The sequence below is a fragment of the Calidris pugnax genome, unplaced genomic scaffold (assembly GCF_001431845.1).
Source record: "Calidris pugnax isolate Ruff unplaced genomic scaffold, ASM143184v1 scaffold133, whole genome shotgun sequence".
Classification (NCBI taxonomy): Eukaryota; Metazoa; Chordata; class Aves; order Charadriiformes; family Scolopacidae; genus Calidris; species Calidris pugnax.
In genome coordinates this window covers 6,666,037-6,808,469 of record NW_015090977.1, presented here as the reverse complement: position 1 = coordinate 6,808,469, position 142,433 = coordinate 6,666,037, and the positions used below count along the sequence as shown (strand labels likewise).

General features: G+C 47.0%; 1 protein-coding gene across 1 annotated transcript; it reads left to right on the top strand.

Moving 5' to 3' along the window:
- The first annotated feature begins 34,046 nt into the window (after positions 1-34,046).
- Positions 34,047-135,723, top strand: GATSL2 (GATS protein-like 2). The gene is made up of 11 exons (XM_014953034.1): positions 34,047-34,098; positions 39,874-39,941; positions 40,220-40,251; positions 67,756-67,826; positions 123,254-123,447; positions 124,321-124,453; positions 125,526-125,649; positions 127,264-127,374; positions 128,927-129,009; positions 130,768-130,862; positions 135,185-135,723. Exons 1-11 carry the CDS (start codon positions 34,047-34,049, stop codon positions 135,248-135,250), a joined length of 1,029 nt encoding a protein of 342 aa, XP_014808520.1. The 3' UTR covers positions 135,251-135,723.
- The last annotated feature ends 6,710 nt before the right edge of the window (positions 135,724-142,433 follow it).

Sequence of the window (142,433 nt, the reverse complement as noted above, 5' to 3'; positions counted from 1 at the left end):
CAAATGAAGTGTCTCTGCTTCCTTGGTCAGAGTTAAACCCCTCATGCTATCGGGTGCCCTACCACAGGTAACCTGCTTGAGGTCTTGACAGACATACCAATGGGCTGCTACATCCCTGGCTTGATTTTTTTTTTTTTTTTCTTCCTAATTGCAAAATATTTTTTAACTGCATCTCCTTTTACTGCATAGGAATTAAATCTGAATAGAGGGGGAGGAAGGACAAGCTTGAATAACGCTTGCGCTGAGCCACCAGTGCGTGCAATAGGGAGAAGGAAGGTGAGCCTGACCTTGTCTTTTGAGTGTATATAAAAATATATGGAGAGTTTAAGTCCTGGAGAATAAAGTGGGGTCAGGGTTCTTCCAAGCACTGTATCTGTATAATGTAATTAGCCTGATTTCTGGGGAATGCTTTGGTGGACCCTTGAACATCTGGAGTCAATGAGTTAACAAGTAGCCTTTCCTCTCTCTGTTCCGGTACCTAATATAAAGATTTGGTGGGAAACAGTGAAATAAAGTAGTTGAGGGACAAAGGTATTATTTAAATTCTAGTGCTGTGAAGTTATGACCAGGATGAAGTTGAGAGGTTAGTTTGTTCACAGGACTGGGTGGTTAAAATAATTGTAGAACGTGTGTCTAGCATCACAAATTTTAAAATCTCTGAGAGTTTCTGATACTATTTAGTTTGAGGTGGTCACTATTCTAGAGTGCTGAAGAGAAGGAGCAAGTTCTGCGTGTGTAAAGGATGAGGCCTTGCTCACTGAAGTGTTTAAAGCAGCCATTTCAGAAGCATCTTTCGGTCTAGTTTCTCTTCCAAAACGCTGAGGTCTTCTTCTAGAGGTGCAGTTTGTGTGTGCTGGTGACTTGAAGCAGAATTGCAGGCACTTTGCAAGCTTGCAGATCTGGCACTAAATACAGCAGAGCCGGCCGTGCGAGTGCGGTGCTTCCCGGGGACACCGGGTTGGGGGGAAGAGCCAGGCTGGGCTCTGCCATGAGCCTCTACCATGGGATACTCGGGGGCAGGAGGTATTCTTAGGGTGGGGAGGTACTTAAAAATACTCACTCTGATAAAAATGTAGCAAGAAGTAAACAATGATAAACTGTACGGAATAAGGTGGGTTTTACTTTGGTCTGTGAGCAACCAGTGGAACTAGGCTTGTTGTCTTTGTTAAGTTCATGGTGGTATTTTTGGTAATCTATCCATTTTGCTTAGTAATAATTGACACCTCTGCTCAGGAACAGTGTGGTGTTGCTATTAATATAAGTGTTTTTCATTCCCTGATCACTTGTTTACTGTCTAGGTGTCCTGAAACTGGAGATACTGTAATAAAAGGTTTATTTTGGATTTCAGAGCATAATAGGGCAAACAAGGGCTTAAAATGTTTTCTCTGCATCATTTGAGGACGTTCAGGAGTTCAGTAGTCTGTTTCCTTTGGTATGAGCTCAGACAAACAAATGTCGTTTGTGCCTTTCCACGAAATACAGATTGCTCTGCAACATTGGGTGATCATCTGGCAAAGGCGACTTACTCCTGTTGTTAAAACCTCCCCCCCTGCCCGTCTTGGCTTCTGCCATCCTCTATGTCCTGGGAAGATCATGGAATAAAAGGCTTTTGCAAGTAATAAGCCAGTGTTTCCTCATCTACAACCACTTGCCAGGTTGCTTGTGTTTTCTTTTGGTGTGGCAAAGACTCACAAAGGTCTTATTTTATTTTTAATTTTTTTTTTTTTTCCTGGGGATGTATGTGTGTGTGATACCTGAGGTTTGGGGACTCCTTTTTCGGTCTGACTTGGTGACCATCTGTTACAGAAGGACCAAGTGCTGGTGTCCAGACGCCACAGGAGGCTGGAGTGATGGGAAGCCTCATAGCTAAAGCCTCCTGCCTGCCCTTCCCCAAAGCACTTTGCCTTCTGGTTTCCATCACCATGTGCATGTATGGTACTGAACTCGCTGGTGGATATTCAGGATGAGTAAGAGCTAGGGAGAATCAAAGAAATGAGGAGGAGAGTGAATAGAAGTTACTTGTTTGGGCAAACGAAGGACATCAGCTCTTTAATTGTGAATGTCATCAATTTGAGTTCAGGGCTGCTGGGTGTTTCAGCTGCTGCTGAGCTGTGAGAACATTCTGCAGTGTTTTAATACATTAAACCTTGGAAAGGGCAGGTTTCCTTCCTGATGGTCTCTTGTTTATCTACAAACGTTGTTATTATTTCCCTTTCTTTTCTGCTTCTGGCACAGGGGCTGACCAGTGGGGCACTGTCTTATTTTCCATCTTTGCCTGGCAGTCCTGCCATGCAGCCCTCAACCTACCATGGTGTCCCATCAGGCTAAGGCCGATGCCAAGTCAGATGCTGACAGGAGTGCTTAGAAACTAAATGAGATTCAAAAAGTGGAACAGAAGTATGAGATCAAACCCACTGTGTAATGCTGGGGAGCAGTACGTGCTGGAGAAACGTTGGTTTAGATATTGGACGTTTTAACAGGGCTGTTCATTTTCTTTTAAGATTTGTTTTTCCTTCCTCTTGTCTGAACTTGGACGTTTGCCTTTTAAATAAATAAATACCTGGCTGTAGTTTGTAGCGGGCTGGTTGTTTTTCCTGATTTCCTGTGCTAAAGTGCTTCCATCCATTGGCAGAGCTGTTGCATAGAGGCGATGCGTCGTCTGGGGATAGGGTACAACATCAGTGATGTAAAGGAAACAACACTGTTGCCCAGTGGTGTTGAGCTGAGAAATAAGAGAGGAAAAATATTTATCTTTTGCCGGGTCATTCATTAAAGATGCCTTCAGCTGAATATTTGTTTATTACTTTCAGATGAAAGTCAATATTTAAATGAAAAACGTGGCTTTTGTTAGTTCCTAGATGGCTCCTCCCGCAAGCTGGCTGCTCTCACGCTTTGCAGTAGAGCACATGTATTGCAGGTCTGGTAAGGAAAAGTATGACTATTGTGCCTTCGTCATCAAGAAGTAACAGCTTAGTTGTTCATTAACACAATAGTTTGAATCCACAGGCTACTCCTTCCACCCAGTTATAACTTAAATTAGGCTCCATTTGATTGCTGCAACTATTTGACAATGCCTTGTTTGTGCTCCATAAATATGTAAATCTTTCCACTTAATTCTTCTCTTTTTTTTTTAATCTGTTGAGCACACTACCTCATTTATCGAATACACAACTCTGTAATCGTCCTGCATGTTTCGATGTTTTAATAGATTTGGGTAAGGGCTGCAATTTCTTTTTTTCGGAGGAAACAGTGCAGATTTGTTCTTTTGTTTACTGCCAACTCCAGAGTAAACTCCGGCTCTGATCTGCTGATAGCTGAAGGCTGGTAAAGGAAGAATTATACAACAGGAACGTGAGGAAATAACTCCATTCATTGCAGTTCAGAATCAACAGAGCAAAGCCTGTAAGTTGCAGTTATCATTTCAAAGTAAAAAGCTCCCTCCTCCCCCCGAGCTCAGCTTGGTTTTGTGTAGCTAACTAGAAGATGTAGTTGTTAAGAGAGAAAACAACAGACAAAAATGTTTTATTAGCTCAAAAGAAATAAAGATGGATGAAGCCTGTTTCGTGACTATGTGGCCTTGTTGGTTTCAGACGTACTGCACAAAGTTTTACTGTGCTGACCATGGAAACAGAGAATCTGATCTCATTTTTGTGGTCCGATGTATAATAAACATTTTGTACTGGTTGATAAAGTTTTATTTTCACATCCAAAGAAAAGCAGTGAATGCCTAAACTTCCTCACCAGCCAGAACTGACTTCCTTACTTTGGTCTGTTAAATTACTAGAGATTAAAATAAAAGGCCTCCTCCTGAACTGCAGCCTGCTTTAGAAGGCTCACAGCAGAAATGCTGAGGTACCAGAGCTGCTGTTGAGCACGGACTTGGCACGTGGGAAAGAGAAGTGGGGAGTTTGCTCTGTGGCAGCAAACGTTTTATTAATCTTTTCAGGACTTCTGAGGTGCTTATTGGCCAATAATTGTAGGGAGATGTTGGCTGCTGTTGGTGGTAGGAGGGAGGAATAGGCAGGAGTAACCCCCTGCACCAGGACAGGTTGGGGCTGACCTGCTGGAGAGCAGCTCTGAGGAGAAAGACCTGGGAGTCCTGGTGGACAACAGGATGGCCATGAGCCAGCAATGGGCCCTTGTGGCCAAGAAGGCCAATGGCATCCTGGGGGGCATCAGGAAGAGTGTGAGCAGCAGGTGGAGGGAGGTCATCCTGCCCCTCTGCTCTGCCCTGGGGAGGCCCCATCTGAAGCACTGGGTCCCAGGCTCCTCAGTTCAAGAAGGACAGGGAACTGCTGGAGAGGGGACAGCAGAGGCTACAAAGATGATGAGGGGCCTGGAGCATTTACCTTAGGAGGAGAGGCTGAGGGACTTGGGTCTTTTTAGTCTGGAGAAGAGAAGGCTGAGGGGGGATCTGATCAGTGCTTACAAATACTTAAAGGGAGGGCGTCAGGAGGATGAGGCCAGTCTTTTTTCAGTGGTGCCCAGGGACAGGACAAGAGGAAACAGGCACAAACTTGAACATAGGAAGTTCCACCTAAACATGAGGAGGAACTTCTTTCCTGTGAGGGTGGCAGAGCCCTGGCAGAGGCTGCCCAGGGAGGTGGTGGAGTCTCCTTCTCTGGAGACATTCAAACCCCGCCTGGACACGTTCCTGTGGTACCTGCTCTGGGTGGACCTGCTCTGGCAGGGGCTTGGACTAGATGATCTCCAGAGGTCCCTTCCAACCCCATATCATTCTGTGATTCTGTAGGCTGTCCTTGACCCAAATTTGTTCAATATAAATTGTTTATAAGGTAGAAACCCAGCCTTCCTGTAAGTGTGAATGTATTTGATCGGGATGTAACTGTAAAGGAAAAGTTGATTTTCTTTGCCTGCAAAGTTTTAGTGTCCTGGTTACAGAGGATAATAGAGATGTCATGAGGTGTTGCAAGTTACACCTCTTAAGTTTAGAGTAAAATGCAAACTATAAGTCTTACATAAAGTATTCAACTAGGTGAATTTTAAAAAAATAAAGGATACTGGTGAAATTTCTGAAGCTGGGAGGGGAAAATTTACACATTTTGACATGGGTAGAACAGTTAAAATGTAGGTGTGACTCTCGCTGTCTTTTTGTGTTCAGGCTTTTTAGAGATGTTATGTGTCAGAGAATCCAGGTAATGATATGCACTGGTTTTAGTGATACCTGAATATTTATCCTAGTTCTGCGGTTAAAAAGTCAGTATTCAGTCTTTTATTATGCCACACATGTATCCTGTTTTACAGGGTGAGTTGGTTGAAGTTGACAAGTCGGAGACCTTGATTGAAATGGCCCATGTTAATCTTGTTTAACATTTGTAGCTTTTATTTCTTTTCCTAAAGAAAGATTGACTCCTCTCTCGATAACCTCTAAGGCACTCGCTTGCAAATAAATGTAGTCTTGGCAAAATGAAAAAAGGTTGTTCTTAATAATGAGAAGGATATACTCTGTATGCATCTAAGCAGCTGTATACATTTACATAGATTTACTTAGCCTTTATTTTTATGCTTTTTTTCGAAAATGATGGATGACTTATTACGTGATTAATCTTTCAGTTGTGATCTTTTTCAAGCTGCTTTTGGGTGGAAATTGGAGTTTGATTGTAACATGGAAAACAAACGTTTTCATTTGCTGTTTTTACACTAATAAGCAATATTAAATGTGCTGAGCATTTAGGAAAAAAAAGAAAATCTCAGCCTATTTTGTGCTTATAACCGAGTGGTGTAATGTGACCTGTGTTAAACAAATGAAAGTGATGGTGAGTTGAGCCTGTGCTTGTCAAGCCATCGGAGCCAGTAGATCTCAGCCTCCCACACCTACTTCTTGTTTGCAGACTGGAAGGGAAAAAAAAAAAGACAAGTTCACTTGCTTTTTCAGTTCCTAATTTGTTTCTCAACCTGGAACTAAACTGAGTAATTTGAAATGAGGAAAATATTCTCCCTTCTTGCAGAAGATGCTGTTGCTGTCAAAATCTGGCTTATTGCGCAAATGGACTGGTTCCAGTTGCTTTGTCACCGATTCCTCCTCAATTGACTTGTTTAATTTGCTTTGGAGTTTCAGCAGTGAATGTACTTCTTTTGATAGTTGTTGTTCAAATCATCTTATTTACACCTAGGATGCCATCAGTCCGAAAATGATTTCAGATATCTTTAAATGAGATTAGCTAATGTTAAAATAAAATTGTGCTTTTAATTGTTTTCACGTTCACGCTACTTGGTTGCAAAAGGGGAATGTTGGAATTACCCTGTCTCTCACCGCTGTGGGATTAGATGTAGGACAGCTTCTGATGTACTGAGATTATGTGTTTTCAGATGTGTGTTATTGCCCATTTGGCATTTTCATAAGCCGAGCAGAGTTTTAATGCGCGTGGCTTGTTTGCATCTGCTGAGCTTGCGAGGTGTGAAACCAGACGCTTGTGGCTCCTTCTCTGCGGAGCGTACCGCGGGGTTCAGACCAGTTGGTGAAGGATTTTCTGCGGTGAATGAGGGGATGTGTGCTTTGCAATATTTCCCTTTTACAGACTGAGGGGACACAAATGTAGATAGATTGTTGTTTTTGCTACGAGGTCCTTTATTCAGGCAAAACTCAGCAGTGTAGCCAGTCTATAGCAATTTCTGTGTAAATGAAATTAATACGTTATTCTGGAAAATGAAATGGATTTGAGTTACCTGCATTGGAGGCGACGTAATGGTAGTTACAAACATACAAAATGACTAGATTCCTAAAGAACATAATTTTTGACACAGAAAATTTTTTTGAATGGTTGCTTTCTTTTCAGTGTTTCTGGCATACAGGTGTAACTGTATTTTGATGACTGCCAGGAACCACTTTGCTAGACCAGTCTAATTTTGGCTAAGCACAGAGGAGGTTAGCAAGAATTCAGCTTGACCAAAGCAGGCTTTATGGTTTTCTGGAGGGGAGCGATAGGAGGGGGAGAGGAAGAGAAGCAGAAGATGATGAAGCAGAGGGTTGGTGTGGTGAATGAGTGTGGACATCTCATAACGATGTGGGAACCTCGCACAGGACTTGGACAGTTAATGCCATAGTGGAGCCTTAACCTGTTTGTGGTGGTTTCAGTTTAAGCTGGGTACCATACCATTTGTGCTGTCCTCACAAAATTAGAAAACGGCCAATGCTCAGAGAACAGTTGAGGTTGAGAATGATCTCTGAAGACCATGTAGCCCAACTGCCCAGCTCTAGTTGACCGCAGAGTCAACTAGAGCGGGTTGCTCAGGATTTTGTCCAGTTGGATCTTGTACTTAAAGCCCTGCATGGAGCTTTGCTTTCTTCTGTGTTAACATGTTGTTGACCTTGACATTGTAACGCTTTGCTCCATTTGGCGTTACTTTCCGCGTGGCGTTGTAATGTGTGATTTAATGTCTCATTTAAACAGGACAAAGTGTTTTTTGAATTTAAGAGTGAGGTTGTACAACCTCTTGGTTTTGGAGGGAGCCGTTGGTGTGGAGGAGAAGCTGTCTGCTGCAATAATCTATTGATCCTTTATGGTTCTTTGTGGGCAATTCATGTGAAACTGCTTGTTGGCTGTAAACTGTGAGAAACTAGCTGAAGTTAGAGCAGCCTCAAGGCTACTTTAACTTAGACAAATTAGAAGCCAAAAAAATCTGTAGCTGGGTAAGAGCAAAGCTTGCCTTGGGAAAGGGCATGTACTCACTTCTGTACCAGTGCAGACAGCTGAGTTACAATTTGTAACGGAGTTTGATGGATGTACAAGACTAACGAAGCTACTTCTACCCTCTACACAGGAGCTCTATTTATGTCCTTGACGTAAGTAAGGGAAACTATTAGAATGGCATGAAGTCCAAATGTTACTTGGTTTGACTTTAATGTAGAGTATTGTGTGGCGGATGCCCCGCGGTACAAGTTGTGCTTTGGTTGTTGTACAGCTTCTGAAACCCTCGTGTGATAGTGGTCATGGGGTGAAACCACGCTGCCGGAGAGACCTCTCTCTGTCGTCCCCATGTTGGTATCGAGCTGCTCCCAAGGCCCTGCGTTTCTGGGTGGTTCTCATCATTCCTGTAGGTACAGTCATTCCCTTGGCTTTGTGCCTTGTCACGTTGCCCATGGGCAGCGCTGCCATCGGGGGCTGCTGAGGTTTGACCCCAAGGACAAGAGCTCTGTGTTGGTGCGTGGAGAAAGCCTTGTGTCCCAGGAAGTCTCCAAGGGAAGGGCTGGTGCTGAATCACTGGGCTGTCCCCTGGTAGCTCTTCTGCTCTGACAGGCCAGAAATACTTTTCATTTGCACAGGAGTGTGAAATCAGCCCGGAATGACTAATGTAAAAGGATTTTGTGTGTCCTGTACCCGTTTGAATGGCTTTGTTCATTCAGATGGTGGTTGAATTGTAATCTTGGGCAATGATTTAAATATGAAATAGTCCCAAAACAATATGCTTATCTATTAGCTTTTAATGATCTTGTGAAGCGGTGTATTTTGAATGGGTGTCTCATTGTAAATGTGATAATGACCTAGTTATTGGTGGGGGAAAAAAATAAAACAGGAAAACAGTCAGAAATGATAAATAGTATGTGCGTGTATGTGTAAAATGCTGCATGTAAGATTTGTGTCCTTCTGAGATGTACATGAGCATATGCTTTAAATACATTTTCCTCTGTGTTTGTAGTATATCACTGTAGTTTTACACTGGTACGTCCTTGGCTGTTAATCCATGTCTGATAGCCTTCCATGGCACGTTAGTGCTGTTTATCTCCTTTTGAGTTCCCACTGACTGGAACGTAACCACACGTTGCTTTTTGGGATTTGTAGGTGGCCAGAGTACTTAGGACAGACAGCAGCTCTGTCTTTAGGTGCAGTCTCCATTGGCTGGGTGACTGAGGGTGCAGTGGGGGGGTTGTAGCAAAGCAGCTGATGGAATTCCCAGCCCCAATCCACACTTGGGGGCAGAGGGGAACCAGACAAAACCCCAGCCCCAAAACCTCAAGACTTTGAAGCCCAATCCTTTTGGTTATGTTTACGGCACGGGCTGGCAGAAAGTTGCAGTAGTGCAGCTGCGGGATGGTAATTTCAGAGTTGGAATAGAAATGTTTGACTTCTTAACCTTTCTTTACTGCCCAGGAGAATGGTCAGATGATCACATCTTATGTAGGGATAGAAATAATTTATATGTAAAGGTATGAGGTGTGTGTGACCAGCAATGGTGTTAACTTTTTTTTTTTCAAATTTACAGGGCAGGCTTATCCTCTCTGTATTACTAGTATCACATTTTGAGTATTTAATTCCATGTTTTGTGTTTTTAATTCCAACAGTAATGGGCTTTCCCTTTTACTTTGTTTTGAAAAATCTCAGTGACGGTAATAGAACAGTTCCTGGATTCAAAATAGAGTAGTACTTTTTCCTTGGCTTGTTTAAACATATTACTGATTATATATTCCTTGCAGGATCAGCACAGAGAAAAGGACAATGAAAGAATTTCATCGTGCTCCTTAAATGAGTCTTATATAAAACAAAGTTTAAAATGAATTAGGACCTAGCTTTTAAGCACTTGTCAAATGTTCTCAGTGTCAGGTTTTCTTCCCACTTAATGTTCACTTTATATCAAATCTAATGTGAGGTACATGATAATATTTTCAGAATCACCTAAGTCCCATTTAAAAAAAAAAAAACGACTTAAGCACTTGGCACCCCAAGGCTCATTGGAAGCCAATGGGGCTTACACTCTGAAATGTCTGGTGCTCCCAGAGGGGAAGACACGTAGGGGTTTTTAAAATTTTCCCTCGTGGCCAGATGAGCTGACAGCAGTCAGGACAAGAGCGTAGTAAAAATGCACCAAAGGGACGGGAGGCTTATCCTGACTGCTGATGCAGGCGAGAGTGAAGAGATATTTCTGATAATTAGTTTAGGGAATCAGAATGGGGGTCTCTTTGTGCTCTCTCCACATAACCAGGTGGGTCAGGGCTTTATGCTGTTTCTCCGGCTGTGCATCCCCATCCCTGCACTCGCCAGCCCCGGGCATCACCCGGTACAGGAGGAGCTGGCTGCCCTGAGGGCTGGGGAGATGCTGCCAACTTGCTTTGCAGAGGGAGAAACTGAGGCACGTAGGAGGGTGAGAGGGTTCTCCATCCCACAGGTCTGCAGTGGGACCTGGCTGTGTTATTTTCAGGCCCTGCATCTCTCCACCGCTACAAGTGCCTCTTTTCAGTAGGACAGATGAGGGCCCTGTTTTCAGTTGTGTCTGTATCAGCCGCTTGAAATCCTTGTCATCCAGCTGCTGCCTTCTTTTTCTTTTGCCTTTTCTGTTTGTAGTTCTCGTAGGTTTGTTGGTGGAGGTGTGCTCTGTCGCCTTTGCTTATACCTTGAGAGAGAAATGTGAGTTGAAAGATGTCCATTTGAGCTTCCAGTAATAACATTCATCTTTCTGAGGGTCATAAAGAGAGCAACCAGGAATATACTTGTATGTATGTGTGGCTTTTTAATACACATCAACACACATATATATTATACACACATATATATATATGTGTGTATATATATATATGTGTGTATATATATATATGTGTGTATATATATATATGTGTGTATATATATATATGTGTGTATATATATATATGTGTGTATATATATATATGTGTGTATATATATATATGTGTGTATATATATATATGTGTGTATATATATATATGTAGGTATATATGTGTCATTCCAAAGTCAGAGCACTCTTGAAATAGAAATTGCCTCGGCTAGAAATGAGAGGTAGCTCGTGCTGACAAACAAACCCAGATGTTTTTTAGGGGCTCTAATAGCTGTGCTTCAGGACAGAGAATGTCTCTCTTCCCAGTATCCTTCAGATGACAGCTGCCACAACGGAGGCTGAATATGAAGAATACATTTTCAGGCGGCTGTATCCTGGGCACGGGGAAGACTCCAGAGCTCAGAACAATAGCAGAATACGGAGCTGCCAGCAGGGAGTCTGAGTGGACAAGTATAATCATGCACCGCTCAGCTTTCAAGGAAATTACAGTTGGTGCACTGACTTGCTCATAATAGTGATGCATTGTTTAGCTTAATAACTTATCAGCTCTCCAGGAACCAGCTAGTGATCACTGTCATCATACACTGCTAATCATTCTGCTCTCAAATTGTCCCGAGATGAACTAAGGACCTGTCACATCACCTATTAAACTGGCAAACTGAGTGCACTATAATTTATTTTTTTTTTAAGCTAGAAGGAACAATATTGCCCACCTTTTCTGTTCTCTTGTTTTGTCATTATCTTTATCATATATAATTGTGCATGTAGTTGTTTTAAATGTCAGGTTGAAAGGACATTGTCAAATTGTGTTGAGATTATTTTTTTTTTTTTTTTACATTTGTAGAATTATTGTTACGTTGCTGTTCTTTGTGATCACTACTAGGGAACTGAATCTGAAACCTGCTTTTTAAGGAACATTTGTTATTCGTAAGGCATTTTGGGGGAGAGGGGTGATTTTTTTGTGGCTCCTGTCAGTCACTAGTTAATGTCGCCTGACAGTGGCCCTCTGTAGTGGGGAAGAGTGATTATCCCTCTTACACAAACGTGGAATTTAGGCACAGGAAGATTGAGTGATTTACCCACAGGCAGGCAGGGAGCTGTGGAAGGACGAGGAGGAGCAGCAAGCCGGTTTGAGTCCTGATCCTGGTAGGCTGTATATCCTTGCTGAACGTGTGCTGGCTTCTTGTCAAAGGGTTATTTGTGAGCTCTGAGCTGCTAGCACCGAAGCAGCCTTGGAGCATTTCTTCTGAAGGGAAAAAATGGCCACTGATACTCAAATATATTTTACTAGATAATATATCTGGATCTGTTCATTAAGAGGTGACATTTTAAACTCTTTGGACTCTTGCTGCTGCCACTGCTTAGTTTTTCCTTACCAGCTGGAGAAGCTGGGGACCAGGCATCGGGATCTTATGTTGAGCTTTGTAGGTGCCTAATTTTGTGGCTGTGGCTGGAAAGCTAAAACTTCCTACCTTAAGACCAGTCCACACAGCAGGAACATATCTATAGCTTTAAACTAGCTAGCGTGCTGTAACCAGTAAAACTCAGAACTTGGCGTGGACTAAGTGACCAAGTGTTTATTCTGTCTTTAGATGGATTTTTATATAGTCTGTGCTGCTACATACATGAGAGACCGTTCATGTCTCGACAGCAACAATAGTCAGGATCCAAATAAAAACCATTCTTGTTGAGTACTGTGAAAGCAGCTTCGTTTGCTGATGTTTAGATCAAAGTTCCCAGAATAGTGCAAAGTACCAAAGCTGTGGGAACACCTTTTCCTGGCCAGTAGCACAGAGACACCCAAGTCACAGTGGGGAGATCTCCAGCCTGTTCCGTGCTTGGGGCTGAAATGCTGCGTCTGTTAAAAGGGGAGGGGGAAACAGATGGATGTGCCCAACTGAAACAAGCCCCCTTGCTCTTCTGAATAGTGCAGGCAGCTGCAGGATAGTATCTACTGATCTTAGGAATTGTGCAAACAGTGGGGTGGGCTATTTTTATTAGACCAGAATTGAGTATGCCAGGATTTAAATGAAAACCTGAGCATTTCTGTGTTTTTTCAGTTGTTAGAGGTGTTTGTTTTGGTTCCACCTCTCCTGTGTGTCTTGAGAAAAACAATTGTATCTCTCGATCAGTGACGACTTAAATTAAAATAGGAAGGAGCCTTCTGCTGCAAGATTTATTGCCTGGCACATCTACATTGTCTGATGAAGTGTCATCTTGCGTTATGTTTTGAGAAGATGCTGCCTGACTGTGATATCTCTGAACCGCAAGAGAAAACATTTGGCCGCACCTATTCTTGTCAATTATGGCAGTATTCTTCTAGCTCAAATTATACAGGCTTTTGTGTATAGTATTGAAAAATTTAAGTTCAGCCTCTGCTAATAAACAGAAAAAATCAGGTTGTTGCAAAATTGTGGTCTCTACAGAGACCGAGCTTTGTGTATGCGTCAAATACGTCACCTATTTCTGGCAGGAAGAAGTGAAAAAAATGCTGAGTAAGTGTATCTTGTCCCCAAGATCAAGTTTCATAGTAAGGAAATACCTGAAGCTTACAGGTGTGTCTTTATCTTTTCCTTGGGGATGTTTCCCATTTTCCAGGATTTTACTGTCTTCCTTTGAAAACAATTGTTCAGGTGGTTTCCTGCTGCAAATAAGCCCTGTTTTACTGGCCCCAGTTGCTGTAGGGCCAACACATGGCATTCAGCCCCAACTCCAACGTTGTACCAATTCGCTGTATTTTGCATTGTACTAAGTTAAAAAGCATTGCCAGGTGAAAAAAAAAAAAAAAAAAGGAATAGAATTGAATTGGAAAGCATCAAACTTGGTATGAAATAATGCCAACGTGTACTTTAATACATCATAACTGCTGTGTAATGATTTATCTCACTGTTTGTATTGAAATCCAGCTGACTTGGTAGTTAATGGTTGACCAGAGCTTTTTCTTTTGAGAAGTACTTCTTTCTTTACCGTGCCTACAGATACAAGAGTGGAAATGTCAATATTCAAGCCACTGATTTTGTTACAAATGTGCTTGGGATGCCCTGATAGCCCAGTTCTACACCCAGCAAAGTCACCAAGTTTCTCTTCGTTGATGTCAGCGAGTTGGAGCCCAGTCTGAAAAATTCACGTGAGAGGGAATGTTACAGCAAAATCCCATTCATGCAAATTGGACATCAGTACACTTGAGGGTTCTGGGAAAATAACCCTTTTTGCTGGATCCAGCATGGATCGGGATCCTTGGATTTATTCATGTTATATTAAAGCCAGCTCTTGAGTATCTCTGGACGAATTGTGTAAATGGTGAAGCTCCTGTACTAAGGAGACAAAACGTCCTGTCTGGATCTGGCTGAGCAGGCTGCAGGCAGCATGGCTTTTTGTTGTTGATTTCCCAGCTCGGGCAAACTCAGCAGGTGACAGGGTTGCTGACCGTTCTTTCCCCAGCATCCCATTCCAGCCTCATTTGTATGATTTCTGCTACTTAAAGTTTTATTTTGCCAAGGCTCTCCCATCCCTTTGTTCTCCTGGATAACTGATGTTTACAGTGCTCCCATCCTGTTGCTCAGCAGCTCCACCATGGTTTGAAGCCATTGTGTGTTGTGGTGAGCGTGAAGACGCAGATCCTCTGTGTGATGGTTGCCTAAGCCTCACTCTTTTTATCTCTTCCCCTTTTATTGCTGCCTTTGTGGCTGTAAGATCCTGTTCAATGCTAGTTTGTTGAAGAAAAAAATGCAGGGTGGCTCTGTGCCATCATCTCAAAGAATGGCTATTCACCAGGATCTTGATGGAGAGGTTTAAGAAGAAATTATTTTGCTCCTTGGGCATGGAAATGCTGGTTAAGAGTGTAACTGGCACAGGACAACCTTTTCCTGGGAGTCTGGCCAGATAGATATTTTTTATTTCCACTTAAGACATGGGTCTGCACCCTCAGTAGTCTTTTTCGTAGATGTTTTGTTTACAGCTGTCAGTGCTGCTGTGGAGCAAGATGTGATGCTTCACACTGAGAATAGCCCATGATGCCTCAGAACATCTCTCAAACTGCTAGGCAGTCGTGGGCTGCCGTGCTGGGAGAGGGAGGATGCAGGGAAAAAAGGCTGTTAGACTTAATCAAGGGGCTAGGAAAACTTGCGTGTAAGTTTTGGGGTTCTGTGTTGAGCTTTGGTTTTGAAATTGAGGGGAACATCTTCTCTATAGCCCTATACAGAGATTCATCCATTGGGTACAGGTCACAGTAGCACTGACATCTTTACACCACCTTTGTTGAGACCAGGAAAGACTGAAGTTTGCTAGTGCTCAAATAATTGCAGTAAGAACATCCAATCATTTTAGCTTTGCCAAGTCTTTCTCTGTATAATTTTGGAGCCTCGTTTTGTCCTTTTTTTTTCAGGTGCCTTGTATGGCTGTGTTACAGCTGGCAGTGACACAGGCTCGTTTCAGTGAGGGCAATACTCTCATTCGAGGAAGAAGTTAACAGGAACATGGCTCAACATTGACTGGTTTTTGGTAGACAATGAGCAAGCTAAGCCTGTGTAACAGGAGAAATCTGTATTTGTTTGAAGCAGTGGCCATATTGACATAAATGTAATTGGAAGGGGATGACTTTGTCCCTATCTGTGGATACATTCGAGCGTTACTTTCTTTTTCCAGCACACTTAAGTTCAGTTTTTTGTGGTTCTTAAGTCAGAAATGCTGCCCACTGCTCACACAGCTCTAGAATGAGGCCTTATATGCCAACTAAAACTCCAGAGCAGTTGTAGCTTTGTTTATTGCAGCCTCAGATGAAACTGAGGCTTATTTTACAGAAATCCACTGAATTACGCTTCAGCTTTTCTTTGGACAGGTGAGCAGTGACTGGCTCGGAAGCCCTGCTGTTGGGTTTCTGTTGTGCAGAAAGCTTGTCCATGATCTGATCTAAAAGATTTCCCCCTGTCCCTCGTTTATTCATCTGAGCACAAAATTATTACTTTGACATTGTGTGAGCTGATTCCCATGAAGATAACTCCCTTCCCTGCAGAGGGAGTGACCTGGCACTGTAGCTTCCCAGGAAATCTATCAAAACTGCTTCACCTTGTCCTGTGTACCACCACTACCTGTGCCATTGCTATTGAAGTAGCAGTAGACTTCAGTAGGGGTTTCCACACGGGCAGATTTGAACCAACAAGCTCTTTAAAGCCATTTTTAGTCTATTTTCCCATGCATTTGTATGGCCACATGGACTCTCCTCCTGAAAGCTTTGAATCTATGGAGGAGCCTTCCCATTCTGGGAGCATGTTTCCTTCTTGATGCCGTGTAGGAAATCAGCATCATATAGTTATGTGTCACCAAGCTAATGAATGTCATGGCTGTGTCCAGAGTTGGGAAGTATCACTGCGGGAGACTGGCTTGTGTGGAATTATCTGGCGTTCTGGTTAGTTGCTTCATTGTTGGCTTTCTCAAAACCCCATAATATGTTCCCTGGTCGTTTTCTTCCGTAATTAACCTGTTTTTCTTGGTCTGGATTGTTGGTTCTTAAATAATGACATCCTTCACGAAGACAGTTTCTTCTGCTTTAGAAAAGATGCAGAGACTTTTATTCTCCGTGGGCGCATATCAGGATTTGTTCTCTTGGATTGTGCTTGTGTCTTAATAAGAGTCCGGAGTGCTTGGGGATTCAGGGACTGTGTTTATTCATTTTCAGAGAAGGATCCTGGTCCCCTCGCTGACAGTTTGTCTCCAGCTTGCTGCCTTTTCAAACTGTCTACAAATTCCGCGCTGACAATCCGTCAATCTGTCACGCGAGACAAGGAATGAGTGACATTGCTTGTTCCAACATATCATAACTGTTGTGCTTGTTCCCTCAAGTCCTGTAAAGTCTTGTTATGTCAGGGGGTGTGGGAGAGGGTTGTATATAGTTTTGTTGGTGGGGGATCTCCTTTGGAGTCCTTTATCTTCCATATCTCAGGCCTGAGAGAGGTGTTTGGTTCTGCCCAAAATGTGCTATTTGGAAGAAAAGCTGCTTGCTAAAGCCATTGCTGCTGGATCAGAGGGGTTGGTTTGATGCAGCCAAGTGGGTTTTTTGGGGCAGGGACTGTACGAGCAAGAGGCTTGAATGAGGTGGAGGCTGTTCCAATACATCGTGGGCAGGATGGATGCTACACAGAAGGCTTAGACAGAAGTTACGGGCTTGATACAGGAATTACTGAATCAGGCTTTTTCAGCCTATGTCTTTCAGAAGGTTAAGCTATATAATTACAGAGCCTTTCATCCTCTCTCTCTCCCTCACACACACACACAAAACCATCTTTTCCCTTTATGTTTTTCATCCTTCTTTCTCCGGAGTCTGCAGAAAGCAAATTCCTGCAGAATTCCTGGCGTAAAGATGCCGGAGACAGATAACCCTGGTGGTGTGTAATACTGAAGTAGGAGCTGAAGCTCCAGCTGTTTCGTAGTCCCCAGCGTGGGGCTCTGGCAATGGAGCTGGTGGGAGATTCCCAAGTGACACCTCGCAAGGGCACTGTGTCCTCTTGCTACACCAAAGCCCCAAGGGCCACAAGGATGATCAGGGGGATGGAGCACCTCTGCTACGAGGACAGGCTGAGGGAGCTGGGGTTGTTCAGCCTGGAGAAGAGGAGGCTCCGGGGAGACCTAATAGCGGCCTTCCAGTACCTGAGGGGGGCCAACAGGAAGGCTGGGGAGAGCCTGTTTACAAAGGCCTGCAGTGACAGGATGAGGGCAAATGGCTTCAAGTAGACAGGAGATTAGGAGAGGGTTCTTCACTGTGAGGGTGGTGGAGCACTGGAACAGGTTGCCCAGGGAGGTGGTTGAGGCCCCATCCCTGGAGATATTCAAGGAGAGGCTCGACGAGGCCCCGGGCAACCTGGTCTAGTTGGGGGTGTCCCTGCTGACTGCGGGGGTGTCGGACTAGATGGCCTTTGGAGGTCCCTTCCTGCCTTGACATTTCTATGGTTCTATGATTCCGGGTGCCCAGTTTGGGAGAAGGCAGGGGTTATAGAGGCCCAGCAGGCAGCACTTGTGTGGCAAGTCCAGACCTACGGACCAGGATTCCCAGTTTCTATTCTTAGCTCAGAAACCAATTCATCTCAAAGCCTTTTGCCAATCATTCAGGCCTAATCCTGCACATACAGCAGCCCCCACTGAAGTCCTTTTCAGTTTCTCACTGGGGACGTAGGCTCAGCTTCTTCACTGCTGTTTTTCTCGCAGACAGTAGGACCGGGGGAATAAAAACCAACATCTTTCAGCAGAACGTGTGGTAATTTGTTAATGTTTGCGAAGCAGTAACGTGGGCATCGCCGTGTGACGTGTGTGGCTTGGCATCCATAAAGGGGGATTGATGGGTGGCTGTTATCAGCTGGATCTTTGGAGCATGGGATTTTTGGCCTCTCTCATCAGAATACAATTTTACATCATTACAGAGCATGACGCTGGAAATGCCTCTGCACTGGGCTTGCCACATGTCCAGATGGCAAGGTCAATGTAGTGTGGACCTTGCTCAATTGCTTTGTGTGCCAGGATAACTGCTGCTGCTGCTGCTTTCACTCTTCATGCTACTGGCTCAGCTAGAAATTGAGGAGTTCTATGGCTGTCAATAAATTCAGAGAGTTGGAAATTAATACCTGCAGTGAATTTGGCTTTTATTGGCCTTAAATTAATTTCCCACCCTTTTGCAAAGGTGAGTGGGAACGCTCGTTTTTTGTATGGTCCTTTTGCTTTAAGATAATCTGAGCTGCAATCTTAAAATGAAATGGAGTTAAAAACATTCTGGACTAGGAGTTAATTTCTGGAGTATCTTGTAAGGTAAAAGGGCACAACAAAAAGGATACTATAATATGCAGACCCCTTACTTTTACATGTGGCTGTGCTGTATTTTGTAGCATGTGCAGTTCTGGTATCTGCCGAGCACAGCATCTTGCTCTGCTGGTTTGTTTGAGGCTTTATTTTCCTGGTGCGGGGACAGAGGTGGATTAATCTACAGACCTGCTGGCAAAAATCTGTTAGCAGGCTTTTCAGTGGGAGATCAGCTGGAAAAACACGTGATTTTTGTGTCAGTTGAGTTTTTGATAAGTGGTGGAGAAAGTATGGTCTCATTAGAAACTTAGTTCTGAGAACACAGAGCCTGATAGTGGATTTTTAATATTATTTTTTTTTTCTTTTAGGAAGTGTTTGTTAGTGTAGTGGTGGCACTTCATGCTCTTGCCTGCGAAGAAGCAGGTCTGTCCCAGTGCTTACATATATTTGACTAACAGGGCTTTAAAGTGAGAAAGCCTTGCTGAATAAATTATTTAAGTAAAAAAAGAGGCAGAGAGCAGAATTATTACCTCCTGCGTGCCTTGGGCTGGGACAGCATCTTCCCTTCTTCTCTCCCCAGTGAATGAAAACATTGTCCTGACTTGTATGGCCAGTCATTTCTGGGAGCCTGGGGGGGCAATGGTGCAAAAAGCACTGGTAGCCCATAGTCAGAAGCTTGAAGATGACTGTTAGTTTGTTGGGAGCTACATGTCTATACCTTTAATTACACATATAAATCTATTGGTGTCTCTTCAGCTTTACAGTTTATTTAATTTGTCTCTGACTGCATATGAAACCATGGATTGGAGCTGCCACCAGAGCTGGTGACTCCTGGTCCTCATGGTGTGTCCCTGGGTGCAGCTCCTACCATGTCCCAGTGCCCATGTCCCACCCCAGTGCTGGGGAAGCAGTTCATATCTACAGAGGGCATCTAGCAATGATGCACTAGGGCTGGATATGTCCCCCCCAAATAATAATGATGATAATAATTTATGTCATACTGCTCCTGGCAGTCACCTTGCAGTTGTGCTTTGGAGCCCTTGTGTGTGCAGCAGCTCCCGTTCTTTAATGAGGTTCCCCTCATTTTGTTCTAATGCTTATCTTGAACGTATTTTCTCATCCTCAAGGTGCTGGAGTCTCTTACTTTCCTGGCTGCTCTCTCTCCCTCTATCAGTTGCTAGATCCCTCCTGCCTTGAAGGAGAAGGCTCTGAGAAGGAGCCTGTTTGCTGCTGTTCTGCCTGAGGGCACCAGTAGCCCCTGCGGGTAAAGCATGGGATGTTTTGGGGTAAGCTGGCTGGTTTGTCTGTCTCAAGAGGACTCGGAAGTAGATGTGAGCTTCCAATCTTCTTCCTCCCTCCTTTGTAGAGAGTGTGGCAGCCCTGAGTGCTTCTCACCCCAGAAAAGCAGGAGGAATCATCCCCAACAAAATGGGCATCAGAAAAAGGGCCAAGAAGAAACCCTTTCCTTCTCCAAGTGCTGCACTAGACAAGCACCTTAAGATGCACTTAAATGTAGCTCAGTTTTGACTAAGTTGTGCCTTTGATGCTTTTAGTGTTGTGACTAAAGCCTGCCCAAGAACTAACAGAGGCTCTTGGGCTCCTTTGTGCACTGATAATTTTTTTTTTCCCATGATTTCTACTGTGTTTTCAGCCATAAAGTAATTTTTTTTTTTTCATTTTATGTTCATTTCCTTTTGCTGACACTAGAGCATCATATGATTTAGGGCTTTGTTTTCAAGCTTGATATGAAGGCTAATTACTTCCTTCTTGCATCCTCTCAGTAAGAAAACAGGGGACTTCATCTTTCACAAAAGAGAAAAGAGAGGAAAAAATTTTAAGTGCTTGGAAGTCGTTGGTAAATCCCTGGATATAAATTTATTTTCCATAGTGTAATGACAACAAAAAATTTGGAGCTAAGCCCCAAACTCCATAGCTCTATCTGTGTGGACACAGTTTTTGGTTTGGTTGTTTGTCTTCACTGGGTCTAATTATGCAGTTACAATGGAGCCTGCAGCTGAATACTTTTAGTAATTAGAGGTACACTGTGGATATTTATTGTTTATATAAAAGTCAGTATGTATTTGTCCTGTTTCAGCCCTGTGACTTGCTTTGATTATCCATAGTCTTCTAGGTAATTAAACTGTGTGTTTTTCTCACTGTCTCTTTCTTCATATTCTCTCTTGCCTTAATTTGATAAGAGAGGGGGAAACTTCATGGGGAAACTTGAGAGCATCAGTAAATTGTTTGAGTTGGGATGCGTGTGAGAGATGCCAACAGGAGGGCAACCTGCTCTCTGGGCTTTTTGGGAAGAAAAAGGTTATTGCTTTCCTCTTCAGGTGTTACTTTGATACAAGCAAGGGACCATCAGCTCTTGGGATTGCTCATGTAACGCACGATCAACAAAAGCTGACAGGAATCATATTTCACTTCTGATCAAAGTAGTTGTTGTTAAACTTATCTAAAATTTCTGTTAATGGACTAGCCACTAGTAATGACTGAAGGCGTTCGTTAGAAAATGCTTATAAATACTTAAAGAGAGGGTGTCAAGAGGATGGGGCTGGTCGTTTTTTCAGTGGTGCCCAGGGACAGGACAAGAGGAAACAGGCACAAACTTGAATGTAAGAAGTTCCACCTAAACATGAGGAGCAACTTCTTTACTTTGAGGGTGGCAGAGCCCTGGAAGAGGCTGCCCAGGAAGGCGAGGGGGCCTCCTCTGGAGACATTCAAACCCACCTGGACATGTTCCTGTGCAACCTGCTCTGGGTGGACCTGCTCTGGCAGGGGGTTGGACTGGATGATCTCCAGAGGTCCCTTCCAACCCCATGTCATTCTGTGATTCTGTGAAAATGCAGTGCTCCACAGTGCACCATAAATACCAGATAGTTCGGGGGTGCCTCTCTGAAAGCGGTGGCCTTAATTGGAAGGTGTGCTTTTATAAAAACTTGTTTTATATCAGATGGGTTGTTTTTTCTCCGGGGTCAGAATGCGTGGTACCCAGTGTCCCAGGTTCATCAGGCTGCCTTAGGGCATGCCAAACTTCAAGTGCATGAATCACTCCGTTTAAAATTTATTAGCTAGGTATGTGATTAAGTAACTTGATAAATTGGGAATTCAAGTTGTAAGTAGGGGTTGGGGGACTGCTCCCCAACTCTCGTTTGGCTGTAACCCCTCCTGTGGTGGTGTAATTGCAAGGTTTATTTGCTTCCAAGATTTACTAATGAACTTTTTTCAAAGTTTGGCAGGAGAAAAGTCAAGTGGTTCTTTTGAAGACAGGCTTGTGGGATTCAAAGGTGATAAACCCAGAAAACTTATTTTAAAAGCAACTAAGTTCTGTAGAATATCATTACGAATAACTTTTTGTCCGTGGCTGTCTGAACCATTTTAAACATTTGATATAGAGGGATTACAGTTCCTTAAATGCTTTACAGGAGATACTAACTTTCTGTAAGTGCTTATGATAGTCCTCAAGATTTTTTAACAAGATACATAAAGAAAAACATTATTTAAAAATTATTTTAAAAATAATAAAACCAGTAATACTGTCTGCCTGCAAGCTTTGTAGCAAGGAGTTTTTACAACTTGCTGATGCCTCTGGCTGTTTTCATTGTTGGATTATAGAGTTTAAAAAAAAGCCTGATAGATGGCTTTAAACCTTTTTCTCTCAGATCAACTATACATACATTGTCAAAACAATGGAATTAATTTCAGAATCTTGATTTTTATTTCTTTTTAATAAAAATAGAGCTGTTCTTATTTATGCTCCACTTTGAGCCTCTTTAGCTACACATGCATCATGTTTACCTTTCTTTTTCAGTTCAGGTGCCTAAAATACATACCCTCGAGCTTCACATGATTTATTTTTATAAGCTGGAGTTTTAAGAAAAGCTCATATCATGGGATCTGTGACAGTAAAACAGTTCAGCAATGCTGAATTTTATTCCAAGTGGAATCCCAAATAGTGTCATAAATGTTTGACAGTTGAAAGTTGCAAAACTAAAGAACAGATACAGAAATTATTATTTTTTTAAAGCTTGATGAGTGTCCGATTGTATCCTCAGCTGAAAAATAGGCTCAGGTCTGACTTGGATTGGTTGAGCCTGTTTAGGACTTCTCAGGTGACTCTCAGCCAAGGTTTTGGGGTTGAGTTGTAGTTCAGAAGAGCGAGTCTGTACACACATTGCCAGTAAAGGGCAGCTTTGTTCAACATTGCCCCTTAGCACCGTTCTAACAGTGAGACTGACTTCACGCATAAAATTGTGTGGTGTCAGTGGTGTTGGAGACAACATTTAAATGTAGGCTTGTGCTTAGGAATGTGGATGGGAAACTGCTCTAGTTTAACCTTCAGCCATTGTTTGCCACCAGGTGAGCGTTCAGGTTGTAAAAGCTGGTTTGTTCTTTTAAGCAGAAGAAGGGTGGAATAAGTAGAAAAAAAAAACAGCACAGCACAACGTGGACAAGAGCTGATGGCATCTGTTCAAACAGGCAGAGACTTGCCAGAGGCCAAATGGAAAGAATGTGATGTAGTGGGCTTGTTGGAGTTGCTTCTCCAGGTTGCTACGGTAAAGGATCTTTTTTTGATTATTGCTGTGTGGAACAGGAGCACAAGAGATGTGCAGAAAGCTGACTCTGCTGGCTGGGCCCTGCTGCCTTCTGCTCAGTTGCTTCTAGCCTGGGTGTGCAAGGTGAGATGCTGCACAGCAGCCGGGCAAAATCAGAGAAAACACTGCTCGGAGACCTCTCGTAGCTGGCCAGCTATTTTAGGAGTGGCATTACCACAAACTCTGAATAGAAATAGCTGTCAAAGGACCAGCAGCGTTTCATTAGGAGTGGTTAAGCCACAGAACACCTGCGTGAGGTAGGTGTGGGCTGGACATTCCATTTTCAGCACTGACATACTCAGATATCCAAAAACCCCAGGAGGTTGGGCCCCAAGAAATTGAAACACTGGCTTTAAAAGCTGAGTTTTATTTAAAAGTCTGTAATGTGTATTTCTTCCTCTGATTAGTATCCAGGCTTTCAGTTCAGTTTTTTCTGCAAACAAACCCGAATCTATTTATTTATTTTTTTAATGTTTGGTCTTGCGTAATCACATCATTCTAGGCAGAGATTTGGAGAAAAGATACCTGCTTTCTTCACTGTGTTGCAATAAATGATGGCCCAGTGTTATGCAGGAGGCTGAAGAAGGGGAGCAGTTTGCTCTGAAGCTGCAGTAGCGCAGAGTTCCCGACCTCTCTAGGTTTGTGGAGATCATTCATCTGAACGTGAGCCCATGTCTTTGCTGAGCAAAGGTCTCCCTTGTCTCAAGCTGTGTCCCACTCCTTTCCCCGCTGCCCCAAAGACCTTGATATAAACTCTGGGTGGGAACACATTTCCAAAGAAAACTGATAGGGAGGCTTTGGATCCCAGAGGAGGATTGATTAATTGACTTGGAGATAGGAATAATGAACACGTGGCCCTCATGTGATAGGGGTTTGAACTGAATACTCATGGCTGTATAAATGATAGTGCTCGGAAGACTTATGTGACATCTGAACATGAGTAGCTTTTATTTCTTGTCTCAAGCCAAGTTTTGACAAAGCCTGGAATTTCCTGCATGGAAGACTGCAGGGATGTGGCTTCTTGGTATGGGGTCAACATGTTGAGCAATAATGAGATCCAGTAATGAAGGGCATCTATTGGAAACTCTTCCTGGAAGAACAGTGCCAGACCCTGGTTGATGAGCAGAAGTAACTAAAACAAGGAAGTAAATGGAGGAGAGAGGAGGTTCCTTTTTCCTCTTTCGCCTTTGAAATTGCCATCCTTGCAAGTTTTGGGCCTGTGTGGTTAAAGGACAGTAATCGTTCCCATTGTATTGGTTGGTGCTTGCAGGGATAAGTGGCTGCACACCTCTGGATTGTAAGCCATGAACAGTGTTCTTGACCAGTAACTTCCATGAAGTCCCTGTTTGAGGAGCTCCCAAGCAGAGCCTTGCAGATGAACTTTAAGCGTGGTGGACAGGGCTGCCAATGGCTCCCGTTGTGTAAGAGCCATGTGCTGGGCTGGCTCCTCTGCTCTTCTGGCCAACACCAGGGTCTTGCCCAGCCAGTGGGCACGTGCATCCGTGGTACGCGTGCAGGTTTTTTTTCATGGGGCCTTTGGAGCTGCTGGGGGAACCTTCTCCCTTCTCTAACGCTTACTTTCTTCTTCCTGACCTTGATCTTTACATTTCCTTCTTCCAGGAGGTTTCGTGCTGCAGTCACGGGAGGCTTGTCCTGCCTCGGCATCAGCAGAGCCGTAATTTGCATCTCTTTGTAGCGGAGTGACTGATCTTTCCACCATGCCTTCCTCCTCCGAGCTGCGGTGCCGCTGCCTTACAGCGCTACCGAGCTCGTGTTGGCTCAGCGTTTGCCAGGGAAGGAAATAGTGAGGAAATAGTGAGCAGGGGGGAAAAAATAGCACCGAAGAGCTGCAGGAGTCAGGGTGGTACTGAGATAAAATAAGCCATGTTACCTAACTTAATACTTGTGGGGGGGAACGTGGGCCATCCTTGTGTGCCGGTAGTGTTTGATCACTCATGGGGCTTCACTTCATGGCCAAGTAGGACTTGAGCAGACCCCCTGTGGCTGAGGAAAGCGTGGGGTGTATCTCAGCCTGAGGGTGGCTGATGGATGGCAGCACGGCCAGGGCAGGCAGGATGGCTGGTTGATGAAGGCATTTTGTTTTGCAGTTGTTTTCCTTGTGACGGGTGTTTATTTTAAAGTCGCACTCAATCCTTCTGGCAGCTTTGGCGTCACAGCCCAGACTTGCTGGCCAGCCAGCAGGCAGGACCTGACTCCTCTCCCTGGTACCTCGGGGTGGTTTGGTTCCTGGTACAGGTGGGAAGCTCAAGACCCTGCCCCAGTATGACTGTAGGTCCCACGTTTTCCATGTGATGCCTAGCTGAAACATAGTTTGGATATTAGAATGGCTGCCTGCCACAATTTCACACCCTGTGGGAGAGATTTGAAATTTATTTGAATTTTTACTATGTTATTTGTGAGCATATAAGCCAAGTATTTCTTCTTTCCCATATCCTGCACTGTACAAACTTCTTGTTGACCTGTCTGAGGCAGCTTTGTGGTGATGCCAGGGACTGAAAGTCCTTGTTTTCTGACGTCAGATATTTTAAAAAAGTCTGCATAGGTACAGAGAGCAGCTCTCATTTCTCAAAAACAGACTGTGGTGTGCCTGCCCTCTTAGCAGTCAAGCCCTATGCACTGAAGGGGTGGCCCTGTAGCAAAGAACTGGGCTGTTTACTGAATCAGCTTTCTGTTTTGATGAGTATATCTCATTGGCTCACAAGATGCCTTCTTTCCAGACATTTGCACTTGTGTGTTTTTCTTGTACCGCCCTCAAGTGTGATAAGGAACTTCACAGACCTGCATTGGGAGAGGTGGTCCCAGCCCCAAGGTGCTTACACAGATCACTGAGACCTGTCTCAGCCTGCAGTTCTGATGTGGAGATAAATGTTATTTGGAAAGGCAGTTTCCAAGAAAGTAGTAATTCCCAGAAAGTGTATTTGGACTGGTTTTGTGGCATGGGCAGATTTTGAGGAAAATTTTTTTATTCCTCAAGCTTGTTCTGAGTTTTCACTCGTTGGCTTATGCAAACAGGCCAGCGCAGAGAGAGGAATAAAATCATCGTTGCCCTTTACCTTGCTGAGCTGAGCTACAAAAAGGAGCTTAAAGAGCATTTTCGTGTGCAATAATTTTCTTGTTCTTAATGTCTCAAGTCAGCTAAGCCCTCGGTTCCTGACAGAAGCACTTCTGACTCCCTGGGTTTGTTCGGGCAGGTACGGGCACCCGGTGAGTCAGGGCAGCAGAGCCACGTTCTGCTCAACGCTGGCTGACAGAAGCACTTCTGACTCCCTGGGTTTGTTCGGGCAGGTACGGGCACCCGGTGAGTCAGGGCAGCAGAGCCACGTTCTGCTCTCCAGTGCCTTCCCAGGGGCTGTGTCTGCTCCTTCAGCAGCATGAGTCTGCAGCTGGAAAAAACTGCAGATAAACGGCTGGTTAAACCCAGCAAAACTGCAGGAAATCCACTGGTAAGGGAGCTTAAACACAGCCTAACTTCTGGTTTGTTCCTGCCCCGAGAGCTGTACAGGCAGTTTCCCACCAAAGTGCTTCCTGGGGCATGTTGCATACGTAGATACATCAAGCAAATCCCCTAATTTTCAGCATTTTCAGAGTCATGGAAGTCTGTTCTCAGCTTTCAGCAGGCTTTCTTACAGCTCGGGGTGGTGGCTCAGATGAGGAGCGAGGTTAACACAGGAATGTCCTTCCCCGTCCTGCAGCCCTGTGGTGGCCACTTGGTACTTCAGCATGGTCCTCTGCGGCCTGGCTCCATCCTCGTGGGGGCCGTTACTCTCATGAGCTGGTATCTGGGGACAAGGGTGGACTTTACAAGCAGAAGGCCCTGAGAAGTTCCCTCAAGCATCTCTGCAGCACAGGAGGGCTGAGGCCTCCAGTGGGTCAGGTCTCTGCTGTACCATGGACCCGTGCTGGCTTTGGCAGAGGTGATGGGAATTTGTCAGTTCCTTTCTTTTTCTCCACCTTGTCAAATCAGAAGAGCTCTGACACCTACAAACCCTTCACAAAAGGGCAGTTCTTAATCAATAAACTTAAGCACCTCTCCTCTCCAAATTAATTTTTGGCCAAGGAGTTTCCTGCCTGCTGTAGTTTCATTGAAAGCCCGATGTCAGTGGGATCCCTCACTCCTCAGGTCTGCACGGCCTCCGGCGGGAGAACCAGGCGGAAAACTCTCTTGTTACCCGGTAGAACTAATCGATTAATTAGCAGGGGACGAAGTGCACCAAACAATCTGTTATGCCAGATGGATGCTTCAGTGTTAATTTATGTTCTCAAAATAACTGGACATAGATACGCTCGGCACCGCAGCCCAGATCCTGCATTCATTGCATTCAGTGGTGAAAATGTTGTTGGCTTTAGTGATCAGAGTACGTAATTCTTCAGGAAAAATGTATTTCGGCATCAAGCGGTAACAGTAAAAATGAAATGAATAAAAGCTGTCCAGAGCAATGGGCTTTACCTTCTTAAACAGCAGACATTAGTGCAAAAACTGAAACTTTGCTTTTATCTCCCTAGAGCATTCCTATTATCTGAATGCCAAGAAATGAGTAATTTGGGGTTTTTTGCTTTTTCATTCTTTTAAATAACTTTTGATGTATTTTCCAAAGGAAGTGTGAACGAAAGCATAGTGCTGGAAAAGTTAAGATGTACGTTGCTTTCTCTTTGAAGGCACCGTGAAGGAGATTGAAAGAAAAAAAACCAACAATTAAGTTAAAAAAAGTCACGGTGGTGACTTATTCTACACACAATGAAGGAGGCTTGTTGCAAGTTTCCTTCCATATTTTTCTTCCTTTCTTCCTTTTTTTTTTTTTTTTTTTTTTTTTTTTTTTTTTTTCCCCTGCAGCTTTTCATAGCCAAAAGCTGGTGTGCCAGAGAGATCTGTTTCTTATGAACTGCCTGTTGGAGAACCACAGAAATCACTGACAATCTGAGGTCAGGCTTTGGTGAGAAACTGCAGGTTCCTACTGCTCACCGGGGGGAGAACGTGCCCCACCACCTCTGTGACATGGGAGGGGGCTGCAATTGGAGTTTAGAGGAGCTCATATTGATAGTTCATCCGTGTTTTGTAAAAGGTGGTGGATTTGTTCTGTCTTGCTCATGCAATGCAAGGAGCCAGGTATCTACTTAAGGTGTTGTTTGTAAAGCTGGAGAAAAGACAGGCCCTGGAGGAGGGAAGAAATTTGAATTTCTCTGGGGTTTTGTGTTGTGTTTTTTTAATTGAAATTCAAAGTATTGGTGATGTATCTTACCAATTTTTAACACTGAAAAAAGCCCACCTCTTTCTATCACGATCATCACCTGTGTCCAGATGCTTTTTGACAGTTATTTACAGGATAAGTTGTGTGATTAAGAAGCCAATTCAAATCACTCTTCTTTTTGCTCCATTAGTATGCTTTAAAAATAAAGCACTACTTAGTATGCACAGAGTGATCTCACAGACTTAGGTTCTGTTTTCAGTGTTTAACCAAAACATTGAATTACTTTTACCTTTGTGATACTGTTAGGATTATTTTTAATTAAGTGAAGTGTTTTAACATGCTCTAATTTGTTTTTCAGCAAACGTCTAACACTTGATAGAGAGGGGCTGGTTCTGGGAACAAGACGTGCTCTGTCTTGCCTCATTTACCTGAGAGTTGGGTAAATACTCCTTGAGGACCTGGGAAGGAGAGGTTATTGATGAATTACCTCCTGTTATAGACATGTGCAGATCCCAGAATACTTGTGTGTGTACTGCAGGGAGGAGAGGATGTGTACAGGTTAAATGCTCTGATACCGAGTTGTGCTGTAGGAGCAGCTTATTCCCTCAATAAACAGCACAAAAAGCAGAGGCTGAATCCGAGCAAGTCATTAGCTCAACTCATTCTTACTCCCTGATGTACTCTCAGCCTACTTTTAAGGTTATACTCAAGCCTGAATATATATTTCCCTGGAAAAACATCCCATAAATAATAAACTATTTCTTCACCGAAACAACATTGCACAAGCAGTTCTGTACTTCTTAAAACAAGGCAACTGGTGAACTCGTGAGGGGTCAAATCCACTGCAGAACAACCTGTACCTGGCTCTTTCTGCCAGGCTTGTGAAGGCTGGCATGGCACAGAAGACTGGCCTGGGCCATACGGTGACCAAGTACCGCAAACGGGGTAATGTTCCAGTGTAAGGATGTCAGACCAGAGAAAAAGGATGTGGACCTTTCATTACCAGTGCATGTGACCTCATATACAGGGAGGAATCAGAAAATCTCATAGGAAAATAAAGCTTTAAGGAGCTTTGAAGGGGGATCCATGACATTGTCTTGGCCCCAGTGTAGAAGATGGAGTAAACCTGTCTGTGGAGAGGCTTAATCCAAGGAGGTTTGAAGGTGCTGGAAAAAAAGAAGCTACACAGAAATGGACAGAAGTGTGGCAAAATCTGGGAAACTGCAACTGAACGTGTTACCCTAATCAGGGAATCATAGAATTGCCTGGGTTGGAAGGACCTGTAGGATCATCTAGTTCAACCATCAACCTAACTGATAAAAACCATCACCAAACCATGTCTCTAAGCGCTACGTCAACCTGTCTTTTGAACACCTCCAGGGATGGTGCCTCAACCCCTTCCCTGGGCAGCCCATTCCAAGGCTTCATAACCCTTTCAGTGGAAAAATTTTTCCTAATATCCAATCTAAACCTCCCCTGCTGCAACTCGAGGCCGTTTCCTCTTGTCCCATCGCCTGTTCCTTGGGAGAAGAGACCGACCTCCCCTGGCTACCCCCTCCTTTCAGGGAGTTGGAGAGACCGAGAAGGTGTCTCCTCAGCCTCCTTTTCTCCAGGCTGAACACCCACAGCTCCCTCAGCCCATGCCATTTATATAGCCCGTGGCATGATCTGTGCCATTGCAATGGGATTTCCTCTCCCTTCAGAGTGAGAGTTAAGATTTGCAGAGAGCGCGAAGGTCTGGAGCAGAGCTGAGCCATAGCAAGGCCCCTTGGTGCTGAGACTTTACTCTTTCTTCATGACTCTCAAACACCAGAGTTGGCTTTAGGTTAATCCTACCCCCTGTCTCCTGCTTGCTGCAGGGCTCACCTTTTCTCCTGCCCTTGTTCCTGTTGGATTTCAGTCGTTGGCTGGTCCCATGGCAGTAGGGTATGGCTGAGGTGTGCCCACCATTCTTGCATCACTACAGACAAGTGAGAATTGCTAAAATGGAAGTGGTGCATGATGATGGGTTTTCTAAAATAGATGCCCTCAGTTGTCTAGTTTACAAGCAACGTTTCAGGGGATGGGGAAAAGGGATAAGGTCTGTCTCTTAACCAGTATTTGCCCTGTTGGTCTGCTCCCACTTTGCAAGTAGGAATTTTACCCTTATTTACGTAAGCTGCGTTCAGGTGCCCCTGAATGTGACTCCCCTCCCTCTGTGTCAGCCAAAGGTATTTAAGCAGAGTACACAACTAGGTGGTATCTTAATTTTATGCTTGGTAGCTTCCAAAAAACTCAAAAGGGGCTAAAGAAAGTTTGTGTTTGTTGTTTGTTTTGGAGGGCAGGGTGAAGGGTAGGTGAGAGATGTTGACCTTGCAAGTAACATTTAGAGAGGTAGGGTTACAATTCGTGTTTATAGCTACCCAATGCCAGCTTGCTCAATAAAAACCCTGTTAGGTTTCCAAAAGTAATCAGGAAACCCAAGGTAGTGTTGGGAGAGGGAAGGGAAACCGGCTGCTTTTTATAGATCAGGTTGCAAGCAAACTTGTGTTACGGTGTTATTTATTACTGGGGGACGGTGGGGGGTGTTAGGTGTAAGCAGACCCATGCCTCGCAGATGATAGCTGGAAGTCTCTTCTAGTATGTGGGCTAAATGGATGAGTGGCAGCTCGGTCATTTTAAGAAATGATCCCTTCCCTTTGCTATGGTGTTATGTTCTCCATCCCCCAGCCCAGGCGGTCCGTGGCAGCCAGCGCTTACTTCTAGCAATGCTTATTGTGCAAAGCTTCAAAACAGCACGTAGCCACCCCATCTGCTGCAATGCAAGACCCACGGGCTGCTCGGGGGGGGAAAGCTGTCTGTCCGTAAGGTCAGAGAATAGTTTATGGTGTCCCTATCAGGGTATATTGGAGTGCAACTTCTGGAACTGCACCAATAAATACAAATACTGTATTTGAGCCGCAATTACTGCACTGTAGCAGCGCTGCTTAAATGTGTAACAACACATCTATGGGGGGGAGCGTGGAATTACACAGCTCATTCACTACACAGGTAGGAAAAATTGCTCTCCTCGTGTGTCTCCTCTATGGCTCAGCTGGGATTTATTGTCATAACTAAATAATTTTGTACCAACAAGTAGCCATTTTCTCCCACTGTAACTTTAAACACTGATTTGGAGGTGGAAAGGCAGCCCTGAGATCCCTGTGGCTGTTTCTCTAACCTGTGTTTCCTTCCAGCATGGCAGGCAGATTCCTGGGTTAGTCTGGAATTCCCAGTCCCCTCTGCTCCCAGCAGCAGCCCAGGGGATGGTGACAACCTCCATGGCTGCTCTCTGAGTCCTGCCCACCAACAGACAGTGAGAAACTCCTCCTTTTCCCTGGGATGGGAACTTTGTCTCCTGCTATCTCCCTGTTTTCATTTTTCCTTCCGCAATAGTAGATATCCATAGTGGAAACAAATCTGTGAGGGGTTGGAGGCATCTCAGCAGCCTTCCTGGGGGGAGCAGCCTTCTTGGCACAAAGAGCGTGTCAGGACTGAATGGAGATGTAGCTGGTGCTGGCAGGAGCTGGGCTTTGTCCTTGGGCTACAAACAGGGTCTTGCAAGTGCTTCTATAGGTTGTAAAGGGAGGGCTTGGTCTTTGGGCTGGGACTTGGGCTCCGCCGTTCAGTTTTGGTACTGCCCCTGCAGCTGCTTCACAGCTTTCAAGAGCAACAGCCCATCTTTGGGCAGCAAAAACCTTCTTGAAGCCAAGTATTGGTGTTTCTTGCCTTAATTTCTCAATCTGTTGGTCGACTGTCGGCTGAACAGGAGCCGGCAGTGTGCCCAGGTGGCCAAGAAGGCCAACAGCATCCTGGCCTGGGTCAGGAACAGCGTGGGGAGTAGGGCCCGAGAGGTGATCGTCCCCCTGTCCTGGGCACTGGTGAGCCCCTCAAGGGCTGTGTCCAGTTTTGGGCCCCCTACCATAAAAAAGACATCGAGGTGCTGGAGTGGGTCCAGAGAAGGGCAACAAAGATGGTGAGGGGTCTGGAGAAAAGGAGGCTGAGGGGAGACCTTATTGCTCTCTACAACTCCCTGAAAGGAGGGTGTAGAGAGATGGGGGTTGGTCTCTTCTCTCAAGTCACAGGCGACAGGACGAGAGGAAATGGCCTCAAGTTACGCCAGGGGAGGTTCAGGCTGGATATTAGGAAAAATTTTTTCACCGAAAGGGTTCTCAGCCATTGGAATGGGCTGCCCAGGGAGGTGGTTGAGGCACCATCCCTGGAGGTGTTCAAAAGACAGGTTGATGTAGTGCTGGGAGATATGGTTTAGTGATGGTGATGCTTCTTGTTTGTTGTGTGGGTGTCTATTTTTGTCAGTCAGGTTGATGGTTGAACAAGATGATCTTTAAGGTCCCTTCCAACCTAGAAGATTCTGTGATTATCTCCTTTCCCTATCCACAAAGCAGGATAAATGTCCTTCTATCTTCACCCTTTCCAGCTGTGTCTGGTCGAGGAGGTTGCTTGTGGGCCACTCAGAGCTTTGCACAGGGGACACATTTTGCCAGGGTGTCATCCTCCAGCGTGGTTCTCGGGCATCCCCGGCGAGCTGAGAACGCAGCTGGCTTGGGGACGGGGTTCTCGCAGGGCTGCTGTTGTCGCCGGGTGGGTTAGGATTTGTTTGTGTGTTTTCCCCTTCTTTCTAATTATGCTGATATTTCCTACTCAACAGCTGTAGTCTGGGAAGGAGAGCGGGGAGCGCCGGCTCCGCAGCTGACAACCGCCTTGTGCCTTGGCTGCGTGTCAGCACGGGGCTGGTGCTGGCTGGGCTACAGCCACGCAGCCCTTGCCTCCAGTTGACCAAAAGGTTGTTTGGAGTCACCCCCAAGGTAGCCCCCTAAATAAATAAATAAAGTATTTTCCTGGTTTCAGTGGCAGGAACTACCTGGCGACCCACTGAGAATTTGTGAGAAGGACTTCTCCGAGGAGTGAATGGGATCTGCTGTAGGGCAAAGCTCCCCCCAGATGAACACTTGGGTGATTTTGGGGTAGATGATGCTCCCCTGACTCCTGCTCCTGGATTGTCTCTTGTGTGTCAGTCTGTGTTCCATTGTTTTCGTATTGGTGATGTATCTTACCAATTTTTAACACTGAAAAAAGCCCACCTCTTTCTATCACGATCATCACCTGTGTCCAGATGCTTTTTGACAGTTATTTACAGGATAAGTTGTGTGATTAAGAAGCCAATTCAAATCACTCTTCTTTTTGCTCCATTAGTATGCTTTAAAAATAAAGCACTACTTAGTATGCACAGAGTGATCTCACAGACTTAGGTTCTGTTTTCAGTGTTTAACCAAAACATTGAATTACTTTTACCTTTGTGATACTGTTAGGATTATTTTTAATTAAGTGAAGTGTTTTAACATGCTCTAATTTGTTTTTCAGCAAACGTCTAACACTTGATAGAGAGGGGCTGGTTCTGGGAACAAGACGTGCTCTGTCTTGCCTCATTTACCTGAGAGTTGGGTAAATACTCCTTGAGGACCTGGGAAGGAGAGGTTATTGATGAATTACCTCCTGTTATAGACATGTGCAGATCCCAGAATACTTGTGTGTGTACTGCAGGGAGGAGAGGATGTGTACAGGTTAAATGCTCTGATACCGAGTTGTGCTGTAGGAGCAGCTTATTCCCTCAATAAACAGCACAAAAAGCAGAGGCTGAATCCGAGCAAGTCATTAGCTCAACTCATTCTTACTCCCTGATGTACTCTCAGCCTACTTTTAAGGTTATACTCAAGCCTGAATATATATTTCCCTGGAAAAACATCCCATAAATAATAAACTATTTCTTCACCGAAACAACATTGCACAAGCAGTTCTGTACTTCTTAAAACAAGGCAACTGGTGAACTCGTGAGGGGTCAAATCCACTGCAGAACAACCTGTACCTGGCTCTTTCTGCCAGGCTTGTGAAGGCTGGCATGGCACAGAAGACTGGCCTGGGCCATACGGTGACCAAGTACCGCAAACGGGGTAATGTTCCAGTGTAAGGATGTCAGACCAGAGAAAAAGGATGTGGACCTTTCATTACCAGTGCATGTGACCTCATATACAGGGAGGAATCAGAAAATCTCATAGGAAAATAAAGCTTTAAGGAGCTTTGAAGGGGGATCCATGACATTGTCTTGGCCCCAGTGTAGAAGATGGAGTAAACCTGTCTGTGGAGAGGCTTAATCCAAGGAGGTTTGAAGGTGCTGGAAAAAAAGAAGCTACACAGAAATGGACAGAAGTGTGGCAAAATCTGGGAAACTGCAACTGAACGTGTTACCCTAATCAGGGAATCATAGAATTGCCTGGGTTGGAAGGACCTGTAGGATCATCTAGTTCAACCATCAACCTAACTGATAAAAACCATCACCAAACCATGTCTCTAAGCGCTACGTCAACCTGTCTTTTGAACACCTCCAGGGATGGTGCCTCAACCCCTTCCCTGGGCAGCCCATTCCAAGGCTTCATAACCCTTTCAGTGGAAAAATTTTTCCTAATATCCAATCTAAACCTCCCCTGCTGCAACTCGAGGCCGTTTCCTCTTGTCCCATCGCCTGTTCCTTGGGAGAAGAGACCGACCTCCCCTGGCTACCCCCTCCTTTCAGGGAGTTGGAGAGACCGAGAAGGTGTCTCCTCAGCCTCGTTTTCTCCAGGCTGAACACCCACAGCTCCCTCAGCCCATGCCATTTATATAGCCCGTGGCATGATCTGTGCCATTGCAATGGGATTTCCTCTCCCTTCAGAGTGAGAGTTAAGATTTGCAGAGAGCGCGAAGGTCTGGAGCAGAGCTGAGCCATAGCAAGGCCCCTTGGTGCTGAGACTTTACTCTTTCTTCATGACTCTCAAACACCAGAGTTGGCTTTAGGTTAATCCTACCCCCTGTCTCCTGCTTGCTGCAGGGCTCACCTTTTCTCCTGCCCTTGTTCCTGTTGGATTTCAGTCGTTGGCTGGTCCCATGGCAGTAGGGTATGGCTGAGGTGTGCCCACCATTCTTGCATCACTACAGACAAGTGAGAATTGCTAAAATGGAAGTGGTGCATGATGATGGGTTTTCTAAAATAGATGCCCTCAGTTGTCTAGTTTACAAGCAACGTTTCAGGGGATGGGGAAAAGGGATAAGGTCTGTCTCTTAACCAGTATTTGCCCTGTTGGTCTGCTCCCACTTTGCAAGTAGGAATTTTACCCTTATTTACGTAAGCTGCGTTCAGGTGCCCCTGAATGTGACTCCCCTCCCTCTGTGTCAGCCAAAGGTATTTAAGCAGAGTACACAACTAGGTGGTATCTTAATTTTATGCTTGGTAGCTTCCAAAAAACTCAAAAGGGGCTAAAGAAAGTTTGTGTTTGTTGTTTGTTTTGGAGGGCAGGGTGAAGGGTAGGTGAGAGATGTTGACCTTGCAAGTAACATTTAGAGAGGTAGGGTTACAATTCGTGTTTATAGCTACCCAATGCCAGCTTGCTCAATAAAAACCCTGTTAGGTTTCCAAAAGTAATCAGGAAACCCAAGGTAGTGTTGGGAGAGGGAAGGGAAACCGGCTGCTTTTTATAGATCAGGTTGCAAGCAAACTTGTGTTACGGTGTTATTTATTACTGGGGGACGGTGGGGGGTGTTAGGTGTAAGCAGACCCATGCCTCGCAGATGATAGCTGGAAGTCTCTTCTAGTATGTGGGCTAAATGGATGAGTGGCAGCTCGGTCATTTTAAGAAATGATCCCTTCCCTTTGCTATGGTGTTATGTTCTCCATCCCCCAGCCCAGGCGGTCCGTGGCAGCCAGCGCTTACTTCTAGCAATGCTTATTGTGCAAAGCTTCAAAACAGCACGTAGCCACCCCATCTGCTGCAATGCAAGACCCACGGGCTGCTCGGGGGGGGAAAGCTGTCTGTCCGTAAGGTCAGAGAATAGTTTATGGTGTCCCTATCAGGGTATATTGGAGTGCAACTTCTGGAACTGCACCAATAAATACAAATACTGTATTTGAGCCGCAATTACTGCACTGTAGCAGCGCTGCTTAAATGTGTAACAACACATCTATGGGGGGGAGCGTGGAATTACACAGCTCATTCACTACACAGGTAGGAAAAATTGCTCTCCTCGTGTGTCTCCTCTATGGCTCAGCTGGGATTTATTGTCATAACTAAATAATTTTGTACCAACAAGTAGCCATTTTCTCCCACTGTAACTTTAAACACTGATTTGGAGGTGGAAAGGCAGCCCTGAGATCCCTGTGGCTGTTTCTCTAACCTGTGTTTCCTTCCAGCACGGCAGGCAGATTCCTGGGTTAGTCTGGAATTCCCAGTCCCCTCTGCTCCCAGCAGCAGCCCAGGGGATGGTGACAACCTCCATGGCTGCTCTCTGAGTCCTGCCCACCAACAGACAGTGAGAAACTCCTCCTTTTCCCTGGGATGGGAACTTTGTCTCCTGCTATCTCCCTGTTTTCATTTTTCCTTCCGCAATAGTAGATATCCATAGTGGAAACAAATCTGTGAGGGGTTGGAGGCATCTCAGCAGCCTTCCTGGGGGGAGCAGCCTTCTTGGCACAAAGAGCGTGTCAGGACTGAATGGAGATGTAGCTGGTGCTGGCAGGAGCTGGGCTTTGTCCTTGGGCTACAAACAGGGTCTTGCAAGTGCTTCTATAGGTTGTAAAGGGAGGGCTTGGTCTTTGGGCTGGGACTTGGGCTCCGCCGTTCAGTTTTGGTACTGCCCCTGCAGCTGCTTCACAGCTTTCAAGAGCAACAGCCCATCTTTGGGCAGCAAAAACCTTCTTGAAGCCAAGTATTGGTGTTTCTTGCCTTAATTTCTCAATCTGTTGGTCGACTGTCGGCTGAACAGGAGCCGGCAGTGTGCCCAGGTGGCCAAGAAGGCCAACAGCATCCTGGCCTGGGTCAGGAACAGCGTGGGGAGTAGGGCCCGAGAGGTGATCGTCCCCCTGTCCTGGGCACTGGTGAGCCCCTCAAGGGCTGTGTCCAGTTTTGGGCCCCCTACCATAAAAAAGACATCGAGGTGCTGGAGTGGGTCCAGAGAAGGGCAACAAAGATGGTGAGGGGTCTGGAGAAAAGGAGGCTGAGGGGAGACCTTATTGCTCTCTACAACTCCCTGAAAGGAGGGTGTAGAGAGATGGGGGTTGGTCTCTTCTCTCAAGTCACAGGCGACAGGACGAGAGGAAATGGCCTCAAGTTACGCCAGGGGAGGTTCAGGCTGGATATTAGGAAAAATTTTTTCACCGAAAGGGTTCTCAGCCATTGGAATGGGCTGCCCAGGGAGGTGGTTGAGGCACCATCCCTGGAGGTGTTCAAAAGACAGGTTGATGTAGTGCTGGGAGATATGGTTTAGTGATGGTGATGCTTCTTGTTTGTTGTGTGGGTGTCTATTTTTGTCAGTCAGGTTGATGGTTGAACAAGATGATCTTTAAGGTCCCTTCCAACCTAGAAGATTCTGTGATTATCTCCTTTCCCTATCCACAAAGCAGGATAAATGTCCTTCTATCTTCACCCTTTCCAGCTGTGTCTGGTCGAGGAGGTTGCTTGTGGGCCACTCAGAGCTTTGCACAGGGGACACATTTTGCCAGGGTGTCATCCTCCAGCGTGGTTCTCGGGCATCCCCGGCGAGCTGAGAACGCAGCTGGCTTGGGGACGGGGTTCTCGCAGGGCTGCTGTTGTCGCCGGGTGGGTTAGGATTTGTTTGTGTGTTTTCCCCTTCTTTCTAATTATGCTGATATTTCCTACTCAACAGCTGTAGTCTGGGAAGGAGAGCGGGGAGCGCCGGCTCCGCAGCTGACAACCGCCTTGTGCCTTGGCTGCGTGTCAGCACGGGGCTGGTGCTGGCTGGGCTACAGCCACGCAGCCCTTGCCTCCAGTTGACCAAAAGGTTGTTTGGAGTCACCCCCAAGGTAGCCCCCTAAATAAATAAATAAATAAATAAATAAAGTATTTTCCTGGTTTCAGTGGCAGGAACTACCTGGCGACCCACTGAGAATTTGTGAGAAGGACTTCTCCGAGGAGTGAATGGGATCTGCTGTAGGGCAAAGCTCCCCCCAGATGAACACTTGGGTGATTTTGGGGTAGATGATGCTCCCCTGACTCCTGCTCCTGGATTGTCTCTTGTCTGTCGGTCTGTGTTCCTTTGTTTTCATCCATCTGTTTCTGAGGATTCTGAATGTGCTGGTTTCACAGCACCCATCCTGCCACATGCCCTCCTGGAGGAGCATCGAAAAATAGTCCTGGAAAAGTTTATTTTCCAGAGTCCTTCATCCTCCATTGCCTGAAGCCCAGCTCCAGTGTGATGCTGGCACTAAAAAAGGCCTGGGTTGAGTGATCAAACAGTCTTTTGGGCCTTAAACTATAAATTTCAGAGTTCAATTAATGATTTGCTGCTCTTGTGATTCTGCAGTAAAACCTGTTTTATCTTTTATAGCAGATCCATGCTCTCCTGACTCCGTTTTCAGGGGTCACTGTCCTAATTCAGGAGCTCTTAAATGTCCCTGATAGCTGCTTCCAATTTCCATTTCCAGCAGCGCAGAGGGATGGCAGGAGCGTCGCGCTCCCAAGGGAGTGGAGGGGTGGGATGCCGGAGCTGAGCACAGCCCTGGCATCTCCATTAATGTTAAACTTGGCTTTGGAAGTCGGTTTTATCCCCGCTCCCGTGTGTGAAGATGAAAGTGATGAAGTTAATGACAATTTACACCTGTTTGCTTCAGGGAGATGTGAAGATCTATTTGTAAAAATGCGTTTGCAGGTGCCACGTGTCCCGAATTGCTGAGTGACGGGCAGGAACGGGGAACAGGCTGTTGAAAAACCCAGTGAGTGATGCTGGATGCTGCGTCGTTCCCGTGTGGGTGTTTGAGGTGTCAGCCTTCAGAGCCCCATTTTTCCCTGGCAGCATTAGACACAAATTATCCCCTGCTCTGGTGATTTCGGGCCATTTGCCAGCATAGAGCTTTGTACCGAAATCTTCGGGCCGGCGTAATTGGTTGTTTTTTAATTTCTTTCCTTTTCTTTAAGCAGGACTTCAAATGCTACAGCTTTGCCACAGGGGTGTAATTACATAAGCCATAGAAATGTGCTTCACTGACCAGTCAAATGACTTTGTTTTTGCCAGTAGTTTAAGCTTGCCATTTATTAAGCCGTTGAAGGAATATAATTGAAATTCATTGGGGAGTTTAATTTTATCAAGCCTTCTATAACGGCATGCTTTTGCTGTGTGTCTGTGTGCATTTGGGTTGCCTATAAATGGCTTGTTTGCTTTCATAAAGGAATTAGCACAAAAGCACAGCTGTGTGAGGAACCAACCCCTGATCTCTGCCCCGCGCTGGCTGGGGAGCAGAAGTATTGACATAAACACGTGCAGAAGCAGCCTCGTTGGTAGAAAAGTTTTACATTTTTATTAATTTTGCTGCAGTCCTTTGCTTTATTCTCTTTTTGAGCACGGAAAGATACTGGAGGTCTAACACAGCCAAGGTTTTAATGGCTGCTGTGGGGATGCTCCTGTGGCCCTGGCTGCTGGGTGATGTTTGCCGCTCTGCTGCGCTCTGCTCCAGCCCCATCGGGCCTTATGGTCAGTGAGAAAATCTCCCCCTTTGGCTCCCTTTAGGGCTTTTCAGCTCTGTTTTGCACAGTTCCCAAACGGGGAGCTTTGCAGGTGTCAGCTTCATCTGGGGGCTGCCCCCAGTTTGGTGCAATGGGGCTCCACGGAAAATCAGTGCTTTGCACTGCAGGGAGTCCTCTGCAATCCCACTTGGTCCCCCACTGCAGCCCCCTTTCCTGCAGCACCCTGTGTGTTCCTGTCTGCCCTGAGACCCTACGCCCTGTGTCCCCAGCCCCTGTTCTTCCCACACGTAAGTGGTGAGGTCCGATGCTGCTTTCTGGCACTCCAAAATCAGGAGGGAGGAGTCGTGGGACTTGCGCTTCTTTAGATGTGGCAGGCCTCCTCCGCCGGGATTTCTATAACAAGCAAATCCGGGGAGGAGTTAAAGCATCACTTGTCTCATCTCAAGACATGAAAATAGCAGGAACCTTCTCCACCAGCTCCCGTTCTGCGGAAAATACTGCCTCGGCATTAAAGCCCGAATGGAAATCTGCCGTCTGTCCTTTCTGTGGCTGTCCCGGCTTTTAGGTGTTGTGGCTGTTCTGCCCTCCAGGAAATTGGTGTGCTGATCATGCATGCTGCTTATCTGACTGCTGCTAACTACGTAATCACCGCCATCCCCATGGAAACGCATGAACTCGGGGCTTTTTTTTTTTCCTGTGCATGATAGTGCTTAGTCTGGATTTTGATGCTTTGGGGACTGTTATTCCTTAAGCCAGTGACTTTAGCTGTGAAAGGTGAGCATGTGGGCAAGTGCCTGGTTACGGAGAGGTGGGCAGCAGCTCGTGCTTTGGGTTCTTTTGCTGATGGGGTGCAGGTGCTCAGCTTTCACCCCGCTCCCTCGCAAGCGGGGAGGGCAGGAGGATGAACACGGTGGGATGGGTTCAGTTCTGCTCCACACGGGAGCCGTGGGCTGGGGGAAGGGTTGCTGTGTCACCACGCTAGGTTTTTTGCTTAAGTTGGACTTTTGGGCAATTATAAAGATTTTTCTCTGGTCTGACTGAATCGGTTCTTGCTGCTCTCCTCATACGTCTGGCATCCCTGCAATTCTTCACTTGGGAAAAACCAGGCTGATAAGGGGCTGTTAACATGGGCTGAGCCCAGCAGCACATAACGTGCTTCTCTGCAGCGTGCTCTCCCTGCCTTTGCTTTTAATCAAACTTCAGTGTCTTCTAATTGCTTTCTAGTGATTGTGCTCCACTCTGTTGACTCCCATCCTTGAAAGGGCTCAGCCCACTCAGTTTGCACCAGAGCTTCTGGGCTTTTTGGCAAAGTGTCACCATGCCAGACTTTCTCAAACTTTTATTCTGAGGTAGATGTGAAAAGGAGCTCTCAGAGCACAGGGACTGGCCTAAGAGCACACAAGAAACCTAGAATGGTAGTGCAGGCAGCTTTGAATTCTCAAATTTGATCTGTAAAACATGGGGGGGTGTGTGTGTGGAATTCCCTTACTTCAGTCTTGTTAAGGATAAATGCATCAAGGACCATTCAGAAAATAAGACACTGCAGTTCTGTTGACCATATAAATACATTGCATTTCAGGCTTGGGGTTGCTACTGTCAGAGAAACAGGCTCCCCGCATTCTTGTCACCTCAAAACATCCAGATGTTGTGTGTCGACTGTAGCTGCGGTTACAGAGAGTAAAGTTGGTTTTTATGAATGCCTTTTGTTTGAGAATAGTGCCATAAGCACACGAGCAAACCTGTCTGCTGAGCGCAGAGCAAAGAGGAAATTTGGGGGGGTTATGCCATACCTTGAAGCTTTCTGCTTACTTAGTAACTGTAGTTTGATTTCCACATCTGAGACGGTGAAAAACACTGAGTGAAATTCTCGGGTGTAATTGGGGACAGAAGGGAGGGCTTGTTAAACAGACTTTTCCTCTGTAAAGCATCAGTTTCGGGGGGATCTATTGCACTGTTTAGAACACTGTTACCACTAAGTCATGCTTATAAGAAGTTTTGGAAGGCCAGGAGCGTGAACACAGTTAGTGAAATTGTTAATCTGTTCTGTTCTATGTACAGGGGTATTTGGGAACATTGATAACCAGGGGGATCTCTGGCCACCCGTGGCTGGTTTTGCAGTGGCCGTGTGCTCTTTCACCTTGGCTTACTGGGATGTTTAAAGTCGGGAACAAAATTTTCACATGGGAGTGTTCAAATCTGCACTTAAAACAGTGAGTAGGTTGTTCCCTCCAGAGGTGCTGAGCCGCTGCAGCTCCAGCTGATGGTAAATTATCTGTAGTTGAGCATTTTGGAAGCTGCTGAAGGACTTGCAGGCAGAGGTAGGTCCCTGCCTCCAGGCAGTGAAGTTGAAAATGCTGGCCTGAGTTCCCGAGGCAGAGGAACATGAATCAAGCAAGAAGTCAAGCAGGGCAGAGAGGGGAAGAAGTTCCTGGTAGATGTAAATTTTATGGGAAATTAACGCGTTCTCCATAGCCGTTCTTAGGGCAGCAAGTCAGCAGATGTGAGCTCCTGTGGCGTTAAACCAGTGATAGTGATTTGATGCTCAGGAGTTAAGAGCGTGGCTGGCTTGTAGCTGGGCATTGCATTGATCTTAATTGATGGGCTTGTTCCAGCCCAGTGGATCACAAGCTTTTGCTTCTGATTTCCCCCCACCTCCACAATGGCCTCATCCTCCCCTCGCTTAAGTTGGTGACAAAACTCTTGCTCTCTGTGTGCACAATAAAATTACTGAAGATGAACCCTTTCCTACCATCGTGTCAGCCTGCCCGGCCTGTTCTGGCTGAGTTTGTGACAGGGGACAGGGAGAGGCTCCAACTTTTGGTCCCTGTTGAATCACCTGCAGCACAAATTTGTGGAAAAACTGTTGTTAACCAGGAACGGAGCAGTTACGGTCTTTGGGAGAGTGAACCTTTCCCACTGTTTCATCAAACAAAATGTGTGCCTGAAAAGGAGCAAAGCTCCTCACACTGAGCCTGCCTTGATTCTGCCTTGCTGGGCCTGCCCTGTCTGCCAGCACGGTGACAAACAGTGGTGAGATGGGGCCACGAGGAAACGCTGAGTTGTGGAGACCTGCAAGTCTTGTCTTATCCGGCAGCAGGAGAGATCTCTGAGAGAGAAAGTGTACAGGTGAGCACTTGATAATATAATAGGCTTTGTGAAGCAGCAGGATCCTCAGAAATGCCCTGGTACGTGCCTTCATTAGTTTCCTCCTCCTTTGTAAACTAGGAGGTGAACAGTGGGATGTATTGGGAGCACAAGATGCTGATGCTTAGCCTGGAGGCTAAGTCCAGCACTACACTGAAGTACAATACAGCATTATTATTTCTATGCAAAAATATGCAATAGTTACATTTTAAAGCCGTAACTGAATGTACTTGGAAACCCTTATCCCATCTATTGCTTCTTCCTCTTCTCCCTGTCTTGTTTATTTTTTGCCACTTGCTCTCCTTTATGCGCACAGCCACTTAATTCTCTCTATGGGCTTCTTTACAGCACACGTCTGTCTTGACATCAAACTTCTCTTACTTAGGGAAATACTTTGGCTCATGAAGATCTCTTGCTCCCAGCAATATAGTCTCCCTCCTCAAAGATCTTCAGGGTGTTTAAATGGAAGAGATATCTTCAAGCAGTTTTCCAAATCTCCAGTGCTAATTGGACGCTCACTCAAGGAATTATTTGGTAAATGAAAAAAGCAGTGCTATGGGCTGGTCGGGCACGGGGAATGGGTTAGTTGTTCCGTGGGGACAGGGTAGTGTTTGCTCTCTTCCCTCCCTGCTCTTCTATGCGAGATGAGAGTTAAGACTGTTCAGCTACAGGCTTGATTCGTGTTGAATATGAACAAGAAACAATTACTGATGGAAGATAAGCATCTTGATATGCTTGATATGTTCCAATGATACTGTTCCTCTGGAGCTGACCTTTGACTCCATTAGTAGTTTTGGATGTTCCCTGGATATCAGTCCAGATATATGCCTTTTTTTTTTAAAAAAAAGTAGTATTAATTTTTTTTTTTTTGGGGGGGTGGCTGATATCCCATTTCCTACCTGGAAATCTGTGAATTTATGCTAATGTCAGCCTCCAGCATTCAAGGTGCATCAAATCTCTAAATATGCACGCAATTTGGCATCCTGATTTTGAGCTGTGGGTTAATGCTCCAGGATGTCTCTCCACACCTGTGAAGTCTAGCTTAGCTTCTTCATTTTAAAGGGGCTTTTTTTTTTTTTTTTTGAAATGGCATGTGATTACATGAAAATTTCATCTGTTTCTAGATATATCAGCAACAAGGCAGTCATAAGGTTTGATAATCAAAAAACCATGCAAATTTGATAGCATGGTGCAACAACAAACTGCTGCAGTTTGGTAAAAGTGTTGTGGGGAGCGTTGCTTTCTCTGATATTTCCCTCACTTTTATGCCGGGGTGTCAGCAATTTCTGAGTTGCTGGTACAAGGTGGAGACTGTCTGGACACATAGGGACACTAAGGTACCAGCAGTCTCTGGAATTAACTGGATTTCTTTTCTTAAACTTGGTTCTCGTTTAGTAATACACCAAGGCTTTGCTCCTCTTGCCTCCATGCTTGTTGAAATTGTCTGATGCCTAAAATATGACCCTTCATGTGTAATGTTGCCTTTGGTTTTGTAACAAAAGGAGTTAACTTGGTGACTTGGTCCAAACCGTGGACTTCTGACCTGTGTCTTACCTTTTATTTCTTTTTCTAGCAGCAAAGGCAGCTGATATTATTTAAGTTGGTAATAATATCTGAAGCATGCCTGGAAATATCTGATAAGTTGCTTCATTCTTTTGATAAGGGAGCGAGGCAGAGAAGAACAGAGCTTACTGTAAAGTTTATTAAATGGCAGAGCACGTTTAATCTTCCCACCCCACACATTCGAGCCAGAATTCAGCATTTGTCATCAACAGTGTCCCCGGCAGCATTTCTAAAAACCGATTTGTCTTCGCCACAGCAGGTTGTTTTTTCCTTTCTCAGATGGACACAATGGGTTGTTTGTTCTTGCTCCTTGGGCAGCTGAATAATATGTGCACAAACCCACCTACCCCTGTGCTTCAAAATCGGGAAAATCAGCAAGTTTTACAGCTCCCCATTTTGACAGTATGGCAGCGTGCTGTCAGCGCTAATATTCATTAATATGCATTGGCAACTGCTTGTGTTTTGAAATGAAGTATTCTACAATTCCCAATAAAATGACAGCTGAACGTAAAGAAGTTGCATCTTGAGGGACAGGTATATGAACACTTAGAGCATGTACATAAGCTCTCATATGCCCACTGTCGAATACTTCTCTCCTTATCTCTTCCCCATGCCTTAGCACTTCAGTGCACTTTATTTAAATGAATTTTAAGGATGATTGCAAACTTCACGAGAGCTGAATTAAAGTCCTGAATAGATAGGTTGTCATAAAGCCCTACCCAAGTTGTAGTAGCAGTAGCAGAAGCCATAATGTGTTACCCCCAACTGCATACATTTCGTATTTTCTGGCTTTTCTCCATGATTTTAGTGTTTTACCACATCTACTGAACTGTCTCCTGAAAAGTAAAAGAAATTGGCTCCTTCACCGATGCTGAGTGAAAGACTTGCCTATGAAATGTAGTGCTTGCCTATGAAATGGTAAGGGCAGAGGATACTTGAGAGGTTGATGTGATTTTTATTTTTTTTTTTCTGACTCTGGTTTTCACTGGAAAAAAATTTGGAAGAGGATTTTTCAGCAGCCAGCCCAAAATACTGCAGTGAATCTGTGTTGAAGCCATGAGCTGCACCTGAGAGCCCCAAGTCCCAGTGCTGCCACTTCCACTAGATTTCTTCCCTGTTACTTGCAGGTGAAGATCCAGGCTCATCCTGGCAGTTGGAACAACCATGTGCACTCACAGACGTAGTTCTACTCGTGGGGCTGTTTCAGTTTTCACTCCTGCTTTCTCGGACGTGTTCTTTTTATCTAGGCAGAAATTGAAGGCAGTAATTTGCCTGCTCCTGTGCTTGAGAGAAAAAAGCCTTTTCAGTGGTAGACATAAAGCCAGGGAGGAATGCAGGGGTGAGTGCTGCATTCTTATTTTGCAGGGACTTTTTCTTAGAGTAGAGGAGCTGGCCTTTTCCCAAGGGAACGAGGCTGCCCTTCACATTCGCCCCTTGAGAACAAGAGCTCTCACACACACCAAAGCATCTCAAAATGGAAAAATACCTTTTTTTTGGCTTTCTTTTCTTTACTAAAACCACAGGACTTTGTTCCAGAGAGCTCAGCACCTGTATGTGCAGTTGTTTTTCCCACACTCGAGGTTCTGCTTTACATGCAAGTTTTGGACTTGATGTCAAAATCTGTGGCGTGTGCTGGGACAAAGATGGGTCAGGACAATGGCTCCTTTTGGCCCTCAAAACCCATCTTTGGAGGGCTGGTGTTTGTGAAACTGCGTTGGGAGGCTGGTTTTGTCTTTGAGGTGCGTAGCTTGGAAGGTAAAGCCACTCCAAGTGAAACCAAGAATAAATCTGCTTTGTTACATCAGGTACCAGGAGTTAGATGCTGGCTTGTGTTAAACAAAGCAGATTATTCTTGTAGCACCTGTGTGATGCACGGGGTGAAGCATGTCCCACACTAAGCAAAAACACTTTCTGTTGTTCCCTTGAGTTTCCTTGTCTCCGGTGAGCACTCCTTTATTGTGGTGTTTTTCTGTACGAAAGGGGTATCTTTGTGTGCCATAAGTGGCATAAGTTCTGTCTTCCCCAAATCAGAGGAGTAAAGATAAACTAGCAAGGCTGATTTGGCTGATTTCTCACCATCAATTGCAGAAGTAATTCTATAGGCTTGAATTTGCACTACTGCCCATGAGCTGGTGAGAGGAGAGGAATGGGGTTTTCTTGGTTTTACTAAAGGGCTGATTGGATCCACAGATTGTTAGACTAGTAAAAACACAGAAAGATTATAAATCCTTTCTGTATTCATTAACATGACCCCTATATTTATGTGTAGTGATGCAGACGTGAATTTATATAGGAGGATGTAAATGGTACCTGAGGTAGAAGTGACTTCTCATGAAGATGAGTGAAATTTCCCTGATTTCTCCTACCTGCTGTGGAGGGGAATTTCTCATGACGAACATGGGTACTGAGAGAGAACTAGCAATACTAGATTCAGTCATGTCTTTTATTTAAAGACAAAAATAAAGCTGTCAGTCAGCTCCATAGCTTATATTTAGCATGTCCATTTAAAGATCTGCAGCTCGAGTATATCTGAAACCGATGCAGAGGAACGAATAAGAAACCATAGCACAAATTAGTGCAGGATGACATTCTGTTCCATGTGGAGCATGAAAGCGTTTGGCACCACGAGCTCGTTTTGATCTCACTTGTTGTGTCTTCTGCCTCCTACCAGCCTGGGAGAGAGCTGGAGCTGTGCCGTAGCCAGATTAACTCAACGTGAATGATCTCTGGTTTGCTGGGAGTTTATCTAACTTAGTTAACTTTTGTGACAGCAAGGATTGCTTAGATGGGGTTTCCCCCAGCCTGCTGTCAGTGCTCAGTGATTCACTGAGTCTAGAAATGATCACAGCTCCCGATGAAGTCACTTCTCATCTTACTGGGAAGGAGACCCTATGGTAGAGCAGCACCTTGGGTGGGAAGTGGAGGTTCTCCACACTTACAGGGTGAGACTTAGTACCGCGTCTGCAAGGGGATTTCATGTTGAAATGTGGTTACTCATACGGGTTTTCAGAGATGCTGAAGCCACTGACTCCTTTTCTGTGGCTCCTGAAAGGGCAGATGCTTTGGAAACCTCACTGTTAGCAACCCTGCCTACCTTTGAAAGCCTGGCTGCTGGGTCTTAGTTTGGAAGTTGGCTGGCTGGCAAGAAACTGTGGAAAAGTGCTCCTGTCAGTGAGGCAGAAGCAGCTCAAGGTTGGTTTTCCCCTTGTATCAATGACTAAACCAGACCTTCCCCCAGTGTAATTTCTGGGAGGTTCTCCTCAAGCCTTGTTTGCTCGGTGGCTTATAGCTGACACGCAAGGCTGAAACCTGAAATCAACTCAACCGTGTCAGGGCAAACAGATGGCCATTTCCAAGGAGAAGATACGAAGCACTCTGCGTGGCTTTTCCAGCACGGTGAAAATGCAGGTAACGGAAACAGCCAAAAGTGAAGGCTGAATTATATTGGATTCCTGAGTCATCAGCTATTGATGCAGAAGATCCTGCTACCTACGCTTTTGTGGGGATGCTGCTAAGTAGCATTTCCAGCCCTCTGGGCAATGACATCAAAGGATAGCGAAGATAAAAACAGAGCACTGTTGACTTTGAGAGAAATGTTATATTTATACAGGCAGATGTTGAGGTAACTGACAACTTTAAGACTGCTTTAATGGAAGTTTGCCAGTCCCCAACCTTCAAAAACTCATACTCAGTCTTGCCTTCTCTTCTGCAAAATACAGAGGTGGTTTTGGGTACTCCAGCTTCTTAGCAGAGGAGATCTTCTTCCAAACTGGCTGAGGAGCTCCAGGAGGGAAGCAAGGCTTGATGTGACCTGGCAGGACAAGAGGCTTGGCCGAGCCCTGTCCTTTGCCAGAGGTGCCCCTCAGTCATGGCAACCTCCCCAGAGAAAGCACAGAGATAGATCCTATTTCTTACATGGACATTCAGGTGTATAGGCTGGTTGGGTCTGGTGCCCATCTCGGGTGGTGGCACTAACCTATTTGTGTCCCCAGCTCAGGCACTGGAACAGCTCTCTCCCACCAGTGCAGTCCGTGTGCCTTTCCCTCGGCTGGAGATACCACTGGGTTTTCCAGCCCCTTCAGGCACTTGGTGTGAAGAAACACCACAGCTTTATGTGGGGTTTCTAAAACAACTAGGACTCTGCCTCACAAAGCATGCCCGGGCTGCACAGCGCTGGTGGAAAGGAGCAACCAAACTGGCAAAGCTGGTTTCCTCTTGCTTTCTCTTGCAGCGAGACTCTCCGGAGTCTAGCACAGAGTGAGCTCTGAGGTTTCCTGTGGTCGGGACATGCCCCTTGTGGATTCTTTGCTGTCTAATAAGGTTTGCACTTGCATTACAACTTTTCCCTCGGTGCTGCTGCAGACAGTCTTTCCTCTTCTGTCTAACACCCATTTTAATGAACCATATATCAATTTAGCACCTTTGAAATCTCCAACTCTTACATTTAAAAGAAATTAGCCAATAAGTCAAGAACTTGCATGGAGGGGACAAGTAGCATAGTGTGTTTGCATTAAAGCTGCCTTTCTCTTTAAAACTAGGCCCAAAATTGGGGATCTATCAGTGCTTCTTTCCCAGATCTTCCCTGCCCTGTCTCTGGGAAGAGAGTGATCCCTCCTTCCGTGCTCCAGTAGTTGCTGAGCAATTGAACGGCAAGGGGGAAGAAAAGCAGAACTTCTCATCTTGATAAGGTCTTGGTTCCTCCAGTAGGTCCCTGCTCCCCTTCCATGCTGGGCAACTCCAGTGACTCGTGGCTTGGCCCCATCAAGCTTGGCCCAGCTCCCTGGCCCGCGGGCAGGTCACCGCTCTCAGCGGCTGCCATGGAACTGGAGGAACCATCAAGGTGTGTGACCCTGGATCATGCTTCGTCTGCCAGAGCACATGCACAATTTCTCCAAATGCCTCCTGGGCATCTCCACCCTCCATTGGGGTCAAGCCGTGAAATGTAGTTATAGGGAAAGCAGCAATTAAAAAGTCACATTCCCCCCAAACATTCCCATTGCTGTGCCAGATCTGCAGGAGACAACAGTGCATAGACGTTCCTACCAGTCTTCTCTCAGCTCCATCGTGGTCCAGGAATTAAAAATTCACATTCCCCCCCAAACATTCCCGTTGCTGTGCCAGATCTGCAGGAGACAGCAGTGCGTAGACGTTCCTACCAGCCTTCTCACAGCTCCATTGTGGTCCAGACTCTTGATCCCACACTACCAGTGTCTAGCACCAAAATCCATGGGTGAAATTGCTGTTTATGGTGCAAAATGCTCTTGGGACTCTTTGATATGATAGGAATTGACTGCTTTGTATGTCAGAGGGTCATTCTGCCGTTCATGGAAGCACTCATTTTAGCAGAGGAGCAAAAGGCAAAATAGCGAAGAACTTGCTGGCAAATAAATGAATGGTAACTTCCCCCTGTTGGATTTATTCAGTTCTTTGAGATATAAATGTATTCTTGATGGCCAGAGAGATCAGTCATTCTGCATTAGGAAACTTGATTGATGTCTTTAGCAGCCCTCTATGAAGGGCTGTGTAAGTGGACCTGAAATAACCTACAAGGAGAAATACGATGTGGTCTCATTCATTTAATACACAAGTACTCAATTACAGTTTTGTTAGTTTTGCTTTTGTTGCTACTTAAGGAAATTTTAATTGTACAGATAGATGGAAATAAGTTACTTCATCCCTCCAAAACACCCCTTGTGTGACATTCATCCCCCCCAAACTGCTGTGACTTGCACCACATCTGAATTTTAATCGTTGTATTGTTATGTTTCAGGTTGATATCTCTCTTACGGTGACAAGATCAGATGTGTTTAATTATGGAACGGGATCTTGCTGAGGTTTAGAGATAGTGCTTGCCCCAAGGACATAGCCTCTGAAGTGTGTGGCTGCTCATCTTCCTTAGCAGCCTCCATCCCGTGGTGAAGGTGGTGGGGAAGGAAGGGCTGCTCAGGGCTTAAGCAGTGGGAGAAGGCACATCAGGATGAGGTGGAATAGACCAGAATTGTGTATTGAGATATTCCTGATTGAGAATAGTAGCAAATGCTCTAGATTTGGACTAACATGGAGATAGTGGAGTCTGAGGTCTTATCTATGGTAATGTAGGTACATTAACAGTATCTTGAACTGGAATAACAAAGAAGACTCTCAGCTTGGCAACTGGGCATGCTGTCGTAGCTGTGGAGGAGGCTGTTTTGTTCCTAACCTTCCAGTGGGATTTGAATCTTGGCACTGAGTGAAGAAAAGCTTGTGCAATAACCAGTGGGTTTCCTAGCACCTTCTCTGTTGCTCCCCCTCTTGATTTATAACAGCCTCTAAGATCAGAGGTTAATTTATGATTGTTTTCTGTTCTTTGAGCAGCTTCCACCCCCTCACTCTTTGTCTGATCAAAAACCCCATGTTGTTTACTTACTGACATAGGTCAACGACAGCAGGAAAAAAAATGGTGACTAAGCCAATTAATTGCTGCCAGAACAAAGCCTGCAGAGACTGTATCTCTAAGTATGAGCTTGACAGTAAAGCCTTGGGCTCAGCAAAACAGAAGTTGTCCATATTGAAAGAGAGATCCTTCCCAGACTGTCCTGCACCCTCTCTTCCTCCCAGCAGTGAAGTCTTGGTTTCAAGACAGTTTTCTTATAAATCCTCCCAGTGGTGTCTGGGGCAGGAGCATGTTCACAGAAACCTCCTGAAGCTACTGCTGGAGACACCTGGTTACTGGAGGCCAGATCCTGCTGGAGACCGGTGCACCACGTCAGAGCAAACCAAGTGTAGATCCCTAGCCATGCTCATCTTACTCATATTCATCCTCTGCACAGGACTGAGTTCTGTTTTTCAGGTCATTACTTCCTTTTGCAGGTTTTATGCCATTGCTTGGATTAACCTGTGGGTGAGACTAAGTCGGGGTGCTGGTGGTTTGGTCAGATCCTGCTGTCCTGTGGGATCAGGCTTTGTTTTCTCACCTCCTCCTGCTTTCTGGCTGCGTGGAGCATGCAGGCAGCGATACCTGGTGGCTTTGTTCCTGCTTCTTTCTGCTGTGAAAAAAGCAAAGTCTTGGCTTGAAAGCCAAGTCTTGTATATTGCCAAAGGCTGCACTCCCTTTATCCTCAGCATAGGTTAAAAGTCTTCTTTAAGCGTTATGAACTGTTTATTCTTCTAGAGGACTTGCTGGAAGAACACTAAATGTTCAGACCTGTCTGGGCTGTGTGAGGCTGGAAAGAATTAGTACTTTTGTGCTTTGTCCCGTGAAGCTGAGATGCAATAAAACCTGATGTTGATACTGACTTTCTTTAGGAAGTGCTTTGAGATCTACTTTTGAAAAGCAGCAAAACGGAGCCAGGTGGAATTGTGCCTTTCTAAGAGTCTTTTCTTCCTTTGTTTCCCGACAACAGTAATTTGGTGAGTCCCTATCAGGTCCACTCACAGCCTCGCAATAACGTGTGCTCTCTAGTTCTTGTTCCACCTGCGATTGTCTTAGTTCAACATTGTACTTAGTTCTGTATCTTCTTCGAGGATATTCAAGTGTTTTCTGTGACCTGAATTTATTTTCGAGAGGGTGGTGTTAATCACAGGTGTTTGCTGGCTCTGGAGAAGAGAGAATTGTATTACACGAGTCAGGCTATAAGCTTTCAGTGATACCTTTGCACCTTGCCTTATACTGTCTGGAGTCCAGGGCTGCATCTCATCTGAATGTTTTGTCATTTATCCTGATTTTGGTTCCCCAGTAGAACAAACTTCATCAAACTCTTCAGGAAGCATTAAGCAAAATTTAGCTTGTTCACCCAGATGATTCCATAAGCCTTTGTCTTATCATCATGCTTGGAAGTGTTTTGAAATACTGTTGGCAGAAAGTACTCATGCTGGTGATGAATGAGAAGCCTTATCTGTATCTGTAAAGTGTATTTTAAATCCTGATTTTAGTGTAAAGGGATTGTTAACATACCTCAAGCATATCCCTCCCTTCACAGGACTGGGCTTTCCCTTACATCTATGGATACTTATGTTCTACACAGGTCTGTTATCCTGGAATCTTACATTGCTGCAGGACTCAAGTTAAAAAGTAAGTACAGAACTGAGGTGGCAGAAGAGCCTTTTATATTGAAGGCTTCGTTTACTGAGATTTTGACTTTTTTCCTGTCTGATTTGGACACTGTTGGTGTTGCAGACTCGAGCTGTTGGGCACCTGAGCCCATTGCCTTTGAAGCTTTTCATTCCAGCCAGTGTGATACGAGCACGCTGGTGTCATAGGTGCTTGGGGTGTCTCATCTTCCCTTTTTGAGTCAGCTGATCGTTTAAATTTCTTTACTGATGAAAACGAAAAGCAACATCTGAGGGTATTTTCTGTTATGTCCACTTGACTGCTTACTGCTTGGAAGGAAGAATGAAGTCTGGAGCGTTCCCAGGCAGCTCCCAAGGATGGAGGGGGTGTTGGTATTGCCCAGCCTTACCCTTGTTTGGTTTTGGTGGGCCCCAACACAACCACACACAGGACAAGATCCAAGACTATAACTCATTTGGTTCTCATACTTTGGAGGTGTCTTTTGATGATGCAGCCTTGTATTGTTCTGAGAGTATTTATTCTTCCCCAAACCCTTACAAGAGGAAGATTGTGTAGTTTTGTTATGGTTGGTTTTTTTTCTAATTGCAGCTAGCGATTTCACAATTTTAATTTTCTGTAAATCTTTCGCAGCTGTTATTTTGTTGCCTTAAATTTTTTCAATCTATTTTAATACTTATCCTGCACTGCACTTGGTGAGGACAGGACACAAATAGACAGTTACAGCCTGTTGGGTCTTTGTAAGGCCTGGCCATGTTGCAATCTTTGGCTGCCTCCAGAGAACGTGTTTATGGCTGTTTATGGATGCTGTCGGTTACTCAAACATCTCCTCTTCTCTTTCCTCCTCCTCTTCTTCTCTGTGGGGAAGCAGGGAGTGAACAATGCTGTAAAACGTAAACTGAAATGGTGATTAGAATTTCATATGAAGTGGTATTTAAAATGGTTCTGCACTTGATTCATCTACATTTTAAAACAAAGAGGGTAGGGCAGGGGAAAATCTGTTAGTTAAAGTATTAAAACCTGCCAGGGGCACAGCATTTCCCTTCACTTCCAAAATGCCTATCCAGTCCAAGACAATTGGAAATGGAAAGATGTTGTCTGTGCCCTCAGGCTCTCACTTAGAACTACCTTAACTTCTTGTTACTTGCTTCTGCTTGTGGAAAGGTTTTCCCAGCATGTTAAAGGCAGCGTATTTGTTCCCATAGACTTTAAATGCCTCTTTAAAACATAGACAGACCACTGCCATTTAGATGCTATTTAATTTGACTAAGATGACATCTAACACCGATCTCTGGCAGTTGAAACCTCTATACCATTATTAAAATGCTGACTTTTTTCCTAGTAGGGTTCTGTCCTGTCCCCCTTTCCCAGCACAGTTCATCTTGTCTAAAAAATCTTTACAAATTCAGTAACTGTGAGAGCTGTGCCAGAAGAGGGTATGTCTGATAATAGGCTTTACCTGGCTTTTGGCTCACATTTCCCTTTTCCCCATCTTGACATATGGGCTCAGAAGGATGAATTTGAGAATTGGGATTCACAAAGTGGATTTGTCTGTGATTGTGTCTGTGGTGGTGGGCTCTGATTTACCTTAGCCAGCTCAGCTTAGTGCTGGGACTTCTTTCTTCCCCACCCTGAGAAAGGGCTGACAAATTTCTACCAAGGTGGCAACTCTGCATGAAGAGTCCCTCTAGGATACATGGTTAGAAGGTCCAGTGACACAGAGAGGGCTTTGTTTGGGGCTGTTTGGACATCAGGCCAGTGACCCGAAGAGTGGTAGGTGGTCAGGGTTTGCTAGAATTCCACAAGTATTTCCTAAGGAAGGGGCAGGGGATGGAGATTGAGACCTGCATGGGTTTATTTCATGCTGTGTCTCCCTGTCTTACCCTTGCTTTGAGCCCTGCTGTCCTTTGGAAGACAAGGCTGGTCAGAGCAAAGGGCCGTCTCGCCCAGCACTGTGCCTCCCGTAGCACTGATTGTGCTGCTCAGGGAAGTGAAACAGGGCCTTTGTACAAACCCTGAAGCATCCACCCAGGGCCAGAAGTGTCAGAGATGTCGTAAGGGGAAGATTTCTTCAGGGCACTATGTTCACAAGTGAACTCTTCTTCCTTGAACCCATCTCATCCCCGCGTGTGTTGGCTTTGGTGTTACTGTCTCACCATTCCTGTCTCATATATACACACAATCACACAGGTTTTTAAATGGAAAACTTTGTGCTCTCAGATCAGTTCATTGCATGCCCCACTTTCACACATTGTGAGACAGTGAATTATTCTTCTTTAATCATCTTTCTATAATAACTTATTCCATAATCCCACACCGAGCCATCTCTTCTTGCAGTTGAGCGGTTCTTGCCTGTTGTTTTCCACACCTTGGATCACCCTTGGTCCCTTCTCTGTGTCTCTTCCAACTGAATTCCAAACCATTCGGTAGCCTTGGGATGGTTTGATCATGAAGTACTTGGCAGCTGGGCTTGTGCTGGATTTGTGCTTTGAGGTAATGATTGTTCTTGCCTCCCGGCCCGGTTGCTCCTGTTCTCTCAGCTTCTTTGAAAGCCTTGACCCTCTCAGAGAACAGTCCATGGTGACTCCAAAATCTCTTTCCTGAGTGGTAATAGCTCATTTATAGCCTGTCATTCTTCATTCAGAATTTAAATTATTTTCCCCCAGTATGCATTAATTTCCATTTATTGACTTTGTATTTCACCTGCCATCTTATTACACAGTCACCAGGCATTGTAGGATCTTTAGGTAGAAATTGAGTTTGTGGATCCTTGGCTCTAAGCAGCTGTTTTCTCATCACCCAGCAAACTCAACAGCCTTCCAAAACAATATTTCTAATGCACACTTTAGTGTCACACGCTCTCTAGAAACGCATGAGCCTCAGTGTCCTAGGTGCTGTACAGGCAGCAATGAGAGTTCTTGTGCTGAAACTTTGAAAGGATCAAAATCCAAATACGATGGCACTGCAGGTACAGCACATATCCAAAGCCCCAAAACACAGCGAGGGAATTAGTAACTCCATTAATTTCTGGAGATTTTTGGAGCATTGACTTCGGGCCCTGATTTGAGCTGCTTTTGACCTTGTTTGACACCTCTCCCACTGGTGGCCCTATGGAGTGGCTGTGATGTTCCTTCAGGGTGACTAAGCGACAAGAAGTGTCTATGGGATTGTGGAAGACTGGCCCTGACCCTGGTTTTGACCCAAATGGTGACCAACTCTGCATTATCAGTACCCTGGCTTCTCCAGGAGCTCTGGCTTTTGTTTTGGGTGTTGATCTGGCAGCTGGATTTCAGGGACAATAATTCAGGAACTAGAGGGTTCAGTCTGAGCCATGTAATGCTCATGTGCTAAATTTCTCTTGTTTTACTTTGGTCTGGTCGGCCTGGGAAGAAGTTTGATGCTTCTACCTTTACCGTGGGCTTTTTTCTTTTCAGCCTGAAGAGACCAGTTTAGAAAGAGTGTTTTGGAAGAGCATTGTTAAAAATAATACTGGCTGGCATTTTCAAGGCTGAAACTTTGTGGGTTGTCAGTATGGACTTACTTTAAAAAAAAAACAATTCTTGAAATGCATTTTCCCCTTTGATTATGCGTATAGGGAACTTTATCCAAAAAAACAGAGAGAATTGGCACAAGAGCCACTTCCTTTTGCTTCATTAGCGAAGGAAGTAAATGAAGCTTCCTTTCAGTCCCTCTGAGTGGGGTAGATTTGGTAAACACCTTAACTACAGCTCTTTGGAAAGTTGGCTACAGGTACATCTATGATGCTGTTTTGCTCATAATTTCAGCTAGAATGTGCAGAAATGCTGTTTTTCTTGCTCATCACTGGGGCTAGTTAATAGTCATGTTGGGTAGAACCCAAAAGCAAAGCCTGGGAGAATGAGTGGAGTCAAAGGTAGCTTTTCCTATAAATGTATTCTTAATTCATACAAGAAACCAAAGCCACTCTCTGTGCTTAAAGGAAAGTTGATGAAAGTTTTTTTTATTATTATTATTTTTTATTCGGGCTCAACAAAGGCCCTTAAATTGTTAGTGTGCATTAAACTTGGGGTTGACGTGCAGACTCACAGGCAGCGTTCCCCCTCTGATGGAGTTACAATGTGGGGTTTTGGACCCGCTCGCAACTGGAAGGTCTTTGAAAATGCTGAGGGCTGAAATGTGTTTCTCCTGCCGCTGTGTTTCGATGGAGTTCGGCTCGCTCTCCTCCTCCCCCTCAATCCCCCTGCCACACATGTTCTCAATTACTGCCTGCATTGAAGCTGCAAACATTTCTTGTGCATCTAGCTTTCTATATTGAGCGCTGGAAATATATTTTAGTAATTTGTGGGAGAACTATTATGTCCCATGCTGGGAAAATTGTGTTTATGGTTCCTGCAGGGAAACAAGTTCATCAATTCCAGTCCACAACAGTTTTGCCGTTTCTTCCTCCTTCCTTTGTATCTTGGAGTAATATTGTAAGAACCTCTTGCCCCCGTTGGGTTGAGCCTGGGTTTCTCCCGTCTTTGAAATAAAAAGCATATGCTCTGCAGGCTGTGTTTTTCAGTGTTGTCCACAAAATAATCATTGGGTTTTGGCTGAACACAATAATAGCTACTATGTACCCCAAATATTTGGGTTTGGATGTGCAGGAGCACTGCACTTAGGAAAACTCGATTGTATTTTATTGTTGGTAGGATTTCAAAGTCTATATTCTGCAGCAGAGTCTATATTCAGCATTAAAGGAGTAATATAAGAGCGAATCCAACTTGCCAGTACTGATGTGGAAGGGGAGAGGAAACAGGGCTTACTCTTTTTCTCAGCATTTGCATTGTCTTCGCAGGATAATCCTTCTGGATCCAGTTGGTAAAATACACTCACAAGCCTTTGTTGTACATGAAATCATGCTTTGTTTTCAACTGTAAACCTTGGGTCCCACACCCACATCTGTAACGTGTTTCTCAGTTCAGTTTCTGATTTGTAGAAGATAATTTTGTGGTTAAGGAAAATTCTGTGTTGTACTCCACCTCTCTCTCTTGTGCTGTAAGAGAGTTCAGCTCTGACAGTGATCAGGGGATACTGTTACTGCTCTAAAGAAAATGTTTTTAAAGCACAGTTACCTTCTGCTTAAATAAATGATGGGCTATTTCAAATGGAAAGAATTGCTTTTGCATCTCTTGTGTGGGTAAGTTGGCTCACAATAGATGGGCTTTTAAGAGTGCTGGCAGGCTGGGACAGCAGAGAGAAGGGGAAAAGGTGTGTCTGGATCAATTAGTTAACTGTTAGATAATAAATGAGTCCTTTTCCAATGCACACAAACTAAGCTTCCTTTTCATTTACTGCTCCAACTTCCCCTTTGGAGATTTGATTACAGCATTCTCTCCCAAAGCAAAGAGCTCTTGCCATTTGGATGTAAATGTTCATTGACCCTCTATGGAGACTTGAAAAATTACTTTCCTGTCATTGACAATGATAAAACTGTAAACAATATTGTTAAAGATGCTTTGGGGGGGGCATCAAACCACAAGGAACAAACTGAAGGACTTGAATAAGAAGTGAGGTGCACTTTTGCCATCGTCCTTGGAGAAGAAAATTAGTACAGCGCTGCACTATGCAACAGATAGTATTTTCACCTTTGCAAATAATTTTATGATTTTTGCAAGTTTGAGGATTCAGATGTTTTTGCTGTTGCTCTATTGCTTTGTTTCTGATATGTTGGTTTAAAAAAAAAGAAGTAGCTGGAGGAAGAACAGCAATAAAACATGAGCAAAGTGATGCCTGAGATGCTCATTTAGTTCCCATTAGCACGATAAATGAGAATATGATGAGGTTTGGTTTGGTTTTATATCCCCATACTTCTCAACAGGGATGGTTTCAGACCTGTATCACAAATAGAAGCTGAGTCATAAGCTGGCCCATAGGACCAGTATGGAGCAAGGTGTTAGATTAGAGTCTCTGGAGCTCGTAACATAACTCTGACAGTTTTGGTGTGGGTTGTTTTTTTGTTGGTCTGTTGTTTTTTTTAAAGGGGATAAGAGTCTTGTGTCATTTTCCTATCTGTAAATCCAAAGGCGTTGCAATCTAAATTGGTGGACTGAAATAATTCCTGATGTGATTGATGGGTTTGCCTAACGGGGAGAGATCTTTCCTTGCTGCTGTGAAGACGTAGGTCAGTGACGATGGCCACAGCCTCCCCTGCTCACCTCCTGGCACCTGGAAACGTGCCCGCAGCCTTTGGGGCTGGATGCTGTGACCCCGGAGGTGTGTTACTGCCTTTGTCCTGGGAAAGAGCTGCTCCATCCCACCAGGCACGGGGGCTGGAGGTGTAACCAGTCTTGGGGTGCTTTCACTTCTGAAACAGGGTCTGGATTAGTGATTACAGCCTATTTTGTGACTGTCCTCACGTAGTTGGCTGTGGTGACTGGGGGAACGTGTTATCTAAGGCTACTTTATCTACTGAATATTTCTATTATTGCTGCTGTCATGTCTCTTGGGTCCGAGGGCTGTGACACCATTCACACCGCCCAGGTCTTGGCCCCTTCTCACAGTTGTTCCTAAAAAAATGTTTTGGGAGGGACAGAAGGGGGAAAAAATCTGTTTAAATACAGGTTTTAGGTTAACAGAGGAGAATGTGCACAGGGGCCCTGCGGGCAGTTTTCTGTTCTCTCTGAAGTGCTCTGGGCTGAGAGCAGGCGTCCTTGCTCTCCCTGCACGTTAATGGTTATTATGGTTCCCGCTAATGATTATCACAGGTCAGGATGGCATGGGCAGCACCTCACAGTGCTTGGTACGGCAGTGGCTGGTCCATATTCAAGGCTCTCAATGTCACTAGTGCTGGTGGTGCCCAGCTGCTTTGGCTCCTGGAGAGACCTGCTTCCTCCCATGGGCCTGGTGGGTCTGGTGTTTTCACTTGTGCTGTGGCTCAGCTTCTGCTTAGCATGACTTTCACCCGTTTTATCTAGTGCCAGGCCTCCAAGTATTTCTCTTTGACGTAGAGTGGCTAGTAATTATTTTTTTTTACCAGCCTCCTGGCTCTGCAGCTCTGCACCCCCCGGCAGGAGCTACGGAAACGTGCCCAGAGCCCATGGGGAAAAGGTGGATACAGACAGAGCGACACAATCCCAACTGGAGTCTTGTGTGATGCAGAGACACACCACTGCTGATATTTCAGATAATAGTGTCACAAGCAGATTTCTATAAAGCAAAACACCCTCTGCTTTTTCCCTTTCCCCATTTTGCATTGAGTGAAGCTAACGTTGGGTTTGATGAAAGTCGCAAGAGTTGGGGAGAGACTCAGTGCAGGCCACTAACTGGGTCATGTTCAGTGAATTGCATGGATAAAATCATGTCTATGGCTTCTTTTTAATTCAGAAAACCATGTTAATAAATCATGGGGTATTTTGGGTTGTATTTCTGCAACAAGCATTACGTTTGTTGTTGTTTTGTTTTTCTCCCAAATTCATACTTGCATTAGATGCCTTTCCCTGACAGTTCACTTTTTCAAGTTGAGTTTCTATAATCTGATACAGGTCAGTTGACAGTGATGGCTGGAGAAAGATTTACTCACCTGTATTTTCAGTGTTCAGAACAAAAATCTGCTTTCTTTATGCACTTTGCCTTTTGGGGAATCTAGAGTCTTTAGTGACCCCAAATCAACTCTACACAAGACCCATTCCTATAGCTGGGTTTAACTTATATATTCCAATAACCAGAAAGACATGAACTCATGAAGACAGGATTCACTGAACTTCTTGGCTTAAATTCGCTTAATTTCATCTTATTTTGTAAGTAGAACTCCTTAAGTTGGAAGCAGGGCTGTAGCCAAGCTGATGGAGGCTCCTTCTAGTGAAAGCTCAGCATCAGCCCTGACTTGTGTCAACAGCGGGGGGGAAAAAAGCAGATCCTGGGGGAAAAAAAGCAGATCCTGGGGGCACTTGTGATCTGGCAGGATGATCCATTGGATCAGGGGTAGCACTGACACGTCGCACCAGCCTTTGTTGCAAACGTGCCTCGGTGCTTCTCCTGCAGCGCAAAGAGATTGTTCCTGGGGTGAAAAGCAGGTGTCCCACCAAAGTTACTGCCTGTAGCTGTAGCCAGGCACCCATTGCCACCACCTCCTACCATGCACTGAGAAATCCCAAGGTGTGAGGGAAGCTGTGGCTCTAACTTTGCCTAATGCCTGCCCTTACCAGAGCAGCCTAGTGGGTTTGACTCCTAGATAGGAGGCAAAATCAGCCAAAAATTACTATTCTCACAGAACTTTGTGTTACGAGAAAAATAGGAAATTGTTTTGAGTGAGAAGGAGCACCCATTATTGCCTTGATGGCTGTGCCTCCCTACAAACAAGTGTGCTGATGTTTGCATGCAGTCAAGGGGCTCTAGGATATATGTTTTACTCTGTGTTCACCCATATGCTGATGAATTTGGGCTCAGAATTACTGTGTGATGACAGGAAAGAAAACTAGTACCTCACAGGCAGTATTAAGCAGCATCTCTCAAAGTTTGTGAGAGTAACAGAAGATGAACAGCCTCGTAACTCTCCTCTGTTTTCTGTCTCCAGTGGTTAGAGCACGGAGAGATTTCTGCTTTCAAGCAGAAAAGCAGATAGTTCCATCAGCAGCCTGACACCTGAATAATGAGTCTAAAAATTTCAAATAGTATTTGGGAGAGTTAAACCTAACTGAATGCATTTCTTTCCTCTCGTTTCTCCTCTCCTCCCCAAATCCCAATGAGCACCAGTATCCAGTACTGCTCCAGTACTATCCAGTAAGAACACTAAAACCTGAAGAACGATGCCCTGTGGTTGAGTGAAGGGAGGTGCAGCCCAGGTGCAGATCTGCTGCCGGCTCCCGTCCTTGTGCTTTGCACCCTGGAGCACCCTTATCATGAAGATGCTTACATGGAGTCCCAAAGGGCGAGTGAGTCATTTGGAGGGAGCTGGGTGGCTTTTCCCAGCGGGTGGAAGGAAGGACTCCTGCCAAGCACCTGGCACTGGCGTCATCTGGGCACCGGCCAGAGCAGTAAAGTTCAGATCCAGGTTTTTGATTCAGCCCCATTCACTAATATAGGTGGTGAGTGGTGTCGTTCCAAGTTAAAATTGCACAGCAGAGCTCGCTCGGAATAATTTATGACCCAGGAAGAAAAATCTGTGCTAAGAATAACTTTTAATTACATCAGGTCCGTAAATTATTCTACAGATTCATGCCCAGGACAGGTCTTGGGTATAGAAGATGTGTTAACTTCAGTATGTCGACACCTGAAGTCATCGGTTGGTGCGTTGTTCTCTTTGAGAACACAAAAAAAATCTCTGTGTTTAGCTCATTCAATAGACAAATAACAGATGATCACAGTAACACTTGCATGGTCTTAAACTGCATTTATATTTCCTGCAGTGCATCTCTGCTAAGCACCACAGACCCTTTCCCTGCTGGCACTTGTGCTGGGGTGGGAACCCAGCACCGGTCACGTTCATCAGCCAGAGTGGCTTAATGAGGGACCTGGACTTCGGTGGACTTGGACCTTTTCATCTCTTATATAGTTTCCTCCAGTAAGCTGGGCTTTCCTCGCCATTCCATATAACATGCCTTCGTTTCCTCACATGGTGTATTTTCTTACTACTACTTCAGTGTAGTTTTGGCGTCTCTCTTCATATTTGGCAAGAATTTATTTCTACACAGAAGTCGAGATAAAACAGATTTTCTTACAGAATCTTCCTAAATACTCTGGTGGAAGTCTGCTGAAGGAGGAAAAATAAAGCAGCCAAGTTGCATGTTGCTTTCTAATTGTATTTTTTTAGGAAGTATTAAAAAAAATAAATGCTGTCGTGACAAATGAAGGAAAGATGTTTTAGTATCCCAAGTAACAGGTTTAAAATGCAGCACTGTTAAGTGCCCTGCTTTGACTACTAAAAGCATCATGACTTGGGCTTTCCTAGTCATACAAAATAAACTCCAAATATGTTTATAGAACAAAAAAAAAAAATACCTCCTGGGGTTATGTTGCAGGATAACTCTTCAATATCGTAGCTTTGTTTAATCTGTACCTTGCGAAATCTGGGCTGACCATGTCTGACTCCAGTAAAAAAGAAGTCACATCAGAATTACTAGTTGGTCTTGTTTCAAGCTACTGCTAATCTTCCCTTTGCAGCACTAATTTGATTTACATGGGCTCTTGTACCACGTGGAATTGTTCTGATGAAGACTTTGACCCCAGTTTGAGACTGGTTTAATGAAGGCAAATACAGTAAACACCCAGCTGAAATTTTTTTGAATAATTCTTGTTTATTTTTGTCCTGTGTCCTGGCTTTATCAGTAAGCTGTACTTAAGATCAGTATCTTCTTCAGCACATCCACATCTATTTATTTATTTATTTTATTTTCTGTATTGCAGGTCATCCTTTTTGTGTCTTGTCTCGATTTCTGTTCCTTCTGATAATTTTTTCTATTATTCTGCTCCCTGTTGTCTTGAGGTCCAAATAAAGGCTTAGATAACTTCCCCAGCTACACGAAAGTAGCAAGGAGAGGGCTTGCCTGGGTTAATTTTACACAACGTAATCTGGAGTTTAAACTGTCATTATTATTATTATGGATTAGAAAAGACCATCATGGTTATCGTGTTGGAAGTTCTGGCATAGCACAGGCTGTAGGACTTCCCTGAATTTATGTCTCTTCGTGAATACTTGCTTTCCTTGGCCGCAACTCTGTTGGTTTTGTTCTGTGTTGGTTTTGAAAATGATTAACTTTCTGTAATGAACCAAACTCCAGTATCACAGTGACTCTTTAGGCCGTCCCTGATTGTATTTGCTAATGTCTCCGTCCCAGGTCTGGGCACAACTAATGACTGGAAGGAATGTTACCGCTGTCCTTTGACCCTTTCTAACATGCTGTGACATCTTTAGAGTTTCCCTTGGGAGGGACAGTGGTGCGGGGCTTCTTTCAGCAGCTCGTATGAACAGGAACGCTCCTTTTAACGGGGCAGCAGCCTTCTAATACCAGGCTGCAGAATTGAGTTCCTATAAGAAAGGTGACCCCACCACCTTCTCATCCGAGTGTTGAGCAGAAAGTCAACTGATGCCTGTTGCAAGGGGCTTGGTTTTGTCTTTGGGGTTCAGCTACGCTGTGTTCCATCAGCCTCACCACAAAGATGGCAAAGTGTTTTGGCTAACAAAGAAATATGCTGTTTAGAAAACACCAGCCATTTCACTGTTTGCAATTTTCAGTGCCATTTGACTGTATAGTCTTGTAATTAGATGGTGTAAAGTACTTAACATGTTATACAAATATGTCAAAACGCATTAACAGCACAAGTGTTCTTTACTGCTTTCCTAAATACATTTCACAATATGTCGTACTAGAATCCACCTCTTGTCATTATTTATAAAACTGCAAAGAAGTTAAGATCACCAAGAATTAGATGATTAGCATGAGACTGTCTTTCTGTACTAAGAATACATATTGTCATGATAATGTACAGAGTGAAGCCCACAAATCCCTTCTCATCTAAAATGAGAAGACAGCCTGGAATAAAACCCAAAAAATTATGTTTTTCATATTTACCCAGATCAACTTTCTGCTGCTTCTTCCTAATTCCCATTCAGTTCTACTGCTTCTTTGCAAACTTTTGGGTTACCTCCAGACTTTGCATGTGAATGCCTTTTAGGCATTTTTTTGCTTTTGAATGGCATTCAGCTGTGGTTTCTGACCTGTGGGTATTCCAGCTGCCCACCTGCTCCTGGAAGGGTCTTTTCCATAGAAGAAACAGCTCTGCAACACTTTGCCCTGACTCGGCGACAATTAATGAAGTAGTTTCCTAAAAAATGAGAAGATAGGACTTGTGGCTTCCTTAAAGACCATGCTGTGCTGAGCTTTTGGATGACATGTAGCAGTATTCCCACAAAGGTGTGCTGTGTGTGACCCAGAGCCAGTGGAAGTCATGTCCATTCTGGTATTGTCACTCTTGGGATCTAGACTGGTCCAGGGACCAAATGTCTTGAGGAGGCACTGGTGTGGACCTTCAAGGGAGGCCAACCTGTCCACTTCCCTGCCTGCTGCTTCTCCTGGGGAGGCTGGAGTGCTGTTTGCAAACTGAAGGGATGCTGTTGCTGCATCCTACACATGCTTTCCTGCTCTCTGCGAGCCGGGGTATTACTTCCATCCACGGCGTAAGCTTTGCAGTTTCAAAGATCTAATCTAATTATAGATTGGTCTACATTTGCTGCCTTGCCAGAAAAAGACATATGTTGTCAGGCAGTCGAAGTCAGCAACAGTGCTGAAGTGGAAATGTGCTGAAACACGAAGGCGGCAGAAATCCAGAAGAATCTATCCGAGGTTTGGCGACGAGGAAGCTAAAAATATTGTCTTCTTACATATATGCTTTCCGCACGTACTTAGAGAAATACTGTTTGTCTGATGCCTCCAAATGATTAAAGGGCAATTCTTTTCCTTTCTTGGCTTTGGTGTGATAATAGAAGACGCTGTTGGCATTCAGCTTATTGAGAACTGGTGTAAGAGGAAAAAGAAGTGATGGGAATAACTTGAATGGAAGAGGCATGTGTAGGATAGTGCAGGGGAGAGATCTGACATTGAGTTCCTCCTGTCATTGATGATTCAAGACACAGTTTTTGAGCTGCGCTCACAGAGGAATGTATCGATGCTGAGGCCCAGGTTTTAGTGTGAAGACTTGAGTTTTGGCAATGGTAAGAAAATTTTCCATGTCGTGTTTTATCACACAACGTTTGCAATTCCAAGTGTTAATTTTTAGCTTTTCCCTGGGAAAAAGAAGGCATCTTTGGCTTGAACAAAGTGAATGTGTACCACAAGAACCACCGGTCTTCTCAGTGCGGGTGGAAAGACTTTGCTTTTAAATTCTCTCTATGCTCTATGCTGCTGAGCTGTTACAGGATTGCAGTGAGGTAAGGGTTGGGCTTTGAGCTGGTGTATGAAGACGTGAGGTTTTGACATGTGTTCCGAGCCAGAAATTATGGGATTTCATGATGTCATCTGTACATATCCCTTAAATGTCATCACTTCTAGATGTGTGCTAAGAAAATGACATCTGTCACAATCATGCTTTTTCTGCTGGGGTCAATGTCCACACACAGACGTGTATTACTGCTCTGGAACAAAATTTCCTCATAAATTCCATCACAGATCAGTAAAGATTTGTATTTTTTTTTAATATTAATGTTTCCTCCTCTAAGACCACTAGCTTCTCCCTACTCAGCAAGCATGTGGCTCAGTGCGCAATAAGTAGCAAAGAATTTTATTTCAGTGACTTCTCCAGGGAATTAATCTGCTAAATAGTAAATACTTGTATCTCCTGGGAGCCACCTGGAGCAGCATCCCAGAAGTCCTTTTTAAATAGCTTGGGTCACCCCCCGCACAGGTAGCATCCTTGTGCAGTTACGACATGAGACTAAAAAATTTGGGCTGCTACTGTTTTCTGCTTCTCTTGGCACTATTCCTGGAGAGAGTTGAGTTAGTAAATGTGCCTGTCATGGTAGCTATTGCCAGTGACACAAAATAATTAAGTTGTGGTTTCTGTTGTGGTGGGGCCACTTCTGTATTTCATGGTGATATGTCTGTGCTAGGAGAGAGGGAGTCATACTTGATTGTCGTGACGGACGCTTCCAGGAAAACAGGACGAGTCTCTAAAGGCAGGTTGTCTAATACTTTCCATTTACATGAAATCCTGGTGGTTACATGGCAGGTCTCTAATAGAGCTGCACGTTGTTTCTTCTCGGTTTTCTAATGGGGTGAGGGGGAGGGCAGCAGCCATCTCCTTTTTCTCCCTGTTGTTTTTGGAAGGGTTCGCTACAATCTCTGTTCTTTTCAGCCAGTCAAAAGAATGCTTGGGCCAGTTTTTAGTCTGATTCTCTAATCAAGTGAACGCTTTGATTTTTCAATGTCTTGAGCCACCAGTGTGGAGTTCCCAGCTGTCAGAAGTCCTGGAGAGTTTGGGGGACAGATGCTCAGCAGTGCTAAGAAGTCTTGGTATTCCCTGGTTGCTGAGTCCTGCTGGACTACGCTCCATGTGGAAATTATACTGTGAAATTTGGGGGCCTTAAGAATAATTTTTCTTTTCCCGGTGTTTAAAATATTTCCTGTAGGTTGCCTCAGATAAATCTGATAGTATTGCAGCGGAATTGTGAAATCCTGCTCTGTGGTCCTTACAGACACAGGCTCTTCCTCTTGCACCCAGTTTAGCTTCCTAGAGGGAAAATTTTCTCCTGTGGCTTGGGCAGCAACCCAAGTCCTTGTGCTCTGGCATGTTCCTGGAGGGCCAGGAGCACTGCGTGGGTCGGGGGGCTTGGCCAGCTCTTGACAAGGGCGTGCTCTGCTGAAGGTGAACGTGAGCTTGCCAAATATTGTGCAAACCTCCCTGCTGTTGCTGGGGACCAACTGGGTAGAAGCTGGAGAAAGCTGGTTTTTTTTTGGTTGTTTTTTTTTTTTAGTAGATGTTACATATGTTGGTGTGTGGGAGAAAAAAACCCAACTTTTCAACTATACGTGGTGTTAAACCTTAAGGCAGAGCCTTTTTTTGTTTGTGTGTCTACGGTGGAAGAATCCCATGTCACATTTGTTTTGTATCTCGTGTTAGAGGTGACATTGTGCTCGGTGCTGAGTGAGATGGAGAGGCCGGGCTGCTCATGGCCTGCGGTGTCAAGAGATGAGCACGGAGCAGAACGGCAGCAACGGGAGATGGAGAGGGGGGAGCTTGACCTTGGGTTCATGTGCTTGATGGCTGCTGCTCTTCACCTGGAGCTCCCCAGGGAAGGGAGGCCCCTACTGAGGAAAGGGCAAGGACCAGCAGAGGGGATTGGAATGTTCTCTGCTGGTGGGAAGAGTCTCTGAAGCAGCAAGAAGAGATGCTGGGGCTTGGTAGAGAGATTAAAATCAAACCTGGGCAAGGCAAGAAATTTAGGTGGGCAAATAGGGAAGAGGGGTGTGTGTGTGAACCATGGGAAGGCTTCTGGAGGGCGTTGGAGTGCCAAGTCGCTGAGCAAAGCCTTGTGCTCTGTGTCAGTGCAATGCAGCAGGTCCTGGGCTGTCACGGGAAGCCTTGAGGGATATGGTAATTAAGAAAAGTAACTAAGAACTAAGTCATAAAAATAATAAGTGTTTTACCAGCTCCGTTGTGCATAGGCAGGCAGCGGGGAATGTGGGTCGCACTGTGTGAGTGGCTGAGCCAGGAATAAAATCCAGGTCTGTTAATGCCTTGGGCCTGTCCATAAACACCAGACCATGACTCCTTCCTCCAGCACGGCTTGGGTGGGAAAGGACCTCTGTTTTAGGTAAAGGACCTCCGTTTTAGGTAGAGGACCAGGCTCTGCTCAGTCCAGTGGTTAACCTCGTTCTCCTGTTTGCCTTTTCCAGGTGCAAGTTCTTCAGCCTCACGGAAACCCCAGAGGACTACACCATCATTGTGGATGAAGAGGGCTTCCTAGGTAAGCGTCGGCGTGTGCCTCTTCGGTATCCAGCCTGGAGGTGGAGGAGGAAAACATGTCATCTCTCGCTGAGATTATAAGCAAAGCGTTTGTAAAACAGGCCTGTTTGTCAGCGTTAGTGGTGCAGCTGTGAAAGGTGCTTTGATCACTTAAGCACACTGTCTCTGCTGCTGTGCTGTACAAGGCGTTTCACACATGGAATATGAATATATTTTAATGCCGGGAGAAGAGCACACACAGATCTTAAAGAGCAGCTTAAGAGTATTTGGAAAAGCAAAACCATCTGCATATTATTGTATTAAAATGAGCTGGGCTTTGTCCCCAAACCTCCACAAGCGCATCACATCTGGGAGCTGGGGCTGTTTAGTTTGAGGAAGAGGAGGCTGAGGGGAGACCTCATCACTCTCTACAGCTACTTGAAAGGACACTGTAGAGAGGTTGGTGCTGGTCTCTTCTCACAGGTAATTGGTGACAGAACGAGAGGGAACGGCTTCAAGCTCCAACAGGGGAGGTTTAGACTGAACATTAGGAAAGAATTTTTCACAGACAGAGTGGTCGGGCATTGGAACAGGCTGCCCAGGGAGGGGGTTGAGTCACCATCCCTGGAGGTGTTTAAGAGCCATTTAGACGTGGTGTTGGGGGATATGGTGTAGGGGAGAACTTTGTAGAGTAGGGTTGATGGTTGGACTCGATGATCCCAAGGGTCTCTTCCAACCTAGACGATTCTATGATCTTGCGTCTCCAGCTTGTTCATCCAACCTCTCCCTTTAAAAGGAGCCCTTGGAGATGAGTCGTTTGTATCATCCCCACAACCCTCACAATGCTGTGGAGCTGCGAATCAGCTCCTTTGGCTCATGACTGAAAGCTGTGATTTATCCCCCTTTCTCACACCTTGCTCTCTCCACAATAAATGCGCCGTCTTTTGCCCGTGGTGGCTGAAGGTCTCTCTCTGCCCGTGTCAAAGGTGGAGCTGGCTGTGTGTCAGAGAAGGTGGTTGGCATGTGCTCGGGAGCTGCAGATGCTTGGAGTTGGGCGAGCGCTGATGGAGAGAGCGGTTTTGGCTTTGTGGATGGAAATAGTTTGTAATAACATTTATCATGTGGGGAGGTTTTGTTTGTAGCCGTGTTATTGAGGTGATGGAATGAGGAAGTGTTGTGCAGCTATTATTATTTTTGTTCAATCCCTGCTTTCTGTGGTTGGAATTAATAGCCTACACATTTTACCGGTTTGGAGAAAATTCATTAAAACATGAAAAAAGAGGATTTCATTCCTGAATAGGAATTAACTGTTGGGTAGCTAATTATGACACTGTAATATTCAATAGTTTTGTAATATCCAAACCCTAAGGAGAAAATTAGAAACTATATCGTCTTTATTTAGTACAGAGTCAAAGTTTCATAATCAGTAGCATTGCTGAATTATTCCCCTTTCAGTTTCAGAAGTACTCATAAACTTAGAATAAATTATTACATTTTAGAACACTACAATGGTGGCTAGACATTTTCATAAAATAATCACTAGGTTGAGAATAGGTGACTGTGATGTGGGAGTGGTGGGGTTTGATTGAAAGCATATGTCATGTGTTCTGATTTTGCTCCCAAAAGAGAAGGTGACATACAATTCTGCTGCCAGAATGTCCCTTCTAGCGTTTTTTTCAAGGGGTATCTGTATGAACATTTTCTTACTACTATTGGTAGTATCAGCTTTTTTATTATTGGTGGTAGCTGGGGGAAATCGATTCAAAATTGGTTTCACCGTAATAGTAGGATGCAAAGCCTCCTTTTAAGAGCTTCATTTTAAGACAGAAGTCACCAAAAGAGGAGAGAAGGTTTTATTCCAAGGGACGCAGCACGTGGCTGAGTGATCTGATCAGCAGCCATGTGCTGCTGATCAGAGAAGCACCTAATGAGAAGATTCAGAGAAGAACCTAATGAGGTTCAACAAGGACAAGTGTAGGGTCCTGCACCTGGGGAGGAAGAACCCCAGCCACCAATACAGGTTAGGGGTGGATCTTCTGGGAAGCACTACTGAGGAAAAGGATCTGGGAGTCCTGGTAGATAGCACACTATCCATGCGCCAGCAATGTGCCCTTGTGGCCAAGAGGCCAATGGAATCCTGGGCTGCACAGGGAAGAGTGTGGCCAGGAGGTGGAGGGAGGTCATTCTCCCCCTCTGCTCTGCACTGGGGAGGCCACAACTGGAATCCTGCATCCAGTTCTGGGCTCCCCAGTTCAAGAGGGACAAGGAGCTACTGGAGAGAGTCCAGCGGAGGGCAACGAAGATGATTCAAGGATTGGAGTATCTCCCTTATGAAGAAAGGCTGAGAGAGCTGGGGTTCTTTAGTCTGGAGAAGAGAAGGCTGAGGGGAGACCTTATTAATGCCTATAAGTACCTAAAGGGTGGGTTGAAGGAGGAAGGAGCCAGACTCTTTTCAGTGGTTGCCAGTGAGAGGATGAGGGGCAACAGGCACAAGTTGGAACATAAGAGGTTCCACTCAAATCTGAGAAAAAACTACTTCACAGTGAGGGTGCCAGAGCCCTGGAACAGGCTGCCCAGGGAGGGTGTGGAGTCCCCTTCTCTGGAGATTTTCAAGACCCGCCTGGATGCTCCTGAGTAACATGCTCTGACAAGCTCTAGGCAATCCTGCTTCAGCAGGGGAGTTGGACTAGATGATCTCTATGGTCCCTTCCAACTCTAAAAATTCAGTGACAATCAGTGAAAGGTAAGCTCAAGCAGTGGTTTAGCTCATCGTAGTGGGGTTTGTGTCGCACTGTGTGTGCCACTGGTTGTACTTGGAGCAGATCCCAGCTCGAGCCAGAGCAGTGTCCTCGAGGAGCCGCGTGTCCCGCTGGTGCCCCAGGTTATCTCTATGAACCAGACAGTGTGGCTGCACTTCAAAGCATCAGTCCTCTCTCCTTGGACCCTTCTGACTGTGTTACCTTGGCTCTCACATCCACATCAATTTACTGCTGATAGTTACAGTACCCGTGTAGCTTCTGTTGGGCTATTGTTTTGGCAGCATATAACATCCCTTTTTTTCAAATACACCAGGGTGTTAAAGCAGAGCTTTTGCAGGAGAAGGGATCACCTTCCAGGCAATGCAGAGGAAGGAAGGAGCATGCTAAGACCATCCTCTAATACCACATGGCATGGAAGCCAGGTGCAAAACCCAGCTGGGCTAGTAGTGTCACAGAGCTGGCAGCTTCATCACCTTTTCTTTGTTCTTTGCTAGTAAGTGATGATCTGCTGGCAAGACTTCTGCGTCCTGCTCACTCTCCTAACCATGCCTTTTGGGTGTGTGTCCAGCCCATGCTCTTCTTTCTGGATTGCCACAACCATATCCAAAGCTTCCTCTCAGGGTTAGCCCTGAACACAGTCTCCACTGTTGCTCCATCTCTGTTCCTCATTTCCATATGCCATAAGTTTTCATGGTCTGGAGAAACTCAAGAGCTATCATCTAGGATGCCTTGTAACAGTGAAAGGGCTCTGCTTCACTCCCTGCTACCCCTCACAGGCTGGCTGTAAGTGTCTCAGGAGGAGAAACCTCACTTGGCCCTTGTATAGCTTGTAATCAGCTCATGCATTGGAACAGGATCAACATCTGTATGAAGTGCAGCATCCCACCTTCTTGTGAAACACCACCAGTCACCACCAGTCTGCCTCAGCTGCTACATTCACTGGCCCTGAACAGTCCAGTGCCAGGTTCAGCTCAAGAATTTCCACCTTTGGTGAGCAGTTCAGGTAGCAGGTCCACCAGCCAGAAGTGACTTCTTCTTTTTTTTCCTCTCCAGGTAACTTTTGCTCTTCTAGTGCTTAACAAACTAGATGTAAGTCTCCGAAAGGCAGGCTTTTCGCTGTGGAAAATGAGGACCTTTCATTCTCAGGCACCTATATGAATTTGTGCTGCAGCAGCAGTTGGGGGGGTTGCCCTCTCAGCTGGCATCTGGGGTTAATCAGGCCCCTTCCCCTGCGTGTCACAGGCAGCACTGAGGGGAAGAAGAATAAGCTGGAGAAAGGCTGGCACTTCCAGCAATCCTTGAGGTTAACACTTCAAACATACTGGCGTGCAGTAATCATTCTTAACTGTTTTGTCAAAAAATAATCCTCAGGCTCGTTTCCCTGAGAGCAGCAAGTGAGTCGGGCTGGTAAAGAAGTCATTATTTCTTCTCCCCAGCCAACGTCTGCAGAGCAAAGCCGTAACCTGCTTAAGCATTCATCGTGCTGGAAGGGAACAGCTACAGCCTAATTCTTTGCTTTAATTCCCCGGCGGTGAGGTGGGGATTATATCTGCACAGAACCTTGTTTGTTCCAGTGGCCGTTTCTTGGGCTTCGGCCTGTTAATGAGGAAGAATTTTATTCAGCAAATAACACAGGGGGGACAGTGCACAGAAAGCTCTTTCCCTGGCTGATACGGAGATGAATTAGCAGAAGGAGCTTGGCCGTGGGCCCTCCTGCATGAAGACAAGTGTCTCAGCTACTGGGGTGCTTGGACAAGCCATGTAAAATCCCTGCGTTTATCACTTGCAGGGCAGCCAGCACGGGGCAGAAGAGTCGAGTGGCTGCTGCTCCCTGAAATATAGGAATATTTGTTCAAGTTCAGGTTGGGTTTTTTGTCCCCAAGGTTTGGGTGAAAGCAGGAGCTGCCTGTGTGGGGTGCAGGTACATCAGAGCCCCTGTGCTCTCTGGGCAGCCTGTCTCTTTTCTGAAGGGCAGCAGGACAGACCCATCCATCCCTGGGCATCTTTCAGCCTGTGGTCTCACTGGTCCTAGTAGTCTCCATCCATCAGAGGTTTTACCTTTCACAGACTGAAAGGAAGGCACATGCCAGCACACCTGGAGATGGCCGTGCCCTATGGAACCCCATGTGTGTGCACTGGGAAGCAGCTGCTGACATTGCATTCCAGTGCTGGAGATGCCATCTGAATAAAATAATGGGGTAACATTGGGGTGGCACCATTCCTCCAGTGGCACTCCCAACGTCTGTCACATTGCGGGTTCTGTACCATATATCCAGAGAATCTTTTATTGGAGGTAAAGGAGAATTTTGGGTGTTCGTTTTCTTTTGATTGTCCCTTTTCCGTTCCTGGTTTATCCAGCTGCTTTCTTTATTCATCCTCTTTTCTCTTGGAAGTCCACTACTAGGTTTCTGCTGGGGTGGCTGTCAGTGCAGCACCATCTCTTTTCTCTTGGAAGTCCACTACTAGGTTTCTGCTGGGGTGGCTTTCAATGCAGTGCCATCCATCTAGCCCCCCATCTTACAGCACTTCTCTAATTGCACAACACAGTGTGAAATGAAGAACAAACACTCTCCCTCAACCACCTTCATTCTCTACAAACCTAATGAAGGAAGAGCCCATCTAGTGTCATCTCTATAAGTTGGTCTGGTTGCACAGAGGTGAGAGGTGGCTACACCCTCAGCTGTTTCTGTGTTTCAGTGTCTCTTGCATCCACTTGAAGCTGAAGTGTTTGGCAAGAACCTTCCCAGAATCACCACCACTGGGACCAGTCTCTGTGCTGTAGGAAAAGTAGCTCCTTCATACTATCATTCCTGTGGTGAGGTAGTCTCTTTGCACCTTGAAGCCTCCAAGTTCTGCTTTTTGAGTCTCTGCCCTATTTATGATGGAAAGAGGAGTCTCCCTGTTTGAGACCTCTTGCAGGGCAGTGAGTGGAGTTGGAAGGCGTCTTTCTCCGTTAGGGGAACAACCCCTAGCCTGCTGCTGGCCTGACCTAATCTCCTCTGTGACCTTGGCAGCTGTTGAGCTGCTCCATGAACATCTGCATGGATGGGGTCTGTGACAGTCTGTCACCTGAGCAAAGCTGTACGGAAGATGGAAAATTGTAAAGCAACATGTTGCTACCATTTTTGAGGTGATACCGCTGCCTTCCCAGCCTTGGCATTTTTGAGGTGATACCGCTGCCTTCCCAGCCCTGGCACGTTGTTGGTTGCGTTGCAGCCTCTCTCTGTAGGGAGCGAACTTTAAAGGTGTCAGAGAAAGGGAAAAGAAATCAAATGCTGGAGTCAAGGGAGCAGCAAATCCTTGTGATTTCCAAGTTGGTAAATGTGCATATATGTTACAGGGGAGTTGGGAGTGAGTAAGGAGAACACACCGCCTTCAGGTACCCTGGTCTTCTTTCTCCTAGAACTGGCAAACCCGTTTCATGTAGGTCAGTGCAGTCAGCAGACCTTGAGTCCTGGCTGATCTCTTCTGGGTTTGACCCAGAGGGCAAAGGCAATTTGAATTCAGTGGTGGGGAACATCTCTTCCTTCGGTGCAGATGCCCTGTGTGAACGTAGAGCAAGACTCTCCATCTCCCCACACTGAGGTTCAGCTGCAAGACAGAGGTGACAGTCCTTCCTTTAACCTTCTTTAGCTGCCTGATACGGCCAGTGTCTTCTCTAAGGCCAGAAATCCATGCATTTACAGAGTTTCCAGAATGAGAAGGCTCCTAATCTCAGTCCATACCTCACAATAAATTGCCCAGTACATTAAGAATAATGGAACTATTTGAAAAATCTCAACTAGTTAGGGTGGCAGAGAGATTTTGTCAGAATTCATAAAATGTTGACCTCATTCTAATAAAAAGAAAGGATAAAAAGAAAAAAAGCCCTCCTGCTGGCAGTGCTTTTTTTGATAACCATCATCCTCAGACAACCTGTTCCCTATCTGACCTTGGATTCAGGACCATCATCTGCTTTAGTACCACACTGAGTCCCTTTTACAATAACATCAAAATGGTAAATTGCTTTCAGTGTCCTCTCTCTCATCCTGTATATAAAATGGGCAAGAAATCAGCTTATAAATAAGTGCAAGCACAGAACCCATCTAGCTGGGAGCAATCTGTAACTTTATTTAAAGATACAGAGGGAAGCAAGCTAATAGATGCATCTGGGGTGGTGTTTTGTTTTGTTTTTTAAAAATATTTTTTCTACAACTATTTCTCCTTTAATTTTTTATTGCTCGGTGACTAGGCCTTTGTATCTCAGGCACGGTAGCTTAATTTGCTTGCTGACATTTATAGCGCTGAATTCCTTCCCCTGGACCGCCAGGAGAGCCTGCTGGTTGCTAGGCAGAAGATGTTTTTCTCTATTAAACACGTGCACAGTCGCTCTCTTTTGGATCTCCGTATTGGGCAGACTCGACTGTGTCTGTGGTTTTCAAGTAATGTGGTATTAATGACCTAAATTCAAATTAAAAACACGGGGATTTGACTAGTGGGTAATTAGAAAGATGTGCTTGGTTGGGCAGGTTTTTCCTGCAACACATGTATGCTGATAGAGATCAATAAACATGTTGGGGGGCTGTGATTACATGGGATTTCTGCCCTCTCCTGAGAGGCAGTAGGGTTTGGTAGTTAAAGCTTTTGGGGGGAAGGGAAGGAAGGATGAAAAATGTGTAATATTCCAAGGTCTGGTTTGTGTCACCTGGGGAAAGGAGCACTTTGGCTTCTCCTCAGAGCTCATATGCGAGTGGGTTTGCAAATCTTGGTAGCCCACATTATTTCTTATGTTTCTAACCTGCCACATAAAGTCTTTTGGTCCAGCTTCTCTGCTTGCTCCTATTAAAAGAAATACTGCATAAATAATACATATTTTTCACTGTTTCCTCCAGCAGATGGGTGTGTATCGATATCTATTTTTGTTCCGCAGCCTGTGGTGAGAAAGCCCAGACATCTCTTCCTGAACCACTTGACTGGCCATGATTTCCTTCTTTAAATTTATTACGTCTTGGCTGCTTCCTAGCACTTTCCAAAGTCTGAGATAGATGAGCAGATAGATACCATGGCTCACTCTTATCAACCTGCTCTCATAAATGCAGGACCTAAAAAAGCTTTTCTGGCTGAAAGGATGGAATGATTCACTTGAAATTTTCGGTCGGTCTCTAAAAGCAAGATGCAGCTCGACAGAGAAGGAGCAGCAGCCCTGCTTATTTGTTTCACCAGACAGCATTTGACCCTCTGCCTGCTGTTCCACTGATGGGTTTGGGTTTGTTTTGGGTTTTTTTTAGTCAGGATTTAGGGGAATTTGGTGGCTTTCATTGTTTGCCTGTACCTGGAGCTGCCCAGTCTGCCAGGGTGGCAAACGGTGCACCCCATGGTGAGGAGGGGACAGGACTGAATACACTCTGTAAGATGTCTGGAAGCATTTGTATATTGTAATTGCTGGTAGGACTGTAATTTGTGATCTTTCCCTGCTTTTTAGGTGAATTTTTTGTAGAGCACCCTGTGAGAGATGAGGAAGTGCTGTTACCCCCTGGCACAGGTCGGGAACTGGAGCACGGGGAGAGCTGAGGGATCGGGGACACAGCAGAGAAATGAACCCCTTTTCCCAAGGGTGAAACTTCCCAAATTTTGGTGAAAGCACTCAGCCCTCACTTCCCAAACTTTGCTACTTTTAAGTTTCAAGCCATATTTTTCTCAAGTTCGTGACCTGATGATGAGGACGTGGATTTCCTCCACCTTGGCATCTGGTAAATGCTGTGACCTCAGTCTAGAAATGATGAGACTACAGTAACTTTCCAAAAAAACAGTCTGTCATCACCTGCAAACAGAGAAAACATTTCATTCATGGTAATCCCTTGCAAAATGCCAGCACACGGCACTCCCTAGGGTTGGTCTCTGAGCAGATGTGCCAGATTTTCTCTTCGGTGCAGGAGATGGAGACCTTCATGCCTCAGGTTTCCTGAGGATCAGCACTCGTTCGTCAAGGTGAGGAAATTCCTGTCCCTGGCAGGTTTGGAGGATCCTCCTGGTCAAGTGAGGATGGAAAATCAAACTTAAACTCCTGTCTGTTCCTAGACAGAGGTAGAGGAGGTGGGGAGGCTTTCTGTCCTAAAGCTTCACCAACTTTATTTTCTCCTGGGGCAGTGATCAGCTCTTTCCAGCTTTCTGCCAGCCTTAGCCTCCAGAGCTAACGATGGATCAAAGGTAGCTCTCACAATCCCAGTGCAATGGGTCTAGTTGTTTGGGAGTTACCAGGATCGGTTTAATTCCTTGTGTCTAAATCTGGAAATGCAGAATGATGCCTAACAGTTCTCTTCTGAGGGGAATGAGGGGAGGCTTAACCCTTTGAGCTAATTCTTGTGCGATTAAAACAAAGGGGGGATGTTCTTTCCTTTGTGTGCAGTATTAAGCTGATGGTGACGCACTGGCCAACCATCATCTTCAGAGTTTTGGCCTGAGAGTCACAGAAAGTCTCTTTGGGGTTTGTGACAGGGCTGCTGTTGGGCAAATGAGCCTTTCTCGAGTGAGCAGGGTGAGGGGACAGGGGGTCAGCAGCAGGATGCAGGTCCCAGGTCTGCTGCAGGCTTTTCTGTTTGCCCTTGGACAAGTCTCTCATTGTGTCTCGGTTTCCTCATCTGAAAAATAGGGCTAATCCTATTAAATCACCCCATAACAGGCCTTATAAAGATTAATTAGTAAACATGTGGAAATGCTTTGATAATGTAACAGGCGAGGGCCATGATAAATAATAATTGAGGTAGCTTCTGTCCCACAGGATTCACTGTCACAATGGGTACACTTGCAGACCCACTGAATAAATCATCTCTACAGCGGAACGGATTGGAGATTATGGTGGGGGGAAAAATAGCCTTTTATGAAAACAGTTGCATAATCTTTTTAAAATCTCGTATCTTAGTATTTAATCTTGCACAGGATTAAGTCTCACAACCTCAAGGTTACAGTCATACAACGGTTAGGAATTTAGTGGCTCCATCTTCAAGTCTTGTTTGAAATGTAATTATTTGCTCTGCTCTGTCAGTCCATTGAAATACTGTCTGAAATATGATTGTCAAAAAAAAAAAAAAAAAAAAAAAAAAATTCTCCTTTTTTTTTTTTTTAAACTGGACAGCTAAGGGAAGAAATTCCCAGTTAGTGCCCCACTGAAGATGAGACCCTTATGAAAAGTGCTACAAGGAAGATGCAGGGATTCCTGCTCTCCTCATGCATGACCTAGGAGGTAAAGCAAAGGGTTTGGCGAATCGCACCTTGCTCCTCCTGCCCCTCCATTTATTACTGGAGATAATAACACCCCTTCTCTGAAGGAGTTGGGAGGAGGAATCAGTTGGCTATTTTAAGGTAACCAGGTCCCATTATGCCATATAAAATACTTTGTGAAATAATTTTAAAAAAAAAAAAAAAAAGAAAAAAAAAAGATTCCTATTTTATTTTATTTGAAAATACAGAAGAAATTGGAAATTCTGGCTTAACCAGAGCTGTCGGTGTTGCCTTCAACTGCCTGGGCTGGGTCCTTCCACCCCCCGGGTTGCAGACTTGGCGAGCGAAGCCTTTGCCAAGTTTTTGAAACACAGGGAAAGTTTTTGTCAGGAAGTGGGAAATCTGCTGACTTCTGCAGTTCCTGTCCCCTGATTACCAGAGAGAAAATCCTCAGTTCTTTGGGACAGCGGAGCCCATTCGCTCGTGGTTGAGGAGAGGCTGCCCCTGGGCAATTTCTGCTCCCTTCTTCCTTCTCATGAGCAGACACCAGCTTTGGGAGCTTGGTCCTGGTTTTGATTTTTCCAGGTTTGCTCATTATTAGTGGTGCGTTATCCCATGAAGGGGAAGGAAGAGAGCAGCCTGATTTCCTGCGAGCAGACTGGAGCCTAACCTGGATTTGTCTTCCTAACCCCCTTCTCCAGTGAGAGTGGACATCATGATTATTTTTGGAATCTACCTTACTGTGTTCCACATTTTTAGCCAAACACAATAATGATGCTTTGTTTTTGGAGTGTATTCATACTTCCTGTCTTATGATACCCCTGTGAGGTAAGAATTAATATTTTTTTTCTCCCACATGTGAGGCAACTGATAAGAAGGAGACCGAAACGACTTGTTTCAAGTCACATACACGCTCTGTGGGACCGACCAGGTTTTGCTTTAACTACAAGCCCAAATTGCTGTCTGCCTCAAAACCGGACTTTATTTAGCACCATGTTTCAAAGACTTGAGTATCTCTTCTAAGACCCTACAGTAAAAGCAGAGTTTTCTAGTGATCCTCCCCACAGTCTGTAGTGAGTCACTTCCCCCCGGTGCTCGCAGCCAGGTGCTATCACATTTTAACAACTACATTATGACTTGACTTTCTTGTGCAATGCCATTTGTTGCTAAATCAGTGCCCGGCCTGGCAAGAACTTGCTTCCTCGCTCTTAGACTCAGACTAATAAGTCTGAATTTTTTGTTTCTCAAGCAGCAGAAGTCACACGTAGGGAGCTAAGAACAGAGGGCACCATAAACATTTTTTCTAAATGGGTATTTTTGTGCATTTCACGTGACGGCGCCAATCTCACTGGAAATGCGCTCCTCCTTTTTGTTTAATTTTTTAAAAGTCATGGTAAAAGTATAACCAGCCTCGTTTTTAGATCGCTGTCAAAGTTTAAACTTACAAGGATCGCAAGAGGAGAAGTAATTGATTGAAAATGAGACGAAAGCAGGGATTTCTGTACAAGCATTTCCTTTTATCAGTTCTTGATTGCTCTCTTAGTGGACACTTGTACTGAAGGTCTTTCCTCAGGAGGTGCTGATTATTGAAGTGGAGAGAGAGCAAGCAGTGCCTGTGCATACATATGGGTTTGCAAGTTCCCAGTCTCTAAAGGGCCACCACGTCAGCTGCTCCTCGGGAAGGACCGGGATTGTGTTATCCTGTGGCTGGATGGATAAGGATAGTTGCCTGCCCTGGTTAGACGTTTAGGCCCTTGGAAAGCAGAGGAGCTACTTGTCAGAGTCAGGATTTCAGAGCTGGGCTATGTGTTTGTACAGCTTCATTTAATTCCAAGTTACCCTTGGGTTATTTAATTTCCTGACAGCTGCAAAAACAGTGTTCTCAGATAACAATGGCCTCTAATTAGGCAATGTGCCTAAAATGGTAGAATGTTTTATTTGACCATGGCACTAATATTTTGCATGCAGCTTACAGATGAGAAAGTCGGGCGAGCTGCCTTTCCAGCTTCCCTTGGCAGAGCCGTGTCTATCTTGTGATCCTCAGTGCATAATGCTAAAGGCATGCCCGCCCTCCTGCCCCTGTGGTTAAAACACTTCTCATCCCTTTGGACTGTGTCATCAGTAAATCTGTCTTTCAGCTCTAACCACCTTCCAGAAATATGTTTTATCAGCACGGCAAGAATAACAGGACTTGCACAGCTCAGGCTCTGCTTTTTGGAGACACGCAGGCGGTGAGAAGGTGCATGAGACCTACCTGTGGTTGAGGGTTGAAGCTTCTTGGGGGTTCTGTGACACCACGGAGCTGCCCATATGTTGCTTTTATGGCTCGTGCACTTAGTACACAGTCAGGCAGTGATAGAAGCAAAGGTACAAGTCAACTATTCTTCCAAATCATTTATTCAATTTGGAAAGGGTGTTAGCATCAGGTCATGTTAATTAGATCCCGACTCATCATTTGTGCTTATGGAAGCTTTATGCATTGGGCTGTACAAATTGATGATTTCTGAATTCCCTCCTGTGGCAGCAGAGAGAGAGGTTGTTCACGAATCCTTCCTCTCTTAATTCTTAGACTTCCCTTGAAGACTTGAATCTAAAAGAAAACAGATTATGTTTTTCCTTTTTCACTGTTTTACCCCCTATTCTAATTCCTTTCCAGACCTCACGATTCTGACAATTCCCTGACCAAGCCCTCATCATTGCAGAGCTTTAGGCTCTTTCTTTAAGGTCCTGTTTATGTAACCATGATGCAAAATTGCAGTTCTGATATATTGGATGCCTATTTAGAAGTCTTGCAACCTTAATTAGGTGTTTGCTAATCTGCAGTCAGCTTTTACCACGGACTTTCGATTGAGCAGCCTTTACATGCATGTCCTGTACCACGGACCAGAGGGCTCTTCTGAAGGTTTCTGGCTTGGATTCTCTCTATCCATTCGCTTTTAGGTGACTGATACCCTGCTCAGACACAGTAATGCGATGAAAGAGAGATTACTGCATCAACTTCAATGTATAATAACAGTGAAAACTTATTGTCTGCATTAATCTGGATTTATCCAGTTCTGTTGAGATGCTGATCTGTTTGGAAAAAATGGGGCTGTCAGCTCAGATTGGCTTGTGGCTACGTGAGCAATGCCCATGGGTTGTCCTCTGCGTAGGATCTGCAAGGATAGGAGATGAGCAAGAAAGTTTGTGTTCTTCCTTCCCCACTGCAGTTCCCCAGCAGGCAACAACCAAGCGATTCCTAAATTATAGGTTGAATCCACATTGCTGTATTTAATGCTGTCAATATACCAATCCACCTCAAAGTTGCCTAAACCCTTTTTGAAGCCCCATCATTCTTTCAGTCTCCGCGGAATCCTGTGCCAGCGTGTGCAGCAGTGGGTGCTCTCTATGAATTCGTACTTCACATCATCTAAACCTGTTCTTGGATGATTTCACGGGGTTTCGGGTATTGTTAGTTTGTACCATCACATACCGATGCGTCTTGGCTTATTCACAGTTTTCCTCCCAACAGTTCATAAAGATCTTTGAACACTGACTTGATGTTTCTCAAAGATCTATCCACAGTTTCTCTGAGACTCTTAGGAAAGGGGATGAACAGAGCCTTAATAAAAATGTAAAATTACATAGGTCCTGCCAGGGGCACCTATTGGTTTGTCCTGCAAACAGCTCTCCATTGAGAACTGACTGTTTATTGCTAATTTTCTTAACAGTCCATCAGGGGATCTTTGCTCTTATTCTGTTCTACTAGGGAAGTAGTGAGAAAGCTTGTAAGACAAATTCTGCCTTTTGATAAGCTGTTTCACAATGTATCTTCCCTTAAAATCCCATCTCTGAGAACTATGTTATAGCTATAGGACTTTTTTTTTTAAAATAGAAAACAATCCAGTTGATTTTCTCATGATAGAGTAAAATTCTAAAATACGAACACTTCATCCCCAGAAGACAAAAGGAAAGAATCACAATATCTTTGGGTTCATATCTCCCTCTCTCTTTCTCTCCTCCCCCTCCCTCTCTGAATATACATATCAATGTGAATCACATAAATTTTAAATCCTAACTCTAGGAAGCTACTTTAGGGGTAAGATACAATTTTCAGTGGTTAGCATTTTCAGAGTAGCATAAAAAGTCAAGTTTGTTTTCTTCCATATTCCCTCTCCAAGTTTTCTTCAGTCCGTCTAGGCACAAAGTGGCAAACGTGTTCCCAGCTTTGTTTTGCATGAATTTTGTCTGTTTTCTTTTGGGTTTGCTCTTTCTGGGATTTGCATTGCCCTGTTCTACCGAAACACTCTCATGTTTATTTTACGAGACTTCCCCATCTCTCTTCGGTTCCAACTTCCCTACTTCCACATTTATTGAATTTTTGAAGTTGAGATGAAGGTATCTCCGCAGTCAGAGTCTGCATTTATTGTTTGAGTTGGTTTTGGAGTACATGAAATTGAAGAGTTTCCTGAGATGCGAGAGGCGAGTTGTCCAGGGCCAGAGGTGTTGGCTGGTGTGCCCTTGGAGGGTCCCCAAAAACCTGGTTTCTCCTGTCGTTGTGTCTTGCACATCGCTGAGCAGATTGTAAGCGCTAAATAAATGGTAATCTCTAGAGTCCTGCTGAAGTAACTGTGTCTGCGAGGTATTTATTTCACAGTTGTTTTTCTTTTCTGCTTCCCTGGGCTTGGGTAAGATGTTTATTTACTGAAACACTTTGAGCTGAACTTGTGTAATTAAGAGTTGCCAATTTATGTATGTATAATGCCTGTGTGTACATATGTGTACATACCTATATTTGTAGATGTATATATTTATTCAGGGATGTAGAAGGGGATTAAGTGAAAGCTTTTTTAGCTGTTCTTTTTCAGAAAGTTGTCCTTAAGCTCTAGTTTTAAACTGAAGAGTATATTGGATTTTCAAGCTTTACGACATCTAGTGAGAGCATCTGCCAGGACTCGGCGGTCCGGGACCAAACCAAGGTTTTCTTTAGTTGGTGAATTAAACAGGCAGCTCCTGCAGGGACACGAGCATCCGAAACTGAGGGCAGTCCAACAGAGGAGGGTTTCCTCGGGAGCTGGGTGGCAGGTTGTGTCCTGATCTCTGAGTGCTCCTGAAATCCTTGGTGATACCGGGTTATAGGTTTGGTGAATTAAGTTGGGTTTTTTTTAGGGAGGAAAAAAAAAAAACAACAGTTAGAATTGAGCCTTTGGAGATGTGGGATGAGGATTTATGTGGGTCGTCATGTGGACAAGCCTCTGGTTTGGCATTTCAACCAGTGAACAAAAAATAAACCAGCCTCTTGAACAAGCTCTCTGCTGTTTGCAGCAGACAGGAGTGCCAGCTCTGATGGATGTTTACCATGTCTCTTCATGCTCTAAACACAGAAGAGATCATTTTCCCCCCCTAGACAAATTCATTTTTAGAATTTGTATAAACAAATTCTTGACCTAGATGAATACTCCAACATGCCACAATGTGCCTGGGTTTAGTGGCTTGTACGTACCTTTACAAGGAAATGTATTTATGTGTCCAAGAATCGAGGACAATCTATGCCAGCTTCTCAGATTGCCTCCCAGTTGGATGAAAGGAAACCACAAACTGAAACCAGTTTGCTTTCAAAAGTACAACCTGTGTCTCATAACTTGAAGTTCAAAGGAACTGCAGAGTACACTTCACCAGCCCCAAAGAAAAACACTCTAAAGAACAGGAGATTTAATAGCAACCCTCTTTGTGGAGCAATGGCTGCACCTTTAATGCAGATGCACCTGCTTAATTTTAAGCATATTAAGCCGGGGCTCAGAGAGCCACTCGTGTGCTGAATGTGGCTTAAATATCCAAAAGAGCAGGACTCCTCCATGTAGCGTCCCATAGAAGAGGTGAGGGTAGGCAAGAAGAACCTGGCTCTTCACAGTGGGGAGGAGGAGACCATCAGCAGAGGTTTTACTCACATAAAAGCCTCGTTACGTGGATGCATCTGACTTGGGTTGTATCTGACTTGGGTTATATCTAACTTGGGTTATGTGACATGGGGAGTTGATGGTCTGTTGGCAGTGCCAAACACTGGATTTTGAGCAGGGCTCTTCAGTACAGCAGACAAGGCACATGCTGGAGCCCTTGCTGCAGGGCAGCTGTGATGGGCACCACAATATTTCAGGTTGTCTTTGTCACTGGTTCTCAGTCCTTCCCCAGCTGCTTTAAAAATTCTCTCCGGTTGAAAAGTTTCTGGAGGGAAATTTAGTATGGAAAGAAAATAGCCTATTCTATAGAGATTCCTGTGGTTGAGTTTGGTATGTTTTTGATGGGTTGTTCTAGGTGGGGACACTTTTGTTGTTGGTTTGGATTAGTTGGGCTACTGACGTAGGGTACAGCCTGCTTCCCTGTTTGAAAAGGGAAAGATGATGCTTAAAAAGCTCTCGGTGGAAAATTGGGGAAAGGGAAAGAATTAGGTATTTGAAAAGGGAAAGATGATGCTTAAAAAGCCCTCAGTGGAAAATTGGGAAAAGGGAAAGAATTAGATACTGCTTTTCATCTGCTGCTTTTCATGCTTTTGAATGTTTCTGATTTTTTAATATTTTTTTTCCCCTCCAGTAAGCTGGAGGCAGCTGGGCTCTGGTCCATGACCAGGTCTCCTAGCCTCTGCTGCGGCATAAATAATAATAGCAATGTGGTCCAGGGAGAGAAAAAACCTGAAAGACTCTTGCGTGTTTGGCAAGTACTTTTTTCCAAGCAACCACTGCAGCTAGAAGGTTCAAGGTGGCAAGAAAGGTTTTAAATCAAGCGCAGAAGATACTTATTTCCAAGGTGAGCAGAAGGCAAAGAGGCTTAATGTGAACAATTTCCCGTGTAGAAAAGAGCTGCCTTAATGAGCTGTATGTTAGTATAAGTGGACAGAGTCTCTGTTGTCAGATAGTGACAATACAGATCATTTCTACAGTGCGTTGATGTGCAATAATCTATTGTTGTATTTTTCTCCCAGCTTCTTTCTTCATTTCTTTAACAATTTGGCTATCTTGTGGAGCAGAGAGTAAGGTTGACTTGGCCTTTTTCCATTGAGGCAAGTGAAACAAGGCAGCTCCTTGTCAATTTAAGTCTAATTTGACCTGATCTTTTCCGGCTTGGTGAAGTAGTGGAATAAGAGCTGGAGTGGCTGATGCACGTTGGGTGGGTGGCTGGTGTGACCACCGAAAATGCATGGTGCTTAGCAGGGTGGGGAGCACTTGATAGAGAGAAGGCCCTTGTACTCAGAAATGCCAGGGAGAAATTGTGTGGAAAATTCTTTCAGCTAATGGTCTGAAAAATATTCTGCAAAGGGCTATTTTCTACCCTTACTTCTAATTACATCTTAAACATTAATAGCCTGAGCAACCGGAGAATCACACACACTAATGTCACAGTTCACTTGGAGCAATTTGTTTTGTAAGATAATGAACTGTGTCAGCAAAAGTTTAAAACTTGTTACAGGTGGGGCTGGTAGTAGAACCTTCTGTTAACTTTGCCCAGGGTTTCCCATTGAAGTGCCCTGGGCCATTGCCTCCTTCTCTGCTAGATTTGGTAACCTGGGGTGAGATGATTTATGCCAAGGGACATGACTTTTCAAATTTTTCTTTCATTTAAGCCATTCTCAGGAGCAGCTTAGAAGGAAATGCTGCAAAATAATGACAATTTTTTCTTTGAGGAGCTCTAGTCCTCCTGTGCTTTGGCAGGAGAGGTGTCTGCTTGAGAAGGTAAAACCATCCAGCCCAGGTGTAGGTTTGCTGCACCCCAGAGCTTTTCGGCCAAAGTGTCAGAAGTGACATGGAGTCTGTTGTGGTTTTTCACAGCTCCCAGGGTGTGGGTGAGGCAGGAGAAAAACCAGCTTTGGAACAACGGCCTCGGAGCTGCGGTGGGGAGCAGGGACCCTTGGGGGGCTGCAGGAGCAAGGGAGGTTTCTGGCCCAGCTCTTACTGACGTAATGCAGAGAAAGAAACAGAATAAAGGTACAAATAAGAAGTCTGAGATTGGAGGGGAAAAATCTGAGAGCAGCAGTGATGGAGGTGAGGACGGGCTGGGGGGATGGATGTAGTGTCTGGGAGAAGATAAGGCTCAGGACCAGTGGGGAGGACAAGAGGAGATAAAAAAAAGAGTAAACCAGGTGTGTGAACAAGGGGAATGTAAAACCAGCTTTGGAACAACGGCCTCGGAGCTGCGGTGGGGAGCAGGGACCCTTGGGGGGCTGCAGGAGCAAGGGAGGTTTCTGGCCCAGCTCTTACTGACGTAATGCAGAGAAAGAAACAGAATAAAGGTACAAATAAGAAGTCTGAGATTGGAGGGGAAAAATCTGAGAGCAGCAGTGATGGAGGTGAGGACGGGCTGGGGGGATGGATGTAGTGTCTGGGAGAAGATAAGGCTCAGGACCAGTGGGGAGGACAAGAGGAGATAAAAAAAGGAGTAAACCAGGTGTGTGAACAAGGGGAATGGGAGGGGACGATAAGGATCAAGTGCTGTTGGTGAGGATAACCAGGGTGGGAGGAGGGAAAAGAAGAAAGAGGAAGAGGCTGGTGGGTGTTGTGTTCATGGATGAGCAGAAATGGGCCACCCAGAGCACTCTGTCCTCCTGCTGCCCAGGAGGTCACCCACGGCAGCAGGTACCTGTGGCACCCACCAGCAAGGGGTGTCGTTAATTCCACACCAGCCCTGGGCAGTGGAAAAGGCCAACCACAGCAGCAGGTCTGAATGGGCTGGCTCCAAAGCAGGAGCATGTGCAGGACACGATGCAGCTCTGGTGCAAAAATTATGAATGGGCTGGCTCCAAAGCAGGAGCATGTGCAGGACACGATGCAGCTCTGGTGCAATTTCATTTTTTCAGCAGTTTTCAGTGCCCAGGCAGGAGGCTGCACTGGGATTTCTTTTTTTCTGAGCATTTTGTTTTAACTATTACTGAAAGTGCCTGGGGTTATTAGAAAGGCTGATGCCAAAACTCAGTTTGCCTGTGATAATTCACCTCCTCCTGTGTCTGCTTCATGACGCAGAGGTTCAGTTGCATCGTTGAAGGCTGCTGCTTTGAGACCCATCACCTGAGCACCCACAGGTCCCACGGTGGGGTGGCATCTGGCTGGGGTGGGGGATGCAACTGGGGGCTGCAGGCAGCTGCATCCTCCCCGCTGCTGGAAGCTGGAGACTAAATCAAGCAAAAGAGAGATTGGTTTCGTGGTAAATAGGATTGTGTCCCTGTTCTATGACAACCTCACTTTGGCAGCTTCCTACCTTCAGAGCCCTCAATACTGCACCGCTTTGAACAATGTTTGTATGTGTGAGATAAACCCTCAGTCACTGTGCTGGAGTGGTTGGTGTAAAGCAGGCTCCAGGATGCTGGTTTGTGAGAAGTTGTTTGCAAGGAGCCACCGTTTCCAGCTCCGGGTGCCAAATGTATGTTTAACCTCCACTGAGATGAATGGGACCTGGGCGGGTTCATTAGTGCTTTACTTGATGTGTCCCCCCAGTGGGGACTGGTGGGTGCTGTGGGGCATGGTCCCCCACCACTGATGAACGTATTGCTTGCCAAGTATAGGTAATAGCCCCCAAATTCCAGGCCATCATGGGATCTGGAGTAAATTGTCCCTATGGGAAACTCTGCAGATAATGTCCAGGTATATTGAGAAGAAGGAACACCCTTTTCATTAAGGGCAGATGTACAGGGAAGGTATAAAAGGTTAATAAATGATAAATAAGTAGTTAATCGCTGATTAACTTGAGTCCAGCAGGTCAAGGAGATTGCTTTTACCAGTGTGAAGGGCCATCAGTCCTACACGTGGGAGAGATGGTGCTGCAGCGACACAGCATTTAGGGTTTTCTTGCTCTCTTTCATCTTCGGGATCAGTTGGGAGTCCTGGGAGTGGATAGTCATCTCCGACTGTGTCTGGTTCAGAAGAAGTCCCTATTTGTTTACCCTAAGGAAGAGGTCATGCGAGTCCAGCACAGACACAACGGCTTTGTTCTGCAGGACGCTTCTCTTCTATGCTTTCTTTCATACCATGCTGTCCCATGGCGTTCCGCAACAACAACAGGGCACAGCAGAGCTGAAAAAGTTAGCTGTCCTTTTATTTTTATTTTTCGGACCCAAGATTGGTAGGTCCAATTCTAATTCTTACAAACTGGGAGTTTAGCTGGGTCAAGGCAGCACTTTGGAAATAGAGTTGGAGAAGGAGCCTGAAGGCAAGAGTCTAAGCTGAAGAGCGTCTAAAGCAGTGAGGTGGCCAATAGGGCTCTGTGTGTCCATCTCCCCACGGAATGACCAGCTCAGGAGCAGAGAGTAAAGCTGTGGAGCAGTGTTTTAGCCTTCATCGCTTCGTAACCTTCCTTCCCTGAGACATCCATCACCGCTCTCAATCAGTTCTTTCAGAACTTGTGTTTATATGAAGATGCCTGTTTTAGTTCTTTGCTCAAGAGCTTGCGCTGAGCTTCTGCTAAGCCCTGTCATGGGACTTTGCTTTTGCTTTTGATTCCCTGCAACGCACAGAGAAGTTCCACTTCGCACTTCTCGGATTATGTCTGCAGAAATGAATTTAAACTATTCTTGTCTATGCTTATCTTCTTTACTCTCCTAACATTTCTCATGCTGTGAAAGCAGCCAGAATGCATTTTTGCTTACGTCCATTGTCTCTCTGCATTAGGTTGAAATGTAAACTCGTGGGGGCAAGAAACATCTTTTTCAAACACGTGCAGGGCCCTCCAGAGCACCTCTGGCTCTGCTCTGTTTGTGGCAAGTAAAGTCATCAGTAAAAACTTATATTAAAAACTTACATGGTACAAGCATTTAAAACAAAACTGCGCGTTGAATCAAATCACTCCCAGCTGGTGGGACACCCTGAAGATCCCCATGGCTGCTTTTCTGCTTGCTCTGTTCTTTTTATTTTTTTCATTAGCACCTCACCTTCCTACACGGGGTTTCCCTTTCCCCAGCTGCTGTGTCCCGCAGGTAGAAGCCCATCCCCATTGGTGCTGGCTACTGAGGAGTCTGCCCTCGTAGCCCCCTTTTGGCTCTGTACCTTGGTTTGCTTGAGAATCTTCAGAAGCCACAAAAGTGACTGTGAGTTGGAACCCCTATCACTTTCGGAGGGGACACTCCGGTGGGACTGATGCTGGGCAGATGGCTCTCCCTGTGCCCACCACCGCTCCTCAGGTCTTTTGCACCCTTTTAAATGGTTAATGCTTTGGCAGAGCTTGAACAATATAGCATCATTTATTTAGATTTATTTTTTAATTTATTTTCTTTATTATTTATTTCGAATAGCACTGTTCACCCATTTTCTTCCATGCAAACCAATCTGAAAACCTTTTAACTGGCATTGTTTTTCAAACTCTCCTCTTTTTCTCCCTCTTTCTAAACATTTGCTCGTCTGTTGATGGGGATTTGCGGTATTACAAGTATCTCTCAGGAGAGAGTAAAACACTCTGGGGGAAGTTCTTTTTTTATAAGTAATCTTTTCTACCCCCCTCTAATTTGAATGGAAAGCAACACTTTACTAATCTTTTAAAACTGTCAGCTTAATTCTGTGTTTGCCACCGGTGTAACCTCTTGTCTCTGGGCGTTCTGGGCGCTTTGCAAACTGAGAGGAGTTAATAGATCTTTGGCTGAGCACAAGTCAGTGGGGGCCACTCGCTTGACGAAACGTCAGCTCTCCTGACCCAGCCCAGGCAGGTTTTGGCATACCTGGAGGTGTAGGGGATGTTAATGCAGCCTGAGAGATGCTTCTAGCAGTTTGTGTCACGGGCTGTGGCAATACATTTAATCAATAGGCTATTAAAGAGGCAGCAGGCTCTCTATCGCTGGGTGGTTTCAAATAATGCATTAAATAGAATTGGGAATGATCTAGGGCTAACCAGCCCTGCCGTAGACTGCCTGTGTTGTGCCTGAAGATCCTTCAAGCCCGTTTTTATTGTCTCCGTGGTGTATATTACAGGTGCACACAGCTCTCCTCACCCAACAGGGACAGAGTTGTGATCCCACACTGTGTAAATGTAGGAAGAGGTGGTCTGTGCCCTGCAGATTTAGTTGGAAAAGCTGGGCAGGAACGAGGAGGCGTTACTATCCCAGTCTTAGAGATGGAGAACTGAGAAACGGAGAGATACGGCCCCCAGAGCTGGTATTGTGTGCCCCACACAGCCTCCTCTTTGCTGGAGCTGGTTTAAAAATACATGTCAGTGAAACAAAGCTCGCAGGCCTCTCTGGCTGAGTGCCCGTAGCTAATCACCAGAGATTTCACAGCAAAGTCTTCCAGAGCGTCTGTTTGATTAATGGCTTGGTTTTTTGCAGATCTGAGGCTTTTTATTTTATTCTTAAATTTATTACGTATCACTTGTACGAGTTAAATATGTTTTAATTCTTAGATCTTAAATACAGCGGAGCAATCTTTACAGCAAAGGCTTGTGCTGGGTTAGGTAGGATTCCTCACAGGCCTGTGCTTCCCCAGAAGTCTTGTAAAAGAAACCCAGGAGCTTTGAAACCACCATCGGACTGACCCTCCGTGTGTTATGCCTCCAAGTCACAGGGGATAAGGGTGCTGCTCCCACGGGAGAGAGGTTTGGTGGGTTGGGAAGGTACGTGCGGAGGGGCTGCGGGGGAATGGGGGCATGTTTAGGTCTGCTGAGATCACAGAATCACAGAATCTTCTAGGTTGGAAGGGACCTTAAAGATCATCTTGTCCAACCATCAACCTAACTGACAAAAATAAACACCCACACAACAAACAAAAAGCAACACCATCACTAAACCATATCTCCCAGCACTACATCAACCTGTCTTTTGAACACCTCCAGGGATGGGGCCTCAACCACCTCCCTGGGCAGCCCATTCCAATGGCTGAGAACCCTTTCAGTGAAAAATTTTTTCCTAATATCCAGCCTGAACCTCCCCTGGCGTAACTTGAGGCCATTTCCTCTCGTCCTGTCGCCTGTGACTTGGGAGCAGAGACCGACCCCCCCCCGGCTACACCCTCCTTTCAGGGAGTTGGAGAGAGCAATAAGGTCTCCCCTCAGCCTCCTCTTCTCCAGGCTGAACACCCCCAGCTCCCTCAGCCTCTCCTCAGGAGACTTGTGCTCCAGACCCCTCACCAGCTCCGTTGCCCTTCTCTGGACCCACTCCAGCACCTCGATGTCTTTTTTATGGTAGGGAGCCCAAAACTGGACACAGTACTCGAGGTGGGGCCTCACCAGTGCCCAGTACAGGGGGATGATCACCTCTCGGGCCCTACTTGCCACGCTGTTCCTGACACAGGCCAGGATGCTGTTGGCTTTCTTGGCCACCTGGGCACACTGCTGGCTCCTGTTCAGCTGACATTCAACCAACACCCCCAGGTCCTTTTCTGCCAGGCAGATGTGGAGACCAAGTCAGGCAAGGGAAGGAGCGAGCTCCTTGTCTGTGTCACCTCCTGGACACTGGTCTGGCTGGGTGAGTGGTTTGGTTTGGTGCATGTGGGACCCTCCAGCAGCAGCTCTTCACCCTCCCTGCTGGCTGGGACGGACGGGGAGCTGGACAAAGGGAGCTCCCGGTGGAGAAGGGCTGTGCTCTTCATAGAGCTCAGCTGGTTTTCTTTGGCCGGGTGTTGAGTGTGGCAGAGTGAAACCTGATTTTTACAAGTTCACACAGTCTGCGCGCTGCTCCCTTCCTTTTAAATTAAACATCCTTTTCTTCCTCTCCCCCTTCTCCCCCCCCGGCAGGAAGACCCCCGGGGGTGCTCCCATTGTGGCCAGGCCACCGTCCCGGTGACCAGCTCTGCCCCGCTGCTGCTTCCTCAGGATGGCTTTTTTCCCTCCCCATTTGCATACATACATGCATGAACAAGCCCCCTATATATACATATACTGTCTATATCTACATTTACACCCACGTAGAGGGGTCCATTAACAAGGGGTGTTGCAGTTGGGCTGTCTGTGCCTTCGGAGCTTTGATCTCGAGAAGGGGACTCTGATGGCAGGACCAGCACCACATCCCATCCCATCCCATCTCATGTGCCTTTATCCTGAGCACCTGGGGCTGGACGCTCAGCGGGTTGGGGGGGCTTTGAAATGAATGAGGAGCGTTTCTCCTGAGAACCACAAACATTTGTCTCAGTTCAGCTTGTTTTTGCTATTTCCCAGTGCTGCGAGTGATCGGTGGTTGTAAAATCCCTTAATGGCTTCTGTAGAGGAGAAAACCGTGACAAATGCCAGTAAACTTACTGCTTTTGCTTGTTTTGACACTTGTTTCTCTAATATTTTCGGTCCCGAATGACAAATGGCTGTATTCTTTGTGGTGAGCACGGGCCACTCGCAGAGCAGGACTCTCGTGCGTTGGGACCGTCACAGCTCCAACAACTCAGCTTTTCCAGCAAGTCACTTTTTTTCTCAACTTAATTATTGAAGATCATAATAACTAGGTGTCAGACATCCACAAAACAGAGCAAGGCAGCATTTCCCATTTAATAATAATAATAACAATAATAACAACAGCAATAATAATAATAATAATAATAATAATAATAAACCACCTTAGTGCATTTGATAAGTTTTTGTAAGCTATTCCTTCTCCCCCCATCTGCACTCTCTTCAGCCCAAACCCAGCACCGTCATGCCAGCTAATTAATGTTTATCCCTTCTGCTCCCTCTTTGTCCTGTTTTCTTGGGTTTTTTGCTCGTGTTCACATGACTGGCCCTGCTGGGCTGCAATCACTGCCCTCGGAGCTGCTCTCAGGAGCGGGGTCTGCCTTGTGCCGCCGCAGCTCGAAAAGCCAAAAAAGCCTCTCTCTGAATTGACTTGGTGCTCCCCAGGCAGCTGCGTTCGTCATTTCTCCTTCCCCTCTCTCCCAGGGTTGTTTTTGTTCCCCTGTGTGACACCCAGCGACGCGCTCAGCGCGATGCCTTCCCGTGGAGGTAGCTGAGGGTTTGGTTTATTTATAAACCTCGTGTGAGTCAGGAGAGCATCGGTGGCATTACCAGCTTTGGGAGAGCCAAACGGCAAAAGGGAGCAGCTTGTGAGCCAAAAAAAAAAAAAAAAAAAAAAAAAAAGTGATTATTTGCAGATGATGTCTTTTGCTCTTTCTGGAATCAGCTCATTTGTTTCAAAGAGGACCAGCCCGGAAAAGGCGGAATTACGGGGAGCGCTGTGTTTGTCAGAGGGGCTCTGTGCTGGGATAACAAAAGCCAAGTCAGCCCTTGCCTGAGCCCGGGGAGCTCGTGGTGTGCCACTGAACTGATTTTTATTTTTGCATTCAGAGGCATTCGGCTCTCTTTAGGTTCAGAGATATGAAATAAAGGAGAGGAAATATTTCTACCTTTTGGAAACTTTCTTTTTTCTTTTTTTTTTTTTTTTTCCTCTGCAGCACCTAGTTTGGAAGCAGAAGTCTCTGTTGCTCTGCCAGTGTGGCTGTTAGGAAGAAAAGATAAAAAATATGCCAAGGGAAAATTTTAAAGGAGCGATGATCTTTCTGGCAGATAAAGAAAATCTCCTTCAGTTTTTCCTCGCCATCTCTCACATAGTGCTCCCCCCTGCTCCTTTATTTTTGTCTTCCGAGCTATCATCACTACGAGATAAAAAAAACCCTCCAGTATTGAGAAATGTAGTGTCTGCACAGAATCACAGCCTGTCCCTTTAAACTACAGATAAGCCTTAGTGGAATTTCTATTCTGGGAATAGTTAATTCTGTTTGAGGTTGGGCAAGAGAGGAGCGCTCACAGGCTTAGTAACAATATTTTTACTCCATTTGATTTTTTTTTTTTCTCCTAAGGATTTGCCTCTCTCATTTGATGGAAAGTGCAATTATTGATCAATCCCCCCACTAAGGAGATGATTTGGGGGGAGGGGAGGGGAAGAGAGAGAGAAAAAGGGGAAAAAAAGCAAACAAAAAGCCCCAAAGAGGGTGTTTGTGGCCGTAGTGCCGTTATATAATGGCCATTATGTAATGCCTGTTGGTGCCAACTAAAAATACACGGGAAGAAAACTTCCAATTCATTGAAGCATTTAACTAGCGTCGGCCCGGGGTTTCTCGCTCCGGATTCAAACGCTCCTGCAGATGTTGAGAAGAGCTTACAAGTCCCCTGGATCCCACAGCAACCTGTTTCGGTCTCTTAACCCTCTTTTTTTTTCCCCCAATTTTAGGTATTTTTTTTTTAGGTTTTTTTTTTTTTTTTTCTCTTCTACCCAGAGTTTTACAAATGCTAAAATGCCTCTTCAGGTCACCTCTTTGCACGCCCCACCGGCCACGCAGCCCCTTTCCTAATGCTTTGTTCAGCTGAGCTTTCCACCTCTGTGGTGGACACTGGGTTTTCGGGAGGAGGGCAACGTAAAGCCTTGCAGGGAATAGATTTTGCAATTCCTCACGCAGCAGCCATCGAAAACTCGACAGCTTCATAGGCAGTGCTTTATAGGCAGCTCTCCTCCTCTAGCTGAGCTGCAGCTAAAAGGATGTTGCCTTTTCCATCCTTAAGCCCCCCTTGAAGTGCCAGCAGGACCCCACGTCTGTGCCCAAATGCTCAGCCCCAGACACAGAGTAAACTCCCCGGGGTGCTCTTACCCACCACTGGAAAGGTGTGATACGGACCATGTTTTGCCCTTATTTTCTGTAGGAGAATGTTGATTTGGCTGTGCAGGGCCTGGAGAACCCTTCCCAGAGGCACAGCATCAGCTGCGGTCCCCTGGCCAGGGCTGGGGGACACGGGGATGTGTCCCGTGTCCCAGGCTGCTGGAGGTGACCCAAGAGGAGCTGCGGGGAGGTGACACAGGGGCTGCACCACTGGTGGGCTCCCTGCAAGGTGTGTTGTTTTGACAAGAAAAGATCAAATAGTCCTGGCTGAAAAACCATGAGCAAAAGCCCCTTTACATCCACGTATCCAGGATTTCAGTCCGTGTAGAGTCTTGTAAATAACACTGTTATTTACACAATATTATATATTATGTATATATTCACAATATATATACATAATACACTATTAAGCACAATTATAGGAGTGCTTTAATTAAAGCCTCATAGTAGTACTGAGACAGGGTAACTAGACCTCTTATCATGGGTGGTGAAACTGAGCCATGGTTGGAGCAACTTCAGTTGTATCACATATTCACACGTCGGGATTCAGAAAGCAGGGTTTGGATCCCCATCTTTTGCTGTAGTTGGTGTATGGCGTTGCCATTTCTATTCCTCATCACTGAAAACAGTCATTGTGCTGTTCTGTACCCAAGCACTAAGACCAGAATGTCATATCAATGTTATAAATCTATATTTGGGTTTCTTACTCTAGTAGGTGCCTCCAGTTGATGAGCTGTGGCATCTCTGTGGTCAAGGAGACTGATGCTTCCATTGCAGGAGTCACAGGTGGTATTTTAGGTGACCAGAGATTGTATCTAACAGTCCGAGCCCTCCAGCATCACTGGTTGAGTCTCCAGTGGGATCAGCGGGGGGGTCGGTAGGAAAAACAAAATCAGTGGGATTTTGTTTTTCAAAAGAGCAAGGACTGAGTCCATCTTCAAGACTTAAGAGCCTTTGTTTTGCACGAATTTACCCAAGAAGTGCCTTGATTGCATCAAAGCCAGCGTCGCGTACATCGCACACGTCGCCTTTTGCTCGTGAAGGTGCAGTAGAAGTCATTAGTGCCCACAGTAATTATTGCTGTTGCTGTTGCTTTATTACTGCAATATAATGAAGTATGAATGCAGATAACTCCCCGTTAAACTCAATTTCCTCTGCGGGAACAGAAACGTTGACAAACTAATGAAGGGAACTGGGGGTTTTTCGCGCTCGAGCTGGCTCCGTGTCGGCCACCGCGGCAAGGGCGGGTACGGTGCCTCCAGTTTGAAGCTGGAGGGGGAAAACCTGATAAGTAGAGGGGGAAAACCTGATAAGTAGAGCTAGGATTTTCCCAAACAAGTATTTTTCTCTGCTTGCTTTTAACTAAGGCTGCCCACGTTCTGCCAGATGAATGCGCTTCATGGCCCAGCTCCTGGTGGGATGAAGGGAGTCTTTCTCCTGGAAGCTGGGAAGGGCAGTGGGTTAAGGCGGTGGATCAGGACGTGGAGATCAGATCTGTGTCATCGAACAGCTCAGCCTGGTTGGGCATTGATGCTTGTCTCTGGTAGTTGCTGAGTAGAGCAATGTGAATGCTTACGCAAAAACCACAACAAATTAGGTGAGTGGTACTGTTGCTGAGTAGAGCAATGTGAATGCTTACGTAAAACCCACAACAAATTAGGTGAGTGGTACTTGTTCAGCACTGTGGGATAAAGATTTAGGACTCTACAGCCTCTGGCCAGCGTGATTTGCTTTGGGATAGGATACCGTCTACGGCGCTTACTGCTTTATTTGTACAAGGAGGGAGAGAGCGCCTGTGCGAAGGGGATTTTGCTGATGTGTGTGTCAGCAGAAGCCTCTCTCCATTCCCTTCTGCTTATGTGTGCGTTGGATGCCAGGTGGCAGGGGGGGTGGAGAGGAGAAAAACGTAAAAGCTGTGGAACAGAATAAAAAAAACAAGAGCCAATGGCTTTAGCGCTGCCCCGTGGGTCCAGCCGGGCGCAGCTCTAGCAATAGACTGGATTTTGGCACTCTTCCCTCGCTGGCGTCACCGGCCTGTTCGCTGAAGATGTGGCCATGAATTTTTTACTGCCAGCAGAGAGCTGAGAGAGAGTCTGAGTAGGTAACGAGAGCCCCCGTCCTGCGCCTGCTACCCCGGGGGGAAGGCGACACGGGGGAGATGCTCTGCCCATCATCCCTCCTGGTGATGCTGGAAGCCCTGGCACCAGCAGGTCCCGGGTCTGCATCCTCTGTGGGTGCCCCTGTGGGGCAGAACGGGCTGTGCTGCACCCTGGTTTTGGTGGGCAAGACGTGGAGAAGAGCCCTCATCACATTCTGAATAGGCACGAATAAAGCAGGCAGTACTGTATCAGCGATATTGTTGGGCGGAATTGTTATTTAAAACAGCATTTCATCTGGAAGCTTTGGCCGGCTCTTTGACTGGAAATCAGCTGGGTTTGTTATTGTGCCTGTGTTTAAATTGTGCTTTTCCTTTTAATCTCTTTAGTCTATGTCTTGCATTAAAAATCCACTTAATTTTATGACCAGAAGATGCCCTGGCTGCTCCTTCTGTAACAACTGCTTCACCACCAGATATGCCATAGCCATTAAATCGACCCCTGTGGTGACCTGCATATCTTGAAGCATTTAAATGAGTTCTACAAATTAGGCTTTTAGGATTAGTCATCGTAGATTTGCAGCATCATTGGTGTGTTGCCAAGGACCCCAGTTTTATCACCATGACTACTACCGCAGGGTTACCGAGAAACACAAACTGCAGGAAAGTTTATTAAACAGCAAATTCACGTGCCAGAACGTGAGGGGGTGAGCGGTGACGATGCACCCGCCGTGGCCCGGGGAGCACCTGGGTGCTGGTGTGCCACCAGCCCAGAGGTGGGCCTCCAGAGGAGAGAAGATGCTGTTACCCACCCAGGGGAAATCACCATCGTATGTATTTCTTGTGTCGTCACTCGTGCCTGTTCACTAAATGGTGTGTTTTGAGAAGGTGGGGAGGCAGTGGGAGTGGGTGCTTAGTCCACAGAATGCTCTAATCCTGTGGGGATTGTTCCTTCCCAGGAAAGACCGTCCCCACCGTGGGGCATGAAGCTGCAGGAGGGGTGATGCTATGATGAAGCATTTATAATGATAAAATCCCTTGGTACCGTCTTCTGAGATCAATGGGCATGAACTGGCAAGTTTAGGGGATTTTTTTAAATCTGAGCATGGAAAACAGGATGCTGTGGTTTGTCTCCAGCAGGTAATACACAACCCAACTCTTCTCTGCTGTTGCTTCATTAAATATCTTCCTGCCTTGTGCAAGGGGAAGCTCCTGGCCCCTTGTTTCACCTTGTTTTCTAGACCTTCTAGACCTTCTCCACATTGTGTGGGATTTAGGGCTTTAGAAATAGGGCTGCTGGAAACTCTTAGGTGTCATCCATTCAAGATTTGTGCTCTTCTATCATTTGAAAACTTAGCTCCATAGCTCTTCCCCCCGCCCCCAACCCCAGTGTCTTCTCCTAGGACATCTAACGTGTATATGCAGGAGTTTACTTGGGAACTTGTGAAGAGAAGGTGTGTATCTGGTAGTCTCACCCTGGCGTGTTTTTCCCCTCCCTGTTGATATTCATGGCTCTTTCTCATGTAGTCATCTCCTGTTCCTCAGCCTCACCTGGCTGTTTCACAGCAGCTCAGGACCAAAGTCGTTCTCCTGGCTGAACCTCCTGTCCTCTCTGGCACATGTCCTGGACTCTCCTATTGAATCCTTCAACAAGATAGTGCCAGAAATCATTAGTGGGTGTTCACTGGCACCTAATGGAAGTAGGGTCTAAGTTATGAAATGTCTTTTATAGTCTTTGGAGGGAGAAGGAAGGCCAGGGAATGGTTCTTAGCTCCTCGTTAGCTCTGCGGGCTCTTTCTCCTGCCCTGGGCAATGCTGATAGACCAGCCACCCAACAGCTTGCTCGGTGCTGAGCAGGAGCAGGGCTTGTTCTCAGAGGGTGTTTCTCCTCCTGCATGAATCTGCTTTTTCCATCTTCCACCTTCTTGTCAGTTCCTTCCCTCTCCCCAGGAACCTTCTCACAGGTCTCCTGACCGAGCATCTCTGTAGGGTCGTCAGCCCCCTCTGAACGTGGGATGCTCCCCGTGCTGTTCCGCCAGCTCTGCCATCTCGGCGTGGAGGCCCGAGTGGGGCTTTTGTTTTTGGAAGAGATTCTTTGAATTCAAAACACAGCAAATTTGTGACGGAGGCAGCTGACAAATCATGCTCTGCAAGGGCTCCCTGCCTGGGACTTGCTCTTCTGTGGTCCTGCCCTGACCTTCCAGCAACGGTGCCAGAAACCTCTGTCCTGGGTTACAGATCAAAAATATATAAATAGAATGAACCAACACGCTGGGGTCAAAAAGGGGACAAATGCTCCTGATGCCAGCTCACATGTGTGGCCTGAAGACAAATTGCCTGTCCGAGAAGCCTGATGCTGGGGATGGGGCTGGTCGGGAGGGGAGAGCATCCCTGTGTGTGCAGAAGCCGGCGTGCTTACGTGTTATATATGGGAGCGTGTATAGGGATGCACATAAGCACATTATATGTTTACGTGCCCGCAGGCCGCCTCAGCCCAACGGCTTCCTCAGTTTGGAGGTTTCCCACTTAAACCATTCTGGTTTCCCTCATATGTTTTGTTTTTACCTCTAATTTCCCACAAATGAGCGGTCAGGGAGTTCTCCTACCGCTCTCCTAAAGGTTTCCTTCCTCTGAACCAAACTGCTTTTGCAGGGGATTTTCACTTAGGCAGTAAAGTGCTTGTTAGAGGTCTGTGTGGGTGACTAAATGCTATTTGCTTTCCAGTGTCAGTCCTGTTCCGTATTTGTATTTGTCTTGAATGTCCTGGAGAAATAAAGGAAAAATACGGTTTAGCTTCAGACCTGTCTCAGCGTAAGTGAATTTTGTGCCCATTTCTTCTGAAGCCGCCTGCACTGATCTCGTGGTTAAGGGAGTGGAAATAAAGAAGTAAAATCCTGAGCTGTCATAATCCTGTTCAAGTGAACTGGCTGCCTCCAAAATATACAGCCTGGTGTGGAAAGGATCTCATTTTTTTTAATTACTGTTAATGCTGCTGCTTCGTGGCAGTTAGCGCTGGATTACCCGAAAACCCGACTGTCCCAGGAACACCAACGTTCTCCCAGGAACACCAATGTTCTCCATCAGAAAGTGAGATTTGCACATATGTGGGGAATGAGTCTCTCTGCTTGGCTGCTTTCACCCAAATTTGCTGGAGGTGGAAGAAAAGCTCTCAGGGATCTCAGATTCCTGCAATTATTGTGCAAATGGGTGAGTAGGAAACGGGAGGGGTGTTGTGTCCCTGCTCACCCTTTCCTGCTCCAGGGAAAGGTCCCATATTACACGTCAAGGGGACCAGGCTGCCTCCCGTGCTCTGCTCCCATTGCATTGTGCTCCAGGCAGCAAGATCACAGAATCACAGAACCTTCTAGGTTGGAAGGGACCTTAAAGATCATCTAGTTCAACCAAGGAAAGGAGAGCTGGGTGGGAAAGTGGCTATTCCTGCCTCATCCCATCACTGTGAGCCCCTCCTGGAGCCTCTCTTCCCCTTCTCCTCAACCCATTAATCTCTTTTTTTTTTTCGACTGGCAATTACCATAGTAATAATAACAGAATCAAATGCTGAAGAAGAGTTGAAAATGCCATAGCATCTCTCACAACATACAGAATCATAGAGTGGTTTGGGTTGGAAGGGACCTTAAAGATCATCTCGTTCCAACCCCCCTGCCCTGGGCAGGGACACCTCCCACCAGACCAGGTTGCTCCAAGCCCCCTCCAACCTGGCCTTGAACCCCTCCAGGGATGGGGCAGCCACAGCTTCTCTGGGCAACCTGGGCATTGGACCTGGTCCCTCGAGCAGGAATTACTGGGAGATTTTGGGTGCTCCCTTGCAGCGTGATGTTGTAATCTGTCAGTGTGTACTCTTGAACTGTCTTGTTCTTTGTCGCTCAGGGTAATAATTACCCAGAGCATTTTACCTTCCAAATGCTTTGCAGCTATTAATCACTCATCAGCATTCCTGAAACGACAGGGTTCGTAGCTCCATTGTATAAATAAGGAAAGCTGAAGAAAGATGATGAAAGTAGCACCAAAACTTCATGGGAAGTGTCTGCTGCTCCGGGGTGGGTCTGCTCTGGGGGTTGGATTTGCAGCCTGGTATTTCTGAGGGGCTACAAATCCAGCCTCTGGATGGATTTGCATCCATCCCAGAGCAGCCCTTGCGCAAAATCAGTCTCTGCGTGTCCCAGGGTGGGGAGAGGCTTTTGAAAAATTGCCCCTCAATTAGAAAGTTGATGTAGGAGTTGGGCTTTAGATCAGCTTTCTTCCAACTGCGAGGCTTGTTTTTCCTGGAGGACCCTGCGGGGCAGCAGGAGAACGGGCAGCAGCTCGTAGTCGTCCTGCATCGTTTCCACAAAGCATGAAGATAAGTACCACCAGCAACCTGGAATGCAGGGAGGGCTCAGGTTTTGCCAACCAACCAAGCATGCAGAAGCAAAGAAAAAAAAAAAAACAAACCCCACTGCCTCCTCTTGGCTCCGTTCAGCTAACCCTTCTATCCTGGGCAGTTTTATTCCCAGTTTCTAGCCTGCCCTCCTGCATCTCTCTCTATCCTGGCAAAGGAAGTGCTGTGATCAAATGCTAATGCTCAGGAAGATCTAGCTGTGAGCAGCAGCGCTGGCATCCTGCTGTTTAATTTTCCTTGTCGTGGGCTGCAGCCATCAGTGGTTGGGGCTGGTCTGTCCTCCTCCCTCCCAGCGCTAAATACGTGGTGTGCCCTATCTCCTTATCGGGGCTGGCTTTGTTTACTTGCATAATTCCCTCGGTGCCTTATCAGATTAGCATGATTTCAAAGTGTTAAGAGCATCAGTGCCTGAAAGAGTTCCGCACTCACTCTTGCCTTGACCTCCCTCTGTTCAGATGGGATGCAAACACATCCCTGATAATAGAAAACTGCCTGGACAGAGGTGGTTTTCATCCTAGATTAGCAAGAAGCGTGGAGACCTGTTAGAAAAGGAGAGAGGCTTCCTCATGTTCAGCCTGAGACCTTATAGTGGCCTTTCAGTACCTGAAGGGTGCCTATAGAAGAACTGGAGAAGGACTCTTTACCAGGAAGTGTAGTGACAGGACAAGGGGAAATGGTTTTAAATTGGAAGAAAAAAGATTCAGATTAGATCTCAGGAAGAAATTTTTTACCATGAGGGTGGTGAGACACTGGCCCAGGTTGCCCAGGGAAGTTGTGGATGCCCCATCCCTGGAGGTGTTCAAGGCCAGGCTGGATGTGGCCTTGAGCAACCTGCTCTAGTGGGAGGTGTCCCTGCCCATGGCAGGGGGTTGGAACTCAATGATCTTTAAGGTCCCTTCCAACCCTAACCATTCTATGATTCTATGTAGTTGCTTTAATCCTCATTATGTCTTTGGTATCTGGGGTTTTTCTGGGTTGGTGTTCAGGAGCGGTGGAGAAAGCCCCCGTGTCCCACAGTGGAGGCCACGAGGGCTTCCCTAGGTCACAGGGAGAGGGGGTGGTTCCTCTTGGTCCTCATGGGTTGGGGAACAAGACCCGTCTGAGCAAATGTCTCATTTCTCCTGGGTGAGTTTGGAGGTTTGATTTGTTTAAAGAAGGGCTTTGACCTTTAAAGAGATTACACTGGAGCCAACCACAGTCGTCCCTTCTTCCCACCCTCCTCCTCCGACAGCAAGAGTAGAGCACGTTACGTGTATGTGAGCATTATGTCAGCACCAAGGAATAATGAGATCTTCCTGTTCCTAACAGTGGCAGGAATAATCAGATCTTCAATAACCAGTGTCTTCATAACATGCAGCGCAACGAAGGACTTTGGTGTGTGTGCTGCTGAGGAGCAGGGTTGGAGAGGGACACCCAGTCCCTGAGAGGATGCTCCTCTGCAAGGGAGCTGGGTCTGTCTGAGCTGGTACCTGCTGGAAGTGTTTGCCTTGTGGCCAGTTGGCTCATCCACATCCCTGGCACAGCTGGGAGCTGGTTACAGAGTAGTTTTGCCTTTCTTGGAGTGCTGGGTACAGCAGAAAACAGGCTTGTGGTATAACTGGGCAGGTATAGAATCATTGAATCATACAATCGTCTAGGTTGGAAGGGACCTTAAAGATCATCTAGTCCAACCATCAACCTAACTCTGACAAAAAAATAAATAAGAAATTATAAATAAATAAAAAACCACCACTAAGCCATATTCCTGAGGACCATGTCAACCTGTCTTTTGAACACCTCCAGGGATGGTGCCTCAACCACTTCCCTGGGCAGCCTGTTCCAATGCTGGAGGTATCTTTAGTCCCAGCCAGAATAAATGTGCTGTGCTGTCCCTGTCCATACCATTCCACCCACGCGGTGTCAGCAGCCCCTCCAGCTCCCTCCTGTCCCCCTTTTGCTGGTTGCAAAAGCATCCACCGGCCCTGTTCCTGTTGGAGCTTGGGCTCAGCCCCAGCCAAGCCTTGACTTTTGTATCCAGAAAGATCTATCGTTATCCCCTCTTGCTTTCACCCTTCCCTCACCACCCTCCCCTCAAATTCCCACCCCTGGCCTTGCTGAATAATTTCAAGGTGCTAATTGCCCCGCAACGCAGCTGATCCATTGATCTGGAACACAAACAGTCTCGAGGTAATTTTCTGTCTGAGCCAGTCTGGGGCTTACGCAAGTGCTGGTGTTTGTTTCCTTGTTTTTAATTTCCTGCAAAGAAAAGCTTTTGTGCTGCTCTCCACAAGATGCCTGTGCCTGTGTCTCAGTCGGCGGCTGCTCCGTCAGGCCACGTGGGTCTGGAGGAAAATTGACACTAACAATACCCGTTTCTTCTGTAATTGAAGTCTGTGGGTGGGAATTGAAAAGTCCTGCTCGGTCATGTCCCTCCAGCAAAACTGTTAAGTCTGTTCCTTGAGGTACCGGGTGGATTCTCTCGCCCATCTTTAGTCCTCTGTTTGGGACAGACTGAGAGCAACTCGGAGCCTTTGTCCTGTCAGAGAAATACTTGTTCTGTGAGATAAATACTTGGAGGCAGAGGTTGCTGGGGTTGCTCATCTCTGAGGATTCAGACATCCCTTTCTGTAACAGCTAACTGCAAAATACCCCAACGCTGGGCAACCACCAGCCACGGGAAGATTGCCACACGCATCCTGCCCAGCAAAGAGTTAATTTTCCCCTGGCTATTGCTTCCAGCAGCCGTCAGCAGAAGCCTTGTGCCTTCCAAAGGCTGGATGTGGAGGGGCGGGGGTGTTCAGATGATGTAATGTCAGCAACTCCCAGCGATGGGCTAGTAGGAGGCTATGCAAAAATAAACTCATCTGCATTCCTTGCTCTCCCCAGCCTGCCTGCGCAGGTTGGCTTCACCTGCAGGACTCGCTTCCTACCTTTTAAATAGAATCGGGGGTTGTTTTGCTAACCAGGACCCAGGGCAAGGCTGGTGGGGCAGCTGTGGGGTGATGTGGGGATGCGCAGGGTGATGTGGGGCTGTGCAGGGTGATGTGGGGATGTGCAGGGGGATGCGCAGGGTGATGTGGGGCAGCTGTGGGGTGATGTGGGGCTGCACAGGGTGATGTGGGGCTGTGCAGGGTGATGTGGGATGCACAGGGTGATGTGGGGCAGCTGCAGGGTGATGTGGGATGCACAGGGTGATGTGGGCCAGCTGCAGGGTGATGTGGGGATGCACAGGGTGATGTGGGGCAGTTTTGGAGTGATGTGGGGCAGCTTCGGGGTGATGTGGTGCTGCGCAGGGGGATGTGGGGCTGTGCAGGGTGATGTGGGGATGTGCAGGGTGATGTGGGCTGCACAAGGGGATGTGGGGCTGTGCAGGGTGATGTGGGGATGTGCAGGGTGATGTGGGCTGCACAAGGGGATGTGGGGCTGTGCAGGGTGATGTGGGGATGTGCAGGGTGATGTGGGCTGCACAAGGGGATGTGGGGCTGTGCAGGGTGATGTGGGGATGTGCAGGGTGATGTGGGCTGCACAAGGGGATGTGGGGCTGTGCAGGGTGATGTGGGGATGTGCAGGGTGATGTGGGCTGCACAAGGGGATGTGGGGCTGTGCAGGGTGATGTGGGGATGTGCAGGGTGATGTGGGCTGCACAAGGGGATGTGGGGCTGTGCAGGGTGATGTGGGGATGTGCAGGGTGATGTGGGCTGCACAAGGGGATGTGGGGCTGTGCAGGGTGATGTGGGGATGTGCAGGGTGATGTGGGCTGCACAAGGGGATGTGGGGCTGTGCAGGGTGATGTGGGGATGTGCAGGGTGATGTGGGCTGCACAAGGGGATGTGGGGCTGTGCAGGGTGATGTGGGGATGTGCAGGGTGATGTGGGCTGCACAAGGGGATGTGGGGCTGTGCAGGGTGATGTGGGGATGTGCAGGGTGATGTGGGCTGCACAAGGGGATGTGGGGCTGTGCAGGGTGATGTGGGGATGTGCAGGGTGATGTGGGCTGCACAAGGGGATGTGGGGCTGTGCAGGGTGATGTGGGGATGTGCAGGGTGATGTGGGCTGCACAAGGGGATGTGGGGCTGTGCAGGGTGATGTGGGGATGTGCAGGGTGATGTGGGCTGCACAAGGGGATGTGGGGCTGTGCAGGGTGATGTGGGGATGTGCAGGGTGATGTGGGCTGCACAAGGGGATGTGGGGCTGTGCAGGGTGATGTGGGGATGTGCAGGGTGATGTGGGCTGCACAAGGGGATGTGGGGCTGTGCAGGGTGATGTGGGGATGTGCAGGGTGATGTGGGCTGCACAAGGGGATGTGGGGCTGTGCAGGGTGATGTGGGGATGTGCAGGGTGATGTGGGCTGCACAAGGGGATGTGGGGCTGTGCAGGGTGATGTGGGGATGTGCAGGGTGATGTGGGCTGCACAAGGGGATGTGGGGCTGTGCAGGGTGATGTGGGGATGTGCAGGGTGATGTGGGCTGCACAAGGGGATGTGGGGCTGTGCAGGGTGATGTGGGGATGTGCAGGGTGATGTGGGCTGCACAAGGGGATGTGGGGCTGTGCAGGGTGATGTGGGGATGTGCAGGGTGATGTGGGCTGCACAAGGGGATGTGGGGCTGTGCAGGGTGATGTGGGGATGTGCAGGGTGATGTGGGCTGCACAAGGGGATGTGGGGCTGTGCAGGGTGATGTGGGGATGTGCAGGGTGATGTGGGCTGCACAAGGGGATGTGGGGCTGTGCAGGGTGATGTGGGGATGTGCAGGGTGATGTGGGCTGCACAAGGGGATGTGGGGCTGTGCAGGGTGATGTGGGGATGTGCAGGGTGATGTGGGCTGCACAAGGGGATGTGGGGCTGTGCAGGGTGATGTGGGGATGTGCAGGGTGATGTGGGCTGCACAAGGGGATGTGGGGCTGTGCAGGGTGATGTGGGGATGTGCAGGGTGATGTGGGCTGCACAAGGGGATGTGGGGCTGTGCAGGGTGATGTGGGGATGTGCAGGGTGATGTGGGCTGCACAAGGGGATGTGGGGCTGTGCAGGGTGATGTGGGGATGTGCAGGGTGATGTGGGCTGCACAAGGGGATGTGGGGCTGTGCAGGGTGATGTGGGGATGTGCAGGGTGATGTGGGCTGCACAAGGGGATGTGGGGCTGTGCAGGGTGATGTGGGGATGTGCAGGGGGATGCGCAGGGTGATGTGGGGCAGCTGTGGGGTGATGTGGGGCTGTGCAGGGTGATGTGGGCTGCCCAAGGTGATGTGGGGCCGCTGTGGGGTGATGTGGAGCAGCTTCAGGGTGATGTGGGGATGTGCAGGGTGATGTGGGCTGCACAAGGTGATGTGGGGCTGTGCAGGGTGATGTGTGGCAGCTGCGCTGTGGGGTGATGTGGAGCAGGGTGATGTGGGGCAGCTGTGGGGTGATGTGGGGATGCGCAGGGTGATGTGGGGCAGTTTTGGAGTGATGTGGGGCAGCTTCGGGGTGATGTGGTGCTGCGCAGGGTGATGTGGGGCTGCACAAGGTGATGTGGGGCAGCTGTGGGGTGATGTGGAGCAGCTTCAGGGTGATGTGGGGATGTGCAGGGTGATGTGGGCTGCACAAGGTGATGTGGGGCTGTGCAGGGTGATGTGTGGCAGCTGCGGGGTGATGTGGGGCTGTGCAGGGTGATGTGGGATGCACAGGGTGATGTGGGGCAGCTGTGGGGTGATGTGGGGCTGTGCAGGGTGATGTGGGATGCACAGGGTGATGTGGGGCAGCTGTGGGGTGATGTGGGGTAGCTGCGGGTTGTTGCAGGGCTGCACAGGGTGATGTGGGGCTGCACAGGGTGATGTGGGGCAGCTTCAGGGTGATGTGGAGCAGCTTCGGGGTAATGTGGAGCAGCTTCGGGGTGATGTGGGGCAGCTGCAGGGTGATGTGAGACAGCTGTGGGGTGATTTGGGGCTGTGTAGGGTGATGTGGGGCAGCGCAGGGTGATGTGTGGCAGCTGTGGGGTGATGCGGGGCTGCACAGTGTGATGTAGGATGCACAGGGTGATGTGGGGCAGCTGCAGGGTGATGTGAGACAGCTGTGGGGTGATTTGGGGCTGTGTAGGGTGATGTGGGGCAGCGCAGGGTGATGTGGGGCAGCTGTGGGGTGATGGGGGCTGCACAGGGTGATGTGGAGCTGCACAGGGTGATGTGGGGCAGCTTCGGGGTGATGTGGGGCAGCTGCAGGGTGATGTGAGACAGCTGTGGGGTGATTTGGGGCTGTGTAGGGTGATGTGGGGCAGCGCAGGGGGATGTGGGGCAGCTGTGGGGTGATGGGGGCTGCACAGGGTGATGTGGGGCTGCACAGGGGGATGTGGGGCAGCTTCGGGGTGATGTGGGATGAGCAGGGCGATGTGGGGCTGCGCAGGGTGATGCGGGGCTGCGCAGGGTGATGTGAGACAGCTGTGGGGTGATGTGGGGCTGTGCAGGATGATATGGGGCAGCTGCAGGGTGCTGCGGGGCTGCACAGTGTGATGTGGGGCTGTACAGTGTGATGTGAGACAGCTGTGGGGTGATTTGGGGCAGCGCAGGGTGATGTGGGGCTGCGCAGGGTGATGCGGGGCTGCGCAGGGTGATGCGGGGCTGCGCAGGGTGATGCGGGGCTGCGCAGGGTGATGCGGGGCTGCGCAGGGTGATGCGGGGCTGCGCAGGGTGATGCGGGGCTGCGCAGGGTGATGTGAGACAGCTGTGGGGTGATGTGGGGCTGTGTAGGGTGATGTGGAGCTGCACAGGGTGATGTGGGGCAGCTTCGGGGGGATGTGGGGCTGCGCAGGGGGGTGCACCCCCTCCGGGACGGCAGCTGCAGGGAATGAAGCGCAGAATGAGCTTTGCATCCCATTCCTGGGAGCAGCCTCCTCCCCAGGTGCTGCCAGCGTAGAAATGAGTAGCGGTTGTCTTTCCCCCCAAATCATAAGCAAATTTTAAAAAATGAAATACAATCCAACATCCATACCCCTCCAGAAAAGCAGCCCCTTCTCTCGAGGGGTCAGGGATGGGGCCTGTGGTTCAGACCCCTTTTTACGAAGGGGTGGAGGACAGCTCTAAGGCCCGTGTGTAAGCAGGTAGGAGAAGGGGAGATGTTGACACCAATGGCATTCTGGCTTGTATTAGAAATACCGTGACCAGCAGAAGTAGGGAGGTGATTGTCCCCCTGTACTCAGCACTGGGGAGGCCACACCTCAAGTATGTGTCCAGTTTTGGGCTCCCTACCATAAGAAAAGACATTGAGGTGCTGGAGCGGGTCCAGAGAAGGGCAACAAAGATGGTGAGGGGTCTGGACCACAAGTCTTGTGAGGAGAGGCTGAGGGAGCTGGGGGTGTTCAGCCTGGAGAAGAGGAGGCTGAGGGGAGACCTTATTGCTCTCTACAACTCCCTGAAAGGAGGGTGTAGAGAGGTGGGGGTCGGTCTCTTCTCCCAAGTCACAGGCGACAGGACAAGAGGAAATGGCCTCAAGTTACTCCAGGAGAGGTTCAGGCTGGATATTAGGAAAAAATTTTCACTGAAAGGGTTATCAGCCATTGGAATGGGCTGCCCAGGGAGGTGGTTGAGGCACCATCCCTGGAGGTGTTCAAAAGACAGGTTGATGTAGTGCTGGGAGATATGGTTTAGTGATGGTGTTGCTTTTTGTTTGTTGTGTGGGTGTTTATTTTCATCAAAATTAGGTTGACGGTTGGACAAGATGATCTTTAAGGTCCCTTCCAACCTAGAAGATTCTGTGATTTTGTGATGACCTCTGGAATAGTTCAACACCTCCCAGCCGAGGAAAGGTTTTCCCAGTTCAGCCAAAGTACTGAAATGTCCCCTCTGTCTGTCCACAAGTTCACAGATAAAGTAGGAAAGGGGAGGTAGAAAGAAAGAAACATCTCACAGACTGGAAACGGAGTGGCTGTGAACCCTTTTCCCAGCACCATCCTATCTCTCCTGCATGGTGGGTACTGGCAGGAGACGGGCACAGAGCAGAGCTCAGCTGGACTGCGTGGCTGGCAGCTGGGAAGGGTCTTTGCTTTTTATGATGATGGACTGAGCTGACGAGTGGCAATCAGGTATCATCCTTACAATGATGGGTTGGGTAGCCAGCACGCCCAGGTTTCTCTCTGGTTTGCCCACAGATGTGTCTGCGCTGCCCTGAAAGTCCCTTTTAAAGTGATGTAATTGCTTGGGTGGTGTTTTGAGTCCGTTCTGTCATCTCAGAGTGAGATGGGAATACCCGAAAAATGGACCTGTGTGATCGTCTGTCATTGGACACGGTCGAAACTGTCTCTGGGCTGACTCTGCAGCATGTATCCAGAACATCTCCAAGAAAGAAGTCTTCTCCTCCACATCTTTTAACTGGAACAAGGGGAGGGGGGCATTTGGAAAAAACAACTTCAAAAGTTGGAGGGCTTGACGTTTTCGTGTAAAGGTATTTGCCTTGCAGAGCCCTGCTCTAGCGCTGGACATCGGAGACCCACTCAAGTGTTAAAAATGACATTTCTCATTCATTTTGCTGCTGTGGCCACGTCTGTGGCTCTGGACAGGGCCCAGGATGGAGACAAGACTCTCACCGTGAACATAGAACCCCAGCAGCATTTCCAGAAACAGCTTCACTGAGCTTTTCTTCTTGCCACAACCTTCATCTCAGGCGCAGGTGAAGGGCCAGAGTGAGCCTGAGGGCTTCCAGGAGGCCAGGGAGAAATGATGGTAGCAGCAAAACCCCTGCAAAGCCCACTCATCAGACACTAAATACCCAGTGGGGAGTGAGGGACAGGCACGTGAGCTCACGTGGGGCCTCAGAGATTTGTGCTGGGTGCCTCTGGTGAAGCAGCTGGGGCTGCAGGAGGTCTGGTAGATGTGCAGCAGAACCTGTCACTGCTGGGGTAGGGGGTTAAGGTGGGACAAGCAGAGACTCCAGGCAGAGTTTCTGGCCTCTGCCTGCAGTGCCCGGGAAGCTGCAGGGACAGCACTTGGTGGTTGTGGAGTTCAGCTCCCCGTGGGGTGGACACAGGGATGGACACAGGGATGGGGTGGACACAGGGATGGTGACTCGTTGCTTGAAGATGGGGAAGCTGAGACTGGAAGGGATGTTTGCTGGTTTTCAAGGAAATACGTTGTGCTTCAGGTGGCCAAAGGTCTCTCTCCTGCAAAGGGAACTTGCAGTGCAAACACATTCTTTTCCCACTGGGAAATCCTGGCCGTTCATTAATGCAAGGGGATCCAGCTGCTCTCCAGATGCAGGCCAAAGGAGTCACTTGTTTGGGTTGTAGGTTGGAGCCTAACGGAAGGAGAAGAAAGCAACTGCTTGGATTTCTGCAGCTGTTGCTGGTTTTCCTGCTTCAGAGGGAAAGAGGAGGCGTGGAGACCCCTCACTCCGGTGGCACAGGCACTGCTGGGGGTGGCTCCGGGTGCCACCGTGCTGTGAACACAGGTGGCTTTGGGAAAACGGCATGAAATGAAAATACCAGGAGACAAATGAAGGGGAGCTGCTTCTTTAAGTGCACTGGGACGGGTGGCCAAGTCACATCTCCTGAGCTTATTTTTTGATGCTATTACTGTAACACCCGGGAACCACAGTGCTCTGTGCTGCCAGTATCTCACATGCATATTGCAAGAGAGCAGTGCTCTGTGCTGCCAGTATCTCACATGCTTATCGCAAGAGAGAAGCACTTTAGCAACCACTAATGTGGATGGGAGACACAGGTGAGGACATTTAGATACCATTTAGATGCAGTACTGAGGAATATGGTGTAGGGGAGGACTTTGTAGAGTAGGGTAGATGGTTGGGCTTGATGATCCCAAGGGTCTCTTCCAACCTGAATGATTCTATGATTCTATGACATGATGTGCTCAAGGTCACCTCACAAGCTAGTGGCGGAGGAAGGCAGGTGAGCCATGTCTGCTGGGGCTGTGATGGACTCACAGCATCCCTCCGCAATGCTACCACCCTTGCCACTGCCCCAGCATCCCTCCATGTGGGCTGTCTGTCTGTCTGTCTGACAGGGCTGGGGCACCTGTGAAGCAGCCTCCAGCTCTATGTACCCCTAAAGCCAGCAGCCAGCTGGGGAAGGAGTATAAAAAAGTCTGGAAGAGAGAGAGATGCTGTTGCTGCAGCCAGAAGAGAATTCATCCCAGGAACTGGCTGCTCCGGGAAACACCGGTGCTAAAATGCTGGGGGAAATCAGCAAATGGTTTCATGTTTTCCAACCTGTAGTTGATATATACTCCAATTCCCCCTTATTTAACAGAGAAATACGCAGTGGGAATAAGAAGAAACATATTTCACTTCTTTTTCTGAATATTGATGCAAGTTAGCATTATGTAGGCTCCCCAGCACCTCAGCACTATTTTCAATTACAAAAAATTCTCCCTACCTGCAGCACGCTGTATTCGTCCTTTAAATATCATTGCTCCTTTCTTCCATAAAAAGCTTCCGAGAACTTGTGCAAATATTTGCTTGCTGTTTTGGATAGTCACCAAATCCAGGAGCGCGGTTCTACAAGCGAGCTGTGTTCTGCTGGAGGACTCCAGCTCCTGCCAGAACTCGGTGCAAACACCTTGTCCTCAGGCCCAGGGTGCTGCAGGGAGGAAGGGACCCACATCTCCAACTTGGGAGGGCATCTGTCACCATCTAGATCAAAAGCAGCAAGGCAGAGAGGAGGGGGAGAACTTTGTCTGCTGTGCTTTCTCTTCACCACCTCAGCGGTCAGCTGCTCTTCAATTCTGGCTCTGCTCTCTGGTTTGGAGAGGAGGAGGCTGAGGGGAGACCTCATTGCCCTCTACAACTCCCTGAAAAGAGGGTGTAGAGAGGTGGGGGTTGGCCTCTTCTCCCAAGGGAATAATGACAGGAGCAGAGGGAATGGTCTGAAGTTGGGGCAGGGGAGGTTTAGATTAGATATTGGGAAGAATGACTTTCCTGAGAGGGTGGTCAGCACCTGCCCAGGGAGGTGGTGGAGTCACCATCCCTGGAGGTATTTAAGAAACGTGTCGATGTGGCTCTTCAGGGCATGCTCTAGTGCCTGAGAGTGTTGGGTTGTGTCTGTTTGTGGTTTGGGGTTTTTTTGTGTCTGTGTGGTTTTGTTTGGGGTTTTTTTTTGGTTGGGTTTGTTTGGTTTTTTTTGTGGTTGGACTCGATGATCTCAAAGGTCCCTTCCAACCGTGAAGATTCTGTGATTCTGTGATCTCCGTGCTGAACACACGGCAGAAATGTAACCCGTGCCCACAGAGGCCTGGGGTGTAGAGACACAGCCCCATCCCTGCAAGAAAAGAGCAAAGTGTTAAAATCACTCTCGCAGCCACTGGTGTTCCAGTGACCAGGACCAGCTGGGGAGCCAGGAGAAGCTGGAGGTCCTGATACCTTCAGCAAAGGCACATCTTCTAGAAGCTTTCTCTTCCCTATCTGCAGTGATTATCTTTGAATTACATCATTTACAAGCCATGCCTCCTCTTTTAACAGGTGCAAGTCTTTGCAAATATAATGGTATTTTCATTATGGTGGGAGGAAATAAGGGAGGCCTACAGGAGAGATGGGGAGGGACTCTTCATCAGGGATTGGAGCCTTAGGATGAGGGGGAAGGGTTTTAAACTGGAAGAGGGGAGATTGAGATGAGATCTCAGGAAGAACTTCTTTGCTGTGAGGGTGGTGAGAGCCTGGCCCTGGTTGCCCAGAGAAGCTGTGGCTGCCCCATCCCTGGAGGGGTTCAAGGCCAGGTTGGAGGGGGCTTGGAGCATCCTGGCATGGTTTGGAGCAACCTGGTCTGGTGGGAGGTGTCCCTGCCCAGGACAGGGGTGTAGAACTCGATGATCTTTAAGGTTCCTTCCAACCCAGACCATTCTGTGCTCCTATGAAATGGGCTTGTGGTGGCTGGGGCTGTGTGGGGCTGTGAGTGTTGGTGGGCTCTGGAGTGTGAGGTTGTGGCCAAGCCTGAACTGAGCAGCAGCGCTGGGTTGGACCTGGGGTGTGCTCAGGTGTGTGTGCATCATGGGCTGTCCAACCTGCTGCTTCCAGAAATGTGGAATGTGCCCAGGCCAGAGAGCCCCAGGCTGCATGCTTCTTGGTTCTTAAAGTCAGAAAAAGGACCAGACAGTTTTAATCTGGCTTTTGCCAGCTTTTTGCAGTCACAACAGGCTCTAGCAACAACATTCACTTTATTTTAGCTCTTCCCTGAGAATGGGCTTTTCAGGTTCCTCTGCTTGCCTCTTTTCAGGCAGTGGAGAGATCCTGAACAGTTTATGTTGGGTAAAAGCCGCTGGTTTGTCTCCTCGGTCCCAGCGGTGTGCCAGGCGTATTGGAGTGCTGGAACTAGCCCAAATTTCTGTCTGCACCCTTAATTGGGAAACAGGGATGGGGATGAGCAGGGGACTCCAGAGGTGTAAATAGATCAGTCAGCCACATGGCGTCATCTCTGCTCTGTACAAGCGCAGTTGAGGACGTGCTGAGCAGAAAGAATAATTTTAATTAGCACATCCTCCTTCCCAAGCTCTGGAACTGGTGGAAATACATTGATGCTTCTGCTGCTTCTAACAGACTAACTAGTAAACTTTCCAGGAAGGTGCCACCCCTCAGCCTCTGCCTCATTTTATTCCTTAAAATCCACATGTCAGCAGAGGAGAGGATCCCTTTGGATCCTGAGAAAGGGATGTGTGTGTTCCCGGGGAGGCAAAGAGATGCAGCAACGAGGTGTCCTCCTCCATCCTCCCGGCGCAGGGACGGTGTCCCTGGGATGTCTTCTCTAACTCTACCATAAATGGTAAAAATACACTGACTTCTCCATCTTTAAGTGTGAAATCTCCAGCGCTGTCAAAAAGACTTTCCCACTTCTTGCGGGTTCGTGGGCTGATGTGTAACAGCGGAGAAAGTGCGCGGCGCCGTACCCTCCCTCCCTAAAAACTTCTTATAAAGGCCTTTTTAGAAGCTGCTCGGTTGTAGCACCTGCAGAAACGGTTCTGTTGTATGGGAGGGAGGATGGGGCTGGTTTTAAAAAGTAGGTGCTTCGTGTAAAAGTTTTCCAGCTGGTTTGAAAATTCAAAGTACTCAAGCACCCCTGCGAATTGTTTATGGGGCCAGTGGAACTTCAGTGGGTCTGGCTGAGCTGACACGGTGTCTCTCTGGTAGCTCCTGAAATGGCTGGAAATACTCAGCATCAAATCACTTGATGTCTCTGCTTAGGAGCTGTTTCTCGCTCTTTGACAGTGAGGCCAGAAGAAAAGCCCCAGTTGACCTCGGTGCTCTTGGAAGCAGGTTTTTGAGTCTCCCAATTTTTATAAAATTAAGGTGGGATGAATGTATTTATAATTTCTTTTCAGTAAAGGGCTTGGAGAATTCCCTTGCTTGTGAGTAGTAACAGTAGTTTCCATCAGATGGACACGGGACCTGGGGTCACTGTGTGTAATTCCCTGTGTATGCAATTTGTCCTATTCACATGAATAGTTTGAAATTCAAACCGGTTATTACGCTGGGTAGAGTTTGAATTGAATTGTCAGGAAAACATGAGAAAATTGCACTGGGTATGTTCGCCCATTCTAATGTAGACCCATAAATAGCCTTTAGATTTAGTTAATCTGTAATTGAAAGAAAATCTGTAACAGCAGACAAGGACCAGTGTGAGATAAATTTGATGTGAGGAATGAGGGAAGGTGGCTGCAGGGCTTTGGGAGCACTCCCAGGAGGTGCGGATTTGGGAAGAGCTGGTCCATCCTGGTGCTGCCCAGAGCTCAGGGAGTGAGACTTTGACAGGCTCTGGGTGCTTGGTTTTCCTTAGGGTGCTTTCTGGATTACTTCCTCCTTCTTTCCTTTTTCTTTCTTTCCCTCTGTCTCTCTGTCTGTCTTTTATGGTCTCGATAGCTGAAATTGAGAGACCTTTGCCTTTCAAACCTACCTTGGTATCCCTAGAGTAGCTCTAGCACCAACAGCTTCCTCCCTCATTGGGGAAGGAAAGATACTCAAAGAGGCCAGAGCAAACTTCCCAGTTCCTTCCATTCTCACCCTGTTTTCAGACACTTAAATCTTTGCCACACTCCCTTTGGGCAGAAATTTTCCATGCCGCTTGGCTGCCGAGTGCTGTTTTTTGCATTAACTGAAATGCTTCAGTTATGAGATGTACATAAACCTCAGCTAAACAGGTCAGCTGTTTCTTGGGAGCAAGATTTAGAAGAAATAGGGTTTTTTGTACCCACTTTATAGGTAGGAAACTGAGGCACAGAAACATTGAGGTTAAATATATAAAATGTCAAGCTGTCATTTCCTCACTGCGGAGTGTTTGAGTTTATGATCCTAACAATGTTCTTTTGACAGTTTTGTGAGTGGGATAATACCTAAATAGGAAAATGAGATGACAGGTTTCACAGCTTCCCTGTTGAGGGAGTTTGGAATAAAAAAACCTCAGTTTTGCATGCTCTGTTAGGAGAAAATGTCAAAAACACAGAAGCAGGCAGTTAGAGATGGCGAGGTTCCCCGGCTGCGGATCCAGCCCTAGAGAGGTGCCTGGGCATCCCATCAGGAGAAAGTTTGGGATGCTTTAAGAAGAGCAATAAAAGAGATAAAAATTGAAGTTTGATGGTCCTCTGTGATCCTGGAGAAACCTGCCATCCCCTTTGCTGGTAGTACTTGGTATCTAGTGAAGGTTTGGAGCTACCAGTGCTTTAAAAATTCCTGATGTGCCGCTGGGTGAGATGTCTTGTGCCTCTGAGACTGAGCCAGAGCACAGAGGTGTGATGCTGGAGGGAGACACTGTGTTCCTCGTGTCACGACTCACGCTCGCAGGGCTGTCGTCTGTGCCCACCTCTGGCACAGGTTGCCCAGAGAGGTGGTGGATGCCCCATCCCTGGAAACATCCACAAAATTCCTGATGTGCCGCTGGGTGAGATGTCTCGTGCCTCTGAGGCTTTTAAATGGCTTTTAAAGGTCCCTTTCCACCCAAACTATTATAGAATCATAGAATGATTTGGGTGGGAAGGGACCTTAAAGCTCATCCAGTGCCACCCCCTGCCCTGGGCAGGGACACCTCCCACCAGCCCAGGTTGCTCCAAGCCCCCTCCAACCTGGCCTTGAACCCCTCCAGGGATGGGGCACCCACAGCTTCTCTTGACAACCTAGGCCAGGCTCTCACCACCCTCACAGCAAAGGTGTTCTTCCTGAGATCTCAGCTCAGTCTCCCCTCTTTCAGTTTGAAACGGTTCCCTCCCGGCCTATGGCTTCACTCCCTCATAAAGAGTCCTTCCTTATTTCTCCTGGAGCCCCTTTAGGGACTGGAAGGGGCTCTGAGGTCTCCCTGGAGCCTTCTCTTCTCCAGGCTGAACCCCCCCAACTCTCTCAGCCTGTCCTCCCAGCAGAGGGGCTCCAGCCCTCCCAGCATCTCCGTGGCCTCCTCTGGCCCCACTCCAACAGGTCCATGTCCTATTCCATGATCACCTCCAGTATTGCCCTCTGCAGAGGGTGGCAGCTGACCAAACCATTAGCATAAATGGAAAAAATTGCAAAAGCAGCTTGGTTATGAGCACGACGAGCTCGAGCTCGTTGGCACGTGAGACAATTTCCGCTGAATCAGAGCTGTGGGATTTTATTCCTTCTCTTGTACACAAAAGCACTAACTTTTTGGACCTAATCATCCTGTTTCCCAACAGGAGGCCGAGCGGCGTGCTTTCATCTCGCCTGGCCATGGTGCTGAGATAAGTCCCTTGGTGTGGGGAGTGCTCTGTGTGGGGCTCTGGGATCAAACCAACACCGAGGACTTTCTGCCCCAGCCGCGCTGCAAACTGCCTGCGGGGCTTCTTCAGAACAGTGTTTGCTCCCAGTTACTAACTGTGAATCCGGCAGCGTGTTTTGAGGCGAAAAGAAAGGGTATTGGCATCCTCTGAGAGGTTGTGATTTGCCTTCTGACACCCCCAAGGTGTTTTTGCTGCCCTGGTGGGGTCCCCGTGGCGGTGGGTGGCTTCGGCTTGTCCTTGGGGCAGAGCAAGGAGGGAAATGGGGCATCCCACAGGAATAACCCTCGTGCTTCAGGGCTGTGAGGACTGGGACACACAAAGCTGGGCGTTGGACCAGCTTCAGAGCTCCTTCTGGATATTAAGCACACTATAGGAACTGATAAATGACATCTTTACCTGCTTTATCCCCTTTCACATGGCTTTCTGAAAGTGAGAGAAACAGACTGCTCCATTTCCTAACGTTAAAGGAATATTTATTTAGCCTAATTTTGCAAAAGAGGTGAGGCTCAGGTGGCTATCCTCCTCCCACTCTCCTTCCCCCAGGATTTTGATGTGACCAGTTTCCACGGTGCCCTCAAGGATAAAAAAATTCCTAAAAACTTTTCCGAGCAGAGGCATCCAGTTCAAACACACGCACTTCATTAGACTTCAGGGAAACCACACCAGTGGGTGCTGGAAACCTACCTTGGGCATCCCAGCTCCCCATGGGCACATTGATGCCTTGGCTATCGCATGCTCTTCTCGACATCCCCCATCTGCAGCCCCTCCCCAGTGACCACACGATAAAGCCCACAGAGAAATCAGAAAGATGCCCGGGCTTTGGATCAGGCTTTACGACCTGAGATAATCCCTCACTTCATTATAGGCTGGGATTTTAAAACTGCAGAGCAATGAAAAGCTTCCACTGGGCAGTGGGAAGAGAACCCTTTAATAAACATAAAAAATCCTATCAAAAATATATGTACATAAACTGTGCTGCCACATAGAGGCATTGGCGACAGCTCTCCCAATTTATCATAAATTTTGCAGTTGGCAGCACTTTTATTTTTAATGCCTGACCATTGGAGTCCTGCTATCGCAGGAGCCTTTTTCTCTATTTTTTTAGTTCAAGGAAGAGTCTAGCTGTCATTTTTGCAGAAGGAGGGCTGTAAAAGATGAAATAAGCACAGTGTAAGGGATCTAAAGCCAGAAGGCTGGTCAGAAATCTACACTATTTTTAAACTTAATTATTTTTTAATGTTTGGAGTTAGCTGTGGCTGCAAACATAGTCCTGTAATGATGAGTTGAAGTCCTGTAACGAGCAGTTGGTTCATTCAGAGTACCAGAACAAATCAAGGAGTAGCACATCACCCAGAGTACTCTGCTGTAATGCAAAAATGTGTGTACTGAGTGAAGATAAGCTCTTAGGAGACGGTCCCACCTACCACAGCAAAGAAACAAACCAGCTGAGCACCTTCATTTCTCTCTATGCACTACAGTAAATCCATCACACACCTCCAGTTTCACTTGAATTCACCGTGTCAGCCTGAAAGCTGATGGGTGTCCTCAGGTGGGTATCTAATTGCCATTAAGTTGGAGTGAGGGCCCCAGAAAACAGCTCCGAGGGTATCCTTCTGGAGGAAGGGAATAAGTCTGGGGTTGGCAGGGCTTTGTGCAGCTCTGATCCAGGTACCAGTGTGGGCAGGGGAGGTGCATTTCTGCTGTGGAACTGTGCATTTGCCAGGGGCCAGGGGGTGAGTCAGTGGCAGTGCCACCATCACCAACCAGGAGCTCCTGGTTCCCAGCCTGGCCCAGCTGCAGAGGCACAGCGGCCTCCCTGCCAACAGATGGAAGCAAGCTGATTTCTCAAGCACTTTGATGAGAGAAGGAAGGTTAGGAATAGCCTCTGGCTCTTTCCAGAGAAAGTGTCAGGGCTGAGGGAGAATTTCGGAGGAGGAGATCAGGGAAGGAGGAGGAGGCCAGCAGGCCAAGGGAGGTCATCCTGCCCCTCTGCTCTGCCCTGGGGAGGCCCCATCTGGAGCACTGTGTCCAGTTCTGGGCTCCCCAGTTCAAGAAGGACAGGCAACTACTGGAGAGGGTACAGCAGAGGGCCACAAAGATGATGGGGGGCCTGGAGTATCTCTCTTACGAGGAGAGGCTGAGGGACTTGGGTCTGTTTAGTCTTGAGAAGAGAAGGCTGAGGGGGGATCTGATCAATGCTTATAAATACTTAAAGGGAGGGAGTCAGGAAGACGGAGCTGGTCTTTTCTCAATGGTGCCCAGTGACAGGACAAGAGGAAATGGGCACAAACTTGAGTATAAGAAGTTCCACCTAAACATGAGGAGGAACTTCTATACTGTGAGAGTGGTAGAGCACTGGAACAGGCTGCCCAGGGAGATGGTGGAGTCTCCTTCTATGGAGACATTCAAAAACTGCCTGGACATGTTCCTGTGCAACCTGCTCTAGGTAGACCCACTTCGGTGGGGGAGTTGGACTAGATGATCTCCAGAGGTCCCTTCCAACCCCATATGATTCTATGATTCTATGATTTTCCAGTTATCTCCCCTTTCTTATGAGAAATTAGAATGCATTTCAATTGGGTACAGAAAGGGGGAAGAAGCTCTGGTGCTGTTGCACTTCCTCAGAGCATCTTGCACATTTTCCAGCACTCCTGCAGAGCAGGAGGACTCTCTCCCAGTGCTTTCCCTCCAGCCATATGGGGTACATGAGGCTGAGGGGTCCCCGGGGTGGAAAACAGAGGCAGAAAAATGTTTCTGGTTTTTCCACCGTTATGTAGACCCACACCGTCCCTCTGACTCTTCGGTCAGGGCTGTAAACCAGGAGAATTTCCTTCCCTGCTTGCTGTGGCCACTTTGGCTGCTTGCAAAGACCCATCATCTGGCTGGCATCCTCCCGAAGGTATTTTTAGAGTGCGGCGTGGAGCAGCACCAGCTCACGGTGCTTACAGCGTCCTGTAGCGCTCCGGCAGCAGCAATTCAGTCCCTGTTTGGGTTTCGGCCAACGTTTGTTGTCCTCACTGGAAATGGTATTGATTACTTGAACTCAGGAGCCAATTATGGCCGATATGATACTTGCCACCTCACATCCCAGAATGACGTCTGCCACGGAGGCTGCTCCGCTTCATCTCTTCCTACCAAATGGGCCAGTGAGGCTCCAGACAGACCTCTGGCCTTTTAAATCACCCGTGGTGTGAATAAGCTGGTTAATTCATGCTGTAAACCTTATTTGACATGTGTTTGTTGGGTTTGGTTTGAGCAGGGATTGGCATTTATTTAGTGTCTCCCTTGGAGGAGCTGTGTCTGTCTGTCTGCTTGATGGCACTGCTTCCATGGCACAGATTCCATGCTGTGGGGAGAATTTCAGATGAGAGAAGCTGCTGTGCCCATGGAGAGCACTACCACGAGCTGCTGGAGCCCACCAGCCATTGGTACCTAGTGCTGCACTGCCAGGAGACACCATACATGAGATGAAGGGCTGTGCTTGGGCTGTCAGGATGACCACACCTTGTTGGTGGGGTTCCATGCCAGCTAAGGAGTCTGTGACCCTCCTCTGCTTCTCAGTGATGGTTGTGGTGATGGCTACGGAGCCTGCAAGAAGCTGAACCACTCCTGGGTGCCTGCTCCTGGCGTCAGATCTGCAGATGTTATACAGCAAAACCACAAAAATTGGGGCTTCACCCCAGTGCACACTCAAAACAAAGACCCTGATTCTAGTAAAGAAAGCCCAAGTCTCTCTCCCCTTAGAGGTCAGGCAGAGATGTGGTGTCCTCTGTGATCAGAAGTGGGAGTGACCTGCACACTGATAAACCAGTAGCGAGAGGATGTTGGGAGCCCAACAGAGAAATCTCTGCGCCGGTCTCGCCATGCGAGGACAGGGGATGCTGCGGTGGTGAAGCTGTGGGGCATCAGGAGCTCTGCTCTTCTGGGGGGCAAGTGGTGGAGATGGTGGGTTTGATGGGTTGGTGCTGAAACATGGGCGATTCCTCATTTTGCTCTTGATTTATTACCTTATTCTGCCTCACTGAGTCTGCGTTAGTGTTAATGTCTGGCGTTTTCAGCTCTCCTTGGGTTTACTGCGTTTAACGGCTTCCTGGGCAAAGCACCTTCCCACGTGGCTTATTTGGTGCTATTTCGCTGAATTTGTTGAGCCTCTAGCCTGGGTTTGTTTCATTAAAATTTGGGCTGTACTTTTCCATCTGGCTGCCTAGTGGAAATGGCGTCCAAAAGCGGTATTTCAGTCACTTTCTGTATATTTTTTGCGAAGTTAATTGAATTATGAGAGGCAGGTTACTTAAGCAAATGCAATGGCCCCTGTGACACTTCATAGGGCCTGTTAAACGCATGAAACCAAACGTGATCAACACTTTGCTGTAATTAGAAATATAACCAGCAAATCGGCCTCCTTGCCCCTTGAGGAAGAGGTTGAGGAGGTCTTCTTGGGGCAGCTCCTCCAGCACCGCTGCTGCCGGAGCGCAATGCTATAATGCCTCCATCCACCGTGAAATATGGCAACTTCCATCACATCCCTGACCCCAAAATAGGATTTAAACCGGTATTTAATGAACGGCGGCCAGGCCCACATCACCCAGATGGAGCAGGAATATCATCTGCTCTGTTTATTGAGAGGGAAATGAGTTGTGATCTCTTCTCGCTGTAGGTGGGACTGGCCAAGGAGCACAGGACCCCTAGAGCTGCTCATCCCTCGTTCGTTACTGGGGCAGCCAGGCTGCTGGAGGCTCGGGGAGAGGATGAGTTTGGAGAGAGGAAAGGTGTCACTTGACCTTTCTGTGATTTACTTGCCCGGCTGCTCTAATGGCTCGGGGATGCAGGAGCTGGAAGTGTAAATAGTGATGACGTGCAGGTGGCCTCGCCTGCGCCTGCCCGCTCCCTGCTGCCAGGGAGAAAATAGATGGCCAAACAAGGAACATCTTTTTTTTTTTTTTTTTTTTTTTTTTTTTTTTTTTTTTTTTATAGATGGCCAAACAAGGAACATCTTTTTTTTTTTTTTTTTTTTTTCTCCTTTTTCTTATTTATTTCACAGGCAAGGAGGGGAGAGGTGGGAATAAAGGAAAAAAAAAGACGTCAGCTGCTTATTAGATCAGCAGCTCTTGTTTTGAGTCCTAGCTTCTCCCTGCCAGTTGATGGAGTAAGCTTTGTTTTGGGGGTGCTTTTCTGATGATGCAAAGGGCTGTCTTGATTGGAAAACAGTGTTTTGCTGCAATAATTTTCTGCAAGCAACTTGCACTGCTCTCTCGGAGGTAACATGCTGCTGATTAATGCACAAACTTACCCGCTCTCCCTGGTGCCTGGTTTTCATTCCGTGTAAGCTCTGATTATTCAGTAAAAAAGAAACATTGGCCTATGAAGCTAAACATCAGAATGCAGCGGCAGAACTCTCAGTGTCCCCACTGTGTGCAGGCTGTTTGCTGAGGGTTATTTTCATGCCACACACCATTGAGGTTATTGAGGAGAGCAAAACGAACAGTATTTGCTATTCAGTTCATTTTTGGGTTTCCGGCACTGCCGTTGTCTCGCAGCAGCGGTGCCTGGGGAGCCGGGGGGTGTGAGGTTATGGATTTATTACATGGTGTCTGGAGCTGCAGAGAAACAGCTCCCGAAGGTCTTGCTGAAGGAGAAGGAAAGGATATGTTTGGGGGAGCCAGCAGTGGGTGGACAGAGAAGGAAAGGTGGGTATGGAGACACGAAGTGGCTTGTCTACAGTGCCAGGGCTGACTGCTGGAGCAGCGGCACTGGGATTTATATTTTCGGATTGCTGGGCTGCTCCTAACCTCTGAGCAAAGCATATAGGTTTCCGCTGGGACCTCCGCTGTGTCTTCGCCGGCTGGATCCGCATCTGAGGTCGGGTTCCTCATGCCAAGTAGATTTAACTGGGATTATGCATTTGTAAGTCTGGATCTGGATCTGAACTGTTTGTTTCTGCAATTCGCCAAACCAAAATCCAAAGTCCAGAGAATCTTGGAGAAGTTTGTGCCTTCATTCCAGAGTCTGTGTCTGGTTTTACGGGCTGCTAATACATTGAGGTTTCTTTAAGGCAGTTAATAAGTTGTATTAAATCTTTAAATGTATTTAAAGATTTTTAACTGCTTAATGACAATGGACTAGAAGCAAATGGAATGGAACTGGGGTTATTCTTAAAAAGATTTCCATTATCTTAGTATGTGATCAGCTTGTAATCTCTAGTGTATACTTTACATCACTGATCCCTTACAGAGCTGTGTGCCTCTTGTCTTCTGCTTTAGAATTGGAGGCAGCAGCCCACAGATCCATAGGTACCTGCTCTGCACCACCCAAGTCTTGGGCTAGTGCTCACGCTGCTCTGTCAAACTCTATCTCAGGTCCAGGAGACCAAAATTTGGGTTTAGGGCAGGAAAAATGAAACCAAAGAGACCAGAAAAGCTCAAGTATTTGGAGACATTGTGTGATAGAGGAGATTCAAGTTAAGTCAAAGACCTCAGGCTGTTTCCCCAGGGAGAAGTCAGCAGGGCTGGTCACCAACATCCGAGTGAATGGCTGAGGCTGGTGTAATTCCCTGTGTTGTCCTTGAAAACCTGTATGAATCCTGCAGTGGAAGTTGATGGATGTGATCATATCTAAATATGTGATATTTGTGATTGATATCTAAAAAGCAGCACAGGACCAACCTGCAAAGCAGCATGAGGGGCCCAAGGAGGTTGGCTGGATAAGCGGGCTCACCTCATTCCTTGCACTGAGGTCTGTGCTAACCACACAGGGACCAGATGGTGGACATGGCTTCCTCTGCCTCTAAAACAAACCTGTGTCTTCCCCTTCTGTCTCTTTGCAGAGCTCCCTTCCTCGGAACACTTGAGTGTGGCTGATGCGACATGGCTTGCCCTCAACGTGGTGTCTGGTGGAGGTGGCTTCTCCGGCTCCCAGCCCATTGGAGTGACCAAAATTGCCAAGTCAGTAATAGCACCTCTAGCTGACCAAAACATCTCAGTGTTCATGCTCTCCACCTATCAGACGGATTTCATCCTGGTAAGAGGACATGAGAAGACCAGGCAGAATCATCTGCCACCAGATGAACGCTCAGTTGGGCAGTTTTAGTGACATTTCTGGGAACAAGTTGTTTGAGGAGCAGCAGAAGTACCAAAGTCTGCTTTCCCCAGAGTTCTGTACCGTCTATGTTGGGCTTCATTTCTGGGAACAAGTTGTTTGAGGAGCAGTAGAAGTACCAAAGTCTGCTTTCCCCAGAGCTCTGTGACTTCTAGTTGGGCTCTCTGACATCTCAGGAGCTTTTCCCATGGGATGAGGCATTTGTTGGCAGGGGTTATCTGGTGTCTAATGAGAGTGCTGAGCCCACACTGCAGTCTCTCCCTTAATGGAGGCACTGGCAGCATTTCCCACTGTCACTCAGACATTGGTTTTCTGAGAGTTAGAGGAAAATAGTGTCTGCTGTCATGTTGGCTGATGATGGCCAAGAGGCTCTAAAGTTGTTTTGGGGATAGACACACAGACTTTCTTTCTGTCTCCAACACCTGTGCATGCCCTCATACAGGGCACAGCCACATAAGCTTTGTTTCCTTAGGAAACAAGGCTGAAGAAGGAGGAGTGTTGAGTTCTTGAAGGGATGCTGGAAAAGAGGTGAAATATCTCCCTCTTAGAAGTCTCCACACTCTTTCCACAGTCTTAAAAGCACTGTGATGCTTAATCCTACTGATAGTTGCAGCGGTATCACCAAATGTGCTTCTCCAGACACACATCCAGATGATAATTATCCTTAGGCACCTGCTGGCTCCAGCAGGAGTGATGTGTCTGCTTTTCTGTGCCCTGAGAGTACGTGACCTCCTCTGCAGTGTATTCTCGCTCCCGGTGCACACCATCACGGGCTAATCCTGTTGTCACCCTCAGGTACGTGAGCGAGACCTGCCCTTCGTGATGCACACGCTGGCTGCTGAGTTCACCATCCTCAGAGTGGTGAACGGGGAGACGGTGGCTGCCGATGACCTTGGGATAACAAATGGATTTGTCAAACCAAAACTGGGTAAGGAGAGGAGCAGCAATGGGCTCGGCTTGCCAGGGAGTCGGTCTCCATGACCCGTGGGGGTGAAGGTCTGCCACCGACCTTCCTTCAACATCTTGGTGAACGTTTGTCCTGTTGTAAGGTGAAAAACTATCTCAACACATGCCTGAGTGTATCCCAGTTCAATTTGAGTAGGTGCTTAACTTTCTGAGCGATGCTGATGAGCTTTGCTGAATTTGAGCCTTTTAATGCTAGCTTCACATCTGTGGGGAAAACATGCCTTTTGTAGGACAGAAGGTTCTACAATTCATTTCAGTCGCAGAAACAGCGTTATCTGTAGCCCGTACTTCCAGGTTTCAACATTTCAAAGGAAAATGCCTTATATAAAAGTTTGTTTAAGTATTTCAGTGATTGATGCACAGAGAATATTGTTGTTCAACTTTTCACACTTCCGTACCATCAGGATCAAGGCCACAGTCAGCCCAGGGCTGTACCTGGGATGTTTCCAGTCTAGAGGAACTGGCATCAAGCAAAGGGCACAATCAGGAAAAGGAACTACTTAAATACCTATGTTTACCTACACACCTGTGTGTAATTCTGTGCCCGTAACCAAACAAAGCATAGATCAGTTATTATGAAGTACCACTCAGCACTTTCTGCCCCCAGAAAGGAGGGAAAAGAGGCTGTACTGCCAGCACAGCTGGAGAAATGCCTTCCATAGCCCTGGATTTTAAATGGTGGGAGCCTGAATTTATTTCTCCTTTTCAGTTTGTGTTGCCACCTCCTTTACCTTCCCCCTTGTCTCATGTGGATGCACCCAATGGCCTGAAAGCCCCTACAAGCAGGGAGGTGACCATGCAGGACAGAGTACTGGGGATCATCTCACCCAGAGAGGACGTCACAAGAGCAGGTTGTCCCCAGGCTCCTCGTCCTTGTCTGAGAACCAGCAGGGCTTCAGGAATGAGGAGCTTTCTTACAAACACTGTCATTTTTCTCTGCGGCTGCTGCCGGTGCGTGGATAACACATCTGGTGGGACATGAACCTGCTGCAGAGGTGGCTTCATAGTTGTGTGTGTCTGTGTGTCTCTTTCAGTTCAGAGGCCTGTCATTCATCCCCTTTCCAGTCCGAGTAATATGTTCTGCGTCACCAGCCTGGATCCAGATACCCTTCCCACTGTTGCTACACTCCTAATGGATGTCATGTTTTACTCCAATGGGTAGGTCCCCATGGGGAGACGGGCTCCTGGGGGAGGTGTGGCTGGCGTCTGGAGGCACAAAGTCACATTGCTCCTCCAGGATGCCCAGGGATCTGCTGTGGCCGCATGCTGCTGTGGTGCTCTGTGCTTGGGGAGGGAGGTTTCACAGGCTCAAGAGGGTTGTCCTGACAGGTGGAAGCCAAGTAGGAGATGGAGGGTGCCCAAAGACATCCATTGGCTTTGGAAAGCTGGGCCTTTTCATATTAGAGCTAAGAGGAGTAATTTGGTCAATGTGCTGCATATCTACATATGCCCATTGGTGCCTGCAGCTCCTGGCCCACAGCCTCCTGCGAGAGGACCTTGGGGCAGGGATGGGAGAGTTGTGTCCATTGTGGGGACTGGCATTTTTTGCCCCTTCGAAATCAAAAAACTGAAAAGCTCTATAATGTGACAGGACTCAGTGTCACTTCCCTAAGTCAGTGTATGAACATACCTCATTTCACTGGCTATTTCTGCTTTAAAAGCCTTCCTCTGTTATTTTAACCACAATTAAGGGATTGGAGTACCTCCCTTACGAGGAAGGGCTCAAGGAGCTGGGGCTCTTTAGCCTGGAAAGCGAAGACTGAGGGGAGACCTTATTTATGTTTATAAGTATCTAAAGGGTGAGTTGAAGGATGTTGGAGCCAGACTCTTTTCAGTGGTTTCCAGCGATAGGATGAGGGGCAACGGGCACAAGCTGGAACATAGAAAGTTCCATTCAAATATGAGAAAAAACTTCTTTAGGGTGAGGGTGACGGAGCCCTGGAACAGGCTGCCCAGGGAGATCGTGGAGTCCCTTTCTCTGGAGATCTTCAAGACCCACCTAGTTGCAGTCCTGAGTGATGTGCTCTGGGCATTTCTGCTTTAGCAGGGGGGTTGGACCAGATGATCTCTAGAGGTCCCTTCCAACTCTGACAATTCCGTGATTCCGTATAAAGTGACAGGACTCAGTGTCACTTCCCTAAGTCAATGTATGAACATATCTCATTTCACTGGCTATATCTGCTTTAAAAGCCTTCCTCAGTTATTTTAACCACAATTAAGTGATTGGAGCACCTCCCTTACGAGGAAAGGCTCAAGGAGCTGGGGCTCTTTAGCCTGGAAAGCGAAGACTGAGGGGAGCCCTTATTTATGTTTATAAGTATCTAAAGGGTGAGTTGAAGGATGTTGGAGCCAGACTCTTTTCAGTGGTTTCCAGCGATAGGATGAGGGGCAACGGGCACAAGCTGGAACATAGAAAGTTCCATTCAAATATGAGAAAAAACTTCTTTAGGGTGAGGGTGACGGAGCCCTGGAACAGGCTGCCCAGGGAGATCGTGGAGTCCCTTTCTCTGGAGATCTTCAAGACCCACCTAGTTGCAGTCCTGAGTGATGTGCTCTGGGCATTTCTGCTTTAGCAGGGGGGTTGGACCAGATGATCTCTAGAGGTCCCTTCCAACTCTGACAATTCCGTGATTCCGTATAAAGTGACAGGACTCAGTGTCACTTCCCTAAGTCAATGTATGAACATATCTCATTTCACTGGCTATATCTGTTTTAAAACCCTTCCTTTGTTATTTTAACCACAATTAATGCTGTTCTCTTCTGTTTCTTCAGAGTAAAAGACTCAGTGGTGGGCAACGAAGACTCGGGACATATTCGCTTTTTCTCCTTTTCTCTCATTGAGGGTTACATCTCCTTGGTCATGGATGTCCAGACACAGCAGAGGTGAGCTTTGCTCTTAGGGTCTCCTGGCCTCCAAAAAAGCATCTGGGATGTTCTCAAAGGAGCAGGGAGCAGCCTGACCTCCTCCATGTTAATTCTTGGGAGCCTCGTTGTGTAGGTGTCATGTGCCTGTACACCCTGCAACTTTTCTGGGTCAAGTCTTGCGTGTTAGTTCCAGCTCCTGAATTTTGGGCTTGTCTGTCCAAGCCCTCAGTGGAATCACACGCCAATGTAGGGTTATCTCCCTTCTGAAGGAGGGACACCGGATCAAAGCGATTCTGACATTTTTATTCCACTGTTCATTAGTTGTGTTTTTAAGAGCAAGGCCCAAAAAAATCTGGTGTACGTGGCTGAGGTTTTACTGCTAAAGGCCAAAAGTAGGGTGGGGGTGTCAGTGATGCCGTCCTCCCGCTTTGCTTTTCCACATGGCTGGGCTTGGTGCGGAGTCTCCTTGTGATGATAATGTACTGAGTCATCCCTGTGCAGCGGGAGCCCATGACTCGTTTGTTCTGGCGAGGAGAAAGAGGAGAAAGTCAGCCAGGGAGCACATCCCAGCCTGTTTGTGTGTGTGTGCCTCGCAGAGGTCTCTGAGGTCTGGAGGGTAGACAGGAGGAGGCTTCGCAGAGATACAGCGCGGAGATTGGCTTTTGACACACAGTGCAGTGTTTGGGTTTGATTCTTGCCTGCCCCAGGGACTTGTTTTGCCAACTATTAATTGCCCTCTTGAAAGTTTCTTCGATTTTAATTGGAGTAAACCTGTCTGCCTTCAGGAGAGGCTGGAGGGCTGGAGCAGCAGCCTGGTGCTTGGGGAACCCGGGCGGTCAATGCCATCTCTCATGGGCTGCCTGCACCACCCTGGGCACGTCTCTCACCCTCTGCTCCCCTTCCCCTGCTAAGAAATGGGGATCTCTGTGGGGATCCTAGGGACCTCCCAGGGAAGTATGGAAAAAAGCACTGGTGGTGCTCAGACACAAAACCAGTGGTTGGGTGGTGAGACACTGGAACAGGTTGCCCAGGCAGGTCATGGCTGCCCCATCCCTGGAGGGGTTCAAGGCCAGGCTGGATGGGGCCTTGAGCAACCTGGTCTGGTGGGAGGTGTCCCTGCCCAGGGCAGGGGGGTTGGAACTAGATGATCTTTAAGGTCCCTTCCAACCCAAACCAGTCTATGATTCTATGGTTCACATGCCTAAGAGAGTAGGTGTGGAACATATTCTGTCCCTCGCTGTTTCTAAACACATCTTAAATCAAGCCTTCAGATTAACGGTCTCGATGCTTGTAAAGCTGGGGCATGGCCTGTTTCTTAGGAATCTTTTCCCATACCTCTGCGAGTGCCTTCCTGCATCAGACACTGGTTTCCCATGGACATCTGGAGGGACAGGCAGGTCCATCCATCCCGCCTGCCTGGGGTTTTCTCAGCTTCACCGAGCTGCTGCCGCCGAAGCTATTGCTGACTTCAAGCAGTGCAGGGATGCAGGAGCAGCAGCATCCCCGCAGGCAGGATCTGACACGCTGCTGTGTTTTAATTGCCACGTTTGGTGTTTCTTTTCTTTTACAGATTTCCTAATAATTTGTTGTTTACAAGTGCATCTGGTGAACTCTGGAAGATGGTGCGGATTGGTGGGCAGCCTCTTGGCTTCGGTAGGTAAACATTTGGGGGATCAGTTGGTGCGCAGGTACTTACTCGCCTCAGGGCCTTCAAGCATGATGGAAAAATCCATCTGAGGCTTTTTAAGAGCCAGCAGCAGCTTAACATGACTTTGCAAGCTGAGATTTTCCAACAGGAGGAGCCTGACTCCTGCCTAATAAGTCAGACTTCTAAATATACTTCTAAAAGCGCTGCATGCTTGACAGCTCCATCTAAATTGCATTCATCTGCTGGACTTTGGAGGTAGCTACAGCCGGGTCTCTGTTTAAAAAGTGGACTAGGAGTTGGCATGGGAATGCACTGTAGATCACTGAACTCAGAGGTTGGAAATCATTGTCATACTCCAGTGCAGTCCTTGGGCAGCTCTCTGGCTTGAGTAGATTTAATACAGATTTATAGCAGCCCAAGTGGGAGACCTATTCATAGACCCGTTTCACATCCAGTGCTGCAAATATTTTCTCTACTCAAAAGAATATTGGACCTAAGTAACACGGAGTAAATGCTGCACATCTGCGGAAGTGTTCTTGTTACTTTTATATCCCCTGTAGTTTTAAGGAGTCCAATCTCACTACCGCAACAAAGGCCTGATTTTCAGAAAACACTGGGGCTCCTTCCCATGGTCTCTGAAACAGTTACAAAACACAGGCTTCAAGAATATTTCTGAAAAATGTTTGGCCAATTTTTTCTACTTCATTGCTACTTCTGTGCCAGACAAGCCAAAGGAGCAAGAGGGAGATTTTCATGCAGCTTCCCTTTATGCATCTTAGAGGCAAAATATGCGGAGTAAATGCTGCACATCTGCGGAAGTGTTCTTGTTACTTTTATATCCCCTGTAGTTTTAAGGAGTCCAATCTCGACACCACAACAAAGGCCTGATTTTCAGAAAACACTGGGGCTCCTTCCCATGGTCTCTGAAACAGTTACAAAACACAGGCTTCAAGAATATTTCTGAAAAATGTTTGGCCAATTTTTTTCTATTTCATTGCTACTTCTATGCCAGGCAAGCCAAAGGAGCAAGAGGGAGATTTTCATGCACCTTCTCTTTATGCATCTTAGAGGCAAAATACATAGAAATGGTGTGGTACATGTCATTGATGGGACATCAGGACACCTGCCAGTCCCCTAAATATGCACTGTTTAAATTTGTTCGCTCAGAATCAAGTTGAAATGTTCAGTTTGGAACAGGGAAACTCAGATTTTGTCTGGAAACGATGTGCAGTTGATCTGCAATGAACAGGAGAGATGAAGCTTTTAAAGCAGGTGTGAACTCCTGTCTCAGGGGCTGTGGTGGACTGTGGTCTGGGAACCAACCCTGTGTCCAGACCAACCAGCAGGTCAGCATCTCTTCTCTCTGAGATGCAGGGCAAAGTGTTTAATAGCAACAAGTAAAGAGAAGAACAGAGGTTAAGGGTATATGAGACTGTCTTTGATGCTTCCTTCCTGAATGTCACCAATTGCCTTTCTTTGGACTTCTGAAAATCATTCCAGTTCTAATCTTTTGTGCCTTTGGGGGATTTATATTTCTCTGTAACAAAAAGAAGTCGATAAAATCAAATGTGCAATCCATTGTTGTGGCCCAGAGAGCCTGATTCTGTGTGAAAGAACAGGTTTTACCACAGAGCTCCCTTCTGATTGGAGTTTGTGAAGACAAACTCCTTCCTGTACATGCACGGAGCTGGCGAGACCCAGGAGTTTTGCAAGACTGATGGGTGCCCTTCAGTCAGTGACTGAGTTTTTTATCTCCCCCACAGATGAATGTGGAATTGTCGCTCAGATTTCTGAGCCTTTGGCTGCAGCCGACATCCCAGCCTACTACATCAGTACTTTTAAGTTTGATCACGCGTTGGTGAGTATCAAGACAGCTTCTTTGAAATAGGGGAGGTCTTTTGCCTGGGAGAAAACTCACGATGAGAACATAATTTCCCATCTGGAGAGCTTGTTGGGGTGCCTTGGCTCTGACGTAGCCTAGCAGATACCGCTTTCCAGCCTCTTGGCTGTCCCTGCCCTGGGTCAGAAGCTCCTGAACCAAGCCCAACCCTACCCCAAGGCAAAACAGCATTAGGGAGTGTCATTCCTGCAGAGGGCTGGTCTTGGTCCTTAAAGACCTGTGGGGATGGAGACTTCATACCTCCCCGAGCAGTCTTTTCCACTGCGTCACTGTCTTTTATTAGAAACAGCCACAAACCCTCTGTGTTTTCCTGCTCGGAGGCTCCAGGCTCCAAGGAGGGTGCCTTTGTGTGTGAGAACTATTTTGGAGATACCCAATACCAGACCCCTGCCTTCATCTCCTGGTACCCACATGGCCCTTACCATTGTGTTTCGAGACCCATCCGTGAGGCCTGATTAGCTCTGCATCCTCCTCCTCATGGGGTAGGTCTTTGATAAAACACCAGTAATGGGCAGCATGGCGAGGGAAGGTGATTTTGAGGCAGAGGAGGGTGTTGCCCTCTTTGTTTTTTTGTTTTCATGAGTACCCGTGGCAGTTGCAGCACAGGCATCAGCGTGAGGGGCTTGCCCTTCCTACAGAGCTCTCTTCTTTTTCATACGGGATTTCATAATGAGGGATTTCCCTGAAAAGGGAAAATTATTACGTCTGTAGCCACAAACAGGATGGCATTTGACTTGGAGCCGTTCCCCAAGTCCTGAGGGAGGGAGTCAGTAGCCCATGTCCTAACAAAGCTAACAAAACTCAGCTGCTTTCTGTTTTGGGTTTTTTTTTTTTTTTTTCTTAAACGTGCCCTTTATTGCATTATACTTCTCCTTTCATCACTGTAAATTCACTGTCCAGGCCCTACTTTTCACCTGTAAAAGCTCCGATGAGTTCAAGGCGGGTTTTTTTCAGCTAATTACTTGGGTTTTTCACAGTTGGTGTGAACCATTTGCAGCGTGTAGGTCATGTGTGTAAAGAGTAAAAGCAAATATTTTTCCAGATAGCAAAGGTCAAAGTGTTTTATGTGTTTGTCTTATTTTCTTGAATATTAACTGTGCCGATAAGATAAGCTAATAAAACACCATTTTAAAATCAATACTGTTAGCTTTGCCTCGCATTCCTGCCTGTTGTTGTGGGCCCAGGTGCATGCTTTCTGTGCAGGGCACAAGGTGCAGAGTGCTTCTAATTGTCTGGAGAGCTCAGCCCTGTCAGTTAAAATAGATATTTCACTTAAAACTTGTGCCGTACAATTGTGATGACTCTGCAGGCAGCTCCTCCTTTCCAAAGTGTCTCATCCAGCTGTGTCTGAGCTCGGCAGATCCCTGCCTCCCCGCGGCTGGGGGGCTGTTATTTGGGCCAGGCATTAAGATCCGCAGATCTTCCTTCCTCAAATCAGTATTTCAGCATTTTCCTTGCTCCTTGCTGTTTTCTTTTCTTATGGTTTTAAAAGCTCTTTTGTCTGGAGGACGTCAAATCCTTCCCCCACGTGGAAGGTGGATTTCAAGCCCTGCTTTGCTTGACTTTGCTGCGGGAGGGGTGGATGAGCTTTGTGCTTCCTGGCCCCCCCGTTGGTTTTGTTGGCTAAGACCCTGACCTAGATGTTGTTATGTTTTCCTTAACTTTGCTACCCAGAGACCTTGACTTCTAGTGACATTTCTCAAGGTCTAAGTGCATCTTGAATCCTTTCTCTACATCCTCCCTTTCTTTATTAAGGTTGTTCAGTACTTGTTGTCAACAACTTAGAGTGCTTTCTAAAAGCTTGTTGTTCCCCTTGACCTCATCTTCTTTTTCCTTTGCATCTTAAAGTGTTTTTGTTGCTTAATTTTTCATTTGACCTGGGTCTTAATACTCAGATCTTACTGCAGTGCTGTAACTGTAGAAGTTTGCCCTGGAAATCAGAACCTGTGCTTGAGAAGAAATCCCTTTGGGAGACAGTGCTGAGGTGGGAACCTCCAGGTCTCTGGTGGCCTCCCTTGGTTGACATAAGGTTGGGCTGGAGAGAGTGGAGGTTTCCAGCTCCCTCTAGAGAGAGCAAGAGAGAAGAGTCCCTTTTCCAGGTGCTCAGCTCTCGCTGCCTCATGCTCAGAGGTATCTTCCTCTTCTTCACCAGCATTTTGCATCTAATGAGGCTGAAGCTATGTCTGGGATGTGGTTTGGAGCTTTAGTTTTCCCTTCGTGGTAGATGCTTTGATCTCCCCTCTAGCTGACCAGTGAACATACTGCACCAGCTGCCCTGGGATAGGGCTCTTTTGAGAGGGGTAGGACTTCTCCACTGATGGCAAACTAGGACGTGTCCTACAAATCAACACTCTTTGCACATCTGTCCTGGAGAAAACCTGGCCCAAACATTTGCAGTATGATTGATACCGTTTCCTTGACGTTAAGGGAGTCAGGGATTCTGTGCTTAAGTCAGGAGGTGGGTCTGTGCAGGTCAGAGCCAGTGGCCCAGAACTGGCCAGAGCCACTGTCTCCTGCTTCTGTGCCACACTGAAGTGGAGACACGGAGAGACCTGCTCTTCTGGGGCTGGCTAAGAAAATGTGTTCTGCAAAATTCGTTCCTATGTCTTCTCTCATTATCTTCTGGAGAGGCAAAGAGTCATACAGCTTCTTCTAAAGTGTCCAGTGTACTGGGAAAAATGGTGGAGAGGAGGCAGCGGAGAGTCCTGTCTCGAAGTCCTATGTCCTACGATGGAGGTTTGCTGGGGTTTTCTTCCTAACCCAGACAAATTTGCTGTGTGTTTTAAGAGGATTTTCTTCCTTTCCCAGCTGACTTTTGTTCACACATCATCACAGTTTGCCACTCCTATTCCATCTTCCCACTGCAAAATTGAATGTTTTTCTTGTTATTTCTCATGGGGTTTTTTTCCTCAGTTTCGTGAAAAGCTCTGCAGAAAAATCACAGTCCAGTGGTGTTTCACTGTCTGAGCTCTGGAGGGTGTCCAGTGAATCCAGGTATTGTGCTCCTGGCCAAGGACTCAAATACCTCCCAGAGGAGACGGTCCCTTCTTCAACTTCGACACGAATTATTTTGGCTTCTTGCAGCAGCTCACAGATAATTTATTTTTCCCTCAGTCCCCTTTCCACTTTCCAAGAGCTGTGAGCTGCCCATCCCCTGAGGGTCGTCTCTGAGTTTATGTAAGGGTCAGACGCCTGTTTTCTGTAACTTTGCTTGTGATATTCTTTTCTACTGGTGACAGTTGCTCTGAGATCTTTTGCGTCTTCTGTTACAAGGGGGTTTTCTTGCAGTAAGCCTGAAAAGACACCCACTGATAATTTTGTATATGGACTTCATAGAATCCTAGGATACTTTTGAAGGGACCTTAAAGATCTTCTAGTTCCACCCCCTGCCCTGAGCAGGGACACCTGCCACCAGACCAGGTTGCTCAAAGTCCCGTTCAACCTGGTTTTGGACCCCTCCAGGGATGGGGCAGCCACAGCTTCTCTGGGCAACCTGGGCCAGGCTCTCACCACCCTCACACCAAAGAATTTCTTCTTAGTATCTAGTTTTAATCTCCCCTCTTTCAGTTTAAACGGTTCCCCCTCATCCTAAGGCTCCAGTCCCTCATAAAGAGTCCCTCCCCAGCTTTCCTGGAGCCCCTCTAGGGACTGGAAGGGGCTCTAAGGTCGCCCTGGAGCCTTCTCTTCTCCAGGTTGAACCCCCTCAACTCTCTCAGCCTGTCCTCGCAGCAGAGGGGCTCCAGCCCTCCCAGCATCTTTGTGGCCTCCTCTGCACCCACTCCAACAGCTCCATGTCCTTCTTATGTCTGAGGCTCCAGAGCTGGACACAGTATTCCAGGTGAGGTCTCCAACTTGTAGGATGCACTGGAGAGCCTCATGGGGCCCTTAGGCAGCCACATAAATCCATCAGCACAGGCACCTCGCATGGGTGAGCTCCCGGCGTAGAAATGCTTTACCAAAAAAAGGGAGAGAAAGGAGCAGAGAGGAAGAGGAGAAGGAAAGGAAAACCCCCAAACAGTTGCCTCCCCACCAGCAGGCACCATATGGACAGCAAAACAGGTAGATCTCACAGTGCTTGCTCCTGGGGCAGCCATGGGTTAAGGCTTTTGAACCGGAGGGTGTCTCTTGTAGACAGAGTCCTTTCTCAGGGGAGCTCAGGTGTCCAACAGCAAAATACCTGGCTCCTTGGGATTGTTCTGGTTTTGTCTCCTGCTTCTCCTTTCCTTGTTGTCCCTCCCCTGCTTTTGCTGACCGAGACCTTTCTTTTTGTTTTCTTGCAGGTACCTGAAGAAAATATAAACGGTGTGGTCAATGCACTCCAAGTCAGTCAAGCTGAAAAGCATTAGAAATCTTCTGAGCTGGTTCCAGATGCTTTTTATTATTATAATTATTATTATTATTATAATTATTATTATTATTCTTTTTTTCTCACAGTATTTCTTGAAAAATCTGATTCCAGAGAGTGACATGGAAAGAGACTGTGGAAAGTTGAGCAGAAAACAGCTCCAATAAGCCTTTGTTTTAATTATTATTATTATTATTATTATTGTTATTTTATTAAATTTATGAGTGAGGGGCAGGAGGCGCAGGAGTCCAGGCGGTTTCCTGACGTTCAGCTCCGAGGTGAGGTGTCACCTGCCCCCTGTTCTCGGTGTGGAAGGAGGAGCTGCCCAGGGACACCGGTGTCTCCCCAAAGAGCGGGATCTGTGCCCAGAGCTGGGCGGCGCGGCGGGGACGGAGGGGGATGTGTGCTCAGAGAGAGCCCCGAGAACCCTGAAAGGAATTGAAATGTGGAATTAAACGGAAAAGACGTCGCACAGTGCTGGCTGGTCTCCCTCCCATCAGGCTTTCTGAGGACTGTCCGTCGTTGGCGTACGTTGAGATTGGGTGGGAATCGGGTTCTCTTTTCCCTGACAAAACTGTTTGGCATTGGAAAAATTGGGGGGGGAATGTCCAGTGGTTTGACTTTTCCCCTTTTCCCTTTCTCCCCATGGTCAAAGCCTGGCTGCTCTGGGAAAGCCTGGGCAGGGGAGCGTTGCTCTGTCCCACCACCTTGGTGTCACCGAGACTTCTGTCTGCATTGAAACTTCACCATTTTAGCTCAGTTTTCCCCAGTCTCCCTCCCACTGCCCCCAGTGTCCTCCTGCCGTGTCTCCTGCTCCAGGGCAGCTGCTGGTCCCTCACCCCCACATCAGAGCCATCCCCAAGCCCTTGTCCCCCAGAGCCAGCAGGAGGAGGGAGGCACCTTTTCTCCTGTCCCTGCGGGCTTTTTCCCATCCTCTTTGTACACGTTCACGGGGACACAAAGGATTGCCTGGGGTCCCTGGGTATCTGCTCCTGCACATCCCAGGCCACCTTGGCCAAGAGCCACAGCGGTTGTCCCCACCAGGGCCAGGAGAGTTCCCTAAGCCCTTTTGGGTCTCTCCTGGAGTTTTTCATCAGCTCCTTCATCACTAAGGTGGGAATCACTGCCGGATGGGGATCTCTCTCCCAGGGTTTTCCCATTGGGTTGGGTGGGCAGCCCTTCAAAAAGCAGAACGGTGCTGAAAGTGCATGAAACCTGAGGTGTTTCCTTCTGGTCCCATTGCGGGAAGGTGACGTGGGCTTTTCCTGTGGGGCAGCAGGAGTGTGTTCACTCCTGGCTGGAGCCAAAGCTGTGTCCCTGTGACCTCTCCCAGCACCGTGGAGGACAGCAGGGACCGGTGCCATGGGAGCAAGTGTCACCCAAGGCGTAGGTGCCAGGGATCTGCACCGTGCTGTGGCCACGTGGTGAGGGGTGGTGGAAAGGAGAAGGCATCCGCAGAGGACTCTGCTTTTGTGTTCAGGAGCCCAGGTGTATCTTGCATTTCTAGATTTCTTCCCGTTTCATTTTTTGACATGAAGAAATCGCAGGTCCTAGAGTTTTAACGAGGGCTTTCCAGCTTTGCTTCAGAGACAGCCTCCAGCTCGGGGTTCCTGGGGCTGCGCCTGGCAGATGTGAGCTGGGATTTTGCATTAATCTGGAGGCAGGAAGCAAACACCTGAGATCATACCACGGGCATAGTTTATACTGGTGTGCTGGACACTCAAACAGGTTTATACTGGTGTGTAGGGCGTGCAGACACACACACACATTGGTCACCGCTTGCCTTTCAGTTCTCCCTTCGCGGGGCTGGGGGGGGCTGAGCTTAACAAACTTAACAAATGAGTGGTTTCTCGTGCTGCTGGACCCAGGCATTAAGTTCCAAATCTTTCTGATTTTTTCCATGGGTGGGATGTTGTGTGGAATCAGAGCACCCCCGGGAAGAGGGTGGGCAACTCCCCTTTGTAGGCCCTCCCTCAGAGCATCCCTCCTGAGGAACACTTGGGCATGTGTTTAATACTCCACCCAATGCTATGTTTTGCTGTTCCTTTACCTGGGATTTCGGATTTGCCCCATGATAGGTGATATTTGCCCCAGATTTCTGGAGTAAAGGTTTATTCCTGGTGTGACTCCACGCATCTCTGGGTGGTTGCTCGGAAAGCTGCTTTGTTCTCCCCAGCACAGGCTGCGCGGGGCTGTGATTAAAAGCTCTCGGAGGTGTTTTATGGGGAGCTGCAGGGGGGTTGATGGTGATACGCTGAGCTAAGGATGAGACAGGGTGTTTGATAGCTTTCCCCACTTCATTGTTGAAAATCATTGAAGGGTTTCTCCTTGGGATGGCGGACGGGGGTGTTTGTTGGCCTGCACAGGGTATTTTTGGAGAGGGACACCATCACTCTGGTTGCCAGCCGCTGAGGTGGGTGCCAGCCAGGCTTCTCATCGGCTGAGCCCGAGCTTTCCCTCTGTGCCTGGACGATGTCACCGGGATGAGGTCTTCTTTGTGCTTCCTGGGTTGTTTCAGCCCTTGGAAAATGGTGATTTAGCCCCTTTCCACGTGGGAGAGCAGCGTGTGTTGCTCTCTGCCTGTGCTCGTGCTGCTCGCCAGGGACCACGGCGTGTACGGTAAGGAATTACTTGAAACAAGCATCAACTTACTGAGCCTTAAGAGAAACAGAGAAAAAATAGGTTTTAATTATTTTTATTTTTTTTTCTAACTTTGCACTCAGGCTATTTTAGAGGTTGATTTCTTAATTTCAATTTTCCACTTTTTTCCCACGAGGGAATCAGCCTTTAATTTGCGAAATCATTTGACATTTTTTGGGGTGTTTCAAAACTTCACAAAGCAGGTTGGTGTCCCGGCGTGAGAAGGTTAGCCTGAAAATTTCACAAGGTGTGAAATGCCATTGAGGGATGCTCTGTCTCTGCCAGCATCCTCAGCTTCACCTTCTTAATCCCTCTCTCATTTTGTCCTGAGAAGAAAGAAGATTGTTTCAGACAGCTTGGGGTAGTTTGATGCTTTTCCTTTAGTGTTTCCCACGTCTTTTTGCTGGTGGGAACTGAGCTAACTCTGAATTTAGCCAGAATTGGTTGAACCTTGCACCAGAGCCCTGGGGAGGGATGTGGGCAGGATGGGTGCAAGCTTGTGCAGTGGTGTTGCTCGTGAGCCCTTGCCTGGAGAAGGCAGGAAGGGGTCTGTAGGGGCTTTGTTAAAAAAAAAAATTAATAGTAATAATAATAATATGTCACCCCAGTGTTTAATGAGCCCAAGCTGTGGCTCTTGAAGCTGCTCAACAGCTCTAAAAAAAATTAATAGTAATAATAATAATATATCCCCCCAGTGTTTAATGAGCCCAAGCTGTGACTCTTGAAGCTGCTCAACAGCTCCGCTCTCCTGGCACCTGGCCTTTGGGGTGGGGAAAAAATTGAAGGGTTTTTTTTCTCTTTTTGTTTTAAATGCCTTATGATACTCATGTCTCTGAGCATCCCTGGCATCGTGCTGTTTGACGCCGTGTGGATGAAAGGAGGAACGGGTCTTAGTGGGACATGGTGGGAAGCCCGGGGTACCTGTGTGCCCCCCGAGTGTCCCCCCAGCTCAGCAGGGGTCACCCCAACGCTGTCAGACCCTCTCCGTGTCCCCAGGGTTCCCCTCCTTGCACAAAAACTCACCAAACAGCCAAATGCAAACAGCCTTCCCAGCCCCGCAAGGAGGGGTGGGCAGGGGAGGAGAACACCACCCTCCTGCACACTCCCTGTGTCTCCGAGGCCTTTGTTTTCTTAGAAACCTCAACTTTTCTCACGTTGAATGTGTTATGACGTAGATTTTTGTCTTTTTTTCCCCCCCACCCTGGTTAGATTTTGGCTGCAAATTCCTTTCTCCTGTGCAAGTGTGTGCGTGTGTTCATATAACTGTATAGTGTTTCTATAGAAATACTTAGTGTGTCTCTATTGTACACTTATATATAGAAATACCTGTGTTTTATGTTTGTATGGCTGTATACTGTACATAGCATATATACTTGAGCAATATAGGTTAATATATACTGTGTGAGTACATGTGTGTATACTTTAGGCACATGCTCTGTGTGTGCATGTATATATATATGTAGTAAGTGCTGTATACACACATTTATTCACCATATATTTTTAATTCAAGTATATAGGCAATATGAATACTTAGTTACGCTCTCGGGGTCTCTCTCCTTATTTTTAGCAAAGAGCAGCAGCGAGGGTGACCTGGAGCAACTCTGTGGCTCCTCCACGTGCTGTGAGCAGGCAGAGATCTGCCTCCTGCCTCCTTCCAAACCCCCCCTTCCTCTTCAGTTCGAAGAGCAGCAGCGAGGGTGACCTGGAGCAACACTGTGGCTCCTCCACGTGCTGTGAGCGGGCAGAGACCTGCCTCCTGAACCCCCCCTTCCTCTTCAGTTCAGTGCCTCAAGCACAGAGACTGTAGGAAAACTTCTCCTTTTTCTTCATAACTATTTTAGTTGCTGCCCTGAGTTGCTTCAGAGCATCGTTTGCAAAGTGCCTGCCCAGACCCTGGCTGGGGGGTTTGCAATGGGGCTTCCAGTTCCTGCAGGCACCGAGCTGGTGGCCGTGGTGGCCACCGTCCCCCAGTGAGGTTGGGTGTTGGCATGGCCATGGGGAGCACCTCCTGAGCCTCCTGCCCACCGTGTCTTTGGGACAGCCTGGGTTTGTCACCACTTTTCCTCCGGAAAAGCTCCTGATGGCCTTGCCCAGCATCTCCACGTGAGGATGTGGGGTTTCTGTTGGTGGCTGGGTGGCCAGAAGGTAACCTAGAGCTCTGGTGTTTATTGGGAAACTCACATTTGTCGGTCTGTGAGGAGCTTTACATCAGTGGGTTGCTTTTAAATAGGTGGAAATGTTGGAGGGTCTTTTCCCATTAGAAGAAAGAGTATTTGAACTCGGTCACTGGAAGTGCGTGGTCAGGGCTGCCTGCAGACCAGCAGAGCTGTTTCTTAGGGTCCGGGTGGGAAAAGGTTTTTATCCAAAACATCCCTTAGTTTGAGGTTTTGGTTCCACTTCACACAGGGGGGTGCTGCCTTGCACCTCACCATCCAGCTCTCTTGGGTTCCTGATTTTCAGTCTGCCCCATGGATCCACCCTCGCCTGGGCTCGTGCAGCTCTCTCTCCTCAGACACTCTTTGCTTTACAGTTGTCAGAGTTTCTGAAATAAAGTGCTTTAAGTGGCACATGATAATCCCTCTTGTATGGAGAGGCCTTAATGGAAGTGTTTGGGTTCGGCTGGAGCGCAGAGATGGTGGCATCTGCAGCGGGTGACGTTGGTATTAAGACTTACTTAATGATGATGCCATTTAGAAAGAGCATTCTTCATATAAACGTTGTGGGGCTGCTTCCAAATGTATTTTTAACTCCGAGCTCAGTGTTGCCATTCCCAGGGGAACGCTGTTGGTCAGAGATGAATTGTGGAGTCAGAGAATCAGAGAATTGCCTACATTGGAAGGGACCTTTCAGATCACCTGGTCCCAACTGTCAAATCGATTCTCACCTCTAACAAAAACCTTGTTGGTGTCAGACCCTGCTTGTGGGGTTGTGAATGGCACCGAGAAGTGATTTAGTCTCTTAAGACGAGCCATGCAGAGCAGGCCTGGGGGTTTTCGGGACTGACACTTGAAGGAAAATGCTACTGGAAGGTCATGATTGCCTTAGCCAAGGAAAGCATCCAGCAGAAGTTTATCGGGTTTATTTTTTCTGAATTACGAAGTTGTTTCCTACAGATGTTGGGAGGGACACAAGGCAGTGCCATGTGGGGAGCACATACAGGAGGTCGCTCAGGCTCCAGCGTAGCTCCCTGAGCACCCACTTCTTTTCCTGAGACACTTGATGCTCTCGTCAGCGTGCAGACCCCCGGGAGGGAAGGCAGAAAGCAGCTCTGCTCAGAGACCACGATGGATTCACAGGGGATGGATTTCCCTTCCCCAGGCAGGAGCTCCAGGGACGTTCCCACCCCGGCTGCCCCGCATGGGGACCTGTTGTCTCACACCGTGTCCTGGGGATGAGGTTTGGGTGACTCTGACATCCCACGAAGGTAGGGAGGCTGTTTGGGACATCAGAAGCTACGTTGCATGTGTTTGATGGGGGTCTGGCTCTGAAAGATGCTGGTTCCCATCTTTTCTTAGCTTTGCTGTACAATGCTTGAGTTTTCTTCTGTTCAGAGGGGACAACCTCCCTGGTGGCACCTAATGGGGCTGTTACTGCCCCGTGCTGTCAGCCCCAGCTTCTCCATTCCTGTGGGCATCCCTGTTCCTGTGGGCATCCCTGTTCCTGCCTCGGCAGTTCCCACACGTCCTTGTGTGAGGGGTGGCAACAGGGGGGTCTGCAGAGGTCCCTGTCAATACCCAGACATGCAGAAACCAGGCTCGAGGAGGGGGCAGCTGTGGTGCTGAGGGATGCAGCAGAACTTTGCTGTTCCTGCCTCGGCAGTTCCCACACGTCCCCGTGTGAGGGGTGGCAATAGAGGGGGGGTCTGCAGAGGTCCCCCCTGTTGATAGCCAGACATGCAGAAACCAGGGTTGAGGAGGGGGCAGCTGCAGCGCTGAGGGTTGCAGCAGAATTTTTCTTTCCTTTTCAGTTGTGCAAATATGAATGTATGCAGGTTTGCTCACTCCTGTTGTTTGTTGAACACAAAAGGGTTTTCATTCTTTTTCAGACCTCCTCTCCCTGCCCACCCCAGTGACCCCCTGGGGACGCGTTTGTCCTGGTAGCACCATCCCAATGAGAGTGGCACAAGCCCTCCCAAACCCCCCCTGGTCAGAACATCTTCAGATGCTCAACCTCTTCTTGGGGGAAAGCCTCCAAGTCCAACCATGTGTTCTGAGGTGATGGTGGTGTTGGGTGCTGTGGCCAGAAGGTTAGTCCCACCCTTGTGGGTTTTCCCATCTGTGTACCCACGGGAAGACACCAGTGGAGAGCACCAAGTCTTCAGACTCCCTACTTTAGAGGCCAGTGACCTGAGTAGAAGGTGCCAGGTCCTGTGTTGGCGCAGCCAGTGCTCAGGGAGAGGAAATGGTCCTGTCTTGGCACTGGATAATTGCTATTTTCTGCTAATGACAAGGGAGAAATTCTTCCTTCAGCCCAAGCCTGAGTGTTGGCTCCCGGGCAGCGTTCGGTGATGGACAAGAAATAATTTTCTGATGAGGGTTTTTTTT

What these genes read in the sequence shown, in the direction of transcription:
- GATSL2 (XM_014953034.1), top strand. Translation starts at nt 34,047, where the DNA reads ATGGCACAGAAGACTGGCCTGGGCCATACGGTGACCAAGTACCGCAAA. An exon ending in AGCCCCTGTTCTTCCCACAC is followed by an intron (nt 39,942 to 40,219) that starts GTAAGTGGTGAG and finishes CCCGGCTTTTAG; the next exon opens with GTGTTGTGGCTGTTCTGCCC. An exon ending in TGGGCAGCCTCTTGGCTTCG is followed by an intron (nt 129,010 to 130,767) that starts GTAGGTAAACAT and finishes TCTCCCCCACAG; the next exon opens with ATGAATGTGGAATTGTCGCT.